The sequence below is a fragment of the Macaca mulatta genome, chromosome 9 (genome assembly GCF_049350105.2).
Source record: "Macaca mulatta isolate MMU2019108-1 chromosome 9, T2T-MMU8v2.0, whole genome shotgun sequence".
In the NCBI taxonomy this organism is placed as follows: Eukaryota; Metazoa; Chordata; class Mammalia; order Primates; family Cercopithecidae; genus Macaca; species Macaca mulatta.
In genome coordinates, this window is record NC_133414.1 from 836,061 (window position 1) to 957,956 (window position 121,896).

The 121,896-nt window shown below is 38.3% G+C and overlaps 1 protein-coding gene across 50 annotated transcripts; it reads left to right on the plus strand.

Annotated features, from left to right (window-relative positions):
• Positions 1-2,503: 2,503 nt before the first annotated feature.
• ZMYND11 (zinc finger MYND-type containing 11) lies at positions 2,504-119,899 on the plus strand. 50 transcript variants are annotated; one of them, XM_077945249.1, is made up of 17 exons: positions 2,816-3,311; positions 45,871-46,005; positions 54,837-54,952; positions 63,628-63,722; positions 74,701-74,860; positions 85,919-86,080; positions 102,146-102,223; positions 102,880-102,972; positions 104,444-104,531; positions 105,071-105,126; positions 106,551-106,628; positions 107,700-107,818; positions 112,209-112,416; positions 112,825-112,893; positions 113,768-114,040; positions 114,336-114,521; positions 117,675-118,860. In XM_077945249.1, exons 4-17 carry the CDS (start codon positions 63,658-63,660, stop codon positions 117,795-117,797), a joined length of 1,758 nt encoding a protein of 585 aa, XP_077801375.1. In that variant the 5' UTR covers positions 2,816-3,311; positions 45,871-46,005; positions 54,837-54,952; positions 63,628-63,657; the 3' UTR covers positions 117,798-118,860.
• The last annotated feature ends 1,997 nt before the right edge of the window (positions 119,900-121,896 follow it).

The window sequence follows — 121,896 nt, forward strand, 5'->3', positions numbered from 1 at the left end:
AGGTGACTGGAAATCCTTAAGCAACATTAATAAACTTGTTATATACTAACTTATATGCCAGAACGTTAAGCTAATAGAGAAGAAGATAAGGAGAAACCACAATCATATTCAGAACATCAATATCTAATACTAAAGACTATGGAAAACTGTAATCAGAAGTCAGAAAGGCATGGAATGAAATCAAAGAATATTGTATAGTCTTAGAAAATATTTTATTAGGGCAACCCGCTCGAGTCCCCTTCCACGCTGTGGAAGCTTCATTCTTTCACTCTTCACAATAAATCTTGCTGCTGCTCAAAATATATATGTGTGTGTGTGTGTATGTATATGTATACATATGTGTATATATGTATATTATATATATAGGTCTCTGAGAAAGTCTCCCTTTGCAGTACGAACTAACCTTGTGGAGTGGCTAGATCATGACTGCTCACTTCAGCATCTTTTACTGAATGTTTCTTATCCTCTTGCTTTGTTGGAGGTCTGAGGATGGGGGGCTGTAGCATGTGTAAGAGATGACACTCACTAGGCACACATTTTTGAGGGCTGCCCCACATCAGGAAGTGGCTCTGGAGGCAATGGGCCAATAAAGGTGCTGTGACGTTTACACTCACAGCCATCTGCAGCAGTCCACACTTTATTACAGTTACAGTTAACATTTTCTTCCACAGTATTTCCTGATAATATTTAACAAAATAAATAATGAGACTAAACCCTAACTCATGTCAAATGAGTTTGAGCAATTATTACCTTTCACACACCATACTGTACCAATAGCCAGGTAAGGAAATCTGATCTGGACACTCATTCTAGAAAATAGAGCAGTGCTGCTCTGATTGGGGGTGGGAGGGGTATTCCCACATCTTGGTCCTGCAGAGACAGCTCCCTGACAGCTCTGAGAAGCCCCAGGGCTCACTGGCACCCACTTTGAAACTCACCAATCCAAAAAGGAGAATTAAGAAGTAAAAATCTGTCTGTATTCATTCCATAAAGAGTATAGCTTCGTCACGTAAGATACTAGCACAGCAATTAGTTACTGGTCTTCCGGGCTTCCTCCAAACCTCCAACCGTTGGCCCCCAGACCCCCACACACACATGAATTCAGTTGAGGGGCAAATGAAACAAATTAAACTTTTAATGGCCTCTTGGTATGCATTTCAAGAGAGTTAAGATCAACCCAAGTTTCTGCCAGCAGTGTATGTAAGTGTTCATTTTGCTAACTCTCAGTAGCATTATCACTGGAAACGAATTCTGTCTTATGAAGCAATGTTACATTGTTTGAATGTGTCATTACTAGTGAATTTGAATAGTTGTCAGTATTTATTAATAGTTTTATTCCTTCTTTTGTAAATTATCCATGGCTTTTGCATTTTATGTGGGGAGTGATATTCATATTCATCTTAGTGGATAAATACCACCTTACTTGGAAAATAGAGCCAAGGGTTAAATTCTAGGCAAAACCAATAGGAAAATCAGGGTAAGTTATCTAACTTACATTAGGTTGAATGAGAGATGGTATCGCGGTATAAAATTTGAAATGATGCCTACAAAGTATAACTGGAGAAAAATGTGGAGTTATGTAGCCACTTCTTTCCTAAAAGGTAAGCTTCTTTTTATTGATACGATGTTGTCTTACTCGAGTGCCTTCTGTAAAATACACAGAACTATGCAGTCCTCTATTTTACAGATGAAGTAACAGACTTTTTAAAAAGGTGACTCACTGAAAGCTCTTCATTGTTGGAATTCCCGGTCCAACATTCAAACCAGGCATGGCTTGCTTTTCTTCTGACACGTTTTAATCCCTCTACTAAATTTTAACGATATATATTCATTCTTAAAATGAATTAAAATTATTCTGTGATGTTCTTTGAGATAACCAAAAACTCTCTGGGATGTATCAGAATGAGGGCTGTAAAGATTGTGTTTATTCGACTAGTGTATATCACAGACCTATTCAAGTACCACCCATTTCTAAATTCGAACAATCTTAGAAATCAGTTGTAAAAGCAGATTGATATATTTTATCAGAATCCCCAAATTCCTACAACGCTCTCTTCCTAATGATTTTTCAGGTGGGGACACGTGTCAAGACGCCCAAGAGACACCTGAAACCCGGGGTAGTGCTGAACCTTACTTACATTACGTTTTCTCCTACACATACCTGCCTATAATAAAGTTTAATTTGTGAGGCACAATGAGAGATTAACAACACTAATAATAAACCAGAACAATTATAACACTATACTGTACTAAAAGTTATGAGAATGTGGTCTCCCTGAAAACACCTTGCTGTCCTGTACTCACCGAATTTCAGAGGAGAGCACTCTGACTGACAGGTGTTCCCCGACTCCCAGTGGCGAAAGGTCCTTCGGGAAGACAGGTGAACACTATCAAAATACGCTTATCTCCGAACCTTTCTTAAACCACAGTTTTAAGGGATCGTCTCTGATTAGGTCTAGAATTCCTCTCCATAGAAGATAACCTACTTCTCGCGCAAATCTGCAGTGTTCTTGCAGGGCTGCTGATGGGTGGTCCTGTTCTTTTCGCAGTCCTGTTTGCGCGGAGATGGAACGAGGAACTTAGCGTATACCACTCTTTTTGACGACAGGAGTAAAAGGCTGTTCAGACTACCCGAACAATGTCGTTAAGGGAAGCACTCGTACTTCTCAGACTTCGTCGTTCCGGACCCCGCGAGCCCGGGGCAGGCACCAGGTCCACCCGGGGCTGAGCCGCCGCGGCGCCTGACAATGCCCCCTCGCGCCCCGGCCTCGGCGCCCGCTCCCGGCTCCAGCGCGCCTGCACGTACGTAGCCTTCACGTGTGTGTGGATACGGAGTGCATGTGTGGAGACAGAGGAATATGCTCCAACAAATTTCGGATAGAAGCGCCGAGGACAGGACGTGGGGAAGGTAGGAGCCGCGTGCACGGCTCCGGCCCCGGGCGGGAGGCGGCCGCAAGCCGGGCCGGCAGCGCGCAAGTCCGGCGCCAGCCGCTAGAGCCCCCAGTGCGCGGCCCGGCCGCGGGGCGCCTCGACCCGACACAATAAACTCCGAGGGCCGAGGGGCCGGTGGGGCCGAGCGGCCGCCCCGCGCAGCATCGCCATGTGAGCGGCTGCCGCGGCCTCGCGGGGACCCAACTTTCCCGGGCGGCGGCGCCCAACTTCCAGCCGCCCGCTCCGGCCCCGCAGGCCCGCGGCCCCCGGGGGAGACGCGACTAAGTGCGGGCGGCGGGGCCCTCCCGGCCCTCACCCCGCACGCGGCGCCCCGGCCGCCTGGCCTCCCTCGCTCTGGCGCGACCGCGGCGTTCTCTGAGGTGGAGTATTACAAACATGGCGCCCCTCGAGCCCGGAGCCCTTCGCGCGGAGCCGGCGGCGGGGTCCGGGCGGGGGGAGCCGGGGAGGAGGGAGGAGGCCGGCAGGGAGGAGGAGGAGGCGGCCTGAGCGTCCCCCCCGCCCCCCGCGCCCGTCGCCGGCTCAGGCCCGAGAGGCGCCGGGCGGCGGGAAGGAGGCGGCACCGGAGGGGAGGGCCGGGCGCGGCGGCGGCGGCGGTGGAGGAGCCGGAGCATAATGGTGGGGAAAGCTCGGCGGCGGGGCGGCGGGGCGGGCGGGGGCGTCCGTGGAGATGGCGCGGCCCGCGCGGTGGAGCCTGCCTGGCCGCGGCCTCTGGGGCGGCGGCGGCACTAGCGGGTGCTGATGGTCGCTCGCCCGCTCGCGAAGGGCTCCGAGCTGCCGGGGAGCTTTGTGGATGGCGGGCCGGGCCGGCGGGGCCTGCGAGGGCGGCGGCGGGGCCTGCGGAGGCTGCGGGCCCGCGCCCCCTCGCCTTGGGCGGCCGCGGAGGAGGCCCCGGGATGAGGCCCCGGAGGACCGCGCGGGGCCTGCTCGGGCCGGGAAGCCGCGGAGTCGCGTGAGCACCGCCCGCCGGGCCCCATGCCCCTCTTTCGGTCAGGCCTCCTGGGCCCGTGCGCAGTCGGGGCCGGCGGGGAACGCGGCCCCGGGCGTGTGGCGGGCGGAGAGGAAGCGTTTGTCGCGCGGCATGTCGTGTGCTAGCCCGGGAGCGGCGGGCAGGGCTGGCCCCGAGGCCCGGGGCGGAGATTCGTCGGTCCCCCGGGGCTGTGAGCGACCCCGGCAGCGGCGCCGCCGCCTCAACAGGTCCTCGCGGACCTCCGGGACAGTCCTGCGGGGTCCGCCGCCCTCCTCCCACCCAGAGCTCCGGGGAGAAGCTGCTGAGGACGCGGCTGGGACGAGGGGGGGCGCCGGGACCCGGACTTTCACTTGCAGTCTCCCCTCGCGCTTTTCTCCCGAGCCGGGAGGAGGAGGAGCTGGCGATGTGTGCGCCGTGCCTGATGTCTTTTGCAGAGTGACCGCCGTACCTGTTTTATTCGTGTGTACCAGGGCGCGTTGTGCTGTGCGGTGTCCTATGCGGTGGGTACGCAGTACCGGGGATCGTATATGGTGTGTACTCTGTGTCATATGCAGTGTGCTCGAAGTACCCGGTGTCGTACCAGGTATCATACACGGTGTGTACATGGTATCTTCCTCACTTAGACTGTGCACTCAGTCCCCGGTATTTTGTGCAGTATGTGCATGGTACCCTGCTGCCATATGAGGTGTGTGTGTGGTACTCCGTGTCATATCCGAGTGTGTATAGTATCTGGATAGTATTGAATATATTTACCTTACCTGGTGTCACATACAGTGTGTATGTAGTACCTGGTGTCATATATGCTGTGTGTATAGTATCAGTGTCATATACTGTGTGCACACAGTACTTGGGGTCATATATGGTGTGTACATAGTATCCTTTCACACTGTATGTGCAGCACCCAGTGTCATATACAGCCCTTACGCAGTTCCGGTATTCTGTGCAGTATGTGCAGGGTACCGTGCTGCCATATGCGGTGTGTGTGCAGTATTCAATGTCATATACATTAGGTATATAGTATCTGGTGTCATATACAGTGTATATACACTACTGGTGTTACCTATGTTTTGTGTATATATATGGTGGCATATACAGTATGTATACATTACCTGGTGTTATATATGGTGTGTAGGTAGTACCCAATGTCATATGCCATGCATATATAGTACCCAATGTCATATGCACCATGCATGCACTATCCTTGTCACAGAAGCTGTACCCAGTGTCAGATGCAGTGTGTGCCTAGTACCGAGTGTCATATGTACTGTGTACACAGTACCCACTGTCTTATCCAGGGTATGTAGTACCCTGGGTCATATACGGTGCGTACATGGTATCTGGTGTCATGAATGTCTGTGAGTCTGGAGGAGATACCCAGGTGGCCCATTCAGGGCCCTGCTGGTAGGAGGGAGTGGTGCAGGTTGGGTTTTTAGGGAGGTCTAGAACCCTTGGTCTGCCTCACTTAGGTGTTCTGCATCCTACAGTAAGCTGAGTCATATGGAGGCAAGAGCATTCTTTAAAATAATTTAATCTGTTTGTTCAAAAGCAGAAAGTAAATGTTTACTTGTTTTCCTCTAAACCGAGAAATATAGTAATTTTAGCTTAGTAATTATGGTGTGCACAACGTTTTCAGATTTTTGAGGTTATTGATTTTAATTAATGGTTGGGTGTTATCAGGGAGATAGTGTTGGTTGTACTTAGAAAGTTGGTAGGCAGGGTCATCTTTGTAGTTTTTCTGAATGTCTAATTTTTACATGCAGGAAAAAAATATGAAAGTAGAGGCATTTAATTTGCCTTGTCTTTGACTAAGTGGCACAGGTTACATTATAGTTGTTATTTTTGGTTGACTCATCTTTATAAGATGACCAGGCTAGAGAATCAAAGATAGAGGATATGGGATGTGATTATGACAGAATCAAAATATTTGTCTTGCTTAGCTCTGTGACTTAAAGGATTTCTGTATTTCACATGGTGCTTTTTCCCCATAGAGATTGCTCATATGAAAACCAAATCTTCCTTTTACAGTCTCTAAATTGGACAATTTATTTTTGCAATTACCGTTTGTGAGGTGTTTAAATAAATGTACATGTACAAGCTTCCAGCTTCACAAAAATAAATCAATTACAATGTTAAAATTTAGTTCTTTCATTCATACTGAATACCATTCTGTTGGTGTTTTTTTGTTTTTTTGAGACAGAGTCTTGCTCTGTTGCCCAGTCTGCAGTGCAGTGGCACGATCTCGGCTCACTACAACCCCCGCCTCCCAGGCTCAATCAGTTCTCATGCCTCAGCCTCCTGAGTAGCTCGGACTACAGGCGTGTGCCGCCACACCTGGATAATTTTTAGTATTTTTAGTAGGGATCAGGGTTGGGGGTGGTTTGCCATGTTGGCCAGGTCTCAAAACTCCTGGCCTCAAATGATCCACCTGCCTTGGCCTCCCAAAGTGCTGGGATTACAGATGTGAGCCACTGCACCCGGCCCTGTTGGCATTTAGAATGGATGTCATGCATGTTTCAATGAATGACATATGTTTATCTGGACTCTCGTCCTTCATCCTTTGGTAACCCTCCCAGTTTTTCTTCTTAGGGTTGTTACAGTGGTGTATAATAGAGGCATTCATACCCTTTGGCATACCTTAATTGAGACACTACTTGGACCTAAGAATTTTAATACTTGCAATAAAAGTATCAAATGCTGCTGTAACTTGCTTACTTAAAGCCCTAACCTGCTGGTGTCAGATTTTCGGTAACTTTCTTGTCCTTCAGTTGAATTCTACATGGAGGAAAAAAAAGAGAAAAAAGAGTTAGCCTTATGATAGTTAAAACTTTTCACTGTTTGAAAACCTTAAATTGGATTTAACACTGAATTTTCTTTTTTCTTTTTTTTCCTTTTGTTGAGACACTCTCGCTCTGTCGCCCAGGCTGGAGTACAGAGGCACAGTCTCGGCTCACTGCAACCTCTGCCTCCTGGGTTCAAGTGATTCTCCTGCCTCAGCTTCCTGAGTAGCTGGGATTACAGGTGCCCGCCACTATGCCCGGCTAATTTTTCTATTTCACCATGCGAATCTTAAACTACTGGCCTCAAGTGATCCGCCTGCCTTGGCCTTCCAAAGTGCTGGGACTGTAGGCATGAACCACTGTGCCTGGCCTATCAATACTTTGATGAATGATATTATTATTCATTTATTTTAATTCATTTGAATAATACAAATAACTAAAATACACTGTGTGAGAGTTCTTATTATAACCATTGGTTTTACGTGAATATTTTTCTTTTTTTCATTTCTGGCACTATGTCCATAACTGCTTCAGTTTGTATTTTCTGTATTTCCTTGAAGCAGATAGACTTTCCGAATAAAGGAGAACTGGTGTTTTCTCTTCATTTGATCTTCATTAAAACCTCACCAACATTTCTACTAGGAATTCAGCATATGTGAGTTTAATTTCTACCAATATCTCTTACATACTTTCAGTTACTTGCAGTGCCATTATCAGGTTTTCAAAACAAATGTAAATCTGCTTTGATACAGTGATTTGTGCAGATATTAGTGACCTGGAGGTTGTTCTTCAGGTTTTCAGTGTTTTGTCTTCTCTTAGTCTCGACTTTTGAAATAGTTAGTAGCTACAATTTTATAACATAAATGAGGACCGTAATAATAATATATCATGTATTGTCTGTCTACTGTATATCAGCCACTGTGCAAAGTTACTTACACGTACACTCTCCAACTTAAACTTACACATAGTCCTTTTTTTTTTTTTTTTTGAGATAGGGTCTTGCTTTGTTGCCCAGGCTGGAGTGCAGTGGCGCCATCTCGGCTCACTACAACCTCCACCTCCTGGGTTCAAGTGATTCTCATACCTTAGCCTGCCAAGTAGCTGTGACTACAGGCAGGAGCCACCATGCCTGACTAATTTTTGTATTTTTAGTAGAGTTGGGGTTTTGCCGTGTTGGCCAGGCTGGTCTCAAACTCGTATATATCTGCCTGTCTTGACCTCCCAAAGTGCAGGGATTATAGGCATGAGCCACCACGCCGCCCGGCCACACATTGTCATCTTAAAAGCATAGCAGTCAGTCTTCCTTTTAATTATGGAAGGTTCACCTTGTAGCACACTTTAATCACATCCTATCCCAGACACACACACACACAGAAACACACGAGAAGTGGATAGATATTTTTTGAGACAATGTGATTTATATAACATAAAAGTTTGAGAGTCTCTGGGATAAGAGGTAAATGATAGAAACGAAGATAGTGTGAGGGAGAGAAGAACCCAAATCAAAATACCCAATACAGTAGTCTTTTTGAATAATCATGGCTTAGTTACGGTTTTAAAAACATATGCAGAAATGATTTATTGCTTAAGGAAAGATTTTGTGTGCACCTGTTGTTACTGCTTTTCCACTAGAAAATCCAGAGAGTTATTTAGTTTGTATCATGGAAATGCTGTACAAGTTTTAGTATCACAATTATTTGCAAATGCAAAGAATATGTAAAATAAGATTTTTTTTAGTGTTTATGTAATCCATTATTATGTCTTAGGACAGAACTTTGGCAAATTATTAGACATAGATATTTAACTCAATTCAATAAATAACCTAATTAGATATTTAATCTTTCGTTGCATATATATTTTTCCTGTTCAGTAACTTCCCGATTTTTATCTCAGGTTTCTTTTAAAGAGAATTTAGCATATTGGAAAATATTTTCATAATTAAAGTGCTGGGTAAATTCTTTTAAAATGTGTTCAATCAGATAGTAGAAATACCCTTAGTGCACATACTTAAGTTATTCACACTATTAATTGTAAAGTTACAGTTGCATTGAGTATGTGACACATTTCATTTAATATGGTAACATCTGCAAATGTCCAGAATGTTTGCTCCATAAATGTCTACAAGTTTGCCCACTTTTATGTAAAACTAAAGAAGTAGAAATGACAAAAGTAATAGAATGCTGCTATATCAGAGTTATAAAGGAATCATATAGAATCTTCGATCTGTTTGTTTTTCAGAGATGAGAGGGATATATTAACAGATCACATTAGCTTACACATTAATTGGAAAATGTGTTTTGCTGAAATACAGTATTTTCATTTTTCTGTAAACTTAATATTTAAGTATAGTAGGTAAACTAGTTTTACATCAGTGCGTTTATAGTTCAAGTTACTTCATAATTCGTTTTATAAGATCACACTAAAATATTGTATTTTCATATAAGGAGAATATAAGCAATTTTAATATCTTGACCTCATTTATTAATACATTGTTATTTATTGAAACTCTGCTATGTGTCATACTCTTCTTAGACGCTGAGGCGAGAAAGATAAGATGGCTCTCGCCTTTGTAGAGTTTACAGTTCAGGGTAACACATTTATTGAAGCAAGCACAGTAAAATGTAAAGGCAAGAGGACTGCTTGAGCTCAGGAGTTTGAGGCTACAGTGAGCTAAATCAGCCACTGCACTCCGACCTGGGTACTGTAGGACAGTGAATGAATTAAGATAAGTCGTATTTGAGTTAGGATTACTTGCAAAGTCTTAGCATTGATGATTTAAAATTTATCCTGATTTGTAATTTTGAGATTTTACTATATTAACAACCTGAGGGTATTTAAAAGCAACTTTATTATAATTGGTAACTTTTAAAGTGCTCTGTTGAAAAGTAGAACTGTATTAAATATCAAACATATATTGTGTTCTCCAGATATTATCTCAGCATTTAAATGAAAGGTAGATCCAAATTAAATTTGTAGTTTTTTGTTCTCTGCGGTTTGGTCTGCACGTTATGTTAAGTAAATTTAAAATATAGGTTAAGAGCAAAGGATATTCATTCCTAATTTAAGCATTTATCATGTGAACATGAAAGATACTAAAATATTCAAAGGATTTCTGTTGAGAGCTTGTCATATAATATTAGCTCTCATAACTAGGGTTAAAAAGCCTATTTTTAAAAATTGGGAAGATATTGTGGTTTATAGCAAGATAATCTGATTTATATACATTTTAATTTGGCTGTACACATTAGGTCGCTTTACGAGTCTACTTTCTAAACAGTTTTTAGGAAGCTGGGTTTAATCATGAAAGTTGTTTGTGGCAGCACCATTTGTGTTATTTGTGTTTTGTTTTGCTTTTAGACACGGTCTCATTCTGTAGGGAGTGCAGTGGTGAGAACTCTGGTCACTGCAGCCTCCACTTCCTGGGCTCAAGTGATCCTCACAGCCTCCCCAGTAGCTGGAACTACAGGTGTGTGCCACCATGCCTGGCTAATTTTTTGTAGTGATGGGGTTTCACCATGTTGCCCAGGATGGTCCCAAACTCCTGAGCTCAAGCGAACCACCTGATTCGATCTCCCAAAGTGCTAGGATTACAGGTGTGAGCCACCTTGCCCGGCCTGTTTTTTCAAAGGGGTCACTTTTTGAGTGTCTCACATACTAGGCAATTTTCATATCCTGTTTAGTCCTCACAAAAGCATCATGAGGGATGTGTCATTGTAACAATTTGTAATAAGCGAATAGACTCAGAAGGGTTAAGTTACTGGTGCTCAAGGTCGTAGAGACATAATCAAATTGGTCTGAATTCAAATGTATGACTACCACACCTGTAATCTGCTATGCTGCTCTGTTTCCCGAAAACCCATCAACTCCTTAAATCTTTATAGTGATATACCTTCATTTTCCCAATGCACTTTTATAAGTGCAAAAGTACGTAATATTAACAAAGTGTAAAACTGTGTACCACTGCTTATAAAAGCAGGAGGTAGAAAGACAGGAGTATTAGGAAACTCCGGGCAATCAAAACATTCTATTTATGAAGTTCTGGTTAATGCCTACTCAGTGGTAATGACAGCTAGTAATCTGAGAACAAGCATAGATAATTGGTTCATTTTCTTGCTTGTCACTATGGTAGCTCACATTAGGAAGATAACTTGGTTCAGGGACAGGAGCACTGGAGGCGGGGCACCTGCAGGTCTTCATTTTAATACTTACATAATGGAGAAAATTGTTTGAAAACATTTGGAATTAACTCAAGTATTCTTGCTGTCTTGGAAAGGGAAGTCATTGTCTTGAGGTTGTAACACTCCCCCTACTGGATAAGTTCAATTTGGATTCAGATAGCTAATTTCTTGAAAGCTGTATTAAATGCTAATTTCTTGAAAGCTGTATTAAATGCTAAGGCTTCAGCATTCTGTTGGGTATGTACTGTCATCTAACATAAAATAATACCATTTTGTGAGAAGCATATGGTTAAGAGAGAAATAATCAAGTGATAGCACCCACAGATTGAGATCATCCTGACACTCATCAGCAGTGATGCTGCAATGGAATAATTGAGGGCTAAGCATGAGGGAAGCTCTCTCAACTTTTGAAAGCTATTATGAATTTTTTAGTTTTCTCTTCTTGTAGAGTCTTGATTTATCTGCCTCTTGCTTGTTTTTCTATCTCGAAAGTATGTCTGACAAATGCTGTTTTAGAAAGCAGGTCCTTAATTTTCTATTGAATTTTGACATGGAGCCCTTCCCCAATTAATGTAAAATATATCTACTTTCACTGTCCAGTTCTTGCAATACAAAAAAAAAAATTGAGAAAAATTTGTTTGGGCCTTCCATTGATGTCAAATTTAATAGGTTTTGAGAGGAGGTTATTTACCATTAGAGATGTTGTCTTTTTAAATTATAAATGATATAAGTCTACAGTATTTTTTCTACTGTACTTGTAATTTGGCATTTTCTTGTATGTTTAGAAAAAATCAAATTTAATATTAAAGTACCAGAGATCCTTTATTTCACAATACTTATTTTACCAGTCTGCACATGTATGTTCTACAATTATAACTTAACGAAGCCTTTTACTTGTGATCAATATTCATGTTGGATTATTTCAGGTAAGAAACTGCCATTTGAGGCAGGGTCAGGTGGCTCATGCCTGTAATCACAGCACTTTGGGAGGCCGAGGTGGGCGAATCACTTGAGCCTGGGAGGCAGAGGTTGCAGTGAGCGGAGATCCTGCCACTGCACTCCAGTCTGGACAACAGAGCAAGACACCCTGCCTCAAAAAAAAAAAAAAGAAACTGCCATTTCAATCATTTTAAAGTTAATTTTTTAATATTTTTAGGACTGTTCAAATAAAAATAATATTAGTCTCAGTTATTTTCAAATGAATTAAAAGCTGAACAGCCAGCAGTCCAATTTAAAGTTAGACTTTCCACTCATGCTGAGGAAAAATTCACTGTCGTTGCAGTCGTATTTGTACCTCATTTATCTATTTTAATTTAATTTTGTTTTTTAACACAGAGTCTCGCTGTGTTGCCCAGGCTGGAGTGCAGTGGCACCATAACCGCCATAACTGCTCACTGCAGCCTCGATCTCCTGGGATTAGGGGATGCTCCTGCCTCAACTTCTCGAGTAGCTGGGACTATAGGCGCGTGCCACCACACCTGGCTAATTTTGGTACTTTTTTCGTAGTGGGGAGGGTTTTCCCATGTTGCCCAGGATCATCTCAAACACCTAGGCTCAAGTGTTCTGCCCATCTCGGCCTCCCGAAGTGTTGGGATTACAGATGTGTAATCGCCTGGCCTATTTTTTTTAAATAAACTGTTTAGAATTTTAGATGACAGTGTTACACAACTCACATTAGGAACTAGGAGTGAGTTAGCATAGTGGTTCTCAGTTGTGGCTGACTGAGCATCTGAATTCCTTTTTTTTTTTTTTTTTTTTAACAAAAACATTAAATCAATCTCAGGGGTTGGGTCTGGGCTCTAATTTTTTATTTATAGATATAAAATGTATTTTATATATAATATATGCAGACATATTTCATTAGCTTTAGGTGCAAGTGGTTTTTGGTTACATAGATAAATTGAGTAGTGGTTAAGTCTGAGATTTTAGTGTGCCCATCACCTGAGTAGTGTACATTGTACCCAATATTTTAAAAATATTAAATATTGAAGAGATTTTTAAAATCTCTTACTCCTCTTCCACTCTTCCTCATTCTGAGTCTCCAGTGTCCATGATACTACTGTGTATGCCTTTGTGTACCCATAGCTTAGTTCCCACTTACAAGTGAGAACATGCAGTGTTTGGTTTTCCATTCCTGAGTTATTTCATTCAGAATAATGGCCTCTAGCTTCATTCAAGTTTCTGCAAAAGACATTATTTTATTGATTTTCTTTTATGGCTGAGAGTATTCCATATGCATATATCACTTTTTCTTTTTTCATTTATTGGTTGATGGGCACTTAGGTTGGTTCCCTATCTTTGCAATTGTGAATTGTGCCACAAGAAACATATGCATGCAGGTGTCTTTTTGATGTAATGAGTTCTTTTCCTGTGGGTAGATGCCCAGCAGTGGAATTGCTGAATGAAATGGTAGATCTACTTTTAGTACTTTAAGGAATGTCCGTGCCGTTTTCCATAGAGGTTGTACTAATTTACATTCCTATACATTCCCATAAGCATTCTCTTTTCTTCACATCCATGCCAACACCTATTGGTTTTTGACTTTCCGATAATCACCATTCTTGTGGGGGTAAGGTGGTATCTCACTGTGGTTTTAATTTGCATTTCCCTGATGATTAGTCATAGTTAGCATTTTCTTACGTGTTTGTTGGTTATTTGTATATCTTTCTTTGAGAAGTGTCTATTCATGTCATTTGTCCACTTTTTGTTGGGATTTTTTTTCTTGCTGTTTTGAGTTCCTTGTAGATTCTGGATACCAGTCCTTTGTCAGATGCATAGTTTCCAAATATTTTCTCCCATTTTGTGGGTTGTTTACTCTGATGATTATTTTCTTTACTGTGCAGAAGCTTTTTAGTTTAATTAGGTCTTGTTTTTCTTTTTGTGGCATTTGCTTTTGGGGTCTTAGTCATAAATTCTTTGTCTAGGCCACTGTCCAGAAGAATTTTTCCTATGGTTTCTTCTAGAATTTTTATGGTTTTTGGTTTTAGATTTAATTCTTTAATCCATCTTGAGTTGATTTTTGTATAGGGTGAGAGATAGGGATCCAGTTTCATTCTTCTATGTGTGACTATCCAGTTTTCCCAGTATCATTTATTGAATAACGTGTCCTCTCCCCAATTTTGTTTATGCTTTGTCAAGGATCAGTTGGTTGTAAATATTTGGCCTTATTTCTAGGTTTTCTATTCTTTTCCTTCCTATGTGTGTACTTTTATATCAGTACCATGCTGTTTTGCTTACTATAGCCTTGTAATATAAAGTCAGGTAATGTGATGCCTCCAGATAATAGTTATTTTGCATAGGATTGCTTTGGCCATTTGAGCCATTTTTTGGCTCCATATGAATTTTAGGATTTTTCTCTATTTCTATTAAAACAATGTTTGTATTTTGATAGGAACTGCATTGAATCTATAGATTGTTTTGGGCAGCATGGTTGTTTTCATGATACTGATTTTTCCAATCCATGAACATGGGATGTATTTCCATTTGTTTGTATCATCTGTGATTTCTTTCAGTAGTGTTTTGTAGTTCTTCTTGTAGCGATCTTTCACCTCCTCTGTTAAGTATACTTCTAGAGTTTTGTTGTTGTGTTGTTTTGTTTTTGCAGCTATCATATAATAAAGGATTGAGTTCTTGATCTGATTTCTCAGTGATACGGTTTGGCCATGTACCCCCCGCAAATCTCATCTTGAATTGTAGCTCCCATAATCCCCATGCATTGGGGGAGGGACCCAGTGGGAGGTAATTGAATCATGGTGGCAGGTTTTTCCCATGCTGTTCTCATCATAGTGAATAAGTCTGGCGAGATCTGATGGTTTTCTTTTTTTTTTTTGAGACGGAGTCTCGCTCTGTCGCCCAGGTTGGAGTGCAGTGGCCGGATCTCAGCTCACTGCAAGCTCCGCCTCCCAGGTTTACGCCATTCTCCTGCCTCAGCCTCCCGAGTAGCTGGGACTACAGGCGCCGCCACCTCGCCCGGCTAGTTTTTTTTTTATTTTTATTTTTAGTAGAGACGGGGTTTCACTGGGTTAGCCAGGATGGTCTCGATCTGCTGACCTCGTGATCCGCCCATCTCGGCCTCCCAAAGTGCTGGAATTACAGGCTTGAGCCACCGGGCCCAGCCGATCTGATGGTTTTCTAAAAGGCAGTTCACCTGCACAGGTTCTCTTGCCTGCCATCATGTAAGACGTTCCTTTGCTTCTCCTTTGGCTTCCGCCATGATTGTGAGGTCTCCCCAGTCATGTGGAACTGTGAGTTCATTAAACCTCTTTTTCTTTATAAATTACCCAGTCTCGGGTATGTCTTTCTAGCAGTGTGAGAACGGACTAATACACTCGGCTTGGTCGTTGTTGGTATATAGCAGCACTACCAATTTGTGTACATTGATTTTGTAGCATGAGACTTTACTGAATTCATTTATCAAATCTAGGAGTCTTTTGGAAGAGTCTTTAGAGTTTTCTAGGTATATGAGCTTATCATTGGCAAACAAATAGTTTGACTTTCTCTTTTCCAATTTGGATGCCTTTTATTTCTTTTTCTTGTCAGATTACTCTGACTAGGACTTCCAGTACTGTGTTGAATAGAAGTAGTGAAAGTAGGTATCCTTGCCTTGTTCTAGTTCTTAGGGGGAATGCTTTCAACTTTTCCCCATTCAGTGTGATGTTGCCTCTGGGTTTGTCATAGATGGCTTTTCATATTTTGAGGTATGTTCCTCCTATTGAGCTGTAATTTTTAAAAGGAAACAGTTTTATTTTAGCTTTTCAAGTTTCAAATTTTTATTTTTTGAGGTGGGCAGAGGTATATGTGCCTTTTTAAATATTTGTTTTTGGAGTAGCGTATATAAAATGTTGTACCCTGGGACTTTTAGCTCCAAGCCTCAGGAATTCTCTTTCAAGAATCAGATCCATGAAGTTCCCTTAAAAAGATGATAATTAAAATAACCCGAAAAATAAATGCATCCTAGATGAGAGCCTTAAATCTTTTTGGATTCCTCAAACATGCTACTGTATTGCCAGAGAAAATGGATATAGAAGGTATCGTTTATTGATATTCCCTGATGGTCACAGATATAACTATAATCATAGGTAAATGCACATTAGATCTTGAGATACGTTATAGTCAGGATATGGGCTGCCATCCACTTAGAATGTCTGGGCATTCCGGTAATTTGAAAAACAGCAATACCAAAGTGTTCCTGCCTGTCCTGTAGCCAGCTCTCCAGGATGTCTCCTAATCCTGATAGGCATCCCTGGGACAGTCAGATCAACCATCTTGGGGTTATGTCTTCAGTCAAGTGAGACCACCCGAGAAGGTTTTTCAGGCTTTGCCTAGGTCTCTGGCTAGCCTCTTCTTTATCCCTGATGTTTATCTGGATTTCGGGTGATTATTGATGTTCCTCCAGGCTAGGGGTATTATTTCCACGTACAGATGGTTCTACAGGTCTGTCCGTCTACAGGAGGAGATGAGAGTCTCTAAACTAGTGTCAGAAGAGTGTGTCTTAACTTCCTTTGCTCTGGGAAGAAGCCCTTGAGGTGTAAGACTCACTGTGGCTCCAACCCCTACTGTCCAATATTTGCATTCACTCCTTAGTAATTATATTACTCACACTAGGGTTTTGAGGCTTCACAGGTATCCCAGGACCTAGGCAGTGCCTGATAATTTCCACAGGTTTCTTTATTTTCTCTTTAACATAGTGTTCATAATTCTTCACTGATTCCACAAAAGCCAAGATGCATGGCAGGTGGAGTTTTAGGGAGTGACCAGGTAAGCCTCCCTGGGCTTGGTGCTGACTGTCGACAGGGTGCTCACCAGGGCCTCATCAGGGCTCTTCGTTTGCTCTTCTGATGGTGCAGCACAGCCTTGTCCACCATTGGTTTTCCACTGGTGTCAGTGTCCTTACTGTCTTCCGGGTTAGACCTCAGGTGATAACACACAACGTCTGTGTTTTTAAAGTGTGCTAAGTCAAATTTTCTTAAATATACATAATTTTGTGAGTTTTAGATTACCAGATACATTCAAGAATTATATTCTTAATTGCTGCTGTGTTAGAATTGCATTTTAAAGACAATAATTTTATGAAATTTGAACTTGAAGAATAAAGTGGAAAATGTTACACTAAACTTTGTGAATAATAGGAAGGGAGAGGGTCTGATGTCTGACTCATAGAAAGTAATTGACTTTGAAAAATACGAATTTTCTGAAAAGAAAGGCTGAACTGAAACTTGACCACTCCAGTCTCTGATCTCTTTCTCCTCAGCTCAGTGAGACCACAGGCTCCCTTCGGATCTCCATCCATGCACTGTGGCCTGGGAATTGCTGTGAGGCAGAACGCTGAGGTGGTGGTGGTTATTATTATTGTTATTATTTGAGACGCCCAGGCTGGAGTGCGGTGACGCTATCTCGGCTCACTGCAAGCTCCGCCTCCCAGGTTCAGCCATTCTCCTGCCTCAGCCTCCCGAGTAGCTGGGACTACAGGTGCCCGCCACCACACCCGGCTAATTTTTTGTATTTTTAGTAGAGACGGGGTTTCACGGTGTTAGCCAGAATGGTCTCGATCTCCTGACCTCGTGATCTGCCCACATCAGCCTCCCAAAATGTATTATTATTTTTTAAATATGGTTTACTTTTGAAAGAACAATACAATAGTAAATAACTACTTAATACATGTACTGTTAATAATATTTTCATATTAAATTCTGGGTATGTTTTAGTATAAATGGGCACTAATTTTATACTTTATCAAGTCTCACACTTTAAATAGACATTATATCACTTAAGAGAAGGGCAATTCTGTTGTGGGAGTGGGGAGGAAAGGCTGAAACAGAGTCTAATGAAGTACATTATTTCTACACTTCTTTCTCTTCCTTTTTAATGGAACCCTACCCCTCAGATAGAGTGGCCACTAGTTGCTTTGACCACTCCATCTTCAGAGATTGCAAGGCAGAAAGTTTGAGAAATGGAGTCATAAGTGAAGGAAATAGTTTGGCAGGATTCACCCCAGTTTAGCCTGAAAGTGTTAGGAATGGATGTGAGCTGGCCAGCACCAAGTCTAAAACCTGGCAGATTTTAGAGAATCTGTGCCTCAGGCTGTAGCCATTTTTAATGCTGATGAGATGGGATTATTCTAGAAAATATACCTTCGGAAGTCACAATAATTAATTTATTTATATATTTTAGTTTCCTGGACACCGACTCTCCTCCCCCTTCTCCCCAAAACCTGTGTTTACTCCTAGACCTCAGAATCCTTCTTCACCTAGTGCCCTAGACAGTCATTACACATCCATTAAAAATGTGAAATGTGAGCAGACTTAATTGGCACCCCTTTTCAAGATTACAAGAAACATATTTTAACCAAATTAAAACTCAAAGTACTTTAGAAAGAGCTATTATATTGCAATAACCGAAATATTTGGTTATTTAGCTATAGAAAGTGCCAGATTTATTGGCACACATTGTCAGTGTCCACTGTTGGCCATGTCTACTGTTGCCTGACACTTCACGATGTGTAAAGTAATTGTGAAATTTTAATTTTTTATTTCACATTTAATGAAATATTTTATATATTTTCAAAGATACAAACTTTGAGAACTATATTCATTCAGTAAGACGGAGTCAAAAATAAGACAGAAATGTGTATTTTCGAAACCAGAATTCTGTTGCTCAAAAGTTGGACATCAGCCTGAAGTATGTTGTGATTGTGGTGACATGTGGCATCAGAGTGAGTGCCAGGAGCTGTTCTTCCCGCGCATGTCTTTGCTAGATTTGATCTAAAAAGTGGCCGTATAATTCCCTAGTTCTTTTTCCTGTTGTTCATTCATGCTAGTAATATGTATATAGTCAGGTAAAGTTTTCTCCTTCATTGTGGTATAGTCTCTTTTGCATGGAATGGCAAATAGTTGAGGGTTTAAAAATTATGGTAATTCCCATGTAATCACAATGTAAATAATGGAAAAGTTCAGTGGCAAACCTTTTCTTTGGTCTAACTTCATGAATTAATTAAAACGTGATAATTTCAAAGATAAATGTATTAGGAAAAAAGAGAGGTCAGTAGAGGTTGAGATACCACCTGAATTGTTGTCTGTAGTATTATGCTATTATTAATGTGTATAACATATAAACTATTGCGTTATCCTACCTTTTAAATTCATTATTAAGCAAGATGTGTAACTTGTGGTGTAAGCTATTTGTATAGGAACAGATTGAAATTTCCTATTGTCTCTCTGCCCTTGAATACCTTTAGCCATGGTACTGATGTACTGATATGTTCTCTAGGTAATTCACATTCCACCAGTTTTGAAGTACAGAATTGTTATTTGCTATTTTTGTCAGATATGAAGCTTACTATTATACAATCTGCAAATTATGACAAATCTCTCAAAAAATTTGAGAAATGAAACATTCTGGTTAAATTTAGCACAGACTAGTATGATTGCTATATAATAAGTGAATAGCCAATTAAAATGAATATTAATAAAAATGTTTACATATCCTGTTTCTTCAATTTTCAAGTTCCTAGTAGACAGTGATTATGTCATTGTAATTAACTTGTTAGGAAATGTTCTAGCAGATGACAGGATCACAGTAATCCCTGATCTACCATGCTGGTAATTATTCAAAGTTGGCTGTCTCAAACTAGAAATATCACAAAAAGTTTCCATTTTTTAAAAATCTACCTCTGTTATTGGCATACATTCTATTTATATCAGTAACATCTACAGAATGTTTATTGTATGTTACAGAAATGGCGATTCAAAACATTTAAAAAGCAAAGATTACATACTTTATTATAGTTGAGTCTCATTATTCACCGTTATGCACTGAATTGATGAATGCTGACCTGTTGCACTAGGGGAAATAGTTTGGTTCCTGTGAGCCTCTAGTCACAACATTTTTATAAACCAAAGTGCCATTTGCATTAGTTGGGTTCATTTACCAATGTCCTTGTAAAACAAGCCAATTTCTTCCATGTAACCCATTCCCTCTGTAACCTTTAGCAAATATTAAAAAATTTCTTTTGCAGCCTCCTGATCTGCAGAAACTGCCTTGCCTTCAAGTTTAATGGTTTCATGCCATACCACCTTTTGAACATGAGACAGCCAGCACTAGCCAAGAAGGGTTTAACATTTTCCTGACCCTGTGTAAAGAGATCATGAATTTCTTTGGCTTTCAGCTTTACAACATTGCTGTTCACCACACTTGCTGTTTAATTGATCATCATCCCATGAATGCACAAAGTTAGCCACTTTTCTATAACTTCATCACATGCTATAGATGTTACCGTAGCACTTTTGGGAATGGCCTCAGACACAGATGAGCGCATTTTCTTTTCATTTTTCTGGGTGTATCATATTGTTGAATCATTGACATTGAACTCAAGGCCAGCATTACTATAATTCATACCTGAACAAAAGCTCATCTAATACATACATATGTGTGGTGTTACAGTGTCTCTGTAAGGCACATCACAGCCTTCTTGCACTTAGGAACACTAGCACATCAGCATTACACTTGGGGGCCACTATAAACAGCAAAATCACAACAAAAAGCACAAAAAAGCGAAAAACCTGGCGTCATAGATCTCGAGACGGACGCCTGTTATTACAGCATGAGAACTGAAACGAGAAGGCAGAGCATGGTCGCGGGGGTCCCAGCTGGGAGTGTGCATGCTGGTGACTCAGTTGTCAGCTGCTCCGTGCATTTCTGTGGTCATATGATGTCAGAACACCATAAGGATTGATTTTGGGATTACAAATAATTTTAGCAAGTAGGAACATTTGCAAATACATAATCTGCAAATAATGAGAATCGATGTAGATAAAATAGCTACAGCTTTTCTATATGAGGATTTTATATCTTTTTAATAGATACAAAGATTTTAATAGATATAAAGATAAAAACATTTTCACATCTTTTAATATCTCATTTTATTAAAAAGTCAATTTTGTACTGAAATTTCATGGCTACAAATGAAATATAAGAAAATTTCTCTTATTTTGTCTCCCATCCAAGTACTAACCAGGCCCAATCCTGCTTAGCTTCCAAGATCAGATGAGATGAGGCGTGTTCAGGGTGATATGACCGTATTTTGTATTCTATTAGTTGGACATCTTTTTTTTCCATGTAATTTTATCTCTGTTTCCAACCTAGGCAGTAGTGGCTTAGTATATAATATGTTTTTGGTGTATATGACTTTAAAAGAAGAATCAGTGTTTGGCTTTTGGCTTTGGCTTCCCCCCCCCCCCCAGCACAAAGCATCTCATATGGTTAAAAAGAAAGTGAGATTTTTATGCTGAAAAATGTACTTTTTTGGTATGTAGCTTTAAAATTTTATGCTGAGAAAAGTGTATGCAAAATCTTGAAGGAGAAGATGGACAAATTTAACTACATACAATTTAAAAATGAAAAACCCTGTTAACAAAGAAGGGAACTGGAACTATATTGGCAACATAGATGATAACCCAAAGGATAATACTCTTATGGTATATAAAGAATTTTTAGCTGGGTATGGTGGCCCACACCTGTAATCCCAGCACTTTGGGAGACCAAAGCAGAAGGATATCTTGAGGCCAGGAGTTTGAGACCAGCCTGGGCAATATAGCGAGACCCCATCTCTACCAAAACAGCAACAACAATGAGAAACAGAAAAAGGAATTTTGAAGAATCATTAAGAAAATAGCAAACAATACAGTGGGAACACAAGTGGTACTTTTCTAAAGAAGAGCTACAAACAAAAAAAAAGGTTTTGCTTGAAATGATGTTTGGCTTCACTAGTAATTTTTTAAAAAGCAAATTAAGACATGGTATGATTTTTGCACTTTTGGTTTTGGCCAAGATTAAACCAAGACCAAAAATCTAAAAAGATTACCTATTAGCCATAATATTTATAATTTAAAAACTCACACCCTTATTCAGAGGGGAGCTTCCACCCTCTTTTACCGTAACCAAAGAGGTCCTCTTTGGGAGACTGGCTGTCGTCATGGTGATGTATTGACGTTTTGGTGTACAAGAGACTTAAACCAGTTCTAAAAGGACAAGGGAATCCTTTGAGAAACCTATATACAGTTACTGGGCCATCGAGTGGCAAACCTTGAGGGAGGATATAGAAAACAACAAATTTCAAGCACAGGAGTGCAAAAGCCTGACCATTTAATTTACAGCAGGGATTTTTCAAGTCTGGTGGACTTTACCCTGCAGGGGCTATTTGGCTCTGTCTGGAGACAATTTTGATCATCATGCCTTGGAGGATACTATAGGCATCAACTAGGTCAAGGCCAGGGAAGCCACTGAGCATATGATGCACAGGATGGCCTCACAACCAGGAGCCACTGGCCTCAGATAGCTCCAGGGTTGAGAGAACCTGCTGCAGAGAGAAACAGCCCCTGTGCACCTGAGTCGATTTTTCTGTATTGTTGCATATGATGACCTTGGGGAGTTAGAAAACATGTTTGTTTATACTCTGTTTAAGCAGATATGGGCATTTCAAACATACGTTACGGTTGCAGTCACATCTTAAGAAATTTTTAATGCTTAAAGAAATCACTTACTTGGAAAATTTATAGAATGTATCTTTAAATTGGGATAAATCAAACCTTACTGTATTTTGGTGTTTTACTTACACAAAGCACATAACTAAAACTTATGGATGGTAGATCCTTTTCCCTCTGTTCATGTGATTAATTTCTTAGCATAAATATGCTACATGCTTTAAAGTTCTAATCACAAAGATATTATATACTTTAGCTTAAAGGCCCTTATTAAGTAAAAACAAAACAAAATAACTAGTTCCCTAACCTTCAGATAATGTGAGGACCATCAATTTGGAAGTAAACTAGTGGAATATATTCATTTGAGAAGTAACATATTTGTGGAGTGGAGAATTTCAGATCGTTTGGTCTGAGTTTTCATACATATCCAGGTCATGATTCCAAATACTTATTTAATAAAAACACAGAAAAAGAGCCACGTTAAAAATACAAACAAAATGAGGCCGGGCGCGGTGGCTCAAGCCTGTAATCCCAGCACTTTGGGAGGCCGAGACGGGCGGATCATGACGTCAGGAGATCGAGACCATCCTGGCTAATACGGTGAAACCCCGTCTCTACTAAAAATACAAAAAACTAGCCAGGCGAGGTGGCAGGTGCCTGTAGACCCAGCTACTCGGGAGGCTGAGGCAGGAGAATGGCGTGAACCCGAGAAGAGGGGCCTGCAGTGAGCTGAGATCCGGCCACTGCACTCCAGCCTGGGTGACAGAGCAAGACTCCGTCTCAAAAAAAAAAAAAAAATACAAACAAAAAATACCTTTGTATTACTTAACTATTTTCAATGATCTAGGCACAGATCTCCTTACTGGTATTTGAGGACTGGCAGTATAGGCTCTCTTACATTCTTTGATATTTCTGATGGCAGACAAGAGGGTATTAGAAAGAGTCAAGTTTGTTTTTTTAACTGAATTTTACAGTTAACACTTGTTATTTTTATTGATAAATTACTGTGTACCATAGTGAACTTTTGATGCCTAGGACTTGGCAATTTCAGGAAAATAATTTAGATTTAAAATATGGTAAAATGTTAAGTTGTACCATAAAAGGTTTATATTATTCTCTCTAGTATATTTGAAAATTTCCATAATAGCTTTTTTTATTTTTGTTTTTGGAGACAGAGTCTTGCTCTGTCGCCCAGGCTAGAATGCAGTGGTGCAATCTCGGCTCACTGCAACCTCCGCCTCCCAGGTTCAAGCAATTCTCCTGCCTCAGCCTCCCAAGTAGCTGGGATTATAGGTGCATGCCACCACACTTGGCTAATTTTTGTATTTTTTGTAGAGACAGGTTGTCACCATGTTGTCCAGGCTTGTCTCAAACCCCTGACCTCAAGTGATCCACTTGCCTCAGCCTCCCAAAGTGCTGGGATGACAGGCATGAGCCTTTGTACCTGGCATAATAGCCATTTTTAAAAGTTAATAATTAACAGTAATGAAAATGAAAGCACACATAAGCTACTTTCCTAGAGGGTAGGGGAGGCCTCAAGGAAAGGAAGGGCAAAAATCAGGAATCCTGGTTTGGAAATTCTTTATAATTCTGTGTAAGTTCATAATTTTAATAGACACTATAAAAATAGTCCTCTGCTGACTCCTCACTTGAACAAAGTAACAGGTAAATTGACTCCAGTGACTTTTAAAAAAAGTATACAAATCAGTGATTTCTAGTGCATTTACAAGGTATTGTAGCCATTACCACCGTCTAATTCCAGAGCATTTTCACCACTCCAAAAAGAAACCCCAGACCCAATAGCAGTCATTTCCCATTTTCTTTCACCACATCCCCTGGCACCTACCAGTCTTTCTGTGGATTTGTCTGTTCTGGATGTTTCATATAAACAAAAATCATATAATATGTGGCCTTTTGTTTCTGGCTTCTTTCACTTAGCAGAATGTTTTCAAGGTTCATCCATGTTGTAGCATGTGTCAGTATCTTACTCCTTTTTCTGGCCAAATAACATTTCATTGTATGAATAATATTCCATTGGATATAACACATTTTGTTTCATTTTGTTTATCCATTTATCAGTTGATGGACATTTGGGTTTTTTCCACTTTTAGGCTAATGTCAGTAATACTGCTGTGAATGTACATGTACATGTTTTTTGTGTGGATGTATGTTTTCAGTTCTTTTGTGTATATGTTTAGGAGTGGAATTGCTAGGTCATTTGGGAACTCTGTTTTCTTTTTGAGGACCTGCCATACTGTTTTTGAAAGCAGCTGCACCATTTTACATTACCAGCAGCAATGTATGAGAACACTGGTTTCTATTATTGCACCAGTTTCTATTATTCTGTTATTCCTTTTCTTCTTCTTTTTTTTTTGAGACAAGGTCTCGCTGTGTCACCCAGGTTGGAGTACAGTGGTGAGATCTTGGCTCACTGCAGCCTTAGCTCCTGGACTCAAGTGATCCTCTGACTTCAGCCTCCTGAGTAGCTGGAACTGTAGGTGTTTGCCACTACGCCCAGCTAATTTTTGTTTTTTTGTAGAGACAGGGTTTCACCATGTTGGCCAGACTGGTCCTGAACTCCTGGGCTCAAGTCATCTACCCTCTTTGGCCTCCTAAAGTGCTGCCATTACAGGCATGAGCCACCGCACCCAGCCTATTGTATGATTTCTTGATTGAAGCCATCCTCGTGGTTATGAACTGGCATTTCATTGTGATTTTGATTTGCATTTCTCTAATAACTAATATTAAGCATCTTTTTATGTACTTACTGGCCATTTATGTATCTTTTTTAGAGAAACATCTGTTCAGATCCTTTATCCATGTTTTACTTGGGTTATTTGTATTTCTATTGTTGTAGTAATTTTTGTATATTTTGAATAGAACCTCTTTATCAAATATATGATTTGCACGTTTTTAAAATTTTTTTTTAATTTCTTTTACATTATATGGTTGTCTTTTCACTTAATGGTGTTCTTTGAAATACAAAACTTTTTAATGTTGATGAAATCCACTTTTTTTTCCTTTAGTTGCATTTTGACATGATCCCTCTTATTTTTTTTTTCAGTAGGTGATTGTACTCCACTGTATGGATGCCCCATACCGTATTCAACCAGTTCCTTATTGATTTACTAGTACAGATAGGGCTATGATAAATGACTTTATATATACATCATTTTGTGATTTTTGCCAGTGAGATTGGTGGGTCAAAGAGTAAATGCATACGTAGCTTTGGTGATTATTGCCATATTCCCCTCTATAAAGACTGTGACATTTTGTGTTCCCACCAGTAGTGTATGAGAATGCCTACTTCCCTGCAGCCTGTAAAGCAGAGTACATTGCCAGGCTTTTAGAGTTTTGCTAGTCTAATATGTAGAAATGATATATTAAATGTAATCTAAAAATTGCTCTTCTCTAATAATGAGATAAATTAAGCATCTTTCAATGAATGTGTAGGCCTTTTGCGTTACTTTTTGTGTTTTCTGTTTATCCGTATCTTGTGCTCATTTTTTTTCTATTGGATTTTGGGGTGTATTCCAAGATTTTAGAGGTTCTTTACATATTAGGGATATTAGCCCTGAATTTATAAGTTGCAAATATTTCTTACACTTTTGCCATTCAGTTTGTCACTTGTATTTTTACTTTGTGTGTGCTGTATTTGGGATGTGCAAAGGGTTTAATTTTGCTTGTTTTTGGGTTTTGTGTGTGTTTTCTTGTTTGTTTCTACTCTTTGATTTTAAAGGAATTTACTCATATTTCCATCTAATACTTGATAGTTTTGATTTTCTGACTTTTGATTGTATTTTTCATTCATTCCTTTGAGTTTTCTGAATATATAGTCACATCATCGGTGCCATCTGCAAATAGAAGATGCTTTACCTTTTTCTAGTTCTGATTCCTCTGATTGCCTTCTCATGTGATTGCATTGGTAAATACCCTCAAAGCAGTATGTAATAAGAAGGGATATAGTGAGGATCCTTAACTGTTTCTTTATTTTAACGCAAAATCTTCTAATGTTTCTCCATTAAGTAAGATGATAGCTTTGAAGCTAATATGTATACAAGCATACCTTGGATATACTGTGGGTTTGGTTCCAGACCACACAACAAAGTGAGTATCACAACAAAGTGAGTATCACAACAAAGTGAGTTACACACATTTTTTGGCTTCCCAATGTGGATAAAAGTTATGTTTACACTATACCATAGTCTGTTAAGTGTGCAACAATGGTATGTCTAACAAGACAAATGTACAGACCTTAATTAAAAAATACTTTATTGCTAAAAATGCTAACAATCATCTGAGCCTTCAGGGAATTGGGGTCTTTTTGCTGGTGGAGGGTCTTGCCTTGATGTTGGTGGCTACTGGCTGATTAGGTGGTGGCTGCTGGAGGTTGGGATGTCTGTGGCAGTTCCTTAAAATAAGGACAGCAGTGAAGTTTGCCCCATCGATTGGCTCTTTCTTTCATGAAAGATTTCTCTGTCTTTGTAACGCCGTTTGATAGCATTTACCCACAGTGGAACCTCTTTCAAAATTGGAGTCACTCCTCTCCAACCCTGCTGCTGCTTTATCCACTAAATTTATGGAATTTCTGAAACCTTTGTTGTCATTTCAGCAATGTTCACAACATCTTCATCAGGATTAGGTTCCATCTCAAGGAACTATTTTCTTTGCTTATCCATAAGAAGCAAATTCTCATTCATTAACGTTTTTCCTGAGATTATAGCAATTCAGTTATATCTTCAGGCTCGACTTCTAATTCTAGGTCTCTTCCCATTTCCACCACATCCGGAGTTAACATGCCCAGATCTATCAGAGGAATCACTGTATCAGCTTTAAATTTAGGAAACGTATTCTTTAATAAGACTTGAAAGTTGAAATTACTTTTTTTTTTTTTTTTTTTTGAGACTGGGTTGTGTTCTGTCATCTGGGCTGGAGTGCAGTGGCACAAACAGGGCTCCCTGCAGCCTTGAACTCCTGAGCTCAAGTGATCCTCCTGCCTCAGCCTCCCAAAGTGCTGGGATTATAGGTGTGAGCCACTGTGCCGAGCTGAAATTAATTCTTGATCAGTGGGCTGCAGAAGGGAGGTCGTGTTAACCACATGGAAATAACACTCATCTCCCTGTACATCTCCATCAGAGCTCTTGGATGACCAGGTAGATTGCCAGTGAGCAGTAATATTTTGAAAGGAATCTATTCTTCTGAGCAGTGGGATTAAAATATTCTGTAAACCATTCTGTAAACAGACATGCTGTCATCTAGGCTTTGCTCCATCTACACAACATGGGCAGAGTAGATGTAACATAATTCTTAAGGGCCCTAGGATTTTCAGAATGTAAATGAGCGTTGGCTTCAAGTTAACGTCACCAGCTGCATTAAGAGTCAGCCTGTTCTTTGATGATTTGAACCCAGGCATCATCACCTCTCCGGCTGTGAAAGTCCTAGATGGCATTTCTTCCGACGTGAGACTCTTTTGTCTTCATTGAAAATCTGTTGTTTAGTGTAGCCACCTTACTCAGTTATCTCAGCTAGATCTTCGGGATGACTTGCTGTTTCCTCCTGTATTTTATGAGACAGCTTCTTTCCTCGTGAATGCCCTCATGAATCTATCTCTGCTAACTTCACACTTCTCTTCTGCAGCTTCCTCACCTCTCTCAGCCTTCAGAGAACTGAAGAGAGTTAGGTCCTTGTTCTGGATTCAATTTTGGCTTAAGGGAATATTGTGGCTGATCTGGTGTTCTATTCAGACCACTAAAATATTTTCCAAAGCAGCAATAAGGCTGTTTTGCTTTCTTATCATTCGTGTGTTCACTGAAAGAGCGCTTTTGATTTCCTTCAAGAACTTTTCCTTTACATTCGCAGCTGGGATAGCTATTTGGCTTAAGAGGTCCAGCTTTCAGCCTGTCTTGGCTTTCGACATGTCTTGCTCACTAAGCTTAATCATTTTTAGTTTTTGACTTAAAGTGAGAGAGATGTGACTCTTTGTTCACTTGAACACTGTGAGGCAATTGTCGGGCTGTTAATCCACCTGATTTCATTATTGTGTCTCAAGCAGGCCCGAGCAGAGGGAGAAAGATGGGAGAAGGAGCAGTTGGTGGGGCAGTCAGAACACACGCGTTTAGTAGGTTCACTGTCTTACATAGGTGTAGTTTGTGGTACCCAAAATAATTAGTGACAGCAAAGATCACTGATCACAGATCACCGTAACACATATAATAACGATAATGGAAAAGTCTGAAATATTGTGACACTTAACAAAATGTTATCCAGAGACATGAACTGGGCCCACCCTGTCGGATAAAGGGCAGCAGACTTGCTTGACTCAAGGCTGCCACATCAGATTTTTTTTTTGAAAAAGAGCAATACTTGAGCACAATAAAGCAACTTGTAAACCAATGAGGTTTGCCTGAATGTTAAAGCGGTATCCCTCAGTTCTTCGTTTTTAAGGGTTTTTTATATGAATGAATGTTGAATTTTGTCAAGTGCTTTTTCAGTATCTCTAGAGGTGATCATATTCTTCTTAGTTCTTCTGATATCATTTATTATATTAATGTATTTCCTAATATTGAACCATCATTGCATTCCTGTAATGATACATTAAAAACGGTATTTTGATTCTGTTTACCAAAATTTATTTAAGATTTTTGCATGGATATTAATACATTTGTAGCATAAATTTATATGTTTATTGGTATATGTATGTGTTGAGTCCAAGGCAGTTGCTCAGTTTGTTTGTTCCCGGGAGCCCCTTTTCTAAGCCTGTCCTGCGCTTGCTCTAACAGTGACTGGACTTTTTTACAGGTCTGCTGTAAAGCTCTTGGTCTGGGAATTCCCGTTCCATCCCTTCTTCCTGTGTTGAGTCCTGTTTCCCGGACGAGGCAAGATTGCAGGTTTTCTTTCTCCTGATTTATTTATTCATATTCGTAGCTTCCTGAGAAAAGGCGCATACATTTTTTGAATATCTACGTGACTGAAGTGTCTTTAGTTGGCCTTCACTCGTTGATCATTGAGAGGGATTAGACATTTAGGTTGAAAATAATTTTTCTAAAGAATTTAGAAGGCATTCATCTATCATTTTCTAGTTTCCATGCTGATACCAAGAAATCTGATAACATTTTGTTTTATGACCTCTCCCCATCACCCATCACTGCCTGGGAAGCAACTCTCAGTGTTTTGATATTCTAAGCTGATGTGCTTTGGCCTTCCTTCCATTTATATGTTGGACAGTTGATGGGCCCTTTCTGTTTGCAAATGGCTGTTTTTCAGTGCTAGAAACTCTTCTTGAATAATTTTTTCCTTCCATTTTATTATTCAGATATTATATCATGTATTTTTCTTGTCTCCTATTGTGCATTCCTTATTTTTTTGTTCTACTTTTTGGGAGATTGCCTCAACTATTTTCTAACCCTTTAACTGAATTTGTTATTCCTCATATTTTAAATTTTCCTGAATATTCCTACTTATAGTATCTTATTTATGGTTTATAGATAAAATTCTATTTCTAACTCTTTCATATTAATTACATATATTTAAAAAATCTTTACTGTTTCTGCATTTTCTGTTTTTAATTCCTCCTTCTCCCCCAACCCTTACCCTCTTCTGTTTGTCTGATGTGGCCTCTTTCTTTATTGAGAAGCTAGTCTCAAATACCTGGTTATCCGTGGCTGTCTGTTCACATTTAAGGGTGAGACACTGGAAAGCTGGTGTGAACAGTTGTCTTGGACTCAACACATACCTGTACCTATTCTGTGTGAGTTGGCTTTACTGTTGGGATGTCAGGTGGCCAGGTGGCTTTTTCTTTAGATACCTTCAAATGTCAGTGTCTAAAGAGTCTTTCTCTGGGAACATTTAATTTCTCCAGAAAGGTATTGTTTGGTTTCTTGCCTGAGCCTGAGATCTGGAATTTGGCTGTAGAAAGGGAATGCCAACTATTTTTGATTGATTATGTAGCGTTTTGCTTAACACCGTGTTCCCCTCACACCCTACTCCAGCTTAAAATCCCTTCAGTTGCTGTGTATTGCTGTCATATTGCAATCCAAGCTACTTATTGTCAGCTTTACATTCTGCATGATTTAATCTCAGTATGGCTCTCTTCTGCTTTTCATAGTTCTGTTTACCACATTCCACTGTCCTTTCTGCTTCAAACATACTGAGTTCTTTCTCACTTAACAGCTTTGCATGTGCTTCCCTTTGTAAGGCTAGCTCTCTTTCACTATTTAAGTCTTTCCTCATGTATAATCTCCTTGACTTCCTAGGATAGGCAGGGTTGGTTAGGTTATGCTGTGATACCAAGCGACCTCAAAATCTCAGTAGTTTAAAACAGTGATTGTTGCTCATAATATATGTCCATCACAGATGAGCTGGGAGTTCTGCTGTCATTTGTCCTCATTCTAGTATGTAGGCTGACAGAGCAGCCACCAGTTTTGGAATGGTATAAAGAAAAAGAAAGCATAGCAAATCATAGTGAGCTTTCTTACATCATCCGTTGTACAAGTGGTATAAATCCCTTTTACTCAGATTCTGTTTGTCACATCCACACATGGCCTCGCCTAATTTCAGTGTGGTGGGGAAGTGCATTGTCCTAATTAACAGTGCATTTTGATTTAACTAGAAATTGGAGTATGACTTTCTCGAGAAGAAAAAAGGAAGGATAGTGTGTGTGTGCTGGGGAGGTATATGTGAAAGAGATTAATTGACTTAAGTAGGAAGATAATTACATAAGGGTAGGGTTTGTAAATACAGAGGTAAGACCCAAAAAGGAAAACTAAAATAGTTGACAATGATTGCCTTATGGTGGCAGGAAGGAGGGGGTAGGGGATTTGGGATTATTTGATTTTTGAAAAATCATGTGTATATAGTATTTTAATTAAAATAATAAAATTTAAATAATCCTAGACCTTCATGTGACCTCTCATCTGTCTCTTTCCAGCTACTGTTCCATCTACCTCCTTTACTTTTTTCAGTCATTCTTCTGGAAGGAGTTCTCTTCTCTATTTCAGTTCTTCACCTGCCACTTCTTAACCCACTCCTATCCAGTTGGGGTGCTATTATTTCACTAAGACAGCTCTTGCTGAAGTCATCAGTGACCAACATATTGCTAAATCTAGTGGATGTTTTCAGTTCTTTCTGCTTTTTGACATCCTAGCATTATTCTGTACTTTCTGAAATCTTTTTTTTTTTTTTTTTTTTTTTGAGACGGAGTCTTGCTCTGTAGCCTGGGCTGGAGTGCAGTGGCCGGATCTCAGCTCACTGCAAGCTCCGCCTCCCGGGTTCCCGCCATTCTCCTGCCTCAGCCTCCCGAGTAGCTGGGACCACAGGCGCCGCCACCTCGCCCGGCTATTTTTTGTATTTCTTAGTAGAGACGGGGTTTCACCGTGTTAGCCAGGATGGTCTCGATCTCCTGACCTCGTGATCCGCCCATCTCGGCCTCCCAAAGTGCTGGGATTACAGGCTTGAGCCACCGCGCCCAGCCGAAAAACCCATTATTTTCTAAAGCTCCCATTGGTCTTGCATTCTTTTTGCAGCTTTTCCTCAATTACTACTCTCCTCTTCCTCATTTCAAAACTTACTCCAAAGCTACAGTAATCAAAACAATGTGGTATTGGAATAATATAGATATGTAGTCTAGTAATAATATAGATTTATAGTCTAGTGGAATAGAATTTAGAGTTCAGAAATAAACCCATACATCTATGGCTGTTGATTTCTGACAAAGTCCACTCAATTGGGAAAGAATAGTCTCATCAACAGATGGTGCCAAGATAACTTGATTTCCACATGTACAGAATGAAATTGGACCCCCTACTTCACATCGCATATAAAAATTAACTCCAGATGGGTCAGTAACCTAAATATAAAAGCCAGAACCCTAAAACTTTTCAAAGAAAACAGTTGAATCTTCATGACCTTTGATTTTGCAGTGGAGTCTTAGGTATGACACTAAAAGCATGAGCAACAAAAGAAAAAATAGTTAAGTTATATTTTATCAAAATTTGAAAGTTTTATGCGTTAAAGGACCTTATCAAGAAAGTGTAAAGACAGTCTACAGAAGGGAAGAATGTTTGCAAAGCTTGTATCTGTTCCTGGATTGGTATCTAGAATATTTAAAAAACACCTACAGCTCAACAGCAACAAAAAGACAGCCCAATTAAAAATGGGCAAAGGACTTGAATAGACATTCCTCCAGACATATATACATATCCAGTAAATACATGAAAAGGTGTTCAACATCATTAGTCCTTAGAAAAATTCAGGTCAAACCCACAATGAGGTAATTACATTTACTTAGATGGCTATGATTTTTTTAAAGTGAAAAATGGGAAATAATAAGTGTTGGTATTAATGTGGAGAAATTGGAACACTTGTACATTGCTGTCAGGATTGTAAAATGGTGCAGCTGCTTGTGAAAAAGAGTTTACTAATTCCTCAGAAGGTTAAATGTAGAATTTATTACATGATCTGGCAATTCCACTTCTGGGTATATGTTCCAAGGAATTGAAGGCAGACCCAAGCAGGTACTTGTATGCCAGTGTTCACTGCAGTCTCATTCACAACGTTTTTCAAAAGGTGGAAGCCACCCAAGTGTCCATCAACAGATGAGCAGATAAACAAATTGTAATTTATCCATATGGTGGAATATTCTTCAGCCGTAAGAAGAAATAAAGTACTGGCACATGCAACAAAATGATGAACCTAGAAAACACACTAATTGAAATAAGACAGACACAAAAGGACAAATACTGTATGATTCCACTCATGAAATGTCTAGGCATATTAATAGATATAGAAAGTGGATTTGAGGATGTCAGGGGCTTGGAAGAGCAGAGAATGGGGAATTATTACTTAATGGTCTGTAGTTTGGGGTGATAAAAAGTTTTAGAAATAGGTAATGGTGATGGTTGCAAAACACTGGGAATGTACGGTAATTAGTGCTGCCAGATTGTGTACTCAAAAATGGTTAAGATGGCAAATCCTATATTAATATATATTTTGCTGCAGTTTTAAAAATAATATAATGTTCCAAAAACCACTGAATTGTACACTTCACATGGGTGAATTGTATGTGAATTATACCTCAATAAAGCTTTTTAAAAAATAAAAAGGGTAACAATTTTCTCACCCACCATTTTGTTTTGTAGACTGTTTTGTCAAACTGAAAAGTCCTGAAATATCCTTTTGCATTTACTAGTATAACTAAAAAGGTAATTAAAACATTTTTTAAAAAGTGAATAAAGGGTTCACAATGACCTGTTTTGCTATCAGGAACCTTGATCAATGTGTTGCATAGCAATATTTCCCCATTCTTAATCTAATGTACTTTGATCCAAACAAACAGAAAGCTACCAGGAGATCCATTCTGAGGGCTCTGTATTACCAGTTATCCACGTTCTGTGACTGCCACATGTGGAAAGTGTACAGCAGATTGTCTTGGGGCTCTTGGGGCAGTATTACTGATCTTTACTTAAGACCTGGTAGTTAACCATTTATTATTATAGACTCGATTTTTTTCTCTTCCTATTTTTTAAGTTTTTTAATGTGGCAAAATACACATAACATAAAATTTATTATCTTTATCATTTTTAGGAGTACAATTTAGTGTATTTAAATGCATTTATAATGTGCAATTCTCACCATCATCCATCTCTGTGATTCTTTTTGTTTTGTGAAACTTAAACTCTATACCCATTAAACAATAACTCTTGATGCCCCCTGGCAACCAACAACTAATTTTTTAATATCTCAGGTTTGGCTGGGGAGAGTATTGAATCAGTAAGTATTTATTTAGCATCTGTTTTATGGTAAAAGTTATTAGGGGCATGAAGAAGGTTTAAAATATGAGATGCTTTAAAAAACTGACAATACTGCTGCGCAGACAGTACTATATATGCAATAATTATATAGGAATCACAATGATAACATGGCATTTATTATAATTATACCTTGGATATATGTAGCTTATACATGCAAGTTATAATGATAATTGTGGGGCACCAATAAAAGACCAAACACATTAAAAAAAACTAATGCTAGGATTGATAAGAATTTAATATATAACGCCAGGCATGGTGGTATGTGTACCTGTGTCCTTTGGGAGGCTGAGGTAGGAGGGATTACTTGAGTACAGGAGAATGGAGTCCAGCCTGGGCAACATAGTAAGACCCTGTCTCTAATCATTTAACGTATGATTAGGGAGGTATCACATTTTGTTGGAGAAGAGAAAAATCCTTCAGTGAATCACACTAGCTCAGTGGTTGCTTCTTCAGGGAAACACTCTGTATTTTCATTTAATGCCACATTCAAAAAGTAATTCCATGGTTTCCAGCCTGGCATGGAAGGAGCTCATAAGTAACCATGCTGTCCTAACCACAAGTAAAGAGCTGAACAAGCAAAAATAATAATAATAAACAAAAAAGCTCTTTTAGATCCATCAGGGAAGTGAAGCCATGGGGCATACTGCTGCACCGAGAATTGGAGACAGACAGGTGGATGTGAAGAATCACAACTTAGCAGAGCAGAAACCCACGAGCAGAAACCTCTGTGGGGACCAGTGCTGGAGTAGGAAAGGCTGAACCGTAATGGATGAATCGCTAGATGTGGGGACCAGTGCTGGAGTGGGAAAGGCTGAACTGTAATGGATGAATTGCTAGATGTGGGGACCAGTGCTGGAGTGGGAAAGGCTGAACTGTAATGGATGAATCGCTAGATGTGGGGACCAGTGCTGGAGTGGGAAAGGCTGAACTGTAATGGATGAATCGCTAGATGCACAGCATGGACAACTCTGAGAGTTAGAAACTTCAGAGGGACCCAGTCATGGGGGACGGCTGCCACAGTTTTGAATTTTTACCTCCGGGAGCTTGACCTCACAGTGAATATTGGAGAAAAATCTCCTTGTGCTTCTTGCAGCGGGAGGGAGAAAGGGATCATTTTGTTATGTAAGAGCTTTCTGTTCTTAACAAAGCCTACCCTCAGGAGACATGGTTTTACCGAAGCCTAGCCTACCTGGGGGACCGGAAATACCTAACTCCAGCCTACTGTAGCTTTCTACATGGGGAAAGGGAAATATACAACCTCAGCCCCCTCCAGTCATCCCGTCCCACCTAAGGGGGGAAACTGCAGCCCTGGTGAAGTTCAAAGTCCAGTGGCACAGGCTGTCTAAAGATTAAATCGTAGGGCTAAGAAGGCTTCCCTTCCCCACACCTTGCACTATGTTACTAAAGGCCTATTTAGCAAGGTTCCTTTTACCCAGTACATCACGTTCACCTTTCAGCAAAAAATTACAAGAGGTCTACTAAAGCAAAAACCAGCAGTGTGAAGAAACTGAACAAGCATTAGAACTAGAGTCAGATATGGCAGGAATGTTGGAATAATCAGACCACGGATTATTAAAAACTGTGATTAAAATGCTAAGAGTTTTAATGCCAAAAAATAGGCAACAAGAATAAATGGACGATACAAGCATAGAGATGGAAATTCTAAGAAGGAACCAAAAAGAAGTGCTAGAGATAAAAAACACTGTTACAAAACAAAAAAACCTGTGGTGGGCTTATCAGTAGACTGGACGTGACCAAGGAGAGAATCTCTGAATGTGAGGATATGACAACTAGTAATCTTCAGAACTGAAAAGCAGAGAGAGACAAGTCTGGGAAAAAAGCAATTGAGAAAAGAATATTCATGAACTACAGGAAAGCTACAAAAGATGTAACATATGTATAATGGGAATACCAGAAGGGAAGAAGGAGAGAAAGGGACAGAAGAAATATTTGAGTCAAGAATGCTTGACAATTTCACCAGTATCAGACACACCAACCAAAGATCCAGAAAGTTCAGAAAACACCAAGCAGGCTAAATGCCAAAAATATTATACCTAAGCATACCATATTCAAATGTCAGGAAATTAAACTTGAAAGAAGCCAGAGGAATAAGCACTTTACCTGTAGAGGAGCACAGTTAAGAATTACATCTGACTTTTTTTCAGAAACCATGCAAGCAGGAGGAGTTGGAATGAAATAAAGTGTTGAAAGAAAAAACCCCACCAACCTAGGATTCTGTATCCAGTAAAACTATATCTTTCATAAAAAGTAAAAATACAGACTTTCTCAGACGAAATTAAGGAAATTTGTTGCCTTGTAATGTTAAAAGAAGTTCTTCAGAAAGAAGGCAAATTATTTCAGTTAGAAACCTGGATGTAGATGAGGAAAGGAAGATCATTCAAGAAGGAATAAGGAAAGATAAAATACATTTTTTTTCTTTCTACTAACAGATAATTTGTTCAAAACAATAATAGTAACTGTGTATTTGATTGTGTGTGTGTGTGCGCTTATGTGTAAGTAAAATGAATGACAGTTTATGTGTAAGTGAAATGGCACAAGGGACTGGAGGGAAGAATTCAGAATATTTTGTTGTTATAAGGTACTTGCACTGCCCATGAAGCAGTATAATGTTATTCGAGAGTGGACTTGGGTTAATTGTAATGTGTGTTGCAAACTCTGGGGAAACCACTACAAGTAGTAAAGCAAGAAGTATAATTGATGTGATAAGAAAGGAGAGAAAATTGAATTGCATAAAATGCTCAACTAAAACCACAAAAGGTAGGAAAAGTGTGGAAGACAGAAATAAGAGTAACAAAGTCAAACAATAGAACATAGTGACAAACATGGCAGATATTAATCTAATTATATTAATAATCACTTGAAACATGGCCGGCCGGGCGCGGTGGCTCACGCCTGTAATCCCAGCGCTTTGGGAGGCCGAGGCGGGCGGATCACAAGGTCAGGAGATCGAGACCACGGTGAAACCCCGTCTCTACTAAAAATACAAAAAATTAGCCGGGCGCGGTTGTGGGCGCCTGTAGTCCCAGCTACTCAGGAGGCTGAGGCAGGAGAATGGCGGGAACCCGGGAGGCGGAGCTTGCAGTGAGCCGAGATCGCGCCACTGCACTCCAGCCTGGGCGACAGAGCGAGACTCCGTCTCAAAAAAAAAAAAAAAAAAAGAAACATGGCCTAAACACAGCCATTAAAAGACAGAGATTGTGAGAGTGGATCAGAACACTCGACCCAACAATGTCTTGACTGCCAGAAATGCACTTTAAATATACAGATTGAAGAGATAAAGAATATAGCATGGTAACACTAATGAAAAGAAAATCAGAATAGCTGTATCAGTTTCAGTCAAAGGACTTCAGAGGCAGGGAAGTTATCAGGGATAAAGGTGGGCAGTATATAATGATAAAGGAGTCAATACTCTAAGAAGGCATAACAGTGCCTAGTGTGTATGCACCTAACAACCGAGCATCAGAATATGTGAGGCAAAAACTGATAGAACTCCTAGGAGAAATAAATGAATCCACTGCTATAGTTGGAGATATCAATACCCCTCTAGCAAAAATAGACTGATCTAGCAGGCAGAAGGTTGGTAAGGACATAGTTGAACTCAAAAACATCAATCAACTGGATATAATTGACATCTATAGATTACATTATTCAATAACAGCAAATCACACTATTCAATCACAGCAAATCACACATTCTTCTGAAGGTCACACAGAACATTCACTGACATAGACCACGTTCGATGCCATAAAACAGACCTTAATAAACTTAAAATAATAGAAATAGTATATCTGCTGTCAGACCACAATGGAATGAAGAGTGAAATTAATAACAGAAAGATGGAAAATCCCCAAATATATTGAGATGAAACGCACACTTCTGAATAACAGGGCTCAAAGAATAAATCTTGAGGAACTTTTAAGTATTTGGAACTAAGTGAGAATAAAAATGGTTTATCAAAATCAGGTGATCTTACCAATAGATACAGAAAGAGGATTTGACAAAACCCAACATTCTTTCATAAAACCTCCCAAGAAACTAGGAATGAAAAGGAGCTTCCTTGACTTGTTAAAGAGTATCTACACAAACCCTACAACTAACATCATACTTAATGGTAAGGAACTTGAAGCTTTTCCATTAAGATCAGGAACAAGGCAAGAATGTCCCCTCACCACTGCCTTTCAACGTCATATGGGACGTCCTAGTTGTCTTACTCTATTCCTGCTGCTATAACAAAATACCACAGACTGGGTAATTTATAAATCACAGAAGTTTATTTCTCACAGTTCTGCATGCTGGGAAGTCCAGGATCAAAGCACTGGCAGATTCGTGTCTCGTAAGGGTTGCTCTGTTTCCAGGATGATACTTTATTGCTGTGTCCTCACATGGCAGAAGAGATGGAATGGCCAGGCAGGTCTCTGAAGCCTCTTTTTTAAGGGCTAATCCCATTCATGAGGGCAGAGCCCCCAGGGCCCAATCACCTCCCAGCCTCTGCACATCTGAATGCCGTCACCTTGGGGTTTAATTTCCCACATAAATTTTGGATAAACAAAAACATTCAAACTGTGGTACTAGCTAATGCAATAAGATAATAAACAGAAATAAGAAGCAAATAGATTGGGAAGGAAGAAATAAAACTGTCTTTGTTGGCAGATGACATGATCATTTATATAGCAAATCCAAAAGAATTAACAGAAAAACTCCTGGAACTACTAAGTGGTTATAGCCAGGTTGCAAGATACAAGGGTAATATACAAAAATCCATCACTTTGCTATTTATCAGCAATGAACAAGTGTAATGTGAAATCAAAAGCATATTATTTACATTAGTACCCCTGAAATGAAATGCTTAGGTAGAAATCTAATAAATTGTGGACAAGATGTATATCAGGAAGACTGCAGAGCTCTGATAATAGATATAAAAGATTAAATAAATGATGCAATATTCCATGTTCATGGATAGGAAAACAATATTGTCAAGATGGCTCTTCTTCCCACTTTTATGTACAAATTCATGTAGTCTCAATCAGAATACCAGCAAGTTATTTCATGGATTCAACAAATCGATTCTAAAGTTTATATGCAGAGACAAAATACCCAAAATAGTCATCGTAATATTGAAGGACAAAGTCTGAGGACTGATACTACCTGACGTTGACTTACTGTAAACTTCAGTGACTAAGACAATGTGGCATTGGTGACAGGACAGACAAATGGATGGATGGAACAGAATAGACAACCCAGAAATACATAAATACAGTCAGTTCAACTTTTACCAAGGAGCAGAGGCAATACCTTGAAGCAAAAAGCCCTTGAGGAAATGGTGCTGGAACAAATGGACATCCACTTTCAAAAAAAAAAAAAAAAAAGAAAAAGTTAAGAATCATCTAGGCACAGACCTTACATCCTTCACAAAAATTAACTGAAAATGAATCAGGGACCTAAGTGTAAAATACAAAACTGTAAAACTCTTAGGCAATAGCATAGGAGGAAACCTAGATTACCTTTTGTGTGGTAATAATGTTTTAGGTATAACACTAAAGGCATGATCCATGAAGGAAAGAATTGATAAGCTGGACTTCCTTAAAATTTAGTACTTTTGTTCTGTGAAAGATAATGTCAAGAAAGCGAGATGACAGGCCACAGATTGGGAGAAAATAGTTGCAAAAGACATATCTAATAAAGGACCATCAAACAAAACATAACAAAGAACATCTAACATTAAATAATAAGAAAATGGAAAACATGTTCTGGAAATGGGCAGAAGGGCAAAGGTGGGAGCATCACTTGAGGCCCGGAGTTGGAGACCAACCTGGGCAACGTAGAGTAATCCTGCCTCTCCAAAACATTAAAAAATAAAAAATGAGCAGGGCATGGTGGTGCATGCCTGTAGTCCTAGCTACTCTAGAGTCTAAGGCAGGAGAATCACTTGAGCCCAGGAATGTGAGGGTATAGTGAGCTATGACTGTACTGCAGACTGGGTGACAGAGTGAGACCCTCTTTCAAAAATATATTAAAAAAAATTTTAAGGGCAGAAGACCTGGCTGGACATCTCACCAAAGAAATACGGATGACAAATATATGAAAATATATTCAATATCATATATCATTAGGAAATTAAAATCAATAAGGTATCACCACACACTTATTAGAATGGCCCAGATCCAAAAGACTGACAATCCCAAATGTTGATGAGGATGTGGAACAACAGAAGTGCTCAGTCATTGCTGGTGGAAGTGCAAAATGGTCTGGTCACTTGGGAAGACAGTTTGGCAGTTTCTTATACAACTGAACATTTTCCAACCATACGAACCAGCAGTTACACTCCTTAGTATTTACCCAAATGAATGGAAAACTTATGTGCCATAAAAACATGCACATGGATGTTTATAGCAGCTTTGTTTTGATTGCCAAAACTTAGAAGCAACCTGTCCTCGAGTAGATGAATGGATGAACTGTGTTATATGCAGCCAGAGGAATATTATTCAGTACTAAAAAGTAACAGTCTATCAAGCCATAAAAAGCTATGGAGGAAACTTAATGCATATTACTAAGTGAAGGAAGCCAACCTGAAAAGGCTACATGTTGTTTGATTCCAACTCTGTGACATCCTGGAAAAGGCAAAGCTATGAAGACAGTAAAAAGACCAGTGGTTGCCGAGGGTTAGGGGAAGGAAGGGATGGATACGTGAAGCACAGATGATTTTTAAGTCAGTGAAACCTTTCTGTGTGGGTACTACAGTGGTACATACTTGTCATTCATACATTCGTCAAAACCCATGGAATGTGCACCACCAAGAGTGAGCCCTCGTGTACACTGTGGACTTTGGGTCGTAATGATACGTCAGTGTGGGTTTGTGGAGTTTTAACAAATGTATTGCTCTGGCGTGGGATGTTGATAATAGAGGAGGCTGTGCATGTGTGGGGCCAGGGAGTATATGGAAACTCTGTATTTTCCATTCAATTTTGCTGCAAACTTAAAATTGCTCTAAAAAATAGTTTACTAATCATAATTTTAAAAAAGTAATTCTCCCCAGCACTTTGGGAGGCCTAGGTGGGCGGATCACCTGAGGTCAGGAATTCGAGACCCAGCCTGGCCAACATGGTGAAACCCTATCTCTACTGAAAATACAAAAATTCCCCAGGTGTGGTAGCACGTGCCTGTAATCCTAGCTTAGCTACACGGGAGGCTGAGGCAGGAGAATCACTTGAACCTGGGAGGTGGAGGTTGCAGTGAGCCGAAATCACACCATTGCACTCCAGCCTGGGTGACAAGAGCGAAACTCCGCCTCAAAAACTAAAAAATACAAATAAAAAACTACAAAATATAATTGCATATTTTTCTGATTTGAGTGTAGAGGGACTTCTGATCACAAAAGCAATGATAAAAGAATACATAGCTAGATTTCAGTAAAATTTAATGTTTATTAAGAGGCAAAGAGGAAAGCATTTTATGGATGAACCTAATGTGAAAATTAATATATAACTGGGAAAATGGTATGAAGAGACAATGAAAAATAATTTAAAAGTGCTAATAGACTTTGGGAAAAAGTAATAATATTTGATGCAAATATTTGAAAACATTTTATGCAATGTACTGATAAAAAACCTGAACCTACCACCAGAAGTAAAAATCAGAACCTACTTGGTGTTTTGAATTCCCATACTGTGCTCCTCTATCTCTTTTCCCTGCCCCCTCAGCTGTTCTTGGTAACTATTGTGTTTATCATTTCCTTAAAGCAGTTTTCACAAATATATATATATCACCAAGCAACATCTTGTTTCATTTTGAATATTCCTAAGCTTTTTTCTGACATGATTTCTCCTTTATTCTCCCTTTTGCCCTCACCCGAGTTTGTGTAGAAGTAGTATGGATATAAAATGACACTTCTGTAGACTGTGGAGATTGCAGTACATATGGATTTGTTGGGATGGAGAATATCAGTATCACCTAGGGGGTTATTAAAGTTACTCAGAAGTTTTTGCTATTTTTTATTTTTATTTTTTTAACTACAGGCTTCTTGAGAATCATGGTCTACTTTTACCAAAAGGGGCCTGTTCCATTCCTCAAATGTGTTGGAGCAGAACAAAGATTGAAGACTGTATTAATGATCTCCACAGAGTCTTCTGATCTTTCTTTTTGATGTCTCAATCTTTGATAAAACATAAAGAAAGGTACACTCTGGGCTCTTGTTATTTACCTAACAACTGAAAAAATTGAATTTAATAATTTTATATTGAAGGGTTAGTATGTTCAAAACTGCTAGGCACGTTGAAAAACATGAGTTATAAAAATGAATAAGATGTATCTTGTCTTAGTTGAATTAAAACAATTCTTTTGAGGAATTTGTAAGTATTTGTACAAGCAATACATTTGTAAGAGATGTATAAACAAATTGCTATTAGAATACAAAGGACAATTGAATTTTATTTGGTTTGATTCCAGGAGAAGAGGCTGGTCAGGGAAAATTGCATTAAAGTAAATCCTAGAAAGGACAGGGAAATTTTTAATAATTGGTAAGGGGCAGGGGAGAACATTCCAGGGAGAGAGAACTGCATAAACAAAGGGATGGAGGTGTGACGTTTGGGAGAGTAATTGGGAGCTGTGGGCAGTAATGCAATATGCACTCAAATAAGGATGGACTGTAAGATTTGGTTTGGCCATATCAACAAGGACCTTAAATAATCAGCTCTCTGTACCCAGGATTCCAAGACTTTCTTTTTACTGATGAACACCCAAAGTGCTGTTCTTTTCTTATATATCTAGTCACATCATTAGTCATGTTTACTGGATGAGAGGAGGATTTTTGCCCATTTTGCTTATTGCTGTATCCCTAGAACATAGGAGAGCACCTGGTGTGTAACAGGCATACACGAATTATATGTTAAATGAGTGAATGAATTTAGATTTCATATGAAAGGATAATTTTATGGTTGCACTTTAAAAAGATCTTGCCTCCATAGGTCAAGTTGTTTTTGGTAGCTTTATAATATGCCTCAAACTTCATTGTATTTCTCTCACTTGGATTTGTCTTTCCCTGGCATTTTTTGCAATGTTCTGCGTGGGCTCTTATAACTAATGATCATCCTCCTTATAGTGCACCTGTATTACAAGGTATGTTTATTTTCTGTGACTTGATTCAGGTAGTTCTCAGATCTTTGATTTTTAACTTTACACCTGCTTTTCTGAAATGTAGCATTGCTTCATTCTTTAATCTTGATTTTAATCATTTCTAGGAATCTGTGTCATCACTTTTAGGGTTTCTGCTACTTAGTCCCCACTATATTCTTCTGGTTATGTTATATAAATAGTTATATTTACTATTTATTATGATATTATTTAAAAATGTTAGCTTTGCTGTTAAATTTAACATTTTACATTTTTTTATAGTTCTGAATAAATTATTCATATTCTTACATATCATGAATTGTGAAAAAAAATTTACAAGTTGAATTGTTACCTATACCTATTTGTATTATTCTTCAATGTTTGCTCTAGAAATTATAATATACATCCTTAATTTATGATAGCCTCCCTTGAATTAACATAATACTACTTGCATAAAATGTAGGAGATTTATAATAATATATTTCTACTTACTCCCACTTCCCTTCCTGTGTGTTTTGGTTGTTATATATTTTATTTCTACGTGTGTTTAAGCCTAATGACACCTATCAATTGTTTTTATCTTTGCTTTAAACTGCCAGTTATCTTTTAAAGAAATTAAGAAAGGGAAAAATTGGCTTTTACATTTTCCTACACATATTTACCATTTTGCAGAGCTCCTCATCTCTTTGCTCAAATTTTACCTAAGTGAGAAGTAGTGTCTCCCTTATCTGAATTTTTATAGTACATATTGTGAACCATTTATATGTCATATATGACCTTACAGTTAGTTCCATGTGTGTATGTCAAATTTCCTCTGCCAGTTTTAGAGTATTTTTTGGCAAGGGTCGCTGTTTATACAGTTTTAACTACTTCATTGTGTCTAGCACAGTGCCTTATATAAAGTGGACACCTGTATATATTTTTGACTATATAGGAATAACTGAAACTTTGTTCATTTTTCTGAGTATTTGTATAATCTCACAGGATTGAGTTGTATTATTACAGTTCACCATTAGATGTCACTTTCTGACATATGGTAAATCCTTACCAATGAATTCCTTCCATTAAGGCATATCAAATTCTGAAAGTTGGTGCTCCAGTACAAGTGCACTTCAACAGAGAAATGTTTGTACATTTTGAAGTGATTACTGTCTAAAATGGAAGTGTTCCTAAGTTACAATTTTTGTATTTTAGTTATGTATAAAGTTATACAGAACCAACTGATATTCCTAAAGTTTTCTTTAGAACTTGAATACTGGTATTATTTTTGAATTATTTGCTCTGTGGAGCAACTTGGAACTATTAGAAGTAATAGTGTGAGAATATTCAGGAATACCTTTAAACATGTTCAAAATGTATTCTGATGCTGGTGTAATTCTGAAAAACATCTTATTTTAGGAGCCTGACTGACCCAATTTTCTCAAGATAAGTTTTGGTAGCAACTATAGAGTTTATTTGTGTTTGTCTGAGAAAGTGGGGGAACTGAGTGGGCTGTGAAGAAACACGGAGGTAGAGAAAAAGGAGATTCCTGTGGCTCTCTTGGCCAGTCATGGAACACAGCAAAGTGCTTCCCTCCCTCATTCTCCAAACTTAACATATAGGAAAGGGCAGATCAAAGAGATTTCATTGATCTCAGAAGGCTTAATGTTCACTGTATATTCTAGAACCTAGATTTTAAAGTCAGCATGATAGCACGTATGATCTAGAGAGATGTTTCAGTGGGTCCTCAATGCTAGGATTCATGGCGAAGGCTTACCGGATGCCTACAGACGCGTCTCTCCATGCTGAGTTAAGAGAATCCTCTCTGTGATACTGCTGTTCTCCGGACATCCAGGGTTTAACTCTTTTCTCTCCCCATCTTGCCAGGAGACAGCAGGAAAATTATTGGGAGGTGTGGTGGCAATTTTCTTCAATTCATCTAGAATACTAAAATTTGAATAAAATAGCAATGCTGTTTCCTAATAGTGTAATAAATACCCTCCGAAACTTACACCTAAACCAAGAATGTTACCATTCTTCATCATTTGTGACCTTCTAGTGTTCTGTCCCTCAACCTTTCACATCTCATCCCAGAAGTAACTTCCTTATATTTAATGTTCATGGTTTGATTTTAAAAAAGAATGTTGTTTTCATGTATCTATGTATGTATATAAAATTTGATTAAGCCATGATTATAATAAACCAAAGTACCAAACAATTAGAATATTTAAATTCCATTTTGTATTGATCAAATTACAAACAATGTAATGTCAACAAAGGAAGTTTTACCTTGCAGTATTTCTGTGTTTTAGGATAAACTTAAATGCATTTTCTAAAAGTATATTGGTATGAAGTGACCACTTACTCTTCTTGGGGTAACCTTTTTAACTTTTTGGCTTTTAGAATGTCATTCTTCATGATGTAATGAAATGAATGATACTTTATATGAAGTAACTGGTGATGTCGATGGTAGAAAAAATAGAAAGTGGGCAATACTGCATACTAAGTATAATCAATAGTTGAGAGGTCCTGATAATGTTATTCGCTTATATTGATAAATCATTTTGTAATCTGTTTTTTGTTCCCCTTATGTTTTTATTACTGCAGCTAAAGAAGTAAACAGGTCATGGCACGTTTAACAAAAAGACGACAGGCGGATACAAAAGCTATCCAGCATCTTTGGGCAGCCATTGAGATTATACGGAACCAGAAGCAAATTGCCAACATTGACCGTATTACAAAGTAAGTAAATTTAAACAAAAATATTTCTGTAAAATTTCATAGAAGATTTTGGGGGAAAGGCCAAAAAATTTTTCATCTGTTATGCTAATCAACATATATTACAAAGAACTGAAGACACCTTTTGCTTTGCAGGAATATTTACTTGTTAGAAAAACACAGAAACATACAGAAGCAACTTGTGTTTAGAAGTTTCATAGAAAAATTAGATAAGGAAAATATCACTATGTACTATTTATAATAGTTTTTTAGTTAACAAAATTTTTAGCTCTGTTTATTGATTTATTTTGGGATGGAGTCTCACTCTGTCACCCAGGCTGGAGTGCAGTGGGCTCACGACAACCTCTGCCTCCCGGGTTCAAGTGATTCTCCTGCCTCAGCCTCCCAAGTAGCTGGGATTACAGGCACCCACCACCACGCCCTGCTAATTTTTTGTATTTTTAGTAGAGGCAGGGTTTCACCATGTTGGCCAGGCTGATCTCAAACTCCTGACCTCGTGATTCACCTGCGTCGGCCTCCCAAAGTGCTGGGATTTACAGGCGTGAGCCACTGCACCCGGCCAGAGATTCTTTTATTAAAAACACCTTTAGTGAATCACTTTTGTGTAGTAAAGCTATCTAAAAACAGTCTACTGTTCATTACTAATTTTAATACAGGATAGGTGTGGTATGTGTAGTAACATCTTACTACTTTATAGCCCACTAACAGAATTTTCAACAATTTCCTTCTGTATTTTAGAAATCATGTTAAATAAACATTCAGTTTTAAAGAATAAAATTCTCCACCCCCACCCCCTAGTTTCTCATGCTATTTATATGGGTAGACAGATCCAGGATACAAAAAAAAAGAAAAATCAAAGTACTTTATGAAGCTTCTATTTACATGTTGTATACTAATTATAAGGGAGTCTTCAGTTAGGAACTTGGTTTTGTTTTGTTTCTCTGGGTATTCTTAAAGAAATAAAGCTAAATTTATCTTTTTTAAGTGTTTGGAATTTTAAAAATAATTTAGAGAAAATGTCTTGATGCTTTAGAGAAAATGTCTTCACATTCTTTAGATGCTATGGGTAAAAATGGAGAATGGGAGTAATTTACAAAACTCAAATAAGTGCTTTTTTTGACCTTTATTAATAAGTAATAAAATAGAGTTCCATGTATTTTTGTCGTTTCCCTGTGTGCTGGTGAAGATTACAAAGGCTACTTAGCGATGGGTGCAGTGGCTCACGCCTGTAATCCCAGCACTTTAGCAGGCCAAGGCTGGTGGATCGCCTGAGCTCAGGAGTTGGAGACTAGCCTGGCCAACATGGTGAAACCCCATCTCTGCCAAAAATACAAAAATTAGCCTGGTGTGGTGGTGTGCACCTGTGGTCCCAACCACTCAGGAAGCTGAGGTGGGAGAATCACTTGAGCCTGGAAGGCAGAGGTTGCATTGAGCTGAGGTAAGACCACTGCACTCCAGCCTGGGTGACAGTGAGGCCCCCGTCTCAAAACAAAGAAACCCAAAGGCTAAGAGGGAAGAAAAAAGGATATAGAGAAGGGGTGAGGATATATGTGGCTCCAACTCTGTACTCGGCCTTGGGGTATTTTAAAGCTGACTGTGTACAACTCCTTGCTCCTATAAGATAGTAGAAGAAAAAAAAAGATAATACTATGTGAACAATAAGAATAAAATAAATAGTACATTATTTTAATTATGTTTTTAAATAAAGCACGTAATTTGAGGTATGATAACTAAATGTAAATGATGTTGATGTAAAACATTTTAAAAAAACAGTGCAAAACAGTATTTCCTTATGGTTGAGATTTTTAAAAAACCATCCTTTATATAAAAATTGCTTAGAGAAGAATGTTTAAATAAAATACTTTTCTTTGGATTCAGCTTTTTAAATTAAAATCATGTAAACATGACAACTATTTCAGTTTTTCAGATGACCTTTATTCATCTGTAGCATCTTTCTCTAGAAGCTTCAGGGACATTTCTCTGAGCAGCTCTCACAATCTCCCAGTGTGATGTTGCTGTCAGATTGTGACCACCTTCTAATCTGGGAGTAAGAGAATTAACTCCCACAATACGTGTGTGTACATGTATACACATGTTAAACTGTAGTAAAAGACATGGAGATTATTAACAGGATTGCCTACATCTCATTTTGCATTGTGTATGATTGATAAGCATTCTTTTCTCTCCTTTCTTCATCAGCGTAGCTTTAATTGATGCCAAGGCTTATTTTTCTTCATGCTGTAAGGTCCATAGTTTTACAATTATATATGAATACATTTATTTACCTACCAGATAGTCTTGGTTTTATTAGTTTCATCTAAAGATGAAAAGAAAGAAAAAGAAAGAATCAGAGGTTAAGTGCTTAAGACTGGGTCCCTGTGTTTCCTCTGCCTCATCTCATCTGAGAGGTATGCCATGTTTGTTTTTATTATGTGGCTCAAATCAGAGCATCCTGTACTTCCTTCATAACATTAATCACATTTGTCATTATTTCCCTGCTAGACAGCTCCAAGAAAGAACTGTCTAGAAAATTGCCCAATCCGGCCAGTGCCTTTGCTTCTTGGCTGATATTAATTTCCTTGTTTGTTAAACTTGCCTAAGGTAAGTTAGGAAGTAGCAATGCACTATGACAGGAAGTCAGATCTTTTGCTCTAAAGCCTAATATTCCTATTCTGTACTCTCGATAGGTAAATACTTTTCAAGCCTTAGATTCATTTAAATCAAGTTGATCTACTTAGTCAAGTCCGAACATAAAGATATCTTTTAAACTTTGCAAATATGTTAAGGTACTGAAGGCTGTAATAGAGTCACTGTCAAGAATGCGTATTAGTCATTAAGTTTCATTTCTTATTTTGACTGATGAGTGATGCCATTATAAAAAAAGCTACATAGGTTTTGTCAAGCATTAAAAGTTGTGGGCTTTGGGGTGACTGGCTCTTAGCCTGGTACACCCTAAACACTCTAATTTACTTCTGTATAATGGTTTAGTTCTGCTTGCTTTTGTTCTTTTCATCTCTAGGTTTCTCTTCTTTTTTGTTGTTGTTGTTGTTTTTTTTGGAATTGATTGAAGAAACCCGGCCATTGGTTGTGATTTTCCATAGTCTGGCTTTTGCTGATCGCATCCCTATAGTCTAGTTTAACCTGCTGCTCAGTCCTTTTTATTTCATGGAGATTGATAGCTGCGTCTGGTGGCTGGCGGGAGGGGGCAAGACTATTCCATGGGAGTGGTGTGTTCTATCAGGAGACACATGATGTCAGTTGTTTCTCATTTTGTGATGTACATAGCAATTGATGCTAGATCCAGTAACTCTAATTAAGGACTGCCAAATGGTAATCATCCAATCTATCTTTCCTTTTTTAACTGGACTACTTCTATAAGGACATAGCTTCCCATCATCTGCTATTTGGTTACCATGTGGTATGGTTCATATGGGAAAAGTAGAATAATTCATTCTCTTTATGTATTTAGCAGTTTTTAAAATAGTATCCTTTAACGGTAACCAATTAGATTTAGAAACAAATTGCCCTTTGGAATTCATGCATTTAATTACATTTCGTGTATTTCAGTCCATTTTCAAAATACCCCTTATTGATGCTATCTTTGACCAGTTGGAGCCTCTGCAGTGTTGGCTTCTGAACTTCTTTCTGCTTGTTACGGAACAAGATGTTTCGGGATCCTCTTGTACATATCCTGCCCCAGGTCTGGAACCACTGATTTCTCCCAGGTGCTCTGGTTTCTTTTAGTTTTAAAATGTATTTTAAGAGCACTTCCTGGCTACTCAGTGTCGCTACTGGGTGGGTCTCTTTCTAGGCCTTTGGACAGAATTTTGAAATGCACATACTTTTAAAAGATAAAAACACCTCCTGAGTTCATGCTGATATTTTCCATTGAACTTTGTGGCTACTGGGTTTTATTTACTTAGCTCATCTATCTAAAATCTTTATCTACTTTCTGACATGGTGAGAATCATGGTTCTCAGGGACGTCATCTGGGATAAAATTTTAGAATTTCATCTAGTCAGCTATTTTATGCAACATTAAATACACAGCTATTAGAATAAGAAAATCTTAAATATTCTATATACCACGTATAGTTATGATTATGTTATTATTTTCTTATCTACACACATCCTTATTTAGTTTGGAGCCTCTCTTAGTGTGTTGGATCTTCTTTTCCTGTCTTCTGTATTTGTACTTTTCTATTTAATTCATCTTTTTTCTTTTTGATTTTTAGTATGTTCCTTCATTGCAACCTCTTTTTATGTAACATTATCTGGTGTATATTCATTTTTGTGTACCTCTAGTTTAGACTTCACCTCTGAAGTGATTTTTTTTTCCATTTACTTCAAATGTTTAACTGAGAATTCTGAGTTTTTCTTCTGATTTATAGCTTGTTTACCTTGTATCATTTTCTTCATGTCTTTTCTCATGTCTTGAGACAGCAGATTCTAGCTTCCTTCTGTTTTGTAGGCTTATCTTTCTGGCATGTTTCTAACCATCAGGATGTCATTCTGTTCCATGTGCTGTGGTCATTCTCTGTTGGTCATTCTCACGTGAAATCACTTTTCCTAAACTTGTGTCAGGGCAGAGTGCTTCTGAATACTCTTTCCAGATTTATGGCTTTAAAGTTCTTCTTACGCCATTTTTACGAAGTGCTAAAAATAGAGCTTAATTTTTCCTGAGATTTCCCAGATTTTTCTCCATCTTTTCCCCGGTTTTTTGTGGAGTCACCTTTTCTTATACTGAGGGTCTTTTCAACTGATTGCAGCAGTATTTGTTACTTTTATTTGTAGCCTTTCTGTGTAATACCGGGCTTTGTCCTGGAAGGGAACTGTGACTGCTTAATTTTGAGTGTTTGTAGGCCCCATTAAGCTCTAGCTCCTTAAGAATTTACCACAAATTCATGAATTACCATGAATCATCTGCAAATGGGAGTGTGTAAAATCCAGTTTCAGTGCTATTATCAAGTGGGCCTGCTGTGCTTTCCAGTGTGTCTCTGTTGGGTATTTTACCCTCTTATACTCCGTTCCATTAGTATCTGTTGTGCTTCTCTTTCTCCTGTAAGGGTATCAGTACCAATCAGGATTGTAGCTCTCAGAGATTTGTTCTCACCTGCTCAAATTTTGGAATGCATAGGAGTTCTTATGACCTAATTTTGTACTGTGTATGCTGTCCAAGGGCATTTTGCTTTGTTTTATTTGGTATTCTTCCAGTAACTCTGTCTAGTAGGTTTGGGAAAATTTAAAAACTATGTTGATCGGGCGCGGTGGCGAGGTGGCTCAAGCCTGTAATCCTAGCACTTTGGGAGGCCGAGGCGGGCGGATCACGAGGTCAGGAGAGTGAGATCACAGTGAAACCCCGTCTCTACTAAAAATACAAAAAATTAGCCGGGCACAGTGGCGGGTGCCTGTAGTCCCAGCTACTTGGGAGGCTGAGGCAGGAGAATGGCGTGAACCCGGGAGGCGGAGGCGTGCCACTGCACTCCAGCCTAGGCCGCAGAGCAAGACTGTCTCAAAAACAAAAAACAAACAAACAAAAAAAACCACAAAAAACTATGTTACCATCATCATCATCCCATCTCACAACAATCTTATGATTTTTCTTTTAAAAAAAAAAAAATGGGGGGGAGGGGCCGGGCAGTGGCTCATGCCTGTAGTATCAGCACTTTGGGAGGCTGAGGTGGATGGATTGCCTGAGGTCAGGGGTTCGAGACCAGCCTTGCCAACATAGTGAAACCCTGTCTCTATTAAAAATACAAAAAATTAGCTGGGCGTGGTGGCAGGCACATGTATTCCCAGCTACTGGGGAGGCTGAGGCAGGAGAATCACTTGAACCCGGGAGGCAGAGGTTGCAGTGAGCCAAAATTGCGCCATTGCACTCCAGCCTGGTTAACAAGAGTGAAACTCGGTCTCAAAAAGAAAAAAAAAAAAGTTTTTAAAGGCACAGGATATTTTCTGAAGTTCAAAAGCAATAAATAATTCCTTCTGACAAAGGTAAATCAAAGGCGTGTTCTCCGTGTTTGTATACTGCACTGGACACATCAGAATAAATGGCAGCATCATATTCAAACACACCATCCTTTTTTTTTTTTTGAGACAGAGTCTCGCTCTGTCGCCCAGACTGGAGTGCAGTGGAGCGATCTCGGCTCACTGCAAACTCCGCCTCCTGGGTTCACGCCATTCTCCTGCCTCAGCCTCCCGAGTGGCTGGGACTACAGGCGCCCACCACCTCGCCTGGCTAATTTTTTTGGTATTTTTGGTAGATACGGGGTTTCACTGTGTTAGCAAGAATGGTCTCAATCTCCTGACATTGTGATCCGCCTGCCTCGGCCTCCCAAAGTTCTAGGATTACAGGCGTGAGCCACCGTGCCCGGCCAGGATTCTTAACATAGCAACACTTGGGTTGCAGTTTAAAGAAGAAATTCTGGCCAGGCGCCATGGCTAAGGCCTGTAATCCCACCATTTAGGGAGACCAAGGCAGGCAGATCGCGAGGTCAGGAGTTCGAGACCAGCCTGGCCAACGTAGTGAAACCCTGTCTCTACTGAAAATACAAAAATTAGCCAGGCATTGTGGCGCATGCCTGTAGTCCCAGCTACTTGGGAGGCTGAGGCAGGAGAATCGCTTGAACCTGGGAGGCGGAGGTTGTGAGCTGAGATCACGCCACTGCACTCCAGCCTGGGCGACAGAGCAAGATTCCGTCTCGGAAAAAAAAAAAAAAAGAAATCCCACGAGTTGAATTTGTGGCCATTTTAAGTCTCAGATCCTCATAATTAATTAAATTGTTAGGGACTAATAATTTTCTTATCTCTGTAACAAAATAGGAAAACTTACCTGTTCTAAATGTGTATTCCATCTAATTGTGATGGTATTTAACTTTGGAGTTCCTAACAGTAGTCACCCATTAGTTGTCACGATATCTGCCCAAGAAGGAGAGTTCTGAGTCTTTTCTTCCCCACATTCTTTTAATTTTCCTTTTAAAAAAACTGCTGGTGTCAGCTAGGTGCAGTGGCTCATGCCTGAAATGCCAGCATTTTGGGAGGCTGAGGTTGGAGGGTCGCTTGAGAGTAGGAGTTTGAGACCAGCCTAAGCAACATAGTGAGACCCTATCTCTACAAAAAATTAAAAAATTAGCCAAGCGTGGTGGTGCGTGCCTGTAGTCTCAGCTTCTTGGGAGGCTGAGAGAGGATCGCTTGAGCCCAGGAGATCAAGGCTGCAGTGAGCTGTGATTGTGCCACTGCACTCTAGCCTGGGAGACAGAGTGAGACCCTGTCTCAAAACCAAAACAAAACAAAACAAAACAAAACAAACCTGCTAGTCTTGTATCCAAGAAGGTAGTAGGGAAGGTACTGTAAGTTAGATAATCACTGCTAAGATGTTTTGAATATTTCAGATATTTAAAAACCATACCCAAGATAAACTTCTTTAACAAGCTCCAACATTTTGGTGTGGAAAATATTAAAAGGGTCAGTCTGAAATCAAAATATGTAAATGTGGTTAAGTCTGATTTTTGATTAACAATGAAACTGTCCCTCTGATTTAAAGCTATATTTACAAATTTGACTTAATGATAATATGAAATTCTATAGATGACCTCATTTGGGAGCTAAATAAGCACAAATAAATTTTGGCCTGTCAGCGAAAACATTTTACATTTTTAGAAACTGGAGGATATTTGTGATGTTTAAGCATTATAAAATGGAAACAAATTAGTCATTTTATCATAAAGAAGAAAATGCAGTAGTAAGTTGAGGGTTACGTGTGAAGATAAGCATAGGCAATAGTAGCTTCTCTTTTCAGTTTAAATGTCTGTAAATGCTGAATTATAGCTAGCACATGTGAATTAATCAGTTTTGTGTAATTTGAATAGGTATCATAATAAACTTTTGAAAGTTATTTAACAGTAATATTAAATATTTATAAAATATTTTTATGCCTAAGATGTTAGCCCTCGTTTTACACATTATACATCAAGAAGTAAAGGATGAAGAACCATGTAACAACAAAATCAGTAACAGAAGTGACATTTAAACTTTTAATTACTGACTTTCCCAATATGAGGCCATGTGCTGTGGTTCACGCTTGTAATCCCACTACTTTGGGAGGCTGAGGCGGATGGATCCCTTGAGCGCAGGAGCTTCAAGACCAACCTGGGTAGTGTAGTGAGACCCCATCTCTACAAAAAATACAAAATTAGCCGGGTGCAGTGGTGTACGCCTGTAGTCCCAGCTACTCGGGAGGCTGAGGAGGGAGGATGGGTTGAGCCTGGAAGGTTGAGGTTACAGTGAGCCATGATTGTGCCACTGTGCTCCAGCCTGGGCAACAGAGTGAGACCCTGTCTCAAAAAAAATAATTTCCCAGTATGATTCATAACTCATAGTCATGTTATTTCTCTAGATGCCATGTCTATTTTAATATCCATTAAAAACAAGTTACATATATCACTTCCTTTTCTTCTTTAATCCAAACAAATTACTCACATCTGATTTGGACTATTATGACTTGGCTTTAGAGGTTTATAATAATTTTAAGTAAGACAGTTTAAAGACATACTTTTGAAATAAGTACAGATTTTATACTAGTCTCTACTGGCATTGTTGGCTAGACTGTGTGATTGAGGGAGGTTAGCTTGTTTATTATGGACTACTAGAAAAAGCAATTGAAGTATTTGACCTATATGTTTCCTTCCTGTCTTGGGCAACTTTAATTTTGTGTTTCTAGTGGTGATTACACTGTGACTAGTATGATTAAACTAACATTGGATTGGTAGACTAGTCCCATTCAAGTGAATATTTCAGATTAGGGCATCAATTAATTACTTGTATTGCTTACTTTAGGGTCAAACCCCAGTTAGAAAATGTGACCTCTGACCTCTTGTGACATATTTGGCATTGAAATTTCTGAGTTCTCCTGGAGTTCTTCCTGTCGCTACAGATATACATAAACCCAAACTGTAAGTCCTCTTCGTGTGTAGGTTGCGTTTGAAGTTTCAACTAGGTACACATTATTTCTTAAGTTAAATTTTGCTATGTCTCACTGTCAATTTCTGTTCCTTCACTGGAATTATTGGAGAGGAAGAGAATAGCCATTGCCTAAGTTACTTCTTTGGAAATAAGTTCATTTAAAAAACGATTGATTCGTATTATACTGTTCATGTAATCCCAAGGATTCTCCACAGAATTGCTCATTGTATTCTCATTTCCATCTATATTGATTTAGTGTTTCTTACATATCTTATTATGAAACCAGATTGGCAGGTATACTGTTGTTATTTTATTGTACTTTATACAATAATGGCCTTACACAAGAAGTAACTGATTCTGAATAAGTATAGTCCACAGTGAGTTTTTTTCAGGATGCCAAATTCTTAGGACATTCACCTCGCCTTGGGTTGTTGTCTAGCTGTTTTCACGTATTTCACATTTCTTTGTGTGTCTATGAAGGAGACATACAAGGTACATAAAAGTATAAGACAGTAGTACAAAATAATAGAAGGGGGTCAGTAGCACAGATTGGAGTCTATCAGTTTACAACACTATAGGCCTTATTTGAGGGGACAGTCACTGTGAGAATGCTTGGGATGCGTCGTGAAGGGTACAGAAATAGTTAGGTCTTGATAGTTGGATGGGATTCGACAAGGTAGAGAGGCGAGTCAGAGCATAGACTATCTGGATCAAGCAGAGGGGGACTGTAGGGCTTAAAGAAAAGTGGATAAAAAGGCAGAAAGAGTTAGACCAGCAGGATCTTTAATGCTAGCATTGAAATTTTTATCCTGTAGCGAGAGGGGAATAGCAAATATTTTTTGAATGTAGAAATGGTAAAAGTAAAACAGTCTTTTTTTTCTACCGCGGCTGGATTGACTCGAGTCTATCTGTTCTTCTCTGTTCTGGCCTGGGTTTTCATCCTTATGACTTCCTTGCCTGTTTTTCCAGTCCCCAGCTTTGCTAGTCTCTGTTTCTTCCCATCATTGGTGTTAGAGATGCTTTTCAAAAACATCATCAGGATAATGGACCAATAGGTCCACTGTTGCAAACATTTTTCTGCTGCCCGTGAAGTCCACATTCCTGTGCAAAGGTGTTGCTGTCTTGGCCTCCCTCTTCTGCACACCCTCCTGCAACTCCCCACTCTCCTTATGCACTGGCTGGGCTCTCGCAGGCCCTCAGATCTGTGTTTCCCATGCTCCGCCTGGGACGCCCTTCCCAGACTCCTCCTTCAGGTGTTATCTCCTGACACCTTTAAGTCAACCTAATTCTATCAGTTATTTTTCTAAATTTTAGGTCTGATTGTGGTCTTAAAATTCTGTTTTGATTTCCTCATTATTGATAAAGTCCAAATACCTGAGCAAGGCATTTGTACAAAGCTCTTTACAGTGAGACCCTGACTTTTCTTTCTTTTTTTCATACCCAGTGTCTCCCTACTCAGTGTTCCATCTAATGAGACTGTTCTCAATTGCCTGAGTACTTTATGGATTCTTCATTTTGTGTTTTTCCTTCATCAGTGGGCAAAATCATACCCATTCTTTTAGGATCCAACTCAAATCTCCTTTGAGATTTTTGAGACATTCCTTATTCAGACCCATTTTCCTTTCTCTTTGTTTCCTTAGTAATATATATACACACACACATATATACACACACACACATACATGCATACATATATATTATATATTATATTGTGTGTGTACATATATGTGTATATATACACATATATATCTAAAAGTAATATATATACACTATTTGATTTTATTATTTATTAGTCTCTTAGGATCTTTGAAGAGCATTCTGCATCCTTTCGATGGTGAGCACCTTGAGGGTAGAGTATATATATTTTCTCTTTGTAGCTTAGTGTGAGGCACAGTAATTGGGACTTTAGTAATAATATTCAGCTGTGTAAACTGTAGAAGTGGTTTGAAGGAGGGTTATAATAATTGATAACATTAGTCATTTTGTGAAAAGCACTGACTTTATATAATTATTTAATTTTCACAACAACTCTGTGAGGTATGTTGTCATGAGTCTCATTTTGCTGAAAAGATAAAGCTTAGGAAGGTAAAATGGATGGCCCAAAGTCAGTGGCAGAACTAAAAGTTTAATACAGGTCTCTCTGATATTGGAGTCCAAGCTCTTAACCATTAAATGTTTCCTTCTGGTATTTTAATGGATTTGTATTTATATCTTTGCAAACTTTGAAGTTTTCAAAACATGATCATCTACATGGAACTAACATGTTGTCTCATTTCATCCTCACAACAACTGTGAAGTTTAAGTTAGCCCCACCTTATGGGTAGGGAATGAGGCTATCAGGGTAAATTATTTATCCCAGGTTACGTGTTAGAATTAGGAAGAACCTAGTGCTTCAGAATGTGTTCTGAAATATTAAAATGACTCCATTGATGAAGGAGCCATAACAATGCTATTTTAGGTTTTGAAGTGTATTGCTCTTTGTTCCATGCAATTTTGAAATATTTGTTTGCCATGAATTATTTTGTTTTATTTCTAAAAGTAACATAAACATATTACAAGATACTTGGAAAATAGAAAACAGAAAAATAACCCTCTATAATTTCTCTATCAGAATTCAAATCAGATACTCATTTTGATTTTCTTTTCCCCTTTCATTTTCCTATTTGTGGTTGTTGTCTCAGCAGCATTCAACCTTTTTCCATGTCGTTGCTTGGCCACCATAAGTTATTATTTGTAGTGGTTGCACAACGCACAGTGTTTCATCTGGTGAGACCACACTGTAGTATGAGCTGGGAAGGAGGAGAAACAAGATGAATGAATATTTGTTCTATGACTTACATTCTCTTATTTACCCTCAAAACAACAGCATGGGGTTGACTTTACTAATTTTACTTCATAGATAAGCAAATCGAGATGCAGTGAGGGTAAGTGACTTGTCCAAAGTTACACAACTAGTCAGTTGCAGAACAGGTGTCTGTACCTGGATCTGTGTGATTTGCAGGCCATGCTTTTCCACTCTGCTTTCACGATGCCTCCATGTGTCATCTGTTAAATTCTTATAGCAGCACTACATATTCCAGTTATACAAAAAAAGAATGAGGCGAGAGCTTCGAGGGGGTAAAGTGTAAAGTATTAAATGTGAGGTACTGGACTCCATTTTGTATCCATGATATCATTTAGCTGCTACTGCAGCCCTGTAGTATTGCCTGCGTTCTGACCATCATGCTGCCAGTGTTACGGTCTAGAATAACTTGGATGTTTTCAAGTTTTTCATTGTGCTACATATCTCCTTGTTTTTTCCCCATGTTTTGAATTATTTCCTTGCCATGGACACTTAGGATGTCTTCAGTTTCCTTCCACCATAAATTACTATGCCTTGCCCTACTTTTCAGTACCATAGATGACACTATAAGGAACTTGTTGGTCTGTCTGTCCGGAAGCAGAAATTCCTCCCTGATTTCAGGGTAGGCACATAGGTGCCTAATCTGACTGAGCTCTTGAGAAGGGCCACCTCCATCTTCACGCTGGGTAGTGCTGTGCACAAGGAGTTTTATTTTCCTGCATATCTGCATTTGCTTAATGCTGTTCATTTGCCCACATTTTGTCACTTGGATGTTTGAACTTGCATTTCTTTATCTGTTCATGAGTTTAGGCAGCTCTTGGTGTTCTTACAAGGTTTTGGGTTTCCTTTTCTGTGGGTCCCTGTTATTCTCTGCCTGTTTTCCACTGGGAAATTACTGTCTTTTTCTGTTGATTTACAGGTGTTCTTTATTCTAAATATTAATTCCCTTATAGGTTTTATGCTTTGCAAACATCTTTTCTCATTCTGTCATCTGTTTATTTACCTTTTTCCATAGTTTTATTTCTTGAGCAGAAATTTCAAATTTTGAAATGATCATATTCAATCTCTTCTGCCTAATGTTTTATCCTTTTGAAATTTTCTTTTAAGAAGTCCTTCTCCTTAAGAAGGCCACAGAATATTCCCTACATTTTCTTTTACTAATTGTATAGTTTTATCATTCTCAGATAGGTCTGCAATCCATCTGTAGTTCCCTTTTTAGGTGGTAGGTAAGGATCTACTTTACCTTTTTATGTTTCACTCCATAGTCAGTCTGCCTTTTTCTTTAGGATTTAAACTTGAAAATCAAAAACTCTTTTGGGAGATGTTTTAGGGGCCCTTACAGCATTGCATATAGTTAAATTATTTATTAGCAGTACCATTATTTGTGTGCCCTGTGCCCCTGCAACCTCTGTATGGAGTAAGGATCTTGTTTGGGTATGGGGTATCCCAAACACCTAGAACTTAGTGACTGGCATGTGACAGTCACTCAACAGTCTGCAACGGTATTTGTCGAGTGCTAGGTGAACGTAGGCTTTTTTCCTGTAGCTAGTCATTCTAACAAAAAGCTTGGAATCTTTAATAAAACCAGACTAATAACTCTGCTGTTAACCAGCTGTGTTTTCTTGAAGTCATTTTCTTTCCTTCCTCTGTAAACTAATGCCCTGTGTAACCACTATCTCAATTAAGATTATAGGAAGTTTTTATCACCCCAAAAGTTCTTTGTTCTCCTTTGTACTGCCTTCTGCTCCCTTCCATCATTGATTTGCCTACGGTCACTGTGATTAGCTTCGCCTGTTTTAGAATTTTATATGAATGGAAATATATTATTTTCCATGATCAGCTTTTCTTGATCAGCACGTTTTGTGATCTGTTTGCTACGTATATTGGTAGTTCATTTGTTTTCTTTGCTCAGTAGTATTTCATTGTGTGGATATACCACAATTTTAAACATTTGTTAATCTACTGGAGGAATATTTGAGGTGGTTTTTTAAAAGGGAGATAGGGTCTCACCTGTTAACCAGGATGGAGTGCAGTGGCACAATCTCGACTCACTACAGCCTCAACCTCCTGGGCTTAAGCAGTCCTCCCAATTCAGCCTCTTGAGTAGGTGGGACTACAAGTGTATGCCACCATGCCCTGCTAATTTTTTTTTTTTTTGGTAGAGTTGGGGTTTCTCCATGTTGCCTAGGCTGATCTCGAACTCCTGGGCCTCAGGCGATCTACCCACCTCAGCCTCCTAAAGTGCTGGGACTACGGGTGTGAGCCACCATGCCTGGTTGGTGTTTTCATTAGGAGGCAATTATGGCAAAAGCTACAATATCCTTTCATGTACAGGTGTAGGCATATGTGTTGAGAACTACCTAGGAGTGGAATTGCTAGGCTATGTGATAAGTGTATGTTTAACTTTATTAGAAATGGCAAAACTATTATCCAAAGTGACTATTTTACATTTCCAACTGCAGTCTATGAGAATTCCGAATTTTCCACATTCTCTCCAACACCTGGTATTGTCAATTTTTAGAAGTTTGAGTCAATCCCTGATTTATACTAGCATCTCGTGGTGGTTGAAATTTGCATTTCCCTGATATAAGCATATTTTAATGTGCTTGTTGACCAGTTATAAATTCTTTTACATAGTATTCAAATCATTTGCCCATTTTTTTTTTTTTTTTTTTTTTTGAGACGGAGTCTCGCTCTGTCGCCCAGACTGGAGTGCAGTGGCGCGATCTCGGCTCACTGCAAGCTCCGCCTCCCGGGTTCACGCCATTCTCCTGCCTCAGCCTCCGGAGTAGCTGGGACTACAGGCGCCCGCCACCACGCCCGGCTAATTTCTTTTTGTATTTTTAGTAGAGGCGGGGTTTCACCGTGTTAGCCAGGATGGTCTCGATCTCCTGACCTCGTGATCCGCCCGCCTCGGCCTCCCAAAGTGCTGGGATTACAGGCTTGAGCCACCGCGCCCGGCCTGCCCATTTTTTTTATGGAGTTACTTTATTTCAGTATTACTGAAGTGTTACAGAGCTCTCTATATATTCCAGATACAAGGTCACTCACAGACCTGCATATCTAGAGTTCTGGAGGGATGTAATGGAGGAAATGAGGAACAATCAACATTTATAGAGATACTGGCTAAAAAGTTGCTGAAATTATTGAAAGGTACTAATACTCAATCCAGGAAGCCCATTGCAGACCAAATTTAAAATGATATCCACATTTAGCCATATTGTAAAAACTACAGTATTTACTATGGGGAAAGAGTAAATCTTAAGTGTAGCCAGTAGATTTTTTAAGAGACATCATGTATACAGATGTGGTAGTTAGACTCACAAATTGACTTCTGAACTGCAGTACTGGAATCCAAATGACTGTGAAATAGTAGCTTCAATGTGTGTCAAGAGACAGTAACTCTCAGCCTAGATTTTTTTACCTTTCAAGGAGGAGATTCAAATAAAGACTTTTGTAGACAAATACAATCTGAGAGAAGAGAAGTTCTCACTGGCTAACATCAGGCAGAGAAAAATGATCTCAAGTGAAAGTTCTGAAATATAAGAATGAATAATGAGCAAAGACTTGATAAATACGTGTTTAAAATTAAAACATTAACTATAAAAAATAAAAATAATGTTCAAGTTGTGAAAAAAAATCAGGCTAGTGCCACCATAATAGTGATCATTGGCAGTAGAATGGATAGTCATATATTTCTATAACAGACTATTATACTACAGTAAAAATAAACTATAGCCTCACACATCAATATGGGTTAATTTCAAATACATAATATTAAGAAAGTAATCAAATTACAAAAGAATACATGCAGTATGATTCCATTTCTGTAAACTTCAAAAACAGACAACACTGAACAGCATGTTTTTAAGGGATAGGTATACATAGGGGCCAACAGTATAAAGACACAAAAGGGGAAATGGTGAACACAAAATTCAGGACAGTGGTAACCAGCTTTGGGGGTGAGTGCCACCAGGATGGGCACATTCTAGGAGCTTTTGTCAGAGTTGGTTTCCGCTTTCTTTCCTAACATAGGAGGTGATTTAACTGGTGTTTGTCTTGTTCTTCATACTACACATATTTTAAAATAATTTCTTATACGTGTAATTTCTGAATTGAAAAATTTAAACCAAGAAGAAGTAAATGGGAGGCATGGAAGTTTGCTGGGGAAAGCAGATGACACAGAAGGGTCAGGAAGGCGGGGCATGTAACTGAGAAGGATGAAGTGCTCGGCATTGGCTCACCACCGGTGTACTGTTCCCCGATATGTGTATCTCGGTCACATTCCGGTCTATTGATGACCCACTCCACTGTTTTAGGTAATTCATTTCATTTCAGCAATAATTATCATAATTTAAGTCAACTGTTTCTTTTTGGCTGTTTCTCTGTTCTTCTACTGAAGACTGTGTGTGCCAGATTATCAAAATGCAAAGGATATCTTAGTTACATGGAAATTACATTATTCACATGCTGTTCGCTTCTAAACATTTCTGGTAATACTATGGAAAATTTTTTCTGCTAAGTATTGTTGTAAGTAGAATTCTATTTAGTGTTATCAAGAGGAATTTTATATGGAACTGAAAGAGAAAACCTAGTTATTTAGCTTTTAATTATTTTTCTCCAACAAACTGGATAAGGTATATAATTTTATTATGACCATTTTTTATAATTGAGTTAAAAATGAAAATGGAGGTTTTTAAGATGTGTATGATCTGAAAAGACATATTATAATTTTTAACTTATTTTGAAGGAAAATCCATCAACAAAATTAGTAGGTTATACATCATAAAATTTGGTAATCATTGAAATTTTGTCTTAGAGTTGTGTTTATATAGATTGTGTACTAATATACTAAGAAGCATTGTACAAATAAGGTTAGATTTAGTTTGGGGCTAGTAAATTAATATTAAGAAGAAAAGTATAATATATTTCAAATAGTGGAATTCAATTTTAATATAAAAATTTGAAACATCCTGTTTCATTGTAAGACATTGATGAATTCATATTTTCAACTGCTGGGAAACAGAGAAAAAGGGAAGAGAATGTCTGAAACTGGGGTAAGAGTAAAAGGGGAACTATTAATAGTTCTGCCAGTGCAACATGTAAACGTAGCAGTCCTGGAAGCACAGTCCCCCTTTCGTCATGAAGAAAGAGTGGAAGGTGGAGTGCTTTTAGTTCATGTGTGTGCCCCCGTGCACATTGTATTCATGTATGTGTATCAATACGTATACACGGTATATTTCATTGGAAGTTCTTTTGTTTCAAATATATTTTGGGGGCAATTAGAAAAAAGATATAGAATAGAGTAAGGTTATATATATCAGAAGGGGATGAGCAGGATGAGGAAAAGGAAAACGAAGTTTAGTATATGAAATAGAGCCACAAGTAAGGCTAATATGATATAAGAAAGACTTCTATACCTCTATAAAGCCCAACAGCTTGCCGAGGATGGGTTGCAGATTTGGCTTTCCATTTTCTAGTAGCTAACGGAAAGGAGAAGCCTCAACATTTTAGTAATGTCCATGAAGCAAATCAGTTGCCTAGGTAAAGCGTGGCTATTTCTAGTAGTACTAAAACCAGAAAGAAATCTTTAGGGTTTTCAGAAAGCTAACCATTTTCTAATAGTTACAAAGCTCGTGTCAGGTGGCAGAGTGTAGTCCTATGTCTTGAGAAGTCATGGTTGAGATTTCAGAGGCAATTTTAATTGAAATGTTATTGTTATATAATAAACAGTATGCCAAAACAGTACTCTGCTGTTACTTTTACTTTTTTCCAACTACAAAGGAAATTGACTATCAAACTTACAATATATTTCAATTTCAGATGTGAAACAACTACATTATTCTTGAACCTATGGTGATTTTTGCATCATTACACAGATATGTCATTTTCATTAGTTGTATCATTGTTATAAACTGGTAAGTAAGTTTTTAAAAAGTTGGTAAAATTTGGGGATAGGTCTAATTTAATAATGTAAAAAGATTCAAGCAAGCTGTAAAATATATAATTCATAATGACCGAAATTGAAATTTTAAATTAAAAATATTTCCTTTTTATAAAATGGAACCAATGTTAATAAAATAAGTAGTTATATATGTCATAGTAAAAATGTTCTTTGCTCCCCAAATGAAAACTTTGCCTGTTATTTGAAGGGGTACCTAGGTCTCTACCTAGCTTTAAAATAACTAAATGTTTTACTTTACCAGTTTAAATATGGTCACTGAATAAATAGAGATCAAAATCAAAAGTAATTATTTACAGTGTAACATTTGGGGTAATCATAATGGAGAAAAATTTTTAAAGAAAAAGTATAATACCTTTACTATTAACAAAAATATAATTGAAAGGAAGGACTTTTTTGGTTAATCCCCATAAAATCTTTACAGTGTATCTATATTCAGCAAATACGGTAAATTATTTTTAATTCAGAAATAAGGGAAATTAAGACTCAACAGTTTTGCTTAAATAGAAATTATGAAAAGGGTTCATATTTTAGTGTTATGAAAACTAGAATATTTCACCTCTCCTTGTTAGCATTTTTCCTAGATAGTCAGTCACTGGAGGTCCATGATAAGTAGTTCTGTGCATGGTATTTAGACAGTGGGACAGAACTGAAAAGAAGGATTATTACACTCTAGCCTAGGACTTTACAAACAAATAGGTACTTGCATATTGCATGTTCTTTCCACTCCCATGTGAGTGTTTTTATTAACTGTGTGCCATGTATCTGCTTGAAATACAGATTAGAGGGACACAGGCTCTAGGATCATGGTGTCTGGTGGACCACCAATTTCAAATCACCTTTATCAAATCAGGAATTGACATGATTGAAACTGGCCTTTTAGTGTGTATGCGGACCAAGCTCTTTCTAGGTTTGCTTTAAGCATAGCCTTTCAGTATCACAACCTAGTCTGTGTGTTCTTGCCAAGGCTCCCTTTCTTGGTGTGCCTGAATAACAGTTTTTGTCTCCCTGTCTCCATGTGATTGTCAAAAGCTCTCACTTGCCTTTTCCAGAATTGGCAGATACTCCTAAATGAATTCTTTTCTTTGGTTTTTCTAGTTTTCGATGGAAGGATTGATCTGAACAACCCAATAAATTACTATTGGTAGCAGAACTATCTCTCTCTCTCTCTCTCTCTCTCTCTCTCTCTCTCTCTCTCTCTCTCTCCCCCCCCCCTCCCCTCCCTCCCCCTCTCTCCCTCTCTCCCTCTCTCCCTGTCTCCCTCTCTCCCTCTCTCCCCCTCTCTCTCCCTCTCTCCCCCTCTCTCCCTCTCTCTCCTCCTCTCTCCCTCTCTCTCCCCCTCTCTCCCCCTCTCTCCCCTCTTCCCCTCCCTCCCTCCTTCTCTCTCTCCCTCCCTCTGTCTCTTTCTCTCTTTCTTTCTCTGTATGCATGTAAGTATGTATATGCTTATATAATTTTAAATCTTATCCTTCTTATATACACTGTGAGCATTTTCTCACACCATTGTTGTTTTTCTTGGAGACAGTGTCGCCTAGGCAGAAATGCAGTGGTGCAATCACAGTTCTCTTGCAGCCTTGACTTTCTGGGCTTAAGTGGTCCTCCCGCGTCAGCCTCCTTCTTTTTTTTTTTTTTTTTTTTTTTGAGATGGAGTCTCCCTCTGTCGCCCAGCCTGGAGTGCAGTGGCCGGATCTCAGCTCACTGCAAGCTCCGCCTCCCGGGTTTACGCCATTCTCCTGCCTCAGCCTCCGGAGTAGCTGGGACTGCAGGCGCCGCCACCATGCCCAGCTAGTTTTTTTGTATTTTTTTTAGTAGAGACAGGGTTTCACTGTGTTAGCCAGGATGGTCTTGATCTCCTGACCTCGTGATCCGCCCGTCTCGGCCTCCCAAAGTGCTGGGATTACAGGCTTGAGCCACCGCACCCGGCCCAGCCTCCTCCTTAACTGGGACCACAGGTGCATGCCACCATGGTTGGCTAATTTTTTAAATTTTTTTATAGAGATGGGGTCTTACTACGCTGCCCAGCTGGTGTCAAAATCCTGGGCTCAAGTGACCCTCCTGTCTCAGCCTCCTGAAGTGCTGGGATTGTAGGCCTGAGCCACCGTGGCCTGCCACAACATTGTTTTTTGGAACATTAATATTATTAACTGCATAGTATTCTATAAAGTGGATATACTTTAACTTATTTTACTAGTATTAACATTTAGTTACTTTTTTTAACTATAAAATTTTATGATGTGGGGAACATTTTTTTCTTTTTTTTGAGACAAGGTCTTGTTCTGTCATCCAGGCTGGAATGCAGTGGTGTGATCACAGCTCACTGCAGCCTCGACCTTCTGGGCTCGTCCTCCCACCTCAGCCTCCTGAGTAGTTAAGACTACAGGTGTACACTACCATGCCTGGCTAATTAAGAAAATACCTCAGATTTTCTAAAAGGGTCACCACTTCCCTGGCCCATAGGAATGATGAATACACACCATTTCCTTTTCTAAAACACTCTAACAGAGGTTTTGGCAGGGAGAGGAGGGTTCGAGTTAGGGTTAGCTGAGACTACAGACATGTGCTGCCATGCCTGGCTAGTGTGTGTGTGTGTCTGTGTGTGTCTGTGTATATATTTTTAGAGACAGGGTCTTGCTGTATTGCCCAGGCTGATCTTGAACTGCTGAGCTCAAGTGATCTCCTCTCCTTGGCCTCCCAAAGTGCTGAGATTACAGGCATGAGCCACCACTTCTGGCTGGAAACGTTTTTCTGTTAATACGTAAGTCTTGTTCCATCTCAAGTCATTTACTTAGAAATGGAATGGCTGTCAAGTGATAGGGTTATCTGTAAGGTTGTTGGTGTGTGATGCTGGACTGCTTTCTAGAAAGTGCTTTCAATAGCGGTGTGTTGAGGGTGACTGTCTTGATGCCTCTTTACCAGCATTGAGAATAATTATTTTAATTATCTTGCTGATTTAAGAGGGAAAAATTGTTTTCCTGTTGTTTTAGTTTCACATTTTTAGAATATAAACTTTTTGTCATATTTGTCATAAATGCTTTTCCTTTTTATTGTTTTCTTTTAATTTACAGAATGGAAATTAGTGATAATTGCTTCAGAGGCAAGAAAAAATGAGTTTCAGATGTTTGTGTCGTAAAGAAATTCAGGCCGGGCGCGGTGGCTCAAGCCTGTAATCCCAGCACTTTGGGAGGCCGAGACGGGTGAATCACGAGGTCAGGAGATCGAGACCATCCTGGCTAACACGGTGAAACCCCGTCTCTACTAAAAAATACAAAAACTAGCCGGGCGAGGTGGCGGGCGCCTGTAGTCCCAGCTACTCGGGAGGCTGAGGCAGGAGAATGGCGTAAACCCGGGAGGCGGAGCTTGCAGTGAGCTGAGATCTGGCCACTGCACTCCAGCCTGGACGACAGAGCCAGACTCCGTCTCAAAAAAAAAAAAAAAAAGAAATTCAACATTTCTAATCTAGTCAGGTATTTTGGATCTCTTCCTGTTATACTTCCATAGCTTTTATACTCATAAAGTCTTTTGACATCAAGATACTAGATCAATATTCATTTAAATTTCTGTGTCAAATTTTATGATTCTGATGTTTTCAGCCCCCTGAGCTAGTACACTGAGCCAGTAGGGGGCCATAAGGTACTGAAATTGGGGGGGCAGTCCTAAGTCTTAAGGTATTTATCCAGATTACCTAGAATACACTTAAAATAAATTTATGATACCATCAACATTGTAAACGGCCTCTAGACTCCACAGTGGTGTGAACCGTTTATGAGGGACGAGAAGACATCACAGGCATTTGTTATGTTTTTCGTTGACAGAAAGCACATCACTGCATTCTGTGGTGATTTGTTCTTCCACTGGTTGTGGCTGTTTTTATACTGTTTTTATTGTGCTCGTTTTCCAATATATTAATTTCAAATGAGATGGCAGAAGTTTCTGAGATTGAATCATTGTTAGAAGGCTTAAAGATAGGTGATTACTTTCTGCAAATTATGACTCATGAGATTCCTTACTTTTGTAAAAATGTTAAATCAGTGGCTGTTACCATGAAATACACAGACACACACACACACACACATTCTATATATTTTATATAAATGTATGTATTTGCCTTGGAACTTTCAGAATGATCTTGGGGAGGGGAAACAGTGTAGGCTTCTATGGCCTGTGGCTTGGAGGCTCTTGAGTGCTCAGCAACCCATGGAAGCTCACACCCTGGGAGAGAGGGAAGCGCTCTGGGGCGCCAGATGGTGGAAAGTTGTGGGAATGGAGTGGGGTGGGAGAAAATGAGGAAGTTATTGAAAAGTTCAGAGAAATTGAGTGTATACTTAAATATTAGACATTTACATGCCATTTTGTGACTTACGGTATTAAGTGAAATTAGAATAGCGGACTAGAAGGCCACTTATCAGTGTATCTGAAACCCAAATTGCTATGTTCTCTCTTTATTGGAAGAAGAAAAGTTCTCGTTACAGATTAAGCAGTTTACAAGAAAACGTGAGACCTAGAGTATCCTTTACCTGAATACTAGCAAATGTGTTTTCACATGATGCAGACCTGCCTGAGTGATGATCTAAGAAAATGAATAATGAATTTGACCATTGTTATATTTGAGGTGTCATATAAATCAACCTTCAGAGTTTATTATTAATTCTAGAAAATCTTAAGCCTTATCAAATATACTTGGCCTGTAATGCGTAGTAGGACCCCAGTGCTCCTCTGTTATTTACAGGGTTCTGGCTCAGTTCTAACCTTTGCTTTACTTTTGAAGAAAAACAGGTGTGAATCTCTTCAAACTTATTTCTTAAGAACATAACTATATATAACTATATATATATATATATTTAAAGAATAGAGTGAGCAGGAAAAAATAAATTCATCAAGTTTAGACATTACTTTATGAGCTTGTATTTCTTGACACAGCCGTTATAAATAATGAACACATGTTCTTAGCCCTTAGATGACACTTTTAATATATACTAGATCAGTTCTTCTTTATTCTAATTTACCTAAACTCAAAACTTTCCATCCAGAAAACAAAGTTATTAACTCCTTTGTTATATTCTCAAGGTGCATCAGTATAGAAGGAAGCACCTAGTTTTGCATTGTTGTCATTCATGTGTTCCAGTTGCCACTAATCCTTCAGCCATACCCTTTCCCGACCTTTGTCTCTATGAAAGGGCTCCCTGATTCCAACCTGCTCTTCACGGCAGACATCTTTTTAGTCCCTCAAAGACCAGCGATAGAGAACGAAATGACCAGAATATATCATTTTAACTGACTTCATTTCACTTTGAATTAAGAAAGTTGAGCCCAACATGCTATGACTAACAACAAAGCAGACCTTTTCTTGTGTTGTGTGTTAATCCATGCTCTATGGTTGTTTCTTAGTGGCTAAGAAAACCCATTGTGTGGTGACAGTCTGTGGATAAAAATATATGAAGGAATAATAAAATGCAGTGCCATTAAAAAAAAAACACTTAGCAAACTGGAAAGAAATGTCTTCAATAAAAGTTATGCACCAAAATCCTGTAGCAAGCATATTTGCATTTATATTTATCATTTTATATTTATAAGATATGTCTACCAATAAGCATCCTCAAGAGTCATGTTTAATGGTGAACTATTATAAGAATCCCCTACAAAATCCAAAACAAGATAAGGATACCCACCATTACTACCTGTGGTGTGTACTTTACTAGAAGTCCTAATCAGCTTGATAAGAAACGAGTCCAATAGAATTTACAGACAAACCTGAAACTAGTAAGAGAGGTAAGCAGATTGCCCAATAAAGACCAGCAACCACCAACCAGGAAATACTATATAAAATAAAATTCCATTTTCAAAAGAAACATTAAAATATCTAGGAAAAACCCAAAAGATATGTAAGAATCTTATGGATAAAAATTATAAAACCATATTAAAGACATAGAAAAATATATAAATAAATGAGCATATGTGCCAATTTCGTCAGTGGATATTCTTACATTGGTTATGGAGCTTTAACTATTTTTGTGGATTTTGGCAAACTGACTTTAAAATCACTGTGGATGAATATGGGACCAAGAAGAGCCATAATGAGTCTGAAAAAGAAGGAGGGGATCTCCCTAAAGCTGGCAAGCTTACGTGGGAGCAGGAAACTTGTATGTTGCTGGAGGAATGGTAGATGGTAGCTACTTTTTTAAAAGTTAAAATAGTCTAGCTAATAGATGCAAACGAAATTCCAAGGGGCATACTGTGGAAAAAAGTCTTCTCTCATCCCTTGTTCCCTGAGCCCCTCTTAGCAGTTTGTGGAAGGAATCAAGCTCTAGAACTCTTTTGTGCATATCAGTTATACAGAGTTTTGAGAAATAGTAGTGTCTTATACCACGATTTTTTAAAAAATGTAATACAGAGCTTATGTTATCTTAACACCTATAACATTGCTTCATTTCTTGTGAAAACTGTATAATAATCCTTGGTACAATTATCAGTTATTTAACCAGTCCCCTAAGATGTATGTTTACATTATTTCTAATTGTTTCTTGCTGCCAGCAATACTAAAATGAATTTCCTTCCTTGTATATGTGTTATTTCACACATGCTGAACAATTGTGTGGTTTTGTTGTCGATATTTAAAGCTGATCCATCTATAGTTTATAGGTACAATCTAAGGTAGGGCTCCATCTCCTTTCCCAGATTAGATAACCAGTTGTCCCAATGTCCTGCATTGATTAATCAGTCTTTCCACCAATAATGTGAAATGCTACTTTTATTGTAATGAAAATTCCGATTTGTTCATCTTTTTTCTTTGCATCAGTAACATTTCAGAATTTTCTTTACACAAATTCTGTCATTCTATTTCTTCCTGGAAATTTTATTTTTCTTACTGTTGTAAATAATTGAGGTTTGGTCTTCTTTTCAGTCATCTGTCTTTTTGGTTTCTGTATATGAATGCTTTTAATCTTAGTAAATCAGTTTGTACCCAAAGAATTTATTGAACTATATAGTTAATTAAAATTACTTAAAAAAGCATATCAGCTGATTTTTTTGGGTTTTCTAGATACATGATTTGCAAACTCCTTATCAACTTTTATGATGATTTCAGTTATGTTGGTTATTACCTTTTCAGAGTGTTAAGGAAAAGTGACAGCCACAGACATCTTTGAATATTCTTGATTAAGTTAAGGAAGTATTTACTCATTCTTGTTTTGTTAGGGGCTAGGTGTTGAATTTTACTAAATGCCTTTCAACATGTATCAAAATCTTCATGATAATTTATTTTTGACCTGTTAATGTAGTAAATCATATTTTTACATTTCTTCATATTAAATCTTTCTTCAGTTCCTAGAATTAGTCTATTATTTTGACATTTGAATATATTAATATTTATATACAATATTAGATTATATTCAAATATTTTATGTAGGATTTTTATATCAGTATTTCTATGGGTCACTGATTTTCTTTGTCTATGCTATTTTGTGGGGTTTTCTTATTACATGCTAAATTCCTTGCTTTCCTATGATTGTGCACTGGAAGAGTTTGAGTCTCATTGGAGTTACCTGGTCATTATAAGTTTCACAGAAGTAACTTATGAATATGTCCGTAGCTGATGTTTTTCTGGGTAAGCTCTTTGCAAACTTCCTCTATTTATTTCTTTGGAAATTGACCTTTTAAAGGTTCTGTTTTATTCTGTGTTCAGGTTTTGGTCATTTATATTTTCTTATAAAATCATAGTGTTTATATTTTTGCACAGAACTGAACAAAGTAGTTGCTTGTATTTTAATTTCCTTTTTATATATAGGTGTCTCCCTGTAGCATTTTTTGTGTATGTTTGTGCTTTGTGTCTTCATTATTGATTAGATTAGGTAATGATAACTCTTTTATTTTTCCCTAAAGAAGGAGTTCTTGGGCCAGGCATGGTAGCTTATGCCTGTAATCCTAGCACTTTGAGAGGCTGAGGTGGGAGGATCACTTGAGGCTGGGAGTTTGAGACCAGCCTGGGCAACATAGTGAGACCCTGTCTCTACAAAAAATTAAAAAGTTACCCAGGTGTGATGGTGTGTGGCTTGTAGTCCCAGCTTCTCAGGAGGCTGAGGTGGGAGGAGCACTTGAGCACAGGAGGTCAAGGCTGCAGTGAGCCATGATTGTGCTATTGTACTCCAGCCTGGGTGGCAGAGTGAGACCCTGTATCAAAAAAAAAAAAAAAAAAAAAAGGAGTTCCTGGATTCTACAAATTTTCTTTTTTAACAGCATTGCTTTAGCTTTTCATTTAGATCTTCTGTAATTTTTCAGTAACTTTTTTTTGACTCAGTGGTTGTTTATGAGGGTTTTCTGGTTTTGTATTAATATCTGATTTAATTTCACCATGATTAACAATGGCGTGTATCACTTTTGGAATCTCTTCAAGTCATCTTTGTGGTGATTTTGTGGTCAGTTATGTATGTCTTCTGGACCTGTTAAAGGTATTGTTTTGGTGTCAGGATAAATCAATATACCTGTCTTAAGGTGTTTTTTTGTTTGTTTGTTTCAGAATAAATCAACTAGATAAATAATAAATAAAAAATCAGGCTGGGCGCAGTGGCTCACGCCTGTAATCCCAGCACTTTGGGAGGCCGAGGTGGGCAGATCAGCTGAGGTCAGGAGTTCAAGACTAGCCTGACCAACATGGTGAAACCCCATCTCTACTAAAAATACAAAAATTGGCCAGCACCTGTAGTCCCAGTTTGGGAGGCTGAGGCAGGAGAATCACTTGAACCCAGGAGGCAGAGGTTGCAGTGAGCTAAGATCATGCCACTGTGCTCCAGCCTGGACAACAGAGTGAGATTACATCTCAAAAATAATAAATCAATAGCTCTGTCTTATTAGTTAGTTCTTCTATAGCCATACTTAGTTTTTTGTCCAGTTGATTTTTTGTGTGTGTGAACTGAGAGAAGTGAATTAAAATCTCACAATTTTATATTTCTGTCAATATTTCTTTTATTTCCTATAGTTGTTTGCATTATAACTATGCTCTGTTTGTCTTTTTTAAGAATGATTTTTGCAGGCCGGGCACGGTGGCTCAAGCCTGTAATCCCAGCACTTTGGGAGGCCGAGGCGGGCGGATCACTAGGTCAGGAGATCGAGACCATCCTGGCTAACACGGTGAAACCCCGTCTCTACTAAAAAATACAAAAAACTAGCCGGGCGAGGTGGCGGGCGCCTGTAGTCCCAGCTACTCAGGAGGCTGAGACAGGAGAATGGCCCGAACCCGGGAGGCGGAGCTTGCAGTGAGCTGAGATCCGGCCACTGCACTCCAGCCTGGGCGACAGAGCAAGACTCCGTCTCAAAAAAAAAAAAAAAAAAAAAGAATGATTTTTGCCTTGTTTTCCAAATCCTATACATTTCCATCTTGACCCCTGCTTCATTTAGATAGCATTTTTATGATATGCCTTTGCCCATTTGTTTACACTCTTTCTGAGTCACTATTTTTAAATTGTTGAGTTTAGCCCATTTGTATTTATTAAAAAGAGAAACATGTCTGGTTTTGGTCTTCTCATACATAATATGCCTTCTGTTTTTATCATTTTGTTTTATCACTACGTAATGCATTTTCTATGGGTTTCTTCAGGTATTTAGAAATGTTTTTTGTTTTAAGGGTGATGTTTATATATTTGGATAGTGCACTCAGTCCCTGAGATAGTTATTCCTGACTCTGCACTGTGAGCGTCAAGGACATTAGCACATTTTCCCCTTCAACATTGCTTTTTTGTCAATGCAGTTAATCGAAGGACTAAGACAGAAAGAGAGGTGGGAATTATGATCGGACCACAGAACGCTGGCCCTGACAATGGCAACGTCTGTAGCAATGAGGCGGGGAAGGAAGAAGGTGGGAGCTAATCCAAACATACTGGTTTTGTCACCTTTATTTCCTTGAGGACTTACGAGGCATTACTCCCCTGACTTCTAGCATGGAATGTTTCTCTGGAGAAGTCTGAGGCCAGTCTGATTTAGCTCATGCTATGTTTTTTATCTGGATATCCAAAGATGTCTTTGAAGTTTAGTGGTTCACTGGAGATGCAGATAGATACATTGACATTGATATGTGTGTGTGTGTGTGTGTGTGTGTATAAAGAGAGAGCAATCAGTGTTGAGGTTTGGAGGAGAATGGAAAATGGCACAAATCCAACTTTATAAAACTTATTTCTGTATTAAACAGAAAAGATACAAAGCAAATATGCCAAGTATTAACATCAGTTGAATGTAACTGGTGAATCTACATTCAATCTACAATAAGGGAATCTACAATAAGGGAATCTGCAATATTATTCTCTGTGATCCAGGGCGTGTTGGAAATATTTCACTTTTTTGTTTTTAAAAAATATTTTGTAACTATAAATCAGGGAATGTTTGCGTGCTTCAGTGACTCAAAATATGTTTCACTGAAAATCACATTTTTGCTTGATTGATCACAACATGCATCCATGTTTTCCTTATATGTTTACAATCTCTCATGTAATTTCTAAATTTTCTCTGGTGTCATTTCCTAAATTTTGAGTAAAAGTATTACAAAATATGTTTGTAATTCTAAAGTCCTATGGTTGGGGATTATAAAATTCTAAATGTAGAATCTGTAGAGTAGAAGTTAGTGGTAATTGCTCCAGAGGCTAAAACTAAATGGGATGTTTGACTACAATCTCTTAAGTGATTTATATTTGCTGATTTGGAACTATTTTGAACATATCTTGGTCTAATCATTACAGAATAGAATTTGAGTTTAAAATAGCATGATAATTAGAAGAGTTGAGTATTGAAGACTTTTCCTTTTCTGTTTATCGTGTTCTTTATCTTGTTCTTTATCTCAACAGGACTCTCATAAATACAAGTCATAATGAAAGAAATTACCTCCATTTTCTTATTTTCATTCATTTTTAGTTTTCAGTACTGAAAGATTTTTAAATGTTTTTCCTTTGTGTTAGGTATATGTCTCGAGTCCACGGTATGCATCCTAAAGAGACCACCCGTCAGCTGAGCTTAGCTGTGAAAGATGGTCTTATTGTCGAAACTCTAACAGTGGGCTGCAAAGGTTCAAAAGCTGGTATTGAACAAGAAGGATATTGGTTGCCAGGAGATGAGATTGTAAGTACATTTTGTTTGATAAACATAGAGATGTGAACTTTTAGCTTTTAAACATTATTTAGATATAACCTATAGAAAATCATCTTCAGAAGTTTAATATTTCATTTTAACATTTTTATCAACATTAAGGCTCTACATTGGTAATATGGTTACTTTCCTTACTAATTATTTAGGAGATGACTTGCTTTTACAAAGAACCTACTTCTCTATATATTACCTTGAATCTAAAAAATAAAGCAAACCAAAGCTCTTTTGATGTACCCACACTTCATGGCATTCCTGTTTTCTTCAATAAATATTAGCAAAAAATTTTTCCATGCCAGATAATATTGATGCCATCTACACAGATAGAAGGAGATGAACTGTCTTCCTAGGGAAACAGTCTCGGTTCAGGTGGGATGAAGGCAGGCTTCAGTAGGGATTTTGTGGCAGAGTACAGGTTCCAAACGTTAAGTTCCCCTGGCCAGTGCCTACATTGACTAATGACAATTGCAGGTTTTGTGTACTGGAACAGAAATCAAACAGGAAAGACAGAACATTAATTCTCTTTACATTTTTACCTAGTTCTCACTTTGACTCCTCTTTTAAATGTTGATATTTTAATCTTCTAATTCCTTCCATTATGTACCTTTAAACTGAGAGGCACATCTTGAAGTACATTTTTTTCTTATGTAAAGATTGATTTCATGTGTAATATTTCTATCTTCTTACCTTATTTTATTTTGCTATTTCTAATACCTTGATTAAAAATGTCTTAATTTTTACAAGGGAACATCGTTTAAGATGATAGGTTTCAAATGTAGCAGCTGTGGCCAGGTGACTCATGCTATAGTCCTCGCACTTGGAAGGCTAAAGCAGGAGGGTCACTTGAGCCCAGGAGTTACACACCAGCCTGGGCAACATAGTCCCCATCTCTACAAAAAATAAAATAAAATAAAATAGAATAGAATAAAATAAAATACACAACCCCATCTCTACCAAAAAAAAATTAAAAATTAGCTGGATGTGGTGTCACATGCCTGTAGTACCAGATGCCCAGGAGGCTGAGTTGGGAGGATCACTTGAGCCCAGGAGTTTAGGACTGCAGTGAGCTATGGTCATGCCACTACTGTACTGTAGCCTGGGCGGCAGACCAAGACCCTGTCTCTTAAAAAGAAAAAAAAATCTATCTGTAGATATAGATAGACATACCCCTTTCAACCTCTTTCAAAAATCTATCTCTTTTTATAGACTTACTTTTTGAAAGGGATAGATTTAGTAATTGAATACTTTGAGAGTGTTTTATCATAAATTCTCTAAAATCTAAAATTATAAAAATGACATAGAATCTTATAATTGGTTCTTTGTGGAAAAATCTTCCAAAAAGTTTGAGTTTATTTTCTTTTCTGGCTCTACAGCAGATGAGCCAACAAACATACTAACGTGTGAAGCCTGACAGCAGTAAACTAACTAGCACAGTGCCTGTGGGGAGGTGGTTTACAGCAACAGCTCTGATAAGTTATGAACTTAGAAAAGCTGTTCACTTTTTTAACTTTGTTTTTGTCAATTTAATCTGCACCTTCAAAGCTTCAGGAAAGAAAATTCACATTTTCCAGCAACAGAAAACATGGAAGAAAAAATCTTTACTTTCACTGGTGTAATTTCATTTGTGCACTGGAAGTATTCTTGAAAAGTTAAGTGGAAATCTTTATACAAGAACAGTTTTTCTATTGAGTTTCCTTACAGAAAAGTAAAGCTTTGCTGCCAGTGAAGAAACTTAGGGTGCCAAAACATAATAAAAATAATGTCAAGTGGTATCAATCTGTTGCCTCAGGTATTTAAAGGAAGGCCATTAATTGTTGATACCTTATTATATACTCAGAATAATCCAGATAATGTAAAATTTCTAATCTTAAAACACTTAGGAATTTATAGACAGTATAGAAGACTATACTGATAATTTCCAAGATTTGTATAGTAATTAACTAACAGTAAGTGCAACTTAATCTATAGGATTTTGGTTTATGGATCATGTGTACATTTTTTCATAAAAGCAATTTTATTTCTCTTTCCTGTTTAGATTGGTACTTTTCCATATGCTTTCTTCCTCCCCAAGTTGAACTTTTTTTGTTTAATTCAACAAGTCGTTAATGAGCACGTTATATTTTTACCACTATATTAGGTCCTATGTTCTAATTTTATTTTTATGTTGTTCTTGCATATATTTATAGAATCATCCTTTTTTCTTCTGTCTAGATGAAATATTATATGTAAACCAAACATATAGTATGCAGGTTTAATTCTGGTTCTTTCTCACAAACATTTTTATTCTAAATATGGCTGTATAATTTAAGCACAACTGAATATATCAAAATTGTGCCTGGTTTATAAAATATGTAAATATTTAAAATTCAGAGGTAATGTAGTTTATTAGAAAGAGGTAAGATCTCATATGTCACAAACAAACAGGGGTTTCAGATCCAATTCAAGCCTTTATTTAGTTATGCAACCTTGAGGAAATTTCTTAGCTTCTGATCCTCAGCCCTCAGCCGTCATATGGGCATATTAAGATCTATTTCATTTGATTGTTTGAAGGATTAAAGGAGATTATCTACATAAATTATATAACCAGGTACTCAAAGCAGGTATTTGACCAATGAATAAATATGCTTACAACAAAAAAATGCCTGTGTGTAATATAGTAAAAGCACATTAGTTTCCTACTAATCATACAAAAATTCTAAATAGGGTCTTTTTACTTTTCAACCTGTATTCTCAAACACAAGACTTGTAAAGAGGTTTTCCATGAGAACACTGGATCTTTATTTAAAGTGTAACTCTAAAATAATGAGACAAATTATATGTGTATTTTGTTACCTTGGCTGGGGTCCCACTTGGCTGCTCAGCAGCTGTCCATGTGCCACAGTTTTCATGCCCTGATGACACTCTAGGAGGACATGTAATTGTTTCCCACTAGGCACAGCACATGCATCTTGTCCTGACCAGCTTTGTGTACTTTTTTTAATGTATGGCCAGTGCGTGGAGGCCATTGCAGATTGGGGTGCCAGATGTGAACTGTGCAATTTAGGAAGCCCCATCCACATCACAGACATTGTGTATTTGCCTATTTATTCAACAGTGCATTTGTTCTAATAAACGAACATACAACAAGAGTGTCTTGTAGAAGGGCCATCTTTTCTAGTTTACACTTGGTGTTCTGTGCGCTAATGATTGTCCTGCATGCCAGCGTTTGAGTCTGGGGCCCATGCTTTATAGTTTTACCACCTTGTATATAGGATGAATCACCTTGATGTCTCTAAAAACTTAACTTTTTAAATTGAAAGATGTATGTTGTTATTTATCCATCAAGAAAGGAACACGACAAGTAGATGTATATGACCTTAGGAAGGGAAGGCGTAGGATGTTTTTGGTTATCTATTTTTAAACCTTTAAGTCAAAGTTACAAATGTTCTTAACTTAGGCAGTTCTGTTATTTTTTAAATGGGTGGTAAAGCTCTTTTTTTTCCTTTTGTTATCTCTAAAAATTGCTGTAAACTCAGGTGGGGAAAAGGTGTATTTATCTTGATAAGTCCCACAAGTTATATCTCCTGAGATACTTTGTATCAGCAAGGAGTCTGGACTCTTGTCTCCAATTCCACAATTCTGTTGATAAAGAGAAGGTAGACAAAAGTGTAGTTTTCTCTATGCTGCCTATTATTGATGGAATTTAAAAGTCAGAGTTTGTTGATGTTACATTTTTATTTCACCTCTGCTACTTTTTTCAATGCTTATTTTTAAAAATTGGAAACAATTGAGAAATATGCATATATTGAACAAGATTATTTTTATCAAATCTAGCACTCATGTAACAAAAGCCTAACTATAATATGTCAGGATATAGTTATAAATAATCCAAGTGCAAGCCTGTATATCTAAGGCCAAGATAGTGACCTCATGGTGCTGAGATTCCTTCTTCTAGACTGCAGTTAATTTAGGCATTTTGGGATGCTGATCTCAGTCACCGTTTGCAACCCTCCACATAAGTGATCATTCATTTGGAGAAACTGTGGTAAAATTAGGTAATAGATAAGCATCTTCATGGTAATGTTTTAAATAATGACCACATGAAATGTTAGAATGAAAAAGTAATTATTTAAAGTATGTCCACTCCCAATTTTAAACAGTTTGCTCAAATATTAGTCAAGCAAACAGAAGTATATGTACCGAGGAGCCAGGTGTGATGGCACACACCTGTAGTCCCAGCTACTTGGGAGGCTGTGGCAGGAAGATTGCTTGAGCACAAGAGTTTGAGTCTAGCCTGGGCAGCATAGCAAGACTTGTCTCTTAAGAAAGTAAATGCATAAAAAAGTGTGTGTGCCAACTAGTTTTTAAAATGACAAACTACACTCTTGTAAATTTTCTATGGACATCTCACACTTTCAGATTGGTCTGTCATTACCATTTACTCATAGGGTCCACATAATTCATTTAAAGGTATTTTCATAAGCTTTTAAAATTATATTGGAAAAAGACTGTAAGACCAGGGCACTGAGTGAAATTTTGTGATATGTGGTCATTCAATGTTTTGTTATTTCAAGACTTTTTTCTTTTGCTTGTTTAAAAGAAATGCTGTATGTCCTTGTAGGCTCATAGCTTACTTCATCTGCTTGCTCTAGAGAAAGACACATGAATGGCTACACTAAACCCATATTTCTTCACAGTATTTCACCACCTTTATTTGTAAAATGTGAGAAGTGTGTTTCTTGGACAGAATTTTACCATTTGCTGAGCTAAGTTACATTTGGTATTTAGTAGCTTTCTGTGATAAATATAACTTAATATCTTACAAATGACACTCTTAAGCAATAAGATACTCATAAAGATGAGAAGGTCTTAGCAAAGTCTTTAATAGAGTAAGGCAGGTCACCTTAAATTATGAATCATTTGCAGATAAAGCATATCAAATATGTTATTTGAAATTGAGGCAGTGTTAATTTTGTGACTTCCAACTTTATATACAGCCCTCAGCACAAAGCTAGGATATTATTTGACAGATGCTTTTGATCTCACATTTAATAATTTAGTCAAAAGTGTTGAGGATGACTTAAAAATATTAAAAAGTGATGTTTGCTGTAAAACTGCTTCTCCCTTTACTTAGCTGCCATATTTGGTCTCACAGTTTCATTTCCTTGTCATAGTTAATGCCAGGACAAAACCAATGTATGAGTTTAGGAACCACAGCTGACACTTTTGGTTAAAGTCCTTCTGCCAGTTTGTGTTGCTGCTTGTGACTCGAGCAGCTGCACACAGAACTCCGGTGTTGCTTCTGTGTCCTGCTTCTATTTGAGAACCTTCTTTTCACATGCTCCAGTTGGTACTGCCTGTGAGCAGGATCTCATACTACTTTTAAATAGGCCTGGGGGGCATCTTTTTTTTTTTTTTTTTTTTTTTTGAGAGAGGGTCTCCCTTTGTCACCCAGGCTGGAGTGCAGTGGCACAGTCACGGTTCACTACAGCCTTGACCTCCTGGCCTCAAGCAATCCTCCTGCCTCAGCCTCCAAAGTAGCTGGGACTACAGGCATGTGCTACCACACCCAGCTAATTTTTTCATTTTTTTGTAGAGACAGGGTCTTGCTATGTTGCCTAGGATGGTCTCGAACTCCTGGCTTCGAGTGATCCTTCTGCCTCAGTGACCCAAAGTGCTGGGATTGCAGGCATGAGCCACCATGCCTATATCTTTTTAAATGAAAAGGTAGAATTCTATATCTTTTGCTTTTTCTCATTTAAGGCTTTTGACACATATTTTAAAACATAATTAATGAAAATACATATTATCTGGCTTCTTAAAGAGATTAACCTATTATGTTGGGGATAAACAAACTTAAATCTTAATTTACAGAGGGCCAAGATAGACACTTCTTTTCTGTCATCATCTGTTCTTCCCACCTCAAAATGCCCAGTCTAAAAAAAGTTTCGGGTTATATTTCTCTTGAAATTTAGCTTAGCTCACATCTTTTAGATAAGAGATAGGATTGGAATTTATGGCTTTATTCTTCGGAACTACCACCATAAGCAGCTATGGCAAGCAGGGGCTCCCTTGCATTGTTCTTGAGAAAAATACTAAGTGAGGCTGTATTCAAACTGAGCCTGACTCCCCCAACCCCTGCAACCCTTTTATATATATATGGCATATTACAGTAAGAATTCCTTTTTAAAGTTTTAGGTCTTTATCTTTTTCTTGATATAATTACAGTTATAATAGTTGTCGTAAATTAATCATATGTTTTAAGTGCCCTTAGTGCCAAATTTGATACCCCTTGGATACTGTTGATTTATTTAATATGAAATATACCTTTTGTTAATTTTTATGGATAGGTGTATATGTTTATGAGGTGTGAAATATAACTTATTCTGTTACTTACTTGCAGAACCACATATTTCTTCCAAATGTCCATTCCCTATCTTAGTTACAAAAATATAATCATTTACCAAGTTAAGTATTGGTGATTATTAGAAATCATTTATACTGTGGTTCTATGTGCATTTAAACTATAATATACTTAGAAATTATTCTTGCTTTGGTAAAAGAATTTCCTTCTTATTCAATAGGGTTTTTTGGGTCATGCTGTCTTATTATACTCTTTTAGGTTTATTATGATTGTGTGTGTATATGTTTCTTTTTCTTTTTCCTTCTGTCTAAATTCTGTTGCACTGAGCAACGTTGTAATATTTTTATTTTAAATATAAGTAATATTTAAAATTACTGGAAATATGTAACCATCAGATTCTTATCTCCTAATCTCCTAATGATTAACAGAATTTGTTAATTAAGCTAAACCTAGAATTGTAGAGAATTATTTTTACATTGCATCTACATTAAAATGCTATCTCAAACACACATACTTGGTTGTATAATATTTATCTACTCAGTAGAAAGAGGAAATTACTTTAAAAATTGCTTTTGGATTATTGATGAGAGTGGATTATACTTTAGAACACTTTATTCGAACAGTTCTTCCACATATCTCCCTTCTGACTTGACTGAGCAACTCTTTCTGTGCTTCGGTTTGGTCTCTAAACCAGAGTTAATATTTCTTGCTCTGTCTAGCATATAGAAGCGTTGTGGGCTGGGCGCAGTAGCTCACACCTGTAATCCTAGCACTTTGGGTGGATTGCCCAAGCTCAGGAGTTTGAGATCAGCCTGGGCAACATGACGAAATCCTGTCTGTACTACAAACACAAAAAATTATCTGGGTGTGGTGGCGCATGCCTGTAATTCCAGCTACTCGGGAAGCTGAGACTCGAGAATTCCTGGAACCCGGGAGGCAGAGGTTGCAGTGAGCCACGATTTCGCCATTGCACTCCAGCCTGGACGACAGAGTGAAATTCTGTCTTAAAAAAAAAAAAAAAAAAAAAGGTGTGAAATACAGATGTAATAATGAATTTTAAAATGCCTAGCAAAGAAATGTGCACATATATATATAAAATTATAAGCATGTTATATCATTTTGTGACTTGGTCAGTTCTTGTTCTGTGCACTGAGTAGATAATAATAATAAGAACACTTCCTGGGTGCTCACATTGTGCCAGGCACTCCTGTAAGGACTATCTGTGTATTAACTCATTTGATTCATAGAAAAACCGTGTAGACTGGGTACTATCATTTTGTTAATTATACAGATAGAAAATGACACACAGAAGATAAGCATTCTGCCCGAGATTATACAACTGCGAATGCCAGGGCCAGGATTTGAACCAATCTAGCTCTAGAGTCTTAACCAAATGCTATATGAATGACAGAGGCTTAGATCAATAGGCTACTGTTAGAGATGGATTTTTCTACTAGATTCTGAGGACAGCCTGTATAAATTTCATGTTCTGGTGAGGTGTTGACTTGACCACACTCACATTCATCATTTCCGATTTTTAAAGAATCCAGTGTGATCCAGTTTTAGTAAGACATGCATTCATGTCTTGTGCAAGTTTATAATGGCGCTGAATTTATTAGCAAAATATTTTTCTAATATCATTATGGTTTTCATGGTACATTGGGGAGAGATTTTCTCTATGTCCATTTGTAGCTTTTGTGTTGGTTAGTTGAAAAGTTTCCTCTACAACTAGTAATGACTCTTTATGTTTGCATGCTTCTGTCTTTTCATTATTGATTAGCACATTGATAGATTATCAGTTAATATCATCTGTAAAATAGTATACATCATATAGGAAATAATAAACAGTTTGACCCTGTGTGAAATCCCTTTAGCCCTGTGTATTGCCTGACATTTAGCAAAGTTAAGTAGTGAGACCAAGATTATTTTGTTTTATTTTGAAAGGCCTACAGTATGCAGCCTTTCTCCAGGACAGCAGCCCCAAACAAGGTGAACTAATTTTGCACTATGTTATTTTACTGTAATTCTGCTTTATTTTTTGTATTATATTTCTCTTTTACCTTAGGCTAGCTTAGTTAACTCTTGCTAGATTCGTTTGGTAAAACCATACTATCTTTACATGGCTTCTAGTTTTGAATTTTGTGCTGGTAGGTTTGCTATTTAAAAGCTTTCATGTTTTGAATTGGCATTTCACATATGCTGTTACTCAGGCTATCTCTAGAGTAGCTGATGACATCTGGGGGAATCCAGTGAAAATGTAAACCTAGGGTTTTTGACATACATGTCTGAGTGCTAGTCAAAAAGCATTATGTAAAGGATTTCTATTTACCAAAAGACAAATTGTAGGCAGCCTGTCCTGTAATGAACATGCCTGTATGATTCATACCTCAGGAAAATATTTCCTGTGTTCAGAGTCTAATAACTTTTGAATTTGATTTTGCATGTTTTGCATATTCTGAACAGCTATTGCCATGATTAAAAGAATGGACAGCACTGCTGTCCCAGCCCATACTTTCTGTCTGAGAATGGAGCTGGTTATATGCCATCGTATAAACATGTCCAGATGTTTCTCTTTTACTTCATTTGAGTTATGCTTTCATTTCTATAATTGGTTATGAAAAACTAGGTCAAGAATTAAACACCCTATCAAAGAAAGACCCATTTTTATCTTCATTTCATGGGTGGATGGGGAAAGAGTAGGGATGCAAAGAGGTAAAGGTAATGTGGAGAGGCCAGAGGTATGCACAGGAATTACACTCTTGCTTCCTTTTGTTAATTAACCTAGTAAGTACTAGAATATTTTGCCCAGCACATGAAGATGAATTAATGTAAAAAATTCAAGTAATGAAAGATGGCAATTTCTCTTTTTAATATTGAGTCAAATATAAGCCACCAAAATCCCTTAGGATGTTTTTAAAACAGCTATGAGTGTGAAGAAAATATCCTGAAATATTTTGTCCTAAATTTGGAAAGAGTACTGTTAATTAAAAGTAGAATATCTTATTTCCACCAAAACCTAATTTGTCAATGATTTTTAACATAATAATTGATAAATTGAAATAGCTAAAATGCAGCTTACATATGAGCCCATCTCAAATGGATACACCAAGGATGACGGTTTTAATACAGCCAAGCACCATACACATATATTGTTGTCGGTGTGATACCATTGTGCCCAACTTTGTGGAGTACATTATTTCCTGCCATGTGCAATCAGGGTTTTGTGTAAAAATCAGTATTTTAAGATTCCAGCCCAACTGAAATTACCCTACCAAAGGAAGTTTGTGGAGTGTATACATCTGTAGCAAATAACTAAAAATGGTCTTTGTCTTTTTCTTTATTACTTTGGTCAACACAGACTGCCAATTTCTTAATAAAAAGCAAACCAGAAAGTTTACATTTCTGCAGGATTTACTACTGTACTCTAGCCATGACTCTGGATGTGGGTTGGAAGATATGAATTTTTGAACATTCATGTACCTCTTCTCTTTTGAAGGACTGGGTAGTCCTTCGTATCTGGCACTCAGACATGGTCAAGCAGTAACACGTTTGAACCTAGTGTCCAAAGAAGTTGCTGCTTATGGAGTGAGTGCTGCATGGAAGCCCATTTATTGGGGGAGTATTGACATCAGAGAAAACAGTAAAGCTGTTCCACCTTGGAAACAGTATTGATAACAATTTATAGAAATAAAATTGATGGTGGAACCCAAATTTGGAATGTCACGGTCCCTACTGGAAGTGGCCCTGTTTATACTAACTGTGGACTTTACCCTTGTTCATTCGGTTACCACATCTACAAATAAAGTTGAAAATTAACCCATCACTCTTAGCGTAAATATATTTTAAGAAAAGCTAAGAGTAATATTTATAAATAATGAATTCTAAATTAAGAGAACTTCTAACACTCTTGTTGTGTATATTTAAAGGGTATTAGCTGTACAAAAAAAAAGATGTCAAAAATAAGAATATGTTGAAGAATGTCTGTGTGCCTGCAGTCGTGTTCTTTTATTTCTAGGAATAGCCCCAGTCAGGAAACAAGCCTACTTCCTTTTTGTTTTCTGTGGTAATCTCCTTTGGATAATGTGATTAAACCTTTAGTTTCACAGTTTCAATTTATTTTTCTAAATTCAACAGCTCTGAAAATCTGACATCCTGTCAGAACACGGACATTCTGATTAATGGTTATTTTCAATAAAACATCCAGTGCCACAGATGAGAAGATAAGAATAGTGAGCATCACCACCTATTACTATTCTCTCTGTTCCCACGGTGTGTCAAGGACTGTTATATACATATATTTAAAGCAGAGCAAAACAAAGGTTTGTTTATTTGAAATACAAAGCTATAGGTTGGTTTGGGATTCTCAGTTTACTAAAGAAATTATTCCTTAGATTATATTTCAAAATGAAAGATAATATTAGAACTGGAGTTGGCTTTGGACTTATTTCATTTTGGACTGGTTTTGCTATCAGATTATCTTAAGATATTTCTGAATATTACCACTGTTTAGGAAAGATTTTAAAATTTAAAGCAGCAACTTTCTAGGTATTTTCCCTCTTGTTTTAACACAGTAAATGTCTTTAAATTGTTTATGATGCCTAACTGCTGATGGACATTTAGTTTCAATTTTGTTCTTAGTCATTGCAGATATTGACAAAATGTCATACAAAACTATTTTGTATTTTTTGTAGGACTGGGAAACAGAAAATCATGACTGGTATTGTTTTGAATGCCATTTGCCTGGAGAGGTGTTGATATGTGACCTGTGTTTTCGTGTGTATCATTCCAAGTGTTTGTCTGATGAGTTCAGGCTTAGAGACAGCAGTAGTCCCTGGCAGTGCCCAGTTTGCAGGGTGAGTACCTATGAGCTTTCCTGTGCTGGTTAGAGGGTTGGAATTATTTCATAATAGCTTCAAAAAGATATCCCAGGTCGTCTTGCCAGGTGAATGGATAAAGGACTGGAGGGTGGGGGTTATCTAATGAAATGATGATACTCATAAATGGACATCACAGAACACATATACCGTATTTCAGGGTGTGGATTTAGAAAGTTTTAATCATGTAAAAATATATCGTCTCCCCTTCCCTTACCTGCCTCTGGCTTATGTGACTACTTTAATGGATGGCCTTTGGACATCAGAAATACGAAAGCTACTAACATCTGTTCAATAACTACTTTGTAATAAACTGTACAATTTATGGTATTCAGGAAACAGCAAAAGGCAGGTTGTTGGGGGCATTCTTTAGCTATTTCCCATTTTATATCCATGTAATGTTGCCTTTATTTTTGTCATGAGTTTGTTTTTTTTTTTTTTTTTTGCTTATATTTTACTTGGAGGGTGGAGGGATGACACATCGTGTATAAAGAATTCTAATTATTTTTTTAAAGTAAAATGAAATTGCCCTGTAGGTAAACTAGGTACTTTCCACAATTACTTTTATTCATTGATCCCACTGAGGAATATACATACTGTGATTGTTAGTTGCAGAATGTGGTATGTATGTGTATACGAGTGATATGTGGTGACTGAATATTACATATGGCATTGATGGTAATAAGGAATTATTTGATTGCAACCTCTATTATTTTATACTTAACTATTAAAATACTTATTTGAAACCATGCACATTGTCAGGATTACTCATGATGATTTCCAGTTTGTGAATATGCTTTATAATAACTTGTGTAATTTAAATATTTCTTTGCTTTTTCAAAAAACATTTTTTCACAGTATTTTCCCTCTTTGGCATCAGTCAAAAATTTCCTACTAGCATGATGAGCAAACCACAGTATATGTTCTAGTCTTCTAACTGTGGCTTTGTATTGCCTAAGTGTACTTAACGTTGCTATGTACTTGCCACTCAAATGCCTAAGTGCCAAATAAGTAATGTCAGTTCCCTAAGTCTGAGTAAATCAGTGTCAATATGTAGACCTTCTCTCTGAAGTCCACAAGAATGTCTGTAAGAAATTAGTGTAAGTGGTGCTCTGAGTTTCACAATTTTGAGCAAAGGAGCTGTATTAGTATTCATATTTTATTCTCTTGTGGATTTGGATTGTACATTTTAAAAGCAAATATACATCTTCTGTTTTCTGGTAAAAGTTTACCCTAGGGGAAGTAAAAAATTAATGAGATTTAAAAAAAGAGGCAATGTTACTGGTCAAATGGGGATCCTAATGTGGACACAGGAATTGGAAATACAGCTCTGAGGAGTATGTCTGTGTCTCTACAGCCGTTGCTCTTTTGTATTTAATATTCTTATTTTCGTAGTAAATAGCTTAAACGAAAATACTGGGACTTCTAAGGGCAGGTTAAGCTTCTTTGTAGATATTTTATATTTTTTATGGTAAGAATGGGAATTGAACAATTATTATCCCCTTGCAGAAAATGTTTAATACTTCTTCCGTCAGAAAGTGTTTAATACTTCTTCCGTCAGAAAGTGTTTAATACTTCTTCCGTCAGAAAGTGTTTAATACTTCTTCCGTCAGAAAGTGTTTAATACGTCTTCCGTCAGAACTCGTTATCACGTTGTCTGATTCCGTGCTGTGTTTCCTTTATTTATTTATTTATTTTTGAGACGGGGTCTCTCTCTGTCACCCAGGCCGGGGCGCAGTGGCGCGATCTCGGCTCAGTGCAACCTCCACTTCCTGGGTTCAAGCGATTCTTCTGCCTCGGCCTCCTGAGTACCTGGGATTACAGGCACGTGCCACCATACCTGGCTAATTTTTGAATTTTTGAATTTTTAGTAGAGACGGCGTTTTGCCATGTTGGCCAGGCTGGTCTTGAACTCCTGACCTCAAGTGATCCGCCCACCTTGGCCTCCCAAATTGCTGAGATTACTGTTGTAAGCCATCGTGCCCGGCCTGGGTTTCCTCTACCCTTTGCTGATTAGATGAAATTTTTACAGTGTTACTGGCTTACACAGAAACATGATTACCCTATTCTGTTCTGTTCTTCTCCTTTCTTTTTGCCTTTGTCAATCTAGATATTTTTATACTGCTATATAATTGTGCTTACTGAAATGATGCTGTCAATAGAAAATCTTGAATATTTCATTCATTTTATGGTCTGTGAGCTACTCCCTGCTAAGGCTCAAAAAGCCTGTTTTCCAGGGTGAGGATGGAGAGTTTTATCTTGAGCTTTAAATTTTCCAAAGAAATAATTAATTCGTTTTAGATCCATTCTATTGTTTTATGGTATTCAAGTAAAAGATAAGTGCTAACAATTCCTTTCCTTTGAGAAGGGGTAATAATAATCTCGAAATTGTAATGGAAGTTTTAATATCTTTAAGGTGAAGTTATTGGTTGATTTGTTTTAAATTTTAAATAAAGTGTCAAAACTTTGAGTAAAGCCGTTTTTAATAATCTAAGAAGAGAGTGACCAGATTTAAGTAATCATGGACTAAGAGAACTTAGAGTCTATAGACAGAAACTCAAGAACTGTGGTTCCGAATCAGAATAACTTTCTGCTGTGGGTTTGTTTTTTTTTTTTTTATGTTTGGAAATAATATGGATTAATTAGATATGTTGATAAAGAATGTTGAAGATAAGGTGCCATAGCCAAATTTTCATATGGTAAAAATAATAAATGGAAGCTAACCATTACTATCTAAAACTGACAATGAAAAGAAGCCCTTTTCTAACAGTTTGCAGTGATTGGAATACTCTTCACTCTTACATTCCTGTCTCTCCCTTACAGTGTTGAAAGCGCCACTGAGAACGGGTGTTCTGTCTTCTAGCTGTCACCTGTGTTACCAGATTTAATTCAGCTCAAGCAGCTTTATCTTATGTATCTATTTCTGAAATGTTTTAACAGGACAGTAATAGGCATTTTTCTCAAAAATAGTTTTGTGACTTTCCGTAATAAGTCTCTAGAATCTTATAACCCTGAGAATAGTTCTTCGGAATGTCTGCCTTTCTAAAAAATAAACTTTTGCTTTATGGACACAGTAGATTATTATTGAAAAGTAGCTTATTAATATCAGATTAGATTTTACTTTGAGAAAGATTTAAATACTGTCTAGTTTCACACTTTTACTGAGATCTCTCTCATTAAGTTTTAGAAAAGAGATTTTAATTTTTTCTATAAAAATTCAAATAATTTAGAATAGGATAAGAAAAACAAAATTCCCAGAAACCGTATTCCATAGTAGGTAATATTCTCACAGACTTCTTCCTGTGTTTGTGTGTCATTTTGTTTGTATCTGTATCCCCATGACTTTACGTACATTACTGGATGTGGCTAGTGTGTGTGTACTCGACAGTATCCCAGAATGACCTTTTTTTGGCACCTGTTACCAGTATCCCAGAATGACCTTTTTTTGGCACCTGTTACCAGTATCCCAGAATGACCTTTTTTTGGCACCTGTTACGATTTGAGAGGGCATGCTGTAACTTACCTGACCAGTTCCCCATGCAGCAGGCGTTCATGATTTCTACTGTTCTGTATGGAAACGCCTGTCAAATGTCAAAGGTGGCATGCAAATGCTATCCTGGAAATCATGCCCCCTTTCCAACTTCTGAGCAGGAGTCTTCTCATTATTATTTATTTCTGAATGAAACTGAAGTTTATATTTTGTTTTCTTTTATTTGAATTTTATTTTCCTGAAATAGCCACGAATTTTCCAGGAAAAAAAATGAGAATAGCATACTATTTTGTGAAACTTGCTTTTAAGATTTTGTTTACAAAAAAGAAATACCTTTAAAACACAATATAGTCCATTGCATTTTTTTAAGATAGAAAATTATATACATTTATGTAATGCTGCCTGAACACCTTTGGTAGGATAAGTTTATTAACATGGGATTTTTAGGTTTAAAGGATAGTGTACACGTTTAAATTTTTGATAAAATCACTAGCTTGTTATTCAGAATATTATACCCATGTACATCAACAGCACATGAAACTACTTTTCAATTTTTTATTGCCTATTTGATAAGATGAATTTTTTTATTTTTTATTTTTATTTTTTAGGCAGGGTCTTGTTCTGTCACCCAGGTTGGAGTGCGGTGGCACGGTCATGGCTCACTGCACCCTCAACCTCCTGGGCTCAAGCCAGCCTCCCGCCTCAGCTTCCGAGTAGCTAGGACTATAGGTGCACACCACTATGTATGGCTCATTTTTAATTTTTTTCTGGAGACAGGGTCTCGCTGTGTTGCCCAGGCTGGTCTTGAACTCCAGAGTTCAAGCAATCCTCCTGCCTTGGCCTCCCGAAGTGCTGGGATTACAGGCATGTGCCACCACACTGGCTGTCTCATTTTAATTTTGCTTCATTTTCATATATATAGTTCCCATATTACAAAGTCATTGTATACTTTGAAGGCATGGTTAGAGACAGACATGTGCTTGGACATGTGTGTGTGTCCGTGTGCTCCATGCTTGCTGGATTGCAAGCCTGCTGGTGAAAATCATGATACTGTAATTGATGGGCAAGGCAGTCTGTCATAAGAAGCCCTGGGCAGCCAGCCTGCTGGGCTGGCAGACTGCCTCACGGAGCAGGGCTGTGCGAGAGCCTCTGGTGGTGGGAAGGGTCTCTGTGCTGTGCGGTGTGAGCCGCTGACCTTGTGTCTCTGTGGAGCCCTTGAATGTGACTTGCAGACCGAAGAACTGGACTTCAGTTTGCCACGTGTGGCTTGTAGCTACCATATTAGATAGTGCAGTTTTGGAACATGCATGTTCTCAATGCCTATACCACTCCAACGGAAGCATCTTTAGGTATAAAATATCGACCTCTTGAGAGGCGCCTAGCATTTATCTCCCCATCATGCCAGAGTTACAACTTGGAGAGTTCTTAAAGAAGCACACAACTACTTGACTCCCCACCCTTCCTCTCCCTTGTATACACAGCAGGTTCTATAGCAAACACTGCCCTGCACAGATTAGTGGCTATCACATCTGATAGTGTTGCTTTTGCTCAAATGCCTCACAAAAAGTCAGCAAATTAGCTTTTTAAAAAACTGTATAGCAAAACAAAGTGTAGATTTTTTTCCCAAAATAATTGGCACTGTTTAGGTTAAGAATTTGGAGACATGGTTTGAAAGTGGGCCCCTATTTCTTCCTCTTTAATATACGCATGTTTCTTACATAAATGAATTTTGATTTCATAACATAGAGGAGTTGTAGATTCATGTTATTTCCCCTATTTAAATTCAGATAAATGCAGTTTTCATATGTGGACTAAATGTATCATTCAGAAATAGAATTTAGGGCTTTAAATTTTGTATGATGTGCTTTTACAGTAAGTGAGTTACAGAGAAAGTGAGTAAATGGGAAAATCACAGTGAGCTACCTGTTTTCTTTTCCATACTTGGCCCGCTGAAATGGAATACCGCTCCACTGAAATCCCTTCAAGGACTTTTGTCTTGGAATTTTACAATTGCTTTATAATGTTAAATTTTTATATTACTATTCTTTATATCATCTAACAAACTTTGGTGTACATCCCACTTTGAAATAAAAGGATCAAATGAAGTCAGAAAAGACAAGTCAAGGTAATACAGAGGGGACATATTATTCCCGTGTGTCTTTAAAAACTGGAAAAGACTCATCCCCTACAAATGTTTCCAAAGGCATTTTTCTCTGTTTAAGGATCACAAGTTTTAAATTTTATGTTAATGTAGGGCGAATCAAAATCAGCCCACTTAACAAAATGTAGAAACACAAGAAAATGCAGATGAGGAAATAAAGAAGAATCTGTGTGGAATAATTTTATTACTAATTTCAAAATACTTTGGTTCTACATCTAATCCAAAAAGTCCTCCCAAATTTGCAGCACTTGATTCTCTGACTCATGTTCTTGACCATTAGGCGCTTACTGAGATCCAACGAAGAGAGCTATTTGGTAGTACTTCCACATTAGTAGGAACTATTCCTAAAATTTATTTGCTCCTGCCCTTTTAAAAATACTCAGAATGATATGTGTTTTGCAGGACAGTTAATACTTTAAAAATAGACTCATAGAAGTCTATAGAAAGCATTTAAAATTAAATTTTAACTTGGAATGTTAAGCCTCATGTACTTTTTAAAACTCCCCATTGGGAGTTCACCTAGAGCTTTATCAGTTGGGTGCGCACTGGCATGCCAGTGTTGACTTAGGTCTAGGTAGGTTATGTTTGAGGCATTTGTACTATAACTTTTTGTTGTTGAGATGGTTAAAGAAAAAAAAATGATGAAATCTCTGTTGAAATTAGAGAAATTTGTTTCTGAATATAGTTTTCACGCCTTTGGGTATGTAGGCAGTACAGTCTTTTTAAATTCCAAAAGTAAAGAGAATACACATATAATGTTTAGAATGAAAAATGGGATCAAATGCTGAATGAAAATACTTTGAACATAAATTCCTTATTATGTATCTATGAAGCTATAACTGCTCTTGCTTTCTGATAAACCATCTTTTAGTGTGGGAAATTTATTAATATTTTCACCCCAAATGTAAGTACCTTTACACCTTCAAGATACATATTAACAAATCTAGAATGGAGATTTGATTTTTAAATAAGTAGAAATCGAAGCCATTGTTTTCTTAAATAGTAGACATAGTATTGAAAAACAACTAATGAACATCAATCAAATATTTTTACAATTTTTAAGACAACTGGGTCTTATAATTTTATACTAACAAAAGTAGAAAGTTAATTTTAGAAAGATTGTGTCTGAGCCAGGCACTTTGACAAGGCAGATTTGCAGTTCACCACAAGCTTAATTGGAGGAAAAAATAATGGGAACAATGATAAAGCCAGAGGATTTAAAAATTGGATCTATAATATAAAACTGTAAAATCTTATGTATTGTTATTGAATCTAGGCCCAAACAAGAAGAAAAAAAGCTCACATAATTTTCCATGTTACCTTCCTGTGGTGAATTTAACGGTGGTTATGATCAGAAAGGATATGACTGTGAAATGTTTTGAATGTTGGTGTATTTGGCCTTTGTGATATATCTTTTGGTGGTTTGTTTAGAATCCTATTTGAAGTTTATCTTTTAACTCTGAGGGATTGAGAAGGTGATACTGGGCTGGTTCCTACATCAGGATGCTTACAACTTAATGTAGATTAAATAGAAGCTCACTCAGTGTTTCCAAAGTTGATGAACTGAAAATATTTACAAAGTACACACAGTTTCCTTGTGTTACCTCTGCAGTGCAGAAGGGATGAGAGGGAATGGGAAAGTAGGTAGTACATTGACTGGATGTCAGCCCCGTTAATCAAAGAACAAGTAATATTCATGCCTCGACCTGAAGACGGAGACATTTAACTTATTTTCTGAAAAGAATGGAAAGATTTATTCCGCTGAGGAATGCATTCTGCCTCTGCCGTTCAGTCTTGTTCTTCCTTTAGAGACTAGTGTTATGTAGAAGGGGAAAGGAACAAGTAGATACAAAACCTGTGTTCCATAAAATTTTTCTCACTTCCCTTTCCTATTTCTAAGTGGTATAGCACACCACCGAGGGGTAAAGTTACCAGAAAAAGTGCATTAATATTGAATGATAAAATTTCTGATATGCATAGCACCCTTGGCTCTGTAGATAAATGCTATTTTAGCAGTTTGTGTGTGTGTGTGAACCTGTGGGCATAGTGGATTTAGAAATACTACATGTTTTTCTATCGCAGTTTGTTTTGTAGACGATATTTGAGAGATGCTTTCATAGTTACTAAGTCAGCCCAGTAGTAGACTGGCTGCTACAAAGCTGCTCATATCATGTGAACCCTTGATCTTAATGAAAATGTATCTTCCATTAGAGAAGAAAGAGTTGGCCTTGTAAAAATTAATAAATATAGATACAGCCACAGTGGTATTCAGTGGCATTTTGTAAATCTGGATGAACAATTCTTGTGCGTCAGTGATTCTACAGGACTAACTTATTGACTAGGGAGTGGCCCGTGACTGGAGTCTTCTTTGCCAGGATGCTCTAATAATCTACCTTGAGACATTCTTAGTAGTTTGAATTCTCTTGAGGTCCTACTTTTACCTATAATAAGGCATATCTGTGATAGCTTAGAGGAGGTTTTTAAACTTGAATTCTTACAAGTTAAAAAAACTGCTCTCAAAAGCTCAAGTGCAAATACCTGTTGGGACAGTCTGTGTGGGAGAGTTAGGGTGCGGCTCTATGGAATCCTGCGTAGTTCAGTGTGATTCGTTCCAGAGGAGAAGTGGGTAGGTCAAGTTTTCTACCATTAACACTAGCAATTGGTGTGATGTACTGTTCTTCTGGTCTAATAGGTAGGTGATTTCAGTGTGTCAGTACTGGGAGTGAAAAAACTGAGCAGGAGTATATTTTTAGAAAATAGTTTTAGAAAATGATTTTCATTGATGGGCTACTTGAGTCTTAGTGGTTTGAAGGGAGAAGGGGCAGGATAGGGTAACTCATCACCACTTACACTAGACCAGCTTCACTTTTAAAGTCTCAATTATTGGGGCTTCTTAAAAATTCTGTGTTATTTCCTTTATATTCCATTGTTGCAAGTGGGTCTAGAGGATATTGCAGAGTGTCTTGACTTCTGTAACAACATAGAATCAAAATAAATTAAAAAACAGCTCCTAGATCTCCTCTATAATTCTGATTGCAGAACACAAAAGAACCAAAATAAATTTTATCTAAGAGAATTTTATCTAAGAGGATTTATTTTGATTCTTTTGTGTTCTGCGATTAGAATTATAGAGGAGATTGAGGAGCTGTTTAATCCCTAAGATGATACAGGTAATTTATATGTAGATTAGTATTTCTACAAATAAGATCTAGAGGCCACTTGTACAGGAATCACCTCGTGTGCTTGTTTAAAACACAGCCTCCCACTGGGCGCGGTGGCTCACGCCTGTAATCCCAGCACTTTGGGAGGCCGAAGCGGGCGGACCACGAGGTCAGGAGTTCAAGACCAGCCTGGCCAATGTGGCAAAACTCCATCTCTACTAAAAATACAAAAATTAGCCAGGCGTCGTGGCACCTGCCTATAGTCCCAGCTACTCAGGAGGCTGAAGCAGAAAAATCGCTTGAACCCTGGAGGCGGAGGTTTGCTGTGAGCCGAGATCACACCACTGCACTCTAGCCTGGGTGACAGAGTGAGACTCTGTCTCCAAAAAAAAAAAAAACAGCCTCCAGGGTTCCACCCCAGACAGGCTCTGGGGATAAGGCTCAGGAATCTACATTTCCAGTCAGTACTGTAGGTGGCTATGCTCACTAATATTTCAGTGAGCTCTTGGTGACATTATTCTTGATTGTTAGAAGTCAGCAATTGATATTTCAGTGTCCTCTGGCAATGAAATGATTCATACATCAGAAATAAAATGATTTATGTTGGTCAGAATATGCTGACACAGACTTGGGTGTAACTGCTTCCCATTTTAGATGGGTCCTCATATTCTTGAGTTTAACTGCATGGAACAGTTTCTCTAGTAGGCAATGAACACAGTAATGAGTGTCACCAGTTCAATTCAACTGATACGTATTGAACATTTACTGTGTGCCAGGTCCTATGCATGGCTGTTGCAAAAGAACGCTGAAATTGACATTATGGGCCCTGCTTTCACAAAACTTAGTCAACCTCTAGGGGTCAGCCTGTGTTTTTGTACTGCCTGTGAGCTAAGAATGGCTTTTATGTTTTTAGATTGTTGAAGAAAAATGACAAGAGAAATAATTTTGGCCGGGCGCGGTGGCTCAAGCCTGTAATCCCAGCACTTTGGGAGGCCGAGACGGGCGGATCACGAGGTCAGGAGATCGAGACCATCCTGGCTAACCCGGTGAAACCCCGTCTCTACTAAAAAATACAAAAAACTAGCCGGGCGAGGTGGCGGTGCCTGTAGTCCCAGCTACTCGGGAGGCTGAGGCAGGAGAATGGCGGGAACCCGGGAGGCGGAGCTTGCAGTGAGCTGAGATCCGGCCACTGCTCTCCAGCCTGGGCGACAGAGCGAGACTCCGTCTCAAACAAACAAACAAAACAAAACAAAACAAAAAGAAATAATTTGTGATGTGAAAATTATAAAAAATTCAAATTTTAGTATCCAAAAGTTTTCTCTGAACACAGCCACACTCGTGATGTGTGCATTACTCATGATTGCTTTGTCACTACAACAGCAGAACTAAGTAGTCAAGACAGAGACCAACCACATGGTCGCAAAGCCTAAAATATTTGCTCTCTGGCCCTTTCCATAAAATGTTTCCTGACTTTTGGTCTAGTTTGCTGTGGAAAGAATATTCTGGATATTGGGAATGCCCAAGGAAGGTTGAAGCCCTTGTCTCGTTTAATCACAGACGTGGGGACTTGGCTGAGGTGAACTCTAGCTGCATAGATAAGTATGTCTGAAAAAAGAAGTCTGGATTTCCAATTTTGCACTTCTTTCCTGCTTTTGGATACTCAGTGAACCGAAATGACCAAGATCTCCACAGGTTCATTTTCTGCCAAAATAGGTTTCTATGACTGAAAAACTGTATCTCTATAAAGAACTGAAAATTCTGTACTAATAAAGGTATTTAGTCCTGAATGCTCCTTTAAGTAATGATCCTTGGGCATCATTATCAATAGTCAGCTATGGATAAACTTTGACAAGATCAGGAGTGGCCAATAGTGTCTTCCAGGCAGAAACACCGAAGGGCACCAAGTGTTTCTGTTACTTGATTCATGCTTTGTCTGTTTTCTACCTAGAGGCATCTGGTTCAGTGTAGCCTGGCAGTTACTTACAGCTGGCTTAAGAATCCCTTGTTCAAGATGTTCACATTTTCTGTTATTTTTTTCTTAAAGGAGGGCAGTCTCAACATGTACTTTAGTTCTTCCATAAACATCTGCAGCACTGCTTCAGATCTGTGATTACTGTCACTTTTAAGTAGTTACAACAACTTTGCCATGCCATAGAATGTTTCTTTCTTGATTACTTGTCAAAGTTAACCACAGTCACTCCCACATGCCAGCAGGTGATGTGAACTCTGGATTCTGACCTGAACCCTGTTACAGGGAGGCCTTGGTTGAAGAATCCTCAGGCCTGCAAATTGAGAATAGGAATAATTCTTCAAAGCCTGAGAAAGATTTGGATCCGAAATAATCTGTACATATTATAAAGCATTGTTTTAATGTTTTTCTGACCTTGTTGTCAAGAGCTATCTGCTTAGTTTACTTCAGAAGCTACCTCTTTCTTAGTTGTAGCTTTTTCTCAAGTCATTGACAATGTTTTGGTCTGGCTGACAGGCGCCAGCTGAAGCCCTTCAGTGTGAACGCCACAGAAAGCAGCTCCACAGCTTGTTACCTTAAACACCCCCAGAAATCTCCTTGGACAGCCCTGGGACAGAGTGTGCAATGTCCTGTTGATTTCTTTTGTGAAATGCCAAGTCTCTAAATTATAACTAGAAAGTCTTGGAAAGAAAACCCTCAAGTTTATCAAATGTGAAAGCATCTTACAGCAAATGTTTTGTTCCTACAAATCACTGGGAGGGATTTTGCTTCTGTCGAGAGTCCTCTTGTTTGTTTGTGTCAGTTCACCGAGAAAGCGCCTCAGCCTGTGAATCTGGGAGCAGTTTCTGTCAGCCTCTGTGGCCTTCCCTGGGGTGGTGTGAGGCCCATCACAGAGCAGTGCTTGAGAAGGGCTTCATGGTGTCTGGAATAGGATTCCTCATTTATCACCGAAAAGGTGGGTGGGCAACAAGTAAATAAAAGGAACATAGAAGCTTTCAACAAAATAATCTCCTTTGACTGTGAAATTCCTTTTAGTCAGTCCTTCTATACAGCCCAAATCATTGAAGTTTCTAACTATAATAACTGAAAAAATAAAAAACCCAAATACTTAAAACATAACCCCCATAGCACCCTTAGCGTATAAATGAGAGAAGTATTCCTCTTTGTGCGATTGAGTAGATTGAGACTGTCCTAGAGCTGGTAAGTTAGGATTCAAAATAAAAACTCAGGTTAACCTCCAGATCCCTTTAAAAGAGCATGTGAAGACACACCACTTGACATCTCAGAAGACCAGCACAGGTTACAATCAGGGCTGCTGCACCAGTGTGTGCTTGTCCGTGTTTCTGTGGCGCGGTCTCTCAGGAAGTTGGGGCAGCGCTCTTAATCACACCTCTCGGAAACCCCTGGGGGCTTTCAGGACTATGAATGCCTAGACCCCATCCTGCAACCAGTTGTATCAGAATTTCCGGGGGTGGCACCTAAGACATTGGTGGGGTTTTTTCCTTTGAGGTAAAATCACATATACACTGACATGCACAAGTCTTAGGTGCCATTCGAAGAATAGACAGGCGTGCACTGGTACAACCCAAGTCCCATCAAGCTACGGGGAAGCTCGCTCTTGTCCTGGGCCAGTAGATCCCCACTCCCACGCCCCCTCCTCAGACAACCATTGTTCTGGTTATTTTCCATGAGGGGTAAGTTTGGCCTGTTCTAGAACTTTATAGAAGTAGATATTGATGTTTCTTAAAGGCTTCCCAGGTGGTTCTACTGTAATAGACACGTAAGTAGGATATCTGAATCTGAATGGTGCTTTGTTAAAATGAGGTGTAGAAGACACTCCTGGGGTAGTTATGAAGGCAATATCTTCAAAGAATTCTGGAAGTTTCATCAGAGTTGAGAAGATGGGGTGGGCCCCATCCGGGTGACCTTGTTTCCTTTCATGCTTTACTCAGTCATTTTTCCAGGCCCAGATTACCACTTTTAATTGCACTCAGAAGGAAAGAGATACTCTAGCAAACTAGTTCTAAGCATTTTTAAACAGACAAAATCAGACTTTCATCCTCTATTATACCACTTCGTTTTGTGAAATTAAGGCACTCAGCATGAACTGCCTGCATTCTGTCTTTCCAAAAATAAGGAAATGTTGCTTGCACATGGTTACACCAAATTAGCAATTGATTTAAAAATGTTTAAACAGATAGAACCAAGTTTGTGAGAGCGTGTAATATCCACAATTTATGTTAATTCTCTAAAAAGAGTAGGAACTAAATATAGACCTTTATTTAAACTGGGTAATTACATGAACAAGTGTTACCTAAACTTCTGTACTACCGTTTCAAAGAAAGAACAATCTAGTTAAGATGTTTTAGCTATAGTGATATTAATTCTGATATAAAATTCTGATTCTAGCAGTGCATAATCTTTGCCCATATAGAAACAATGGATTGCTTTATTTTCTAAAGAGTTAGAAACGAGAGAGGTGAACGTGCAGAAAGGAAAAAACAACAAGAAACTCCTGCACATAATGCAGTGCACAGTACCTTGAGACAGAAGCAAGAGGTCTTGGCTGGATGGAGCAAGGCTGGTCAGCAGGGCTCAGGCCTCCTCTCCCAGCTGTCACTACTCAAGGGACCAAGAGCCTAGAGCTAAGATCCAGAGGGGAAGGGATTCCTGCCCTGTTGAATTGATGGAAGGCTGTGCATGATAGTGGAATATTAAAATTATATTTCAGCGCTACATAACAGTGCTGGTTGTATCTTTCCTTTGAATAATGTTTCCTATTAAAGGAACCAGAACCCCACTGATGGTATTATGAGACTTCTAACCTGGTGTAGATTGCTATTATGTCTGAATTTAGATAAATTCATACTTTAATGATATTGATATTTGAAATCAGTTTTAATAGTGCACCCAAAGTTTGAGTTGGCATGAGAAAAGGCCATGTGGCTAGAAGCATGAGTTTTTATTCTCCTTTCTTTTAAGAAGAATGTAGATTTTATAAGCGCCAAGAACAACATAGCAATCTCTGACCTTCTTAGCTTTTCTCCTCCCTGTATCTGACAGTTCATCACTCTGCTTATTTAGTACAGAAAGCAGTGCACTGAAGGGTGTCCATTCTAGTAAGTAGCTGACCGTGCTTCAGATCCAGGGCGCACCTTCTGCATTCCTGTGTGAGATGCCGAATGCAAAACGGAGGATCGTTTTTTATTGTGGTCTAGGGTACAAGTGTACAAGAGGTGCCCGCTAGTATTTCACAAATGTGTGTGTGTGTGTGAAAAGCACTGGGGATCTTGTTAAAAATGAGAGTGGTTTTCAGTGTTCTCACTACAAAAACCATTTAGCTCTATTTCGCCATTGCACATATTTCAAAACATCACACTGTACCCACAAGTATATATAATTTCATTTTGCCAATTAAAATTTCAAAAAAGTTTTTTAAAGAGTTGCTAACCAATGCTGCTGATTAAACAAACTTAATAACTAAAGTTTTGTCTCTAAACAGTGCATATGGCCAAATACTGTGCTAATAAATTACTTGAGTGAGTTCTTCATATCCTCCTTCATGTGGCTGTGCTCAACTCATTTTAATTTCAGTTAAGTTCTTTTGTTAGTTTTCAAAAAGAGAATTCTCAAGTTACATCAGTTCCCCCTCCCAACACCAAAAAAATAAACACCAAGATTATAAACCCTGGGTTCAGGAAATTTCATTGCACTTTACGTTCCATATCTGTGCCATGGGTACTGTCTTGGCCATGCATCACAGTCACCTGAGGAATAAACAAATGAACAAGCAAATACAAATCACAGGCCCTGCCTCCAGAAATCACAGCCCAGATGCTCAGCGAGTGATGCCAGCTGCGTTTCATAGAAGTTCAGTCCGTATCTCTGATGCCAGGCCAGGCGTGAGAAGAGCGTTTTATGAAAGTTCAGTCCGTATCTGATGCCAGGCCAGGCGTGAGAAGAGCGTTTTATGAAAGTTCAGTCCGTATCTCTGATGCCAGGCCAGGCGTGAGAAGAGCGTTTTATGAAAGTTCAGTCCGTATCTCTGATGCCAGGCCAGGCGTGAGAAGAACTGCTCTGTAATCGGCGTAAACAGAGCCACTGTGGGCACTGGGCACAGGCTACAAAGCGGCCTGAGGAGAGAGCACTGACTGCACTGCCAGAGGACCTAGGTGAGAAGTGGAGTCAGGAAGGTGCAGTGCAGACATCAGGTAAATGAAGTCAAGTTTAGTTTCTCACTAGTAAAATGTGTTTCCACTTGTTATTTAGATATTTTATGTGTATCTAAACAGTGTGTGTAAGTATAATCAAGTCACTTAAGCCCTAGCTAAAAGTTCAGTTATGTGAGAAATATTTGTCCTTTCCTCTACTGTGTTTAGTATACTGGAGTGACTTCCTATGCTTACAGTTCTTTTAGGAAGAATTATACCATTGGGCAGAGAATCGTCATCTAGTGACCTGAAAAGTTAAAGCATCTGTTAAAATAGCGGCCACACCACCCATTTCCTCTGCAGTGTGAACCGATCCCATTTCCCATTTCCTCTGCAGTGTGAACCGATCACATTTGCGTGCCTGGTGTTTTGCCTTTGCTTCCTTTAGGCTGTTGTAACATCAGGGACTTTGACTAAGGAAGTAGGCACACTTGTCCTCATTTCCTAGCTGTTTAGAAATAACATGCGTAGAATCCTATTTTTTCTCCATGTGAAAGTAGACTTTTTTGGTGCAGTAAATTGAGGAACCTAACTAGCCTGCAGGCTAGACTAAGAATTGGAGTTATTCCTGAGTAGATCCATGGCGCTGAGAAGTGGAGATGTTAGTGTGCAGCTGTGCACAGTGACACAGATTTCCCAAATCACCTTTTAAACAAAGAATACTGTTATACTGAAAGTCACCATTCATTATTGCTAATTTAAGATGTTCCCTCAAAGGACTTTAGCCATTGATATTGTTTGTAAAATAAGCGATTCTCCCTTATGTCTATTATTTGTAATCTAAAAATTAAGTTTTAAAATACCAAGAAAAGAAAAAATATATACTCCTCTAAGGATATTATATCAGGTACAACATATTTTTAAATTCTCACCTTGTTCCATTAGATGCTGTTTTTCTTTGCAAATATCCAAGATTTCTCTTTGTCAAATATGTTAGAAAAAGTGCATCTTTTAATAAACTCTTTGCATACTGTTTCATATATGTCTTTTACATGAATATAGACATGAATTATCAGATTTTGTACCATTTTTTATTCTTTTATTTTCAATAGAGCATTAAGAAGAAGAATACAAACAAACAGGAGATGGGCACATACCTGAGATTCATTGTCTCCCGCATGAAGGAGAGGGTGAGTCCTGCTCAGGGAATCCTTCAAAATATCCCAAAACATATTTTACTGTGGTTCATTCTTTCAAAGTTGAAAGAGCGAGAAGTAACAAATATGTACATAGCAATATGAAGTGTGGAGAGCACCCCGTCATATTTCTTTTCTGCAGTCAACAGTTCTATAACAGGCAGTTAGATTTTTTTGTCTGTTTTTGACATGGACATTTTGACATAAGCTACATGAGATTAGAAACGTTTACATTTTTGAATGTCATTCATCAGAATGAACATTTTCATTGATGATGACTCTTTAAAATGAAAGGTTTTTCCAAATAACTATTCTATCACAACTTTAAGGAATGTCATATTAAACTATATAGTAGTATATGTACATTTTTTCTGTTAAGTTTTAAAGTACTTCCTCTGAGATTTTGCTTTAAAGGTAGAAAATCCTGGCCGGGCGCCATGGCTCCCGCCTGTAATCCCAGCACTTTGGGAGGCCGAGGCAGGAGGATTGCTTGAGCCCAGGAGCTCAAGATCAGCCTGGGTAAGATGGCGAGACCCTGTCTCTGCAAAAATAAAAAATAAAAAGATAGAAAGTATTTTGAGCTTTAGGAATTGATGTCTTACCTGCCTTCCTTTAACCACATTTAAATTGATGTACTAACACCCTCTTAGGCTATAGATCTTAATAAAAAGGGGAAGGACAGTAAACACCCGATGTACAGGAGGCTGGTGCACTCAGCTGTGGACGTTCCCACCATTCAAGAGGTAAAGTCGGTTTCTTTTATTTCCACTTCAAATAAATTTTGTTAACTAACAAGTTAAAGAATAATGTAGCAGTTAAGCAGATTTTGGTTCTTCTTCTTTCCTTGAAAGTATACTTTTTTCCACTTCCTAAAACAAAAGACAAGCATAACTACCAAATGAAGCATTATTAATTTGTAAATTTCATGTGCTTACTGTAATACAAATTAGGTGTCATCTTTAAAAGGCCTGGTTCTAAAGATGAGCAGCTTATAGCTTCTTGGTCCTTGTTGATGTAAGGAAATGCCTTACAGCCTGGGCAGTTTAGTATTTCAGATGTGAAGAATGTTTTCCAGGTTTAGCAGTGGGACCTGAGAGTTCCCCTCAGAAAAAAAAGTAAAGCATAGAACTGATCTGCAGTCTTGGGAAACAATAAAATGAACAACAACAACAACAACAAAATATGGTTAGAAAAGTTAATTATTCTTAAAGGTCTTAATTTTACTGACTGTAGCTGAGGATTGCTTTAGTTTGTTCACGTCCAGTAACAAATTGCAACAAAATCCAGTAGAACACATAGACATATTTGCAGTCAGGGTTACTGAATTACTAATTTTGTGCCTCATGTGTCATGTTGGAAATTTAAAATCTTACGCTTGGTCATTATAGCCTATAGGGAGACCACAGTAATAATTTAAAATCATCTTATAAGTTTCCTTAGTCCCTGAGAAGGACTATAGCTGTATTATTTCAATATAAGATAAGGGTAAATGAAGGTTTTTCCCTTAAAGTAACTGGTAAATCCTGGAACAAACCAAGTAGTTTTAATTTTACCTCCTACCCCCAGCCATAGCCCCTTCTCCTAAACTGTAAGACCTCTACAGAATATGTAAGAACCCAGACATCCCTTCCTCCCCCACTGCCTTTACTCATGCAGGTTCCTTCCTGTTGAAATCCTCTAAGATTTGGCACAGAGAGGGACACCTGAGATATTATTTTTAAATTATTTATAAACCAATTCCTAGCCCCAATTCAGAATTACAAATATGTCTTAGTAGTTACGGTAAACTGTCACAGAGGCTAACAGTTCTGTTTTTCAATCTTGATCTTCCTGTGTTGTAAAGAATGACAGGTGTGTGCTTAGGGTCTCATCACCCACACTGGCCCAGGCATTCATGTGTTACAAAGCTTAGCAGCAGCTTTCTACATTGTTGTCAAATGAGATGTTCAAGCCATTAACGTTCACTCTGATAAATTAACGTAGTATCTGTGTGGCTGCAGATATCTGACCTGTCATGCTTCCTCATCCTGCATTATTAAAACCAGCCGCAGGTGGAGTTGTTGGTTTCTTTTACACACATTCTCTGTCAATACTGTGGGATGGCAGTAGTCATCCTGATGTCATCCTAGAAAAGTCTGCTTGTCCTATGAACTTAGTCCAGACAAGTGTTTTCATGGGTAACTCTCTTCGTCATTCTGTTTTTGCCCCCTGCAGAAAGTGAATGAAGGGAAATACCGAAGCTACGAAGAGTTCAAAGCTGATGCTCAACTGCTTCTCCACAATACCGTGATTTTCTATGGAGGTTGAATATTTTTGTGTTTTTTTGTATGCATTTTTAAACACACCATTTACATTCCATGTTGAACACTATCTTTCATAAAACATTACATTCAAAGAATTAATACCTTAATGATCTACAGTAAGTGATAATGTTAGAGTCTAAGGTTAGGAATATCTGGTGATACAGATTATAGAATGGACTGGCCAAAGATAAAATCATAGTATACTAAATGATGAAAACACAATTGTTCTTTACAGTTTTATATGTATTTGTTTTAGCTGAGAGGTTTTTTATAAGCACTATGATTAATTCTGATCATTTCCCCAGAAGTATCACATCATCCAAAGGTAAGGTCATGCTCTATACCTAGAGAATTAGTGGTTGTGTTGGATGGAAAGCAAAAGCCGCCTGTGTAATTTTATTTTGCTATTGTTATTTTAAATGGACATTTTGGTTTGAAATGGTAGATGTCTCCTTTTGCAGACTGAAGGAAAAGGATACTAACTTTGAATCTTGTATTTGCAGACTCTTGCTTATAGGTAATATGTTTTTAATTACAGCAGACAGCGAACAAGCTGACATTGCGAGGATGCTGTATAAAGACACGTGTCATGAGGTACTGTTCACTGCCTAATAATTGTACTCTTTCTATAACTGAAATTAATTTATTTCAGGATTGCACTCTTATCTACATTTTAATTGTACCATTTCCTTTAAATGTTTTTTATTGCTGGGTGTGGTGGCTCAAGCCCTGTAATCCCAGCACTTTGGGAGGGCAACTTGGGCAGATCACAAGGTCAAGAGATCGAGACCATCCTGGCCAACATGGTGAAACTCCGTCTCTACTAATAATACGAAAATCAGCTGGGTGTGGTGGCGCACGCTTGTAGTCCCAGCTACTCGGGAGGCTGAGGCAGGAGAATTGCTTGAACCTGGGAGATGGAGGTTGCAGTGAGCCAAGATAGTGCCACTGCGCTCCAGCCTGGTGACAAAATGAGATTCTGTCTCCAAAAAAAAAAAAAGTCTTTTATTTTCACGTTTGATGTAGATGGGAAATAATGCAAATAGAAAAATAATTCTCATGAAACTGGGAGTCAGATTTAGTTACTAATTAACTTCTACAAGGGAACTCTCAGCCACCTTCAGGACTGTTGCGTTAGCTACGTGCTGCATGCGAATGTGTCTTGCTGGGCAGATGTGCAGTAAACATTACCCTCTTGTAATGAAGGATCCAAATTTACATCCCTTCTAAACTACATAGGCAAAAAGCAAACCCAACCAAACAAAAATGAAGTGCATTTAAGGAAGTATATCTTTTGGTGGTCTTACTTAAAACACTCAGCCATATCATCTTTGCAAAAGTTCCTCAGTTTATACAAAAAGTTTTGTTTCTTGAATTCATTTCAAATTTGACTTTTGTTTTTATTTGTTCAATAAGCATTTAGTGGGTGCCTCCTATGTGCCAGGCGGTATGTGAGAAGGAGTAAAAGGTGATCACAGCAATAAGCATTTACTGGGTGCCTCCTGTGTGCCAGGCAGTATGTGAGGAGGAAAAAGGTGATCACAGTGCAGGCCTCCTGCTCATAGAGCCACATTCTGAAGAGGGAGACTGGGAAAAAGGAAAAAGAAACAGATAAAATATGTCTGTTTACAAGTTGTAAAAGAATGTTATGAAAGAAAACAAGGAACTAAAATAGAGAATGAGGCACAGGACTGCTGTGATTGGTAGCAGATGTTGTTACCTTCCTGAGGAATATTCAGTCTGAAGTGCTAACCAGTGAGGTCTGGGCAGGGCCCAGTCAGACCAGCCTCGACTTCTGTTCCAACTGGGGCCTGAGACCAGCGACATGGTTCTAAGAGGACAGTGACAGGGTCTTCAGTGCCATTTATTGAAAACTTTAAAATTTAAGCTTAAAAGATTAAGGAACAAAATTCAACACTATTTATGTATGTGAATGTTAATTGACATGGATACATTTTACATAGTTTAATGTGTATGTATGTTTTATGTAGGCTAAAGTAGTTTCTTTTCTTTTTCAGCTGGATGAACTGCAGCTTTGCAAGAATTGCTTTTACTTATCAAATGCTCGTCCTGACAACTGGTTCTGTTATCCTTGTGTATGTGAAATTTTGTGATTTTTGTTTTTTACCTCTTAAGTGTGTAACATACAGCTCTAACGAAGTTTACTTCCGGTTTGGTTAAAGATTATAATTTTCTTCCTAAATTTCTAAAATATCATAGTATATATGGGTTTAATGAGTATAAACAACTGAAATGAAAAAAAAAAAAACAGGGCTTGTTACCCATTTCTGATTTTAAAATGAGATATTGGATAAAAATAAATCTTGGGTCCTTATTCTTTTTGAGACAGGGTCTCACTCTGTCACTCAGGCTTGAGTACAGTAGTGTGATCTCGGCTCACCATAGCCTCGACCTCCCCCAGGCTCAAGTGATTCTCCCACCTCAGCCTCCAGAGTAGCTGGGACCATAGGCATGTGCCACCACATCTGGCTAATTTTTGTATTTTTTGTAGATATGGGGTTTCACCATGTTGCCCAGGCTGGTCTCAAACTCCTGAGTTCAAGCAGTCCTCCTGCCTCAGCCTCCCAGAGTGCTGGGATTACAGGCATGAGCCACCACGCCCAGCGTCTGGATCCTTTAACAAAGTGAATTTTTGTTTCTCTTTTCATTTTTTCATGAGAGACCTAAGGCTTTGCATTTGTCTGTAGCTGTAAAATTTCCCCAAAATGATATGGCTTCAAGCCGGGCACTGACAAAGGGAATTCTGAGCATTCTTGGCCAGCAGCCTTGGCTGCCTGAGAGAAGCCAGCCCTGTGAGACAGTGCTGTGCCAGCCTAAAATGTCCCCATTTCTAACAAATTCCCGGGGTGCTGATGCTGCTGGCCCCCCGGCTGCACTTGGCAAAGCGGGTGCTCTTGTCTGCCACCATCATGCATGTGGATGGCCTTGGCTTCAGGGGCAGCCATGCTCCAGTCCCAGCCTCTTACGAGGAACTCTGATGCCAATAGAAAAATCAGTCAATCCCAGAAAAAAAAATCTTGTGTTTAAGAGTTATGAAATAAATGTTTTAGAAATAATGGATTATATGTGGCTAGTTTAATATTAATGGTACACTTGCATTTAATACTTTAAAAGTAATATAACAAGGTAAAACATTTCATTTCCAGATACCTAATCATGAGCTGGTTTGGGCTAAAATGAAAGGTTTTGGGTTTTGGCCAGCCAAAGTCATGCAGAAAGAGGACAATCAAGTCGACGTTCGCTTCTTTGGCCACCACCACCAGAGGTAATTCGCGATCCCATGTTCAGTGTCACCGCCGTGCTTATTAAGTCCTTAAGTCTGATGATTTCTCCATCAGAGATGCATGAAGTTTATTTTAAATTGAAAAAAAAAAAAGGCACATTATGCAGCCAAGAATATGTTCCAAGATAAATTGTTTCCAGGTATTTTTCAGATACTGTTTAGTAAACAGGACATTTTTAATAACTGACACTGTTGAACTTCAGAAGCACATTAGTGCTAAGACTGAATTTATAGTACAATGGGCAGAAGGGCCTCAGAATGTGTCCATTCCATAAGACGGTAATGACATCACAGTTGCTCTAGCCATCTTCAAGGCTCAGTTAAAGACATAGACTAAAATCATCAATCTTGTGATCTCAGAATGTGTGTAAATACCTGAAGTGTGCATAAAAATAAGCCACAATAGGAATAAAGAATTAACATGCAATTTATTTGGTTCATTTAACACAGATACTGAGATAAGGTGAAAAAGTGACAGTAGTCAGCTACGCGATCTAAAAGTGATACTTTGCAAGGATTTAAATGAACAGCCCATGGGGCGTCTCCTGTCGTACCAGGAGGCTACTAGTGCGTAGAGAAGCTGCACAATGAGGGGCCTTACTCCTCCCTGTGGTAAAGTTTTACTTGGTCTTTATTTAATTTAAACAGAAGTGTAGTTATAAGAAACCTATAAATACTATAAATTTCCCAAAAGGTAGTTCTGTTCTTTCATAAGTAGATACACACTTACCTGACACTCTCATGTCAAGAAACATTAAATGATGATCCAATAAAATAACTCAATACAAAATGAATGTTTTAATTACATTATTATTAAGTGGTAATTTTTAACATACGCTTAATACCTTATACTCAGATGGTTTCAGTTTCTTATCAGAACAGGCAAGGAGGTAATGTATTTTTGGTAGGTTAGGGTAATTCTTTATGTGAGATTGTGTCCTTGCTTCACCGTCTTCTACCCTAATCTTGACACATTAGTCAGTTTCTGTGAGCCTGAGCAAAATAAGGGCCTCTTGTAAGAGTTTTTGTAAGGTTTAAAGAAATGTTTAGAGAGACTGAGCATAGTACCTAGCACACAGTGAATACTCAGTAAAGGTCAGCTTTTATAATACAACAAATACTCAAGGAATAATGGGGGACAGTTTGCTTCAATGTTTTTCACATTAAGTAAAACACAGTTAACTTAGAAAAAACAAGAATTCAGTTATTTTATAGCCATACTAATAGGAAAGAATAATCTGATAATTAGAACTTTTTATCTATATATTTTTCTTTTTCATCAACTTGCAAGTAGCTTTATAGTGTCTTCAACCGTGAGTGATATTAATAATGAGTTAACTGGTTAGATGTCATTCAGTACACTATGCAGAAAATATTTTTAAAGAATATTTAGGCTAATCTGCAGCAGTCCTAGTCTGTCACCTGAAGAGAGAATTAAAACATCAGATTGCATTTTTAGAGGTATTTTTTTTCCCTCAAGCTTCTTAGGTCCTAGAAGATTTTACCTAAATAATTCTAGATCGATGGGACTCTTAAGGACTTTATTTTAGAAAATAAGAGAGGTTGACAAACTATGTAAAATCATTTTCCTTTTTCCTGGATACAATATGAACAATTCGAAGTGACGGATTGGTTAGGATATACTTTATAGTCTACCATATTAGAATGTTTAAAAAATTTGATAAAATTATAATCAAGAATTTTTAATTATTTAAGCAACATATGCTCAAAAGTTCTAGTTGCTGAGGAGCCTCTGGTTGCAAGTTCTGGCTGATAATTATTCTTTGCTAGTCCATCATATTGTTACATGTAAGTGGGAGGAAAAAGAATGAATGGTTTTGTACCGTTCGTTTCCTCCCATACGCGCCAGCAGAATATGCTGCTCCTTCGTAGACGATGAGCACGTTGTAAATTTCCAGGAAAAGGGTCGAGTATGATTGTGTTTACATGTGAGAGCTGCTGCAGTGAGGTTTCTGTAGGATTTGCAAGATTTTGCCTGCCAAAGAAAGTAGCCGGTAAGACCTGTCTTAAGGAGGCTGAATCTTTTTGCTGCAAGTCACTGGTGGATGGCCCAAAACAAGAGGCCCTTATTTTGCTCAGGCTCACAGAAACTGACTAATGTGTCAAGATTAGGGTAGAAGACGGTGAAGCAAGGACACAATCTCACATAAAGAGTTACCCTAACCTACCAGGTACAGACAAAACAGAGCTAGAGCACTTTGGGCTCACTGACATCAGATCACAGAACCATTTTATTCTGCACGTATAGTCCGAGCATTGACAGACATAGAGCCAAATTAGACTCTTCCTCTTTTTATTAGGCTTACCTTAAATTACAGGGTGTTTGTTTGCTTTTTTTTTTTTTTTTTTTTTGTAGATCAGAGAGCATACCCTGTGATAATTTTTTAAACTGAAATCTGATTACCTACAGTACTGGAGTTGATTAAAAGAGAATAGAAGTACATCATGAACTGTGTGGAGGCTTTTTAAAGAACAAATGTGAATCCATTTTATTTAAGATAAATAAGGAAAATACCCCTGTAGATACAAGTTCAATCCAGGTAGTCAGCACTGCTTGTAACAGAATTCTCTCTTAAAAGCAAACTACTTTGAAAAAGTCAACAAACCCCTTTTATTGAATTCCTACTACGTAATAGGAAATCAATAAACATCTGTTGACTGGAAGAGTAAATATATTCAAAATCTAATGGCAAGAAACTCTTCCACAAGCATAATTTCATTTGCACTCTGCATTAGAGTTTAGTTTTTCAAAGTTCCGTTTACTTTGATATGGTTTTTAACAGAGCACTTATGCCAGATGAGATATAATTGATATAATATTCACCAATATATTTATAAATAATGTTATAGAACTTCACATCTAACAATTATAGCTGTTGTTAGCATCTAGTGATACAGATTACTATATATTTAAAATGTGCTTCTAGATTATAAAGTTTGGCTTGTACAAGGAAGTAGAAATCGTTATTTATGGCTGAGCCACATGTGTGATTCTCTAAGAGATTCCTTCAAAACAGTCACAGGCCCAGTATTTCTGGAGCTCTATAATTACAGGCCAGGGATGAAAACTGTGATATATATGCTTGTAGCAGGAAAAAAAATCTTTAACAGAAAACTGAAAAGCATAACTGTGTGTTTCTAGTACCATATCGCAACGTGTACTCTGCTGTAGAAAATGTCTGTTACTCATGCATCCATATAGTTTCCTACCTCATTTATGATGTTCCCTCTGCCTGGAATCTCTCCACTCACATTATCTGCTGTCTAAATCTTTATCTTCCAAGACCAAGGCCGAATAAAACGTTCTGACCACTCACAACCAAATGTCAACTCTTCCTCTCCATAGCACCCTCGAGTACCTTTACTACCTGCTGCATTGCATTATAATTATTCCTTAGTTCTTTCTGACAAAACTGTAAGTCCATCAAAGGCAGAGGCAATGTAGGAAGTGCCATCCTAATAATCAGAAGACCCGAGAGATTCCAACCACTACTAGTTTACCTTAACCCCTGTGGGCAGCGTCTCTTGCTGCCGTCAAATGAGGGAATGAAACTCAGGACCACGTAGACCCCATTCACTTTTCCATTCTTTGTAGTGCCCTCCCCTGGTACACAGTAAACATCTGTTGAATACAACATTTGGGATGTGTACGAATTTAAATCCAGAAAGAGACCAATGCCCAGGAAAAATGTTCTTGAATTTTTAGCATTCTTTCCAACAGAACCAAATATAGTTTTCATTCGCTAGTTTTAGATATGTATTGCACTTATGTTCACAGCTAACTACATTGTGGCTAAATAATAAATGGCTCTGCTTGTTAATTTGGTTTCTCTAATGAGTAGAGGCATGATGCAAATATGACTTACTGGATAATATTTTTAGATGTTCCCATTTTATGTATCTTGTGAAAATTTCTGGGCATTTTCAAGTGATTCTTTAGTGCTAACTGCAAATAGCTAGATAGGTTATATTAGTTTACAGTATTCAGAACAACAAATAACTTTAAAAGGACTTAGGAAGAATACAGATGTGAACTGTGACAAGCTAAGCTGATTAAATTGTGAACAATTGGGAGGCATTTGTGAATCGAATTCTGAGAACTTTTGTTGACTGTGAAAAACAAAACAAATCTCATTTATTTTCCACTTGGTAACTGTTTATTCAAGCCATGACGAAGCCTAAGTGATTGCGGTTTTTGCAATTGGCAGAAACGACAATTACTTTTGCACCAAGCTAACAGCTGAGAACTGCCATAGTCACACCTTATGGCAGGCAGGGTCCACTGAAGCCCTCGACCACCTTTCCTGCCATTTGGGGTGTTTCAAACTATCCCTTTACGTGTTTTTCCTAGGGCCTGGATTCCTTCTGAAAACATTCAAGATATCACAGTCAACATTCATCGGCTGCACGTGAAGCGCAGTATGGGTTGGAAAAAGGCCTGTGATGAGCTGGAGCTGCATCAGCGTTTCCTACGAGAAGGGAGATTCTGGAAATCTAAGAATGAGGACCGAGGTGAGGAAGAGGCAGAATCCAGTATCTCCTCCACCAGTAACGAGCAGGTGAGTGTGTCTCAGGAAGGAAGTGCCTATTCATTATTACTTTTAAATGCAGAAATCTTAGTGTACACTCCTCACTGTAATGAACAGATTTCGACATTTTCCTTCCCTTTTTTACATTTGTAAAGTGCTCTGCAAAAGTAAACCAAAACCAATTCAAATGAATACATAGATGTAACAATGACCTTGACCCTGCCAGTACCAAGAGAGTTAAGTCCAACTGCTCCTCCCTGAAGGTGCGCTAGCTCTTTCAAGCCAGAATAGTAATAAGTCAGTGGTAACTGAGTGGATGGAAGGATGCAAAAGGTAGAAATGTATTCACTTCTCACCTGTGGGTCCACTATGAGTGTTTTCAGCAGAGAAGTATTTCCTAGTGTCTGGAATAATATATTACTTTTATAATGCCCACAGCTAAAGGTCACTCAAGAACCAAGAGCAAAGAAAGGACGACGTAATCAAAGTGTGGAGCCCAAAAAGGAAGTAAGTTGCCCACCTCGCAGTATCCAGGTGGCAAATGAAACAGGAAATATTTTCAGAGTATTTTGTATTTTCAAGTATTTCAAAGACAATCACTCTTGGTGGATACTTGGAAATTCAGTTGCTGTCAATCGAATAATATCCATCAAGCTGAAACCAGTCTTCTGACTTCCCTGTCATTATCTGTTACCCTGGAATAGCATACATGCTCCAAGTCTCCATCTTAATTCAGCAGCCACTGACCAAAGCTTGGCTAAGTGGGAAGGGCACGTTGCTATTAATACATTTCCTGGGAGCTCTGATATTTTTCCTAAGTATTATTAAAAACAACACATTTATCCAGTATATCGGTTGTGCCAACATTTGAAAACTTGAAGGAGACTGTGGTTGAGCTCAGCCGTTTTAAGTGATATAAGCTCTGCATGTTTTAAAACTGTGTAAATCTGGACACATTTCAAACATATATTCAGTGAGAAGTGGTTTAGGCTTTTAGGAAATTTGTTAATCTAGTCCAATGAAGTGATTATAAGTTGACAATACTTTTTATATTCTATAAATTTTTATGTTTATTTTAAAAACAAAACTTACAGTATTAAGTAAAATTATAAATGAAGCTTATGTTTGTAATTGTAGCTGTTGTTAATTGTAGCTGTTGTTAATTGCATGTTCTTTTCATTCACTGATTGGGGGAGATTTGTTTATTTTTAAATTGTGGCAAAATATACATGAAATCTACCATCCTAACCATATTTTTTAACAGAAGTTTATTATATGGCTGTTTACGTATATCACTGTATTTTTAGCCTAATAGAGTAGTTCTTGAACTAGTGAATTATATTGCTTTGTTTTGCATCTAAACTCTTGTCTTACCTTTTAGGAACCAGAGCCTGAAACAGAAGCAGTAAGTTCTAGCCAGGAAATACCCACGATGCCTCAGCCAATCGAAAAAGTCTCCGTGTCAACTCAGACCAAGAAGTTAAGTGCCTCTTCACCAAGAATGCTGCATCGGAGCACCCAGACCACCAGTGATGGCGTGTGTCAGAGCATGTGCCATGACAAATACACGAAGATCTTCAATGACTTCAAAGACCGGATGAAGTCGGACCACAAGCGGGAGACAGAGCGTGTTGTCCGAGAAGCTCTGGAGAAGGTAATGCTTGTCGCCACACTGGGTGCCCCGCTGCAGCCGGCACTCCTGTCATGGTTAGGCTCCTTTTACTCATGCAGCAACCCAGTAGCAGCTTTTAAATGTAGCAATAGAATGACACCAGTATCTTTTATAGCATTTCAAGTAATAACGATACTTTTCTCACCTAGATTTTTTACACATGTAATGAAGGGGAAAACGGTACCTCATGCAAGTAGGACCGACGTGTTAATTTGTCCCGTTGTAGGCGGTCTGTGTGCGTCGTGCGCTCTTACTGTGGGTTGTCTTTTCATTCCAGCTGCGTTCTGAGATGGAAGAAGAAAAGAGACAAGCTGTCAATAAAGCTGTGGCCAACATGCAGGGTGAGATGGACAGAAAATGTAAGCAAGTAAAGGAAAAGTGTAAGGAGGAGTTCGTAGAAGAAATCAAGAAGCTGGCAACACAGCACAAGCAACTGATTTCTCAGACCAAGAAGAAGCAGTGGGTAAATACCAGCCTTTTTTAGACTGTTATTTCTGAAAACGTACCACAGGTATGATGCCAGTTTATTCAGAAGGTAGCTGTGGCACGTGCAGAAGATGTTTCTGAAATAAGATCAGATGTGAAGTGGTCAGCTTTAGTTTTTAAAATTTTATTAACAGTCCTATGATCTCTCAACCCCAGATCCCGTATTACTGTGTACTGCTCAGGATTATTTTGTTAAATTGAGATTATAATACCTTATTACATATTTATTACAATTAACTTATATAATTTCTCCATCTATGCAAATATTTTATTTGGGCAAATTGGCTGGCCCTAACTTTTACCTGGTGATTTCAGATGGGTAACAGCCAAATGGTGAAATTATAAATGTAATTATCACAATAAATTAAAGAGTTTCAGATTTCCCTGCACTTAACATTTATGCATTAGATTTTGTTAAAGAAATCAATTATTTTTACTTTATAGTAGTGACATTTCACTGGTCTCTAACTACCCTCCCTTATACCTGACCAGCTAGTGTCATTTGTCGTCATGTCCGGCTCGCGAGTCTCATCCTCCCCACCAGAGCGGGAGCTTCTGAGTACACAGCATCCAAGTGCTCATCTTACAGTCGCCACAGTGCTCAGTGAATTAGGGAAAAGTTTTGCTCCCGAAAGCTCATAACTTGGTTTCAGTTGACTATATAAAGTTCTGTGATAAACTTTAATTCTTCATTTTATCCAGCCTATATTATAAATACACATAAACTCTTCATGAAAGAAATATTTTTAAATCTGTGACAAAGATTTGGCAAGAAGGAAAAGAGAAACTTAGCATATAATTTAGAAGAATACATGAAGATAACTTGGTAGGAAGAGGTGGTGAATAACAAAATAAATATTGTTAACAAAAGACCAGGCAATCTGTGGAGGGAAAAAGAGAGCTTTATTTTCTGTTAAAAAAACAGCCTGCACATTGGGTGGCACAGCCTTCAGTACAAGTGAAAGTGTGCTCTCCGAAGAAGAAAATTTCCATATTCTTTAAGAAATTTCATTGGTGCTAGTAAAGTTTTGAGGAGCTGACAAGCTCTGATTGGTGACGGATGGCAGTCGGCAAAACTAGTCTGAGAGTTGCAGCCAACATTTTGTGTTCCAAGTGCTTTTCCCCCCAGCTCCTCAACTCAGTTTTAGTTGGGTATGACAAGAATGACTGAATTTGTGTGATCAACTCTCACAATATCATTAGATAGGAATTAAGGTATGCTCAAGATAACAGAAGCACAACACCCAAAGACGCTCATGCCTGTAGTCCCAGTGCTTTGGGAGGCCAAGGCAGAAGGAGTGCTTGAGCCCAGGAGTTCAAGGTTGCAGAGAGCTGTGATCGCACCACTGCACTCCAGCCTAGGCGATGGAACAAGATCCTGTCTCTTAAAAAATTTTTATGAGTAGAAATCTCTTAAGTTTACTAATAAAGAATCAAGAAAATGGGAAGAAGAGGCCATAATTATAAAACTGTCTTTTATAGCACTTTACCATTTGTGAAATAGCTGAAGTGGGTATTTTTGTACTCTAAGATGAGGAATTTAAGACCTATTAAAAACCCAGTTGGCAGAGCTGAGCTTTGTGTGCTCATCACATTGGGTCTAGTAGACTACTAAAAGGGTTAGAATTCTTTCTTCTTGGCCAGGCTCCATGCTCACGTCTGTAATCCCAGCACTTGGGGAGGCCGAGGCAGGCAGATCACTTGAGACCATGAAACTCCATCTCTACAAAAAATACAAAAATTAGCCGGGCATGGTGGCGTGTGCCTGAAACTCCAGCTACTTGGGAGGCTCAGGCAGGAGAATCTCTTGAACCCAGGAGGTAGAGATTGAAATGAGCTGAGATTGTGCCACTGCACTCCAGCCTGGGCAACAGAGTGAGACTCTGTCTCAAAGAACAAAAGAATTCTTTCTTCCCAATTACATCTTTCATTGTTGTAAGAAATAGAATAGTATTACAGGACAGAAAGCATGTAGGCATGCCAGATGCCGAATAATGGATGTCACGAGAAACATAGATGCATCTATTAAATATACCCATAGAAAGGGGGAAATTGAAAACGGATGAATACACAAAGAAAGAGTAGGTACTTGGGGGAAGGGATGGTGGTGCTCTGTCAAGTCTTAAAGATGAGGAAACTAAGAAGTTAAATAGCTCGATCTGAAGCCGTGTGACCAGTGGGTGGCACAGACCCCAGATGTGAATCCCGACACGCCTCACTCAAGCTGTTTCCAAAATTCACTCTGCACCTTTCTAATGGGGATTTTACTGAAGGTGCAATTGCTGAAATAATAGATAATAATGCATACGATACACAATCAGGAAGAAAATTAGAATTTTTAGTATCAAATGTAGGCTATTCTCCCTCCAGGGCTCTCACCAGCCATCAGATCTGCATGTGTCTATCTACAGAACTTTCATATTTATACTGATCTGTTGTCAAGTGTTTACATTCAAAACAGTCTCTCATCTTCCTTGCCTCACTGTGGGTGTTTGTTCATGATACTACCATTAGTTCACCAAGCCAGCTTGGAACTTTAGCTTTACTTTTTTCACTGTTCTTCCATGACCAGAGTTCAACCACGGTACTATGGACCCTTGCACTAGAACATTCTTCGGGGGAGGTGTACATTGTGGGATGTTTAACAGCATCCCAGGCCTCTGTCCGCCAGTAGTACCTTCTGCCCCAAAGTTGTGACAGTCAAAAGTATCTCCAGACATTGCCAAATAAGATGAACACTGAGACTTGGCCACTAGATTTGAGGTTGTAAGTGACCTTGCTAACAGCGTATTAGTGGCATGGGATGAGTAATGACTGCAGCGTAGCTGGAAAGGGATGTGAAGTCAAGGGCATTTTAAGAAAAGAAACGGGAATGACCCCCATAGAGATGGAAAAAACAGTGGTGTCAGGTACCACCTGACAGCAGCTTGAGTTTGCTGACAGCCGGGCACGAGCTACAGTCATCGCAGCGCTCCCTTTCCATCTGCTGTGCATAAAACGTATTCAGATTCCACAAAGGGTCGAGCCAGAAAGATCTGTTAAAAGCACCACCTCAGGAGTCTGCCGTTTTAACCAGTCTCTTAGACATCCACACCCCAGTCTAAAGACTGCCCCGATTTCTTCCCCGCAGTGCTACAACTGTGAGGAGGAGGCCATGTACCACTGCTGCTGGAACACGTCCTACTGCTCTATCAAGTGCCAGCAGGAGCACTGGCACGCGGAGCACAAGCGCACCTGCCGCCGGAAAAGATGAAGCCGGCCCTTCCGGAGTCGCCCCAACGATCACTCTTTCCAGACACAGCGGTTTTTCTTTCCAAGAAGCCAAAATTGTTTAGAATTTGCTTCCCATTTTGCACCAGCCTTTAAACACTTTTCGTGAAGAAATTTTGCACAGTAGTTTAAATCTTTTGTTAATGCTCCTCCGAAGTTTTTCAGGGGGTAAAAGTAACATCAGTGGAGGGTATTATTTTAAATAAATTTTAATTGAGAATTTGTTGCATTTTCAGCAAATTTTAAAACATTTTTAGGTTTTACAGAGATTTTAACCTTTAAACAACAGATCTTTAAACAGGTGAATACAAGTGAGTTTAACAAAGAAACATTTAGAATAGATCTGAATGTAAGAACTACAGAACTGTTTCAGAAATAAAACATACTACCTTGATGTGACATTTTTTTCTTAACCTTGTTGAGCTGGTTTTGTTCAGCTTAATTTACTGTTCAAAGGCATTATCTGTTGGTCACACCAGTGGGTATATGATTGAATTTAGGGAACAGGGTTGACACAGCAGGGCTAATCCTGCATATTTTTTCTTAAATATTTCCCAATTGTGTTTTTCATTATTTCTTTTCAATATATAACTTTTATAACAAATTATTAGCTTTGATCTTGTAGTTTAAAATTGCAGGGAACTGGGGTAATCTTTTACTGAGCTGGATCTTAGAGAAAATGAATATTTAAATTTTAAAGTTTGCACATTTCATCTTTGTCCTAACATGAGTGCTTGTAACAAAATAAACAACAAAAACAAAGAGCCAAAAACTACCTTTATCCATATGTGAAATTACAGATGAGGCATACAAATTTATTTAATGCTTCCCTTCCCTTCCCACATATCATCTCACTGCCTATTATCTGGTGTCACCTCATGTATTGTAAGTTAATACTAAAAGAAGAGAAAGCACTTAAGTTTCACAGAAGCCGTTATGTTTGTAGTAATGGGTCATTGCCTACTAATGAACTCCATCACTGTACACAGAATGAAGAATAATGCATGTTAATTTTCTTGTATTAAAGATGCCGTGATTTGTAAAAAGTCTGTATTTTGCGGAATGTCTGGATTAAGAAGCATTACCAATAGGAATGGATCGATAGTTGAATAATGATTTTTTATACATAGATATATAAAATACAGCCAGGAAAACTTAAATTTCTTTTAAAATATCTCACAGTTTATGTGTTTTTTTTTAAAGACTGATCTTAGAACAAGTCAAATTCCCATTTATCATTTAGTTATTTTTTGAGGTTAGAGAAATAATTTGTAAATATTTATTTAGACCTTTGATATTTATTAAAGCAATTACTCACAATGGAAGTGAAAGAATCAGGAGAAAAGCCTTTTAAAAAGTTTTCTCCAGGTTTGTCAGGGTCACTCTAAAGATAAAAATGTAACTAAGTCTTCTGTGAAATATCCATCTAATCTTGATGCTGTTGCAGATGGTGGTGACACAAGTTAATTGACAAACTACTGCCAAATGGTGCACAATATTTTGTAAAAAGTACCCAGTAGCCCCATTTCATACAATGTTCCTAAATTACGCAGTGACTTGGCATCATCGCTCCCTCCTTGTTGCTGTGTAATTGGAGTTGCCACAGTGTGTGGCGCTGATGGACGTGTCAGAACCGAGAACACTTAACCTTCTTTGATTGTTTTTCAAGTTTTAAGACTTCGATCCACCCCTATGAGAGCAAGTAATTGTGGAAATATTTTTGGTGTAAAATCATTCCAGAGTATGTAATATTTAACTGATAGCTGCATGAAAGTGAGATTCGTGTTACTTTGGCTTTTTTGTCTCTGTTGACACGGTTGCACATTTCCAAGTTACTACAGCGTGAAAACTGTGTGTTTAAAAAAAAAAAAAACAAAATTAAAAAAAGAGATTGTGGCCTGGTTTTGTAAAAGTTTTAGGTAAAATTACAATTGATTGTTTTAGGAATCATTATTAAAAATTTTCTGCAAATCATAAAGCTATATCGAGGTGTTGAGCTTAGCCACTATGCACATTGTAATTATTCATTGTGGCTGTCCAGTTCTATGATGCATTCTGGCATTTTGTAAGCTGCTCTGACTAGCAATATATAGATTCATTTAATGTGTTAACATTGGTTAATAAATGTATTTAAAAAAAAAACTAGCTTTAGAAATTTATTTAGTCTAGCCCCTGTATCCAACCAAATACTACTGTTGCTAAATGTTGGTCATATACTGTGGCTCACTCTTTGGTGACTATTTAACTTTATATAAAATCAGTGTGTTAAACATCATTCATTCACCTAAACATATAAATTGAATTTACTTTCACCAGATCTCAAAAAGACCATACATGATATAAAAACGAGAGGATGATGATTGTATCAGCTGCATATCAATTATTGCAAATCAGCCTGAAAAACAGACAACTCAGAATGGAGCAGATTCTTAATTGGAAGCCAGCTGAGGCTTACCCTTTGCTGTTTTCATCTCCTTGTTGGTATGGTGGTTGCAGATAGTTAACCAGCCCCAGTTCTTAGTGCCAACATTAACCCAGCCTTAGTCGGTACTCTCTGGTTTTCATCATTCATGCCCTGTAGATGCATCACAACTGAGATCAGATGGTTTAGGTCTGAATATTAAAGTCCCAGTTACTGTAGGATTGTAAAGTTTCCAACAGTAGTAGTAGTAGTCTATTCATCCTCATTTTGTCTTTCTTCTTCTAGATACATTTTCCTAAGCAACAGGTTTACTGGTCCTCACTTAAAAATAAGGTGTCGGCCAGGCACAGTGGCTCATGCCTGTAATCCCAGCACTTTGGGAGGCCAAGGTGGGCAGATCACCTGAGGTCAGGAGTTTGAGACCAGCCTGGCCAACATGGTGAAACCCTCTCTCTACAAAAATACAAAAAAAAAATTAGCCAGGCGTGATGACAGGTGTCTGCAATCCCAGCTACTCGGGAGGCTGAGGTGGGAGAATCGCTTGAACCCGGGAGGCGGAGGTTGCAGTGAGCCGAGATCGCCCCATTGCACTCCAGCCTGGCGACACAGCGAGACTCCGTCTCAAAAAAAAAAAAAGGTATCACTTGTCACTTTATGAAATGCCAACTCTGATTCTAGACCTTAATTATTAGAATTGTGTTCTAAAATAGTCTTTTCAATTAAAAAAATGTCAGTTGACAAATACGAAACCCGCATCTATAATACATGAGTATCACTAAAAATTTTAGTCATTGATGACAGCAAAATGAAAGAAGGCCTCTAGGAGGGCGTATGGAGTGAATGAAGTGACAAGGTTGCTTCAGTAATTGGGGGCAGACGAAATTGAAGTAGTGAAGCAAGTGACTGAGAGAATAAAAAGCAGTTTGCCACTTTCCAATATAAAAGAAAATAAAACTAGAAATAGGATACTTGTGTGAAAGTGGTCTTTTCATAAACAAGAAGGAAAAAATGTGCAATTGTAGCAAAGCAATAGCTTTGGTCGGGCTACTCAAGACAAGATAGGTGTAAACAGGTAAGTTTAAAAAGATTTAATAACTTGCTCAGACTTACCTAGTAGGTGAGCGGCAGAGCTAGGTCTCAAGCTTGGTTCGGTTTGATTGTAAAACCCATTTTCTTAACTCTTACGCTAGGCTGAATATACAGATAGAAAATTACTTGACAAACATTTGAAATTAAAGTCATCAAGTTCAATACATCTAGAATCAAACCCATCACCTTCCCCTGCCTCACTCCACTTCTCCAGTCTCACAGTCCTGGTCACCCAGACTAGACTGATGTAACAAGTGGCCTCGCCCTGTTCTTTGCCTTCAGTCTTTAAATCAGTAGTTCTCAAACTTGTGACATCAGGATTACTGGAGGGCTTATTAAAGCACCACTAGGCTCCACCTCCAGCGTGTGCATTGCTCCCAAGTTCCTAAGTGTTGCTGATGGGAACATCCCTTGAGAACACTGCTTTACTGACACGTGGAGGGGGGAAAAAAAAAAAAAGAAATGGACCCTTTCCTGAAAAGTGCACATTTACATACACGCACAGATAATGCTGCGCAAAATTCTGTGGATTCCTAAGGCCCAGAATTCTGTTGACCCTCACGTTAAGAAT

Excerpts from the sequence above, each read along its gene's own strand:
- ZMYND11 (XM_015146317.3), top strand. The coding sequence starts at position 45,890 with ATGGCACGTTTAACAAAAAGACGACAGGCGGATACAAAAGCTATCCAG. Across the intron at positions 46,006-74,700 it reads AACATTGACCGTATTACAAA|GTATATGTCTCGAGTCCACG; the intron begins GTAAGTAAATTT and ends CCTTTGTGTTAG. Across the intron at positions 114,522-117,674 it reads AGACCAAGAAGAAGCAGTGG|TGCTACAACTGTGAGGAGGA; the intron begins GTAAATACCAGC and ends TCTTCCCCGCAG.